The sequence below is a fragment of the Indicator indicator genome, chromosome 1, assembly GCF_027791375.1.
Source record: "Indicator indicator isolate 239-I01 chromosome 1, UM_Iind_1.1, whole genome shotgun sequence".
Taxonomy (NCBI): domain Eukaryota; kingdom Metazoa; phylum Chordata; class Aves; order Piciformes; family Indicatoridae; genus Indicator; species Indicator indicator.
This window is the reverse complement of record NC_072010.1, coordinates 115,919,726-116,054,226: the sequence shown is the minus strand read 5'-3', so window position 1 is coordinate 116,054,226 and position 134,501 is coordinate 115,919,726. Positions and strand designations below refer to the sequence as shown.

General features: G+C 41.7%; 2 protein-coding genes across 2 annotated transcripts; both read right to left on the bottom strand.

The window, feature by feature from the left end:
- Positions 1–13,898: 13,898 nt before the first annotated feature.
- Positions 13,899–70,876, bottom strand: PCP4 (Purkinje cell protein 4). Its single transcript, XM_054394154.1, has 3 exons — positions 70,757–70,876; positions 49,164–49,215; positions 13,899–14,027 (listed from the first exon to the last, which is right to left on the bottom strand). The coding sequence occupies exons 1-3, from the start codon at positions 70,874–70,876 to the stop codon at positions 13,900–13,902; spliced, it is 300 nt and encodes a 99-aa protein (XP_054250129.1). The 3' UTR covers position 13,899.
- Positions 70,877–94,649: 23,773 nt separating this feature from the next.
- IGSF5 (immunoglobulin superfamily member 5) lies at positions 94,650–126,574 on the bottom strand. Its single transcript, XM_054390324.1, has 8 exons — positions 126,517–126,574; positions 118,780–119,100; positions 116,986–117,294; positions 111,961–112,092; positions 111,451–111,475; positions 108,389–108,501; positions 106,029–106,105; positions 94,650–94,718 (listed from the first exon to the last, which is right to left on the bottom strand). Exons 1-8 carry the CDS (start codon positions 126,572–126,574, stop codon positions 94,650–94,652), a joined length of 1,104 nt encoding a protein of 367 aa, XP_054246299.1.
- Between the last annotated feature and the right edge of the window lie 7,927 nt (positions 126,575–134,501).

Here is a 134,501-nt window from a genome sequence, read left to right as displayed (position 1 = left end):
CAGGTTAGAGGGGAAAAATTCTATATAAATATGATTTTCTTACCAATGATTTCCAACTGAGTTTTCACTGTAGAGTGAAAAATCCCTAAATTGCTATGAAGTGAAGTCATAAATATCCTGGGTTACATAACAAAAGCTTGCTATCCTCATTAAGAGTGATGTCTTCAATATCATTTACTAATTTCTCCTTTTATTCAAGTTTGGTGAAACTAGTTTGCAAGTAATCCACCTCCAATACCTGGTCTCTGTTGTTGAGGGATTTATTAGGATGTATTTCCAAGTCTCCATCAACTATGACTTTCCAGCCTATTAACTATTTACCTCTGGTATCACATAAGCATTCCTAACATAAGCACTGATGTGGTGAATGTAGATTCTATATAAATAATGAAGGAGCAATGGATTGGATCAACTCCATCTGGAAATGGGATAAACTCCTCTCTACCTCAGGCGGGAGCTCTTTACATTGGACCAAACCAAGGTGAGCTTCTTGTTGTATGTGGTAGTTTTAGGCTGTGCCTAGGAAAAATTTCCACAGATCTTGAACAGAAAGTAGTAGAATGTGAATAAATTACCATTGGACGTAAAAAGGAAAATAATGATAAGGTCCAAATAATCCCATTGGTCTGGCTACTAACAGAGTAAGTTTGTATAAACTGACTTTCTCTTTTTTTCAGCTTCTTTCATTCTGGCAGATACTAGCTCTGGCTTCTGCTGACTTTTCTGACCTTGGCTGCATTGCTTTGTTGTGGCTAAGTACTAACAAGCAGCGCTTTGCTCTCCTTTCTTCTCTTGTTCTGTGCACAGGGGGAGGGAAGGGAGCAGGGAGAGGAAAACTGTTGGTATCCCCCTGGTTTTGTCTGGGAGGGGTTGTGTTGTTTATGAATTGTACATATATATAATATTGTATATTTTTGTACATATTCATTGCACTCCATATTTTAGATTGTAGTTCTGCTTATAAATACAGCTTCATTTACTTTCAACTGAGCTGGTCTGGCAATTTTATGTTAGGGGATAATTTCAACCCACCACATTGTAGAAAGGGGATGGATTCTTCCAAGGCTGTGTTGGAAGGCACCTTGCTGCAGCCACTGGCACCTGCAGCAGGACCTAAACAGGCAATGGGTCAGGTGGTTTGACCTACTGAAAAGCAAATTTCAGCACCAGAAAAAGGTCCTGTTCCCCCAGTTTACAACTTGTAAGCTGGACTCAACTGAGCAGATGTCCTAGGTAATAGAATCATAGAATCATAGAATCATAGAATTGTTAAGGTTGGAAAGGACCTCAAGGATCATCTAGTTCCAAGCCCCCTGCCATGGGCAGGGACAACTCACACTAGATCAGGTTGCCCAGAGCCACATCCAGCCTGGCCTTAAAATCCTCCAGAGATGGCACTTCTACCACCTCCCCTGGCAACCTGTTCCAGTGTCTCACCACCCTCATGATGAAGAATTTCTTCCTAACATCCAATCTGAATCTAAAGGCAGAAGCTGAGAAGGGCATGTTTCCTCCTCAAGCTCAGCCATTTCTAATACAGCAGAGCTGGCAGCAAGGAACTCACAGGAGCACATTCACAGGCACAAAGATTATCAGGCTGCTGTACTCTTTCCCTGATGACTGCAGACACCTGACATTCATCTTTGAAGTCCCAGAAAGATGTCTGTAGTAGCCATACCTCTGCAACATTTTTGTACTTGTTAGGAATTGCAGGCACCACTGCTCTGAGATTTCAAGACACAGAGCAGGTTTGAGGTTAATACAAACAGCAGTGAGGAAAATACTTGTTCCATAAGACTGGTTCTTTCTCTAAACTCTTCTGGCAGGCAAGTATTGCACAACTGCTGATAGATTCAGATATGTAATACGAAGGCAGAATTTGATTTCATTTTTGATGCAACAGACATATCAAAAAACCAATCAGATGTCACTGCAGCTATGTTTATAAATGGATGGATAATAAGGGGGAGTTGGTGCAAATTAAGTCAGATTTATTTTGCTTTAGGTGAGAGTTTGTTAATAACAGTGAAAGGCACTCTGAAGAGAGGCTGTGCTAAACCTCCCTGCTTGGCAGAAGCTTCATCCGTCATGGAACTGCTGCAGTTGAATACAGCACGTTTACACAGTCTGTGAAAGATTTGCAAAAGAACACAGGAGATTAAAGTGCATAAGTGCCAACAACTTTAAATGGTACTTGCTACTGCAAATTTCATCCCCTGAGACTTCAGTAAACTTAATAAGGCACAAAAATACAGTCTGAAGCGTGATCCAGCTTTACATAAGCTTGGCAAGCCTTGCTTTTATTATAATTTGACTTATATTGTAAGGAGAAAACAAAAATTACTGCTTTTTCAGAAATTAACAGACTGGAAAGCAGCCTTTCTAATACTTAATTCCCAAGTTCACTAATACAAGTATCCTCAAGTGCCAAAAGATCAGATGTTTTCCAGTGGAAATCAACAGGTTAGTTTATGTCAATGAAGAGAAAAAGCAAAGGGAATTAGCTGGCCTTGACTAATCATCTCACCTGAAGAATACCACTGCTGACAGAGCACATGAAAATGGATTTACAAGAGGGAATAACATAGCCTAAAGTGTGCAAACAAAAGTAACCTTTAAAAGCTGATTTGCATGGGAGGCTCCAACCTATTGTCTGAAAACAATAATAATAATGTCAAGCTTTATCTGTAGTGTATCAACAGAAAAGCTACTCATCTGGGGTTGTTTATAGCAAGAAGCAGGAAGAAAACGAAGTGAAATTTGGTTGCTAGGATAAAGGAAAAGCAATGCAAGTGTGTGCCTCTTCCTGCCACCATTTCTAAGACATTCCCTGAAAGACTCTGCAGCAGCTGAGAAATTGACTTTCTTTGTAAACGTGTCTCTCTTGGGCATGTGGTTTTGCATTCCTGAGATGCAAAACCTTGTTCAGTGGTGTTTTACAAGTCTTAGATCTATCACCTACATATTGTCATCCATTTCCAAGGCAGAGAGTTAGAAGGACAGTCCAGAACTGGTGAGCAGGTTGATGCTCTGAAATGATGAATGTGCAGAGGGGAGTGACTGGGTGATGTCTCCAAGGTTTTCTGATTAATGTAATTTTGAATGAACCAATGGCTTGCTGCACACACATATACTTTGTGACCTGTTTAGTTATCACTCAGGTCTTAGAATGCATTGGATTGGAAGGAAGCCTCAAAGGTCATCTTGTCTCACTCTCCCTTGCAGTGTGCAGGGACGATTTTAACTGCATCAGGTTGCTCAGGGCCCCAAGAAGCTTGACCTTGATTGTCTCCAGGGGTGGAGACTCCACCACATCTCTGGGAAACCTGTTCCAGCATTTTACTACTCTCACTGTGAAGAATTTCCTCCTACTGTCCAACCTAAATCTACCCTGCTCTAGTTTGAAAACATTGCCCCTAGTCCTGTCACTACAAGCCTTTCTAAACAGTCTGTTCCCAGCCTACCTGGAGGTCCCCTTCAAGTATTAAAATGCTTCTATAAGGTCTCCCTGAAACCTTCTCTTCTCCAGGCTGAACAGCCCCAACTCTCCCAGCCTGTTTTCATAGGAAAGGTGCTCCAGCCCTCTGATCATCTTCGTCTTGCATGGGAACCAAAGTTGCCCATGGACTGCCACCCATGCCTGCAGGCATGAGGCCTCCACCAGCAACAGCACGCTGTGGGGAGGCTAAGTTTTAAGAGACTCTCAGACAGGCATAGAGTGATAAATTTCGAGGTGATAACTTTCAGTACCAGCAGTCGGAAAGCAGACCTAGGAATTTTTTCTCACCTTGATGCAGCACATTGTCACTTTTCCTGCAGCACTACAGCCCATCCCCCTGCTCTGCACTGCTGGGCTGCTGCCCAGTGGGGTGGCACAAGATGCAAACAAGATTCAAGGGCAGAAGCAAAGAGTAAGTCGAGCTGGTGCACCCAGGGCTGTTCTCCAGTGCCTGCTTTTCTGTGTAGCAGCTGCACATTGCCGGTGCACATTCGAGCCAGAGTTCTGACTGTGCATTGGCACTGAAGGAATGCTGTGCAGATGAAAAGGGGATGTTTATCATTTTGTGTTTGTTTCCTCAAAGGAGAATTCACTGTGACTATGTAGGAAAAAAAATGTCATCAAGAGAATTGCCCTTCTCACTGGATACTTTCAGAATTTCCTTCACTCTTATTTTTTTTTACTCTCTTATTTTCTTTTTTGCTGGTCCTAACTTTGAAGCTTTGGAAGCTATAAGCTATAAATACTATTGAAAACTACTTACTTAAATTAGTCTTGCTGACTACAAAGCTTGAAGGATTGCAATTCCTATGTGCAGCACAGAATCAAGATAATGGACTTTTAATTCAGATGATGGGCACTAACTCAAGTACATATGTAAGAACAGAGCAATTGTAGGTAGCTCTTTAATGCCAATAAAGTGCTTCTGTAACTATGAAATGACCGTTTACCTATTTGCTATAAAAGTATAGAGAATATAATGCATGCTTTTCCCTCGTGTGCATCTGCAATGCAATACTGAAATAAAGCAGAAATAGAGGAGCTAATCATCCATCTTTTTGCTAGGCAGCAGATGTCAATAAACTGGAGTTTTTGTTCCATTCTACTGAAACCCCAATGACCCAGGCAACAACCTGTCTTTCAATAAACACGAGTCTAATGTCTATTAAGACGCGAGGAAATGCTGAGTGGAAAACGACTCCTGTGTTTACCTGAGTCCAAACTGTGTTATATCCATTTTCCAAATAAAAAACAATTGATTGCCTTTACTTATCCTTTGTAAAGAAAAAAGCTTCTATGGTCAGGGGAATATTGATGGCAGAAGAAATCTAGCGGAATAAAATTGCTTTTCCTCTGAACAATGATTTTGATTTCTCCAAATGTGATGCCTCTCAATAGACTTTTTAAGCCCCAGATGTAAGAGATGTTTTGGGTGTTCTCCAGTGACTGTAGGTACCATATGTCAGGGGAAAGTCTAGAGGGCAAACTACAGGATGACTGATCAAATACTGAGAATTTTATTTTTAACTTTAAGACAGATTTTACACAGCACAGCTGTGATCCCTAAATGCTTGCCAATTTCCTTGCGTAACTTGAACATGTTACAATGCCTCAGTGCTTGCAGTGTTGCTCAGGTATCCCCTAAAGACAACACTGTGCTGTTTAGTTTTACATAACTGAACAGCAAATATCTAAGTCATTTCATGGCAGCAAAAGAGTGAGTGGGAAATTAAATGCTCCTCTCTTCAACGTCAGGCAATCACCTTCCTTCCTCAACACTGTTCCCCCTCCACCTACCTTTCCTGCTGTAATTCTCTACCTACACCCATTGCCTCCTCTTTAATGCACTGTCATTACCTATGTCTCTTTCACCTTTCCCATAATCCTTCCATTCCCACTAATGCAATCACCTTCACTCAGCACTGCTCTCAAGCTTTACTATCAACTCCCCCCACTTTTTCCTCTTCTACCGTTGTCAGGGCCAAACATGTGGTGCCTAACACTGACACCACTCTAGGCTTTGAAGGAGTGTGTTGACTCCACAGCTCTGTGGCTGATCAGCTAAAAGGTCTAATGCTGGTGCTCATTTTTGGCCTACTTGGTGTTTTGGCAAAAGCCCATGTGTCACGGATTGAGTTGAAACTGCTGCTGTTGTTCCTACCACGCCACAGCCATGCCAGCTTCACAAAGCAACGTGCTAACTGGAGCAAAGTATTCTGGGGCTTGAAGTTCAGATTGCAACATGGGAGGCTTCCTATTCCAACTGCTGCTTCTGGGTTCCAGCTTCTTGGGGTGGTCTTTTTTCTGCAGGCATGGCAGCAGAAAGAGTGAGAGTTGGGTGGCACTGGTTTTGGGTTTCTGTTGTATGCTGGGCTCATTTCCCTGTGTATTTCACTGCACTTATTCCGCAAATAGGCTAAGCCAAGGTAATCATGTATTGTATTATTAGATTAATTAGAATATTAGCTAAGGTAATTATGCACTGTGCTTGTGATATCTTATGTTACATTAAACTCTTAGCTCTTTATCTCAGCCCTGAGTTTTGTGTGTGTCACTCTTCCCATCACTTTTGTGTTGGGGGAGCAGGTGGTTTTAGCCCCTGCACTAAGCCGTTACACCATGCAAGCAAGCCTGGCCTCAAGGCTGTGTTGGACTGGGCAGAGATTTTAGTAATTTCCTGACAATCAGGGAAGAAATAAAGAAACAAAGAAATAAACATATTTCTGAAAGGGGGAGCCATGCACCTTCATATGATATTTAGGCGGGGACCAGACATATTGCCCACGTCTGGCTTGCAGGCAACATTACATCACCTGGGCCCGAGTGGGGAAAGTGGGACTGCACCCACCCTGAGCAAAGCTGGGACTCAAACAGCAAGATTCCTGCTGCCAAGATGAACCATTTCCTGGTGTCACTGCAGCTTGGCTACAGCAGGAGGGGCATGATAGGTATTCTCATGCCATGCAAGGAAATCTTCTGTGGCTTCTGTGTGTGATCTGAACTATTTTAATGTTTGTGTGTGATGCCTGTCTTCTGCAGGTGTGTCAGTTTTCCCCTTTCAGCAGTTGTTGTTGTTGTTGTTATTACTATTATTATTATTATCATTATTATTATTAATCACTGCCATCATCTTGTGGTTGTATTTCTATGTAATTCACTATGTGAATTACATGTACATGTACATTCACTATATGAATTACATAGACTTACATGTGAATTACATGGGAATTACATGTGGAGTTGTGTCCCGAGGACACGACAATGGTTACAGAAAACAGTGATATCATTTTGCCAAAAAAGCTGCAAACCAAGTACAGAAAGTCATTATACACTGTGTACTTGATGAGGGCAACAGATCATCCCCTCACACACCTTCTCTCTGTCACAATTAGCTCTGAAGACTTCAGTGGAAATATTTATGGTGGAAACCACTGCTGAATGAGTAATAGTATCAGTATGGCTTTTGTGAAAGAGCATTAAATCACAACACACTGAGAAGGGGCAAGAGTCCTTAGGCTTATTTCAAGAGCTATATTTAGATATGGATATTCATACTTTTTGTATCAAGTAATTAGTCCCCAGAAGTAAAAAGCAAGATAACTTTTGAGAATAAAATAGGAAGTTATTGAAACCTTTTCCAGAAAAGGTTGATTTAGAGATTATTGAAGGCTCTGCACCTGACCTTAATAATTTAATAATAGAAAAGGGGAAAGCACAGAAAAAATCTGAACCAATTACAATTCCTGCCCGAACTGAAGGCCAAAGAAGGTTGAAGACGTTTACCTGGATTTCTGTAGCATTTTGGTATTGCAGAGGTGCAGTGGAACTATAAAATTAAGAAAGGTGTTTTACAGACAGTGTAGTGTCTTGTAGGAAAGGAGAACATCCTGTCTAGACGGGAAGAGTGCTGAGAGGCTCCATATTCATGTGAAATGAAGTCCTGACTATAGGACAACAAAATAAAGTTGTCACAAAAAAAAAATGCCAAAAGGTACTTAAATTTGTGGTGAGAGGATCATCACTTGTAAAACAGTCAAGATAATTATGCTGCTGTGCTTGGCACTGGTTATGTTTCTGTTGGGTAGCTGCACTTCATTGCAGGAATACAGATAAATTGGCAGAGTTCAACAGTAAATAACCAAAAATTATGAAAAGCATTGGAAAAGGAGACCTATGAGACAAGGTTAGAGAAACTGGCTATAACTGGTTTGGAACAAATTAATCTAAATGGCAAGAGAGAGGATTTAGGTTAAGTACAAACCAACCTTTATAGCTTTAAGAAAAGTTCAGCCATGGAATGAACTGCCAAGGAAGGTTTTAGCCTCACTGTCACTAGAGATACTATAAGGCAAGAGACCATCTGTCAGGGAGAGTTTAAGGATTAAAAAAATAAATAAATCACTGCCACAATTTAAGAGTTTAGCTAAATAACCCCTTCGTGACCAGAGTGGACTAAAACTGGCATGACTTCTCTTTTTAAGGTAAGCTTCTAGATGTTTTCAATGTGGAGATTGTCTTGATTGTATAAATCAACACAAGTAAACTAATGATTTTTGCTGAATACTTAACAGAAGATAGATGTTTAAATATTCATTTAATCATATCAATAATACACTCTCCTTTTTTTTCCCATCAGGCTTTGAACATGTGTATAGAGGTGATACTGAGAAAAAAGAATATTTAGGTTAAACTGTAATAAAAAATTGAGGTTTGCTGTATTCTTAGGTATTACAAGGAAATAATGGGTTAGCCAGGTCTGTCCTGTGACCTGAGGTTTATGATAACCACATTTAAAGAGATTTAGGAGCAGTTCAACACTGTGATGAGTTGCAAATGGTCAGCAATGACTATAAATGTGTTTCTGCGCTGCCATACAAGTATGACACTGAAATGACACCAGAGGCTGAGCATCTTTTGCAGCTCACTGCAAACTCCTGTCAGGAGATACCTTAGGAATCTTTTCCTTGCCAAAAGTACAGGAGAGAAGAGAAAACATACAGCAACATATCTCAAACAGCTTTCAGTGCTGATTCAGCTGAAACCCTAGGACTTTGTTTTGGAAGTTTCCCTAGTCATCTGCTAGGTCTAAAACAGAATCTGGCAGGTAAGGACTGAGGGTAGCAGAGGACATCTCAGAGGTCTCTTACATGCAGAGGTCTCTGATTTACACCTACATGACAGCACCACCACCAAGGGCTTGCTGTGCATCACAGCCATGCCCCAAACCCATGCTGCCTGGGTGAGTATCATGTCCTCCTTTCTCCACATCCCCTCAAGGTTTGGTTTTCATGAAGAAGAAACCATGACATGCTCCAGCTGTTCTTTTGAGGTGGAGAAGCAGGAATCTTGGCCATTGCCAATGCTTGCCATCTTGTCTGAGATACTCCCACTCTGCTGTGCAGTTTCTCAGGATCCACTGGCTTTTGGACCAGCATTTGGAAAACATCGTCTGACAGGCAGGATTCACCAGGCTGCATAAATAGCTCCTGCTAGCAGCCAGTGTCTCACCAGAAAGCCTGTGCTCCTTTGAGGCATAAGCCCTGAAAGAGACCAGATGCAAGGAATTGAAAGAGCCAACGAGAAATCACCTTCAGATGGCTCAGCAAGTTTCAGCAGTGTTTTCCCTTTTCTCCTTTCCCAGCTGTGTTCCCTTTTTGCTCAAAGAACTTCCTTCCACCCATGTGCCTCCAGCACATAGTCCAGCAGATGCTTTCACTGACATATTTTGCCTAATGTGTTTGGCCAGTGTGCTTTGGAGCAATTTCAAGCAGGCTGCAAAAGGAGGTGTTGTGCTGGGGCTGGAGCGACTGACACCTGTTTCAGTAAGCAGCCAGGTGGTCATGCTCTGCCACAAGGAATCCAGCAGGGACCCTGCTGCACCTGTTATGGACCTGTTTGGAGTATCCTCCCAGTTTCTTGGGCTCAAAGCATGGCATTAAGCTGTGCTGTCTTGCAGCTCAAGTGACTGAGGGCACATGATCCATGGGAGGGAAATGTCACTTGTTTCCATGGGGCCTCTGACCTTCACATATACGACAAAAAGCTATTTACATTCCTCTCTCCTCTCTGGGAGGGACACTGACATATATGGAGGGACAGATTCTAAATGTACACAGAGAGACTGCAGGGTACAGTGGGGCTGGCATCTCCCTGAGGCCAGTACTGTGGTATCTCCAGCCAGGAGACCTCAGACACCTCCAGCCCTGTAAATCAGACACCTCCCTTGTGATGGGCCAAGGCCAGGACTTGGGCCTGGGGCTGGCTAAGTGCAGGGCAGGGCTGTGGGCAGCTGGAGACTGGCCCTGCTGCCGTGCCACTGAGGCAGGAGCTGATGGCCCTGGGGAGATATTGGGCCCTGGGCTCTGAATAGAGTGGAGAAGCCCCAGGAGTGGGCGGCAGCATTCAGGGCTGTCAGTGTCCTCACAGCCCTGACATGATCTTCCTCTCGTGTCTCAGGGAGCCTTCTATAAAATAAGGAGGAAAGAATGGGATTTTTCGTGTAGAAGACACTGATATAACAATTTGTCACCTCACCTTTCTTCATCTCACTTTCCAGGTGATTTTTAAGAACACCGTACAACACAGATGCTGTTGGAGTCCCACTGGCAACACCGTGGTCCAGTGAGAACCAGACATGACATCTCACCCTCCAGCTCCTATCCAGTTGTCTTTCTGCAAAAGAACTGACCATTTGTTCCCAGACCCTTAGCTTCTCTAAGAAGAGTTCACAAGAGTTCTGCCAAAACTCCTTGACAATCCAGGTCCTGGCAATCTGTTGTTACTAATTGTGCCATGTTACTCCAAACTCTCTTCTTACGGACACTTCAGTTTAATGATGGGTTGAGGTATTACCAAAAAGAACCCTGTTGTGGGAGCCTCTGTTCTGACCATTAATCTAAGGTTTATTTCTACTTTCTGAAAGACCCCCCTCTCCCCTACCCCTCCACAATTCTCCAGTAGGCTGTCTGAGGAGTCTTAAAAAAAAACCACAACCCAACCCCCAAAAAAACCCCCAAACCAACTAAACAAAAAAAACCCTCCTCTGTACCTTCAGGAAGCCACAAGCTGGCTTTGGATTGCCTTTCTTAATAGAATTCACATCCTTTGCAGATTTTCTCATTTGGGCATTCTTGTGCTCTCTGATGGCATTTCTTTAGTTCTTATACTCTCCTTTGCTGTTTACTTCTACAGGTTATTTTATGGTCTAGGCAACGATGTGAACAAAGGGTTTCTAAGGCTCAGACAATTGTTCTGATCATTCAACTGTAGGTTATTGTCTTTTGGGACAATCTGACAGTAATTTGGAGCAGAAGCAGTATTGATGTGTCTGGGGAGGGTGTGGGTGTGTGTAGTGGGAGTGATAACACTGTTTCCTGCAAAACCTACTGCTCTGAATAATCTTTCATGTTACCTATGGGAACTTCTAGTTTATCAGCAGATATCCACCTAATTTAAATTTTGCTTTCCATGACTCTCAGCTAGGTAGTGTCAGTTGACTACAGAGCTCAGTGAGCGTCTGGAAGTTAAAAGACCCATATAATACCTGGAATGTTTCAGTGTCCTCTTTAGCCCATGTTAGTGAAGCTCCTGGTTGAATCAAACTGCTTTCCTCACCTCAGCAATATCCAGACAGGTCTTTGAAAATATGAATTAGTGGTAAGAAAGGAAATTAAAAACTGCCACCTTGGATATGGGCAAAGGATGAATGAAAAGCAAGAAAGCTCTCCATTCCTGGGAGCATGAACTGAATCTGTGATGCAAATGCATTTTCTTAAAAAGGAAATTGGCTGACAGGGACAGCCACAATTAATCCATATTTTATGCCAGTTCACTGTTTCCTCATTATGTTTCACTGTATATTAAGACTGTATTTGTAAGATGCACTCTGAACTTCACATTAAAGTACAGCCCTGCTGCTGAAAGAGCTATAATTCATTTACTAACAGCCCTTCTCAGTGTGCTTCAATAACGTAATCTTTTTCTCTGTGTCCCAACCATATGATTATTCCTGTTGTGTAGGAACTTTAAGTCCAAGGAATGTCAGATCAAATATAAAAGACTAGTGCTTGCCCATAGTTTTAACTTAATTAACTAGCCATTACAGAGTTCATGATATGTCAGATGACATAATGCAGAACACAAATGCAGTCCTCTACTACAGATATCTGTTCATCTAAATAAAATGGCAACAACAAAATCCAAACCCATTACAATTTTTTAAATTATTATGCTAAGGGGATTGTTGTATGATGAGCAGTCTCTGTGAAAGTGGGGAATCTGTGGCCTCCACAAACCACACTTTGAGCACAGCAGCAGTGTTATTTGGGGTTTATTTGTGAAATTCCCAAATGCAGAGAAACAGTAATGCTAAAATACTCTCCTAGAGTGAAAGCACTGAACTGCAGCTTGGAGAATTCAGACTTTGCAGGTGGTGTGTAACTCATGCATAGAGCCAGAACCAGACCCAGACAGAGGTGCCTAAGGCAAAGTCTGACCAGTATTTAGATGTTTATGCCCAAACTATGATCTGTAAAGCCCTGTCCATTCCCACCTAGTCTTGCTGTGCTTATTAAATGCCTCACACATTGTCTCTTCACTTGCCTTCTAATGTAACCTGAAGAATCTATAAGGCTTCCACTTAACGTCTGTGAAAGCTCCTCCTAACCAGCATGGTCCCAGAGCTCCCATCATTCAACATGAACTTTAGGCTCCTCTTATTGTCCAGCATCTCAAGTGCTTCAGCCTGCATAAGGCAGCCTACAGCTCACATAGGAACTGACTGCCACAAGCACAAGATTCTTCCTTTCCCTCTATTCCTACCCCTTGGTCACAGCTCTCAGTCTGTATGAGGGGGCTAATGATACAAGTGTCCTTTGCCCTGGTGACCAAAACACTCTTGTGGAAGCAGGGAAAGAAATGAATGCTTCCAGGCAGATCTGTGAAGAATTATACCTTAATCTCTCACACCTGAAGGTGTCTCAGCTCCAGAATGTTCACTTAAAGGCAGGGAGGTTGCCACCACTCAGCCAATCTGCCCCTGTCAGCCCAAAGGTGAGGCTCAGACGGCCTTCCTGGAAAAACACTCCAAACATCAGTCCTTCAGAAACACTTCTGTCTCTGATTTCCCTAAAGACAAAGATGTTTACTGGAACCTCCAAATCTGCTGATGAAGCCAAGAAGGGGATGAGATTTTTTTACATATCTCTCTGCAGTGCATGTTCTGGTTTCATAATCTAATAGCTCCTTTTTCTGAGTACAAGGAACTTGTTTAAACCTTTTCTGAATCTTTCTTGTGATCTATATGGGCAGCCAATTCCTAATCAGGTCTGAAGCCAGGCAAGATCGTTACTTAGATCCAGCCTGAAATTTATCTGTTATTATTTTACAAGAGGGAGCAAATAGAAATACTTCCCAGTTTAAGAACAGACATTGTTGTGGATGTTTTTTGTTAATCAAAAACTGGGCTAATACAGTGATAATGTAAGGAGCTCTTATGAAGTTGAATACAGAACAATGCAAATGGAGACAGGGAGCCTGCTTTGATTTATTCATCAAATACTGAAAATAATATGAAAAGAGAGAAATGGCATAGAAATAGTTACTGATTATGTAGAGAGTGCATCAAAAACAGAGTTTAGAGGGTCAGATTCTAGTTTTACAAATAACAATAAAAAACCCAAACACTTGCAAAAGGTTTCTGGAATTATTTTTTATTTATTTTGCGTCTGATTTATTATTTTATTTCCATTAACAGTCAACATGGTCCAAGCTGGGTAATTCTGACCATTATCATGCAAAGGGGAAGGACAGGGACAATTTCCCCACTTAAAGCCACTTTATTGGCATGATTACAGAACAAAAATAAACTGCTCACTGCTTCCTACACCTCTTCCCCTCCTGCCATCTTTCTGACTGCAACTTTTTTTTTTTTACTTTCAGCTCATTACAAGACAGCAATTTCATTGTCACATTTGGCTGGCAGCTGGAATTCTCCAAATGAGGTATGCAGGGTTGAGATGAGAGCTCTCATCCCTCAGCAAAAATCTTGCAACATACGGTGCTCCTCTGTCTCCAAGCTTTACGTGAAGAGGAGAACAGGCATCTGCGCTGGGTTCATTTGTAATGCTGTGGCTGACGGATTAATATGAAAAGACAGATGAAGGCAGACACTTTAATTACTTCACCCTAACTTTTTATTACAACATCGAGGAAAATGGTGAGGTACAAAGGATAATGGGCGTGAAACAGCTGGGATACAGTCGCACACACAAGCTCGCGGTTTGGTATCTGCCGATGGGGTTTTAAATATCGGTCATTTCTGTACATGCATCTTGGTGTTATTTCTGATTTTCTGGATAAATCATTTTAGGATTACTTAATTTTAAGCTGTGAGGTAGCTACTAAGACTGGGACCCCGCTTTTTTCTTCTGGAATTTTCTGAACTGGGACTGTATTGCCACAGCCGCCCGCTCTGTCTCTGGCGCATCCATGTCTATGTCAAATTCTTCTTGAACCTTCTTCTGCCCATCTGCTCAAAGAAAAGAAAACAAAACATCAACATTTTTTTGCAAGCAGTGATAATCACTGGACAGTAGAGGTGAAAAACCCATTGCCTCTCTCCTTCACAGATACAGCTGTGATGATGGGGAGTGTAATCAGAGGAAAAATTGGGATCAGTTTCAGCAAACACAGCTGATCAAATCCCCCACCCTCTCCCAACAGCAGTATGAGATGATCTGTTGGTAGCTAGGCACCAAAAACTGATATCCATATGGTGCTCAGCAGTCACAGAGCATCACCCTGATGTCTGAGCAAGTCTTCTCCTGCCTGGGGAAGCTAACATTGAGGGGCATGGGGACTCTCCTGTGTCACCCTGCAAGTGGAAGTTACTCAAATCCCCATATTAACTCTAAAACAATGGCATATTAGAATATTTTAAAGTGGGGATTAAACTCCTGCTCTTATCACACCTCCTGCATTACAAGAAAAGAAAACACTTCCTCAGGCAAATTTCCATTCCTTTCACTTGTTTCCTGCCTCATCCCTTTCAACATGTACCATTCTTTCTCTTCGAATCATTTGTGTTCAATCTCTCTGCTACAGTGCAGCTTCCCTCTCTTTTCTCCAGGCTCTGCTTTTGCCTTTCAGCCTCAGTCCTTGGCTCTTTGCCTTCCATTATCCCAGTCCTAAGATTATTGTTCAACTACCATTGGCCACCATGTGGACAACCCAGCTGACTTCAGTGAATTTCCCTTCATCTACCTCTGTGTTAGAAATGCAGCCCTGAGAAAACTCCTGCCTTTGATGTGAAGATAACCCAGATCTGCCTGGACTAACAAAGTGAGAACACACATTCACTCCACTACCCTCATCATACTGCTGAATTTCTCTTCTCTATAAACTGGTTTGTTAAACCCACCTAAATAACTGTATCCTAGGACTGCAGTGAACATGATGCCAGAAGTCTGCAGACAGCTCAGCTTGAAAACAGCTATGGAAATTCACTAATTTTTCGACACTTTGCTTTGTATTATTGTGATTAACATTTCCAGGATGCTTATCCCCAAATAGTGTTAATACACAACACAGGAAATACTTTTAATATATTATTAGAATGGAAAGAAACATAAACCCCCCACACTCTCTCTTTCTCACTAGAAAACAGGGTTACCATTGCAGTATTTCTTGCCTTTACTCCTTGTTGTTATTCAAAACTCAATTTTTCTGTCCATTTTTTCAGTGACTAAAACCCACTCTAAACTGGGCAAATAATTAAAAGGAAGATTTTGGCATACTCCATACTGATTTTATTTCAACTACAATGACTAAGTAATTGCATCTGTGATAACTTAAAAGAAATGCTCACTTAATATTTTGTTTTACTTAGAAGATCATTTAAAAGAAAAATGAAAATACAAGAAGATAGAAAATGTCTGGAGGGGAACAATAGCTGGAGAGCTTACCAAAACTTTGATTATCCAGTATAATGAAAAGTTAGGTCATCAAAACAAAGATTTTAGGGAAGAAAATGAATCCTGCTAACACTACATCACACTTCCACAGCAATTAAATGCAAGAATCTGCACAGTTTCTGTAACTAGTCAAGCAACAAAACTGCTTTAACTACAGAAATACAATTATCACCTTATTTTTCATGGGGAAAGAGAGGTGAAGGTCAGAAGTGAAGGTCAGAAGTGACTTCCTCATGTTTACAAGTTGTTGACACAGCCAAGGAGAACACTCGAAGCTATGTTATATACTGAAACTATAGAGAGGCTTCTCAAAGAAAGAGGAATTTCTGTACCAATTCCTAATTACTGTAACACAACAACGCTTTGTGAAAATCTTCCTAGTGCCAGACACCATCTCCTCCACATTGCTGTGCATGCAGCAGAGAAATGGAGATATTTTTTTTTAATCAAATTCCAAAAGGAATGATCATTTGCACAGTAACAGTGAAATATTGTTGGTATTTGGGGGGATTGTTTTTTATTTGGTATTTATGGGAACTAAGACAAGAAATCACAACATTGTATATGACAAAAAAAACACATGAAAAGGATTTTAAATCATCCTGTAAAAAACTACAAATTTTCAGGCAGAGCATGTAAATATACACTTCCCTCTGAAATTTTTCACTAAAATGAATCAAAGCCATATCAGCTAACTCTAGCAGAAACAAGAAAATAAAAACTGTTTTACTTGTCCATATGTCAGAATCTCTCCCCTATTAATAGGGTCCTGTTAACTTATTCTAATAAAAATAATATCACTAATGTAAAAATAATCATATTTCCTATGGAGAAATATTTACTATACTAGTAAGGTAATAATCATTCCATCAGCTTTGAAACTGATGAGACTAGTGTCTTCTCGTTGCTTGACAACCCATCCTTATTTTTGTTGTAACATTCCGAGTTTTAGGTTCCTTCCCATCCACTCACCAGGCACAGCTGTCAATAGTAAAAAAACAAAAGTGGAGTTTAGTCTTAATAGTAAAAAAACAAAAGTGGAGTTTATGCACCAATTTTAGCTTCACAGTATATAAATTACTTGTGCTTTGGAAATGTCAATAGGGAAAGGCAGATGGATGGATGAGTAGACACAACTGGTTTCCTCTCTCTGGATGAAATCTGGCTGTTACAACTCATTTCTATTACAGCTCAGTCTCAGCAGCATGTTACCTTGTAGTAGTGACTCAGCAATCTTACATTAAGATTTTATAGACTTAAGAAAACCCAGCATCTAGCATAATGTTACATCTGAATTTCTAGGCCAGTTAATCTTTGATGATGTGGATTGACATCACCACCTTAAAATCAGTTTTACTACAACAATTTATCATATCTGAACGTCTACAATAATTTACCATATTTTAAGATCTGACTTTCTTTTTGTTGGTTTTTGTGGGGTTTTTTTTGGACACATTCTTCTTGAAATCAACCCCAAAATTCCTTACAAACTCATTCTTCAGTTCTCTTTGTCCCAGCACTAAGGAGAAGTTATAGGATGAGAGGTTTTCAGCCATGACTTAGATTTGTAGATCAAGAAAGGAGAACTGTTGAAAAGGGACAAGACATTTCTCTGGGTAATGAGGAAATTCCTTGCCAGGTTACAGATGGTACAGAAATATAGTGATTACACATATATGCATAATGTACACTATAAAACAACATGTATATCATCTATATATAATGTATATGACATGCTTGTGTTTTCTTTCTCCCTATGCCTATATTTCTCCTTCTGTACTTTAACAGATGGATTGTCAGTCTGGAGAGATAATTAGGTGGTGCACCTTCTCTGGCTTTGTCTATGCTAAGGAAAAAAGATTTCAACTTTTACCTTGAGCTGCTTTACTAAGAGCAGCCTTATAAGACATATCACACCCCACTAACTACACTGGGTTTATTTCACTGGCATTTTAGAGTTCAGAGCACATGTTCCAACCCCTCATAGAAACAGAGCTGGAACTAATTGATCTTTAAGGACCATTCCAACCCACACCATTCTATGACTGTATGATTTTATCACTTAAGAGTTGACTCACTTAATTAGGGTGAAAAGTCAGCCTGTGCTCAGGGTTTGCACTGACTAGAAATGACTTTAGTGCATCAATGAGCATGACTGAAAGCTTGTTTGCACCTATACATGCACCTGTGCCACACTAGCTTTTACTTCTCATTAGTTGTTCACAAGGCTGTTAAGTTTGAGTGCTGAAATAATGAAATTTATACAGAGAACTGAAAGCAGCCCATAGAAACATCCCTTTTTCATTCATTGTGTCCCACTCTTAGCTTTCCTTTCAGAAGAGATTACAAGCTTTAAAGCAGTCTGAAAACCCAGGAAACTTTCACTCTCAGAGGGACAGAGCATAGAATAGCTCCTGCACAGGCTTTGCTCTTGCACTTGCTTTTTTCTTTCCTCCTTGTAAGGGCAAACCATTCTGTCTGGTAACAAGCCACCTTTTTCCGAGCTACCTTTACATACCAGTACAAGTAGATCTGGTTTCCCTCCCATCCTCAGTCACACACACACATTTTTATTGGTATTTTCACTTTCTAGACAAGTACAAATTTCACAGAATGGTGAGGGTTGGAAGGGACCTCTGAGGATCATGTAGTCCAAACCTCCTGCTAAAGAAGGTTCACCTAGATCAAGCTGCACATGTTTGGGCAGATTTTGAAAGTCTCTTGAGAAGGCGACTCCAGAACCATTCTGGGCAGCCTGTTTCAGTGCTCTTCTTCCACAAGGATATCTGAGTATCCATGGACTACCACAGACCCACATGAGGAAACTAGGGAGAACAAGACTGTTGTCAGTCGACTTCAGTTCACAAGCTGCTTGTGATTCTGAGGGACTGAAAAATCAAAAAAGGTTGAAAACCACTGGAATGCACTTTCCACATTCTGAGAATTTCATTTCATTAACACCACAAAAAAATAAAATCTCTAACCTTTCTTACCACACTGAGCTATTTCAGGGCTTTCCCTTGAAGATTTCTTCATGTGTAGCCCAAATTCCCTCAGCTGAGTAGTAACTTCCACGCTTCTTCTGGATATGCAAGCCAAGAGAGTCAGTTCATGTCCCTAGTCCCTGCTTACTGTGGATCACAGGAAATGAACAGAACAATCCCATGCCAACAATCATGGGTTGTCCATAACAAAAATCTGATCAGTTTTTCAAAACCATGTGTTCAACATGGACTGACCCTTGCCATGTGTCAATTAAGGAAAATCTGAGCTGCAGTGGAACAAACTCCTTGGATCACAATATCAACTGGTCAGTGAGTTCAACCAACCATAAGAAGCACTCTATGCCCCAGTCTTGTGCTACAGACTGCTTTGCAGGACTAAAGACTGAGACAGCTTGCTGGGTGCAGATTTTACTTCAGTATATGCAGCAGTCATCCCAGTAGAAGAGCCTGAAACAGCATCTAATTAGCTGCCTTACAAATCTAACATTCAGAAAACTCATTTCACATCGCTGCAATTGACAAAGATGTATTTATTCCATTTCCAGATGAATCATTAGAATGCTGTCTCTGTAACCTGCTAGAGTGCCTCATAATCCATTGCAAACACTGGATGGATAATGAACCTACCTGTAACAAGGAAAACAATCAAATCTTACACACAAACCTGCTCAGCAAACACTCAAGTAATGTGGTGCAAGTGTAATCATTCACAAATACGCCTTCAGCTGTTTCTTTCATTTATTTTTCATCTGTAAAGTAAAATGAGTTGTGACAACATCAGAAAAAGAAATTACTGTTTATTCTACATGGGCCAAAAGCCTAAAGCAGTCTTTTGTGACCTTTGAACACGGGCTAAACAGCCTAGTCTTTCCTAAAACTGTTCATGGAAGGGGAAAAAGCTGATGGAAGGCACTTAAGGAAAAGAGGACTCACTTCGTATGCTCAGAATTTCTCCATCCTCTAGATGAAATAAAGATTGCTTGTCAACTTCTGGAAAACCACTCAGCATGAAAAACTGCATGGGCAGGAGCCTCTAACTGGCATTTCATGTCTTAAGTGCTATCCTCCACTCTCCTCTGCTCACCCTACCCACATCCAACGGGAATTATGAGACCATACTAAAGATGGAATATACTCATAAAAATACTGCATTTTTCAGGGGCCAAACTGCAGCATTTGGAAGAAGACTAAATGAAGTGTGGGACAGAATCACAGTGCCCTGTAACATGCTGCAAGCAGCATTTTGCTTCAGGCAGGATCATTACTTCCCACTGCTCAAAAGATTATTCAAGCTGTGACAATCTTTATGCTACTCTGGTCCCAAGCTATTACTCCAGTTGGCCCAATGAGGCAGAACAAGCCCTAATTAAAGAGGACCAATATGGGCAGGAATCTCATGGATGCTGATGTTCACATGGAGCATTATCTTTATCTTTATGTGATGGAAAGAGTCATTTTATCTGACTAGACTCCTCCACAAAGCAACCAGCCAACTAAAGAAAATAACTGAGTGCCTACATCCATAGAGGCCAAATTTAACTCCTTACAGGTACCAGTTTGAAAACCTGGAATTGCTATGGCCTCTCTTCCCCTTTGGTATTTAATTGAGAGGTGAAGAAATAAGAGACAGGGTGTTGTCTTCTTTTGTCATAGTCTTTTGATTCTGAGCAAGATGAGGAAAAACAAAACTGACTTTATGGCTGAAAAAAGGAAACAGTCTACTTCTGAATAAAAATTCTTCAGTCAGTGCCAGGGCTGCAATACCCAGCAGGCTGGCTCTGAGCCTTTGTTTTGGTAACCTTCCGTCCCTCCAGTAGACTTATTTTACAAGGCAGCTTAAAAATGGCAATGTTGAGGGAGTGGACATTGGCCAACCCAAGAGAAGAAAGGAAAGTAGTATTGGCCTGCAGAAGACACTCTTTAATTTGATCTTGCCTCCTTTCATGCATTTCCTAGATTTTTAATTTTTTTTTTCTGAATCAAATGCCAGGTAGAGGCATCTCTGAGATCATCAGCTCAGCAACTACAGTTTCTTGCTTTCTGTGGTATTGAGAACAAACAGCTCTCAGAGCACTGAGCATTGCACTGGTTTTGCAACCTCACTATCTTTGTATGTATGGCTTGCATCTGTGATCTGGGGAGGCAGGCTGCTGTGAGGACTCTGCCTCAGCACCTGGAATGATCTAAAGAGAATTATTTGTATGAGAAGCCTGTCACAGCACAGTGGGCTCATTGGCATGGTACCTAAGAATGTTGAGAAACAGACTTGCATGATACTGCTAGTGTGATGGAAAATTCCCATTGTCTAGAATGATCTCCCTGCATCAGGATATTATTGGCATTTCTGTTAGCTCTGTCTGCCTCCAGAGATAGTGTCTGGGCACAAACCTCTTGGAGATTCTATTTTTCACATGCATGTTCCTGATGTCACAACACAAAACCTGATGAAATCTAGGCACAAACCTCTCAGAGATTCCATTTTTCACATGCGTGTTCCTGATGTCACAACACAAAACTTGACGAAATTTTGGTCTTACTCTCCTAGACTGATAGAACAGTTTAAAGCCACTGGGTCTTGTGATGTTGCTGGCTAGCCTTCAATTTAGTGGCCATGTGCAAAAGACCTGAATGTTACAGGCTGAAATAGTAATTTTGAGACAATTACCACATCACTACATTGTTCTTGTTTCTTCACTCCATAATGAAATCAGACATTCAGGGGCCACCCTTCAAACTCAAAGACTCTGTTTAGGTGTCTGTCAATGGTGAGGAAGGTTATGGGTTTATAGAGGGTGTTGTTTCCATGGTCAGTTATTTGAAGGTGCTGGGTGCTGGAGAACTGTAATGTCCACACAGCAACCACCTCTGAGATTGAAAGGCAAACCCTGGAGCTCAGCTGTCTCCTGTAACTTCAAAAGCACACTGGGAGGGCAAATAAATGTTATCATTAGTGATGAATTAATTGTAAGAGCTGTTTTTATCTGAACTGCACCAACCAGTGCCTTAATATCACTCAAAGTAAGCCAGAAAAGAATTAACATCTTCCTGTTGGGGGTTAGACTAGATGGCTTTTGGAGGTCCCTTCCAACCTACACCATTCTATGATTGTATTAAACTGTACCTTGCAATTTGGTATAAAGAAGATGACTTAATTTGGCAACCAGAATCCTTTCTTCTTCAAATTGACCTTTACTTGTGTAGTTCAGTGTTGTTATCTCAAATTTGAACAGTTACTTTTACTGTAGTAGTTTTACTGTAGTCATTCTCATATGATTCTTGAAATGTTATTTCAGCATGAGGCTTTGGAATTGTCTAATTAATCTTTTGTTTTTGTAGTTGCAATAATGCAGCAATACTATTTCTGACATGAGATAACCAACTAGCACAAAATTATGTACATTGGGATAATATGTAATGAAACAGAAAGGAATATAGTGATAAAATTCAGTTGACAAAAAATTGTATTTTCAACTAACTCATAGTCAACTAGAGATGAACTGGGTTTGCTCAACAATTAATAGAAATGAATATTGTTTTCCTTTAAATGCTAATATTATTTAAGCAATCATTCTTCAACTCCAAAATAATCTACCACTTACAGACTTTTCAAAGGGCTTACAGATGTGTAACTGATGCATGGATAGGCACATAAGTGTTAATTGGGATCCACAAGGTATTCTGGGCACAAAGGAGGCCATAATTCACATCCTCAAGTGGGCATCACACTTTGTGGAAGTTTAACAAGGAACACAGCAAACTGAAATAGCCATCAGCTGTATAATCTCATCTTGCACTCACTAAAACTGCACCTGAGGAGTGCTAGACTGACTGGCAGTCTAGCATTTTTTTTTTAATTGAATGGAAACCTCTGGGAGCTAAATGGAAACGGTGCTGGGGTTCAATTCCTGGCACAGCCAGGTCTCTCTGTCACTGCAGAACAATGCCACACCTGCAGGGATAATACACTTCTAAGTCCTTTCCTTCAGGAAAGAGTGTCATGATCATCCTCACAAATTCAGTTCAAGTTATGGGAGCCTCTTCAGCTGTATGCATACAATTCCCAGTGCCTCAGCCAAGTTTTAAAAGGGAATTGTTAGGCTATGTTTTAATTTCCTGTGCAATTTCCAGTTCTCACTTTCTCAGTGAATGCTGTGCCTTTAACCAGCTTTACTATTCAACCATGGAAAGAGCTGAGTTTCAGCAGTGCATGAAGCAAGCCACCCTCTTGCCTTGCAAGCCAACTGCTTGATTAATAATGATCAGTTACTTTCCTATTATGGTAGCATTCAGGCCCTCCAAGTCATAGCTGGGAACCCTAATGTGTTTACAAATGCAGAACAATAAATTCTACCCCGTCCACCACCCTTCAGTACTATGACCTTTGCAAAAGTGTCTTCAGCAATAAAATTGAAAACAACAAGAGAACTTCCTTAAGGCTGCCTCCTAGCCTATGGGTACAGCAATGTACTACCCAAGGCCATAGTATGGCTCAGGCACCATCCACAGTTTTTCTAGAACATGCAATAATAGTCAGCACAGCCACTGGCATGAGTGATATTGTCACAGCTAGCCCTCTGCCAGGGCACTGCCTGGATACTGTGGCCATATATGATGGCCAGGACCCTACCTCACAGGCAAAGTAAACGAGAACAACCTGAATTTTTGAGGGAAAGAAAGTTTAGCCCTAATGGTTCAAGCAGGGTAGGTCCTGGCTGACAATCTGATCTCTGTTTATGACAAGGTGACCCACTTAGTGAATGGGAGAAAGGCTGTGGATTTTGTTTACCTGGACTTTAGTAAAGTCTTAGACACCATTTCCCACAGCATCCTCTTGGAGAAACTGTCTGATCATGACTTTGATGACTGGACACTTTCCTGGGTAAAAGACTGGCTGGCCCAAGTGTGGTAGTGAATGGAATTAAATCCAGTCAGTGGCTAGTCACAAGTGGTGTTCCCCAAGGCTAGATGTCTTCAATGTCTTTATCAATGATCAGGATGAGGGGACTGAGTGCTACCTCAGTAGGTCTGCAGATAATACTAAACTTGGAGATAGTGCAAATCTGCGGGAGGGTAGTAAGACTCTGGAGACAGATCTGGACAGACTGGATGGATGGGCAAAGGTTTACAGTATGAGATTCAATAAGGTCAAGTGCTGCACTTGGGCCACAGCAACCCCGTGCGATGTTAAGTAGCTGGAGAGCTGCTTGGCTGAGAAGGACCTGGGGATGGTGAATGATGGCTGGCTGAATATGAGCCAGAAATCTGCCCAGGTGGCCAAGCCCAACAGCATGCTGGCCTGTAAAAGGAATAGTGTGGACAGCAGGAATAGGAAAGGGATTGCCCCCCTGTACTCAGCACTGGTGAGGCTACACCTTGAATGCTGTCTTCAGTTTTGGGCCCCTCATGGAGGAAAGACATTGACAGGCTGTAGTGGGTACAGATAATGACAACAAAGCTGGTGAAGAGTCCAGATAAGAGGCCTTCTGAGGGATGGCAGAGGGAACTGGGGTTCTTTAGTCTGGAGAAAAGGAGGCTGATGGGAGACCTCATTGCTCTCTGCAAAAATTGCTCTCTGCTCTCTGCAAAAACCTAAAAAGAAGTTGTAGCAGGCTGGGTGTTACTCTCTTTTTCCTAGTAACAAGTGAGATGAGAGGAAATCACCCCATGTTGCACCAGAAGGGGTTTAGATTGGATATAAGAGGAAAAATTTTCACTGAGTTATCAAACACTGGAAGAATCTCCTCAAGGAGGTGGTTGAATCGACCTCTGTTGGCACTTGCCATTGTGTGATGACCAACAGTACCTGAGCTCTTGCAAGGCAAATGTGAAAGAGAGATGTTGGTCTTCCAACATGGTACTGCCTCTCTTGTCTTACATAATAGCTTCACTTTTCAGAGATGCTTCTCCCCCCACCCTTCCTTTGCAGTTTATAAGAGTAGCTAAGGAATAAGCTCCAAGAAATGACAGTGATCACAACATGCCACATAGAAGCAGCAGAAAAGAGGGCTCAAATTCATGCACTGCCAAAGCAAAATGAGCTGGGGAAGATGGCATAGGTTACAGGGAAAACCTGTCAGTCAGAAAAAACAAGAGGAGTCAATCAAAAGAGTGTAGTATGGAGTGAGAAACTGTTTCTCTTCAGACGCAAAATGAAGAAAAAGAAGAGTGAAATTTTGCCCTGTTCATCTGCAAAGTGGAAAATAAGGGCAGTTTCTAGGTGTCTTGTATACTGACAGATCTTTGCTAGCAACTAATGAGAGACTTATTTTAAGTTTTCACAGTAACAAAAACTATTACATGAGAGCTTGGAAAGTCACAGTGAGAAAATATTCTCCTCTTGTAAAATCCATCACCAGCTGTAAATTGCAAGGTATTTAACCACACTCTCACCAGTCAACAGTATAAGAATTGAGCTTTGAGTGCAACATTACACTATTAAACAGCCATTTTAATATCTTCTATGCCTTATGAAAGGAAATCAAAGAACACCTTGTAAATAACATTATCTGTGAGAGCATTTACTTCACTGCATAGGTTAAATACAAGAAATAAAATATGTCCAAACACTGCAGCTTTTATTTGCATGAACATGGGCATTGCTCTGTGCTGGTAATAGGGTAATAACTTGGGCAGAATACCACAATGAAAAAGACCCTACTTTAAAATGTTTTTTCAACATCTTGTACTACATGTCAGTGTGGGGGTTCTTGTGGAGCTAGCTTCATAAAGTCTTGCAAACAGAAGTGAAGCTTCTAAGGTTAAAAATGCCCAAAGAAAGTATCTGGGGCCCTTTAGAAACAGAACAAAATTGCCACAGGGTACCTGATGCAGCCCAAAGGCTGAGCTGAGCAATTGTACTCTCAGAGGTTCTTTTAGGAGCACATTTGGCAAAAGAAACTTTGACATCCTTCTGTAAGACCAAATGCATCCCATCAGTACAGCCCAAAGATGCAATGGATATCAAACCTAGGCTTCTGGAGCAGCTCTAAGGTAGTTCAGCCACAGTTTGAACAAAGACTAGCATACTCTGACAGACATCAATTTACTCTGAGACTTGGCCTGCTGGTAGATCTTACATGCTCCTGCACCAATTTTGTAACATCTGCTCCAGCATGCACAAGAGCAACCAAATGTAGTGCTGGATTGCTGCTGTCTGGCCAGCAGTCCGATGAATGTTCATTATAGTGAAATTACCTCATAAAAGGTACAGAATTTTAATGTCTCTGACTCTTGAAAGCAGTTACCCAGCTGTAGTTTTCAACCAGAAAACAAAGAAATTCTGTGGCAGAAGGGTTCTGGGAAATTTCTGTTGTTTTCTTTTGCTTGGGCTGCTATCTGAACAGTCATTAATTTGAGCTTACCATGTCTCCACTGAACACAGAAAGCCATATTATATGTTTATTTCCCCTGCAGGCTGGTTTGCTTAACTTTCTTAGGAAAGGCAGAGCACTTCAGGAGAATGCATGATAGCACAGAAATAGCACTATGGCAATACAGCTTTGGAAGAGCATAAGGAACTATACACTGCAGGGTGTTGTCATTCCAGGCTCTCTCGCCCAATAGTCATTTGGAATTCCATGTTACATATTGTGCTGAAGCTCATTAGTGCAAACAATTAAAAAAAACTAATTCTAAATAAATTTTGGAGAAGAACTCACCTAACTTAGGTGGAAAAGACATTTAGCATCAAGTCCAACCATAAAGAAAGAAAAACCAAACCAACCAAACAAACAAAACAACCATAAAAGAAAAAAAAGGGAAAAAAAAAAACAAAACCCACAAACAAACAAAAATCACAAACAAAACCACACACATACACCAAAAAAAAAAAAAAACAAAACCAAACCAAGCAACAGAGAAACAACCTTGCAGGTGTTCTACATCAGAGCCCTGCAGCACCTCACTTCAGAAAGAAACCAATGGGGAAAAAAATTGGCACTCTGAGGGTACCATTCATCTGACCTACATTAGGCAGATGTTTTAGGATAGCAGGGATCTCATCCCTGAATCCCCTTTCTGTACTGGCTAGTTCTCTATTAAGGGAGTTCAGGGTGACTGGTTCAGCTGTAGGTATCTATATTTAGCCAAATGAACATCACTCCCTGAGCCTGAGTGGTGCCTGAACTACACATCATAGAATTTCACATGAACACACTTCTTTGCTATTTCAGATGAAATTCCTTCTTATCAAATAAATTATTCATCCCTTATGAAAGGTACTACACTGTAGCAGCCAAGAAATTGTGTTTGCTTCAGGAAGGAGGAAAATAAAGAGCGGCATGCCTTCTCACACTACTCCATCTGTGTACTTCCACCCCATTGCCAGCAAGGAGAGAACAGCTCACCCTCGACAGCGGGTCAAAAGGAGCAGTTGTTCCCTCTGCTGAGACTGCCAGTGAAGCTGCCAGTTGTGCAGCCAATCTGGATCTTCTCATGTTCCCTCAGGAGCTGACAGAACATTCTGCATACATTTCTCTTGTTATAAATACATACTTGAACAGACAAAAAAACTGTATCAGCACCTCTTGCCATCCTCCCAAATTATTTCAAGGGCAATGAATTTTTTGTCCATGTATGTGTGCCTGCATGTTATGGAGTGACTATTTCATGCCCAAAAGCCTCGTGGATTTTTTTAAGCACATGTCAGTAAGACTTTACTTTTCCTTAATAAGGGATTACAGTTAACACCACGACAAGCAGCATCAAATGCTTCTTATATGAACAAGCAGCCAAATGACAGTTGCTGTGAGAACTATAATTGAACTTTCAAGGTACTGCAAACATCAAATGTCTGCTCTGCTATTTAGCTAATAATGAGGCAAGTGACAGCTGCTGCCATTCTGGCAAAGAGTGGAGATGTTCAAAGGAACCTTGCTGCACCTAGCGTGTGTTAAAGGCAGCCATTAGTTGGCTGCAGGACTGAGACTACATAAAGGAAAATTAAAAAGGGAGAGTCACATGTACCTTGGTCAGATCTGGTACCAGGTACCAGATGTACCTGGAGAAGACAAATACCTTTAAAAATAATAGCTACCCATGTTTTAGTGGTTGCTAGGCATGCTTCTCACTGCTGACCCAAGAGAAGGAAGTCCTTCACTGACAGGAGATTACAGTCTGCATGAAGTGCATAGAAAACCATAGTGACTGTCTCCTAGTACTGCTCCAACACAAGTCCCCTCTCCTTCCTAGGTCCTGTGCAGCACCTATGGCTAAAGAGGAGGAATGGCTTCTTCACTGAAATTTTAGCTGATATGCACTTAATGTATAATTTTGATTTTACAGGACAAGTATAAACCCACGTTCCTTTAATACCAAAGCACCCAACTTACTGCTTCATCAGCTCTTAATGGAAGAAATACAAACCCCTCACACATCCTTGTCTTTTTTTCTTTCCCCTCCCCTGCTATAGAAAGTGATGCTAAGGTAAATAGGACTATTGGCTCTGAGACAGAAGATGAGCTCCGTTCTTCCACAATTTCCTCTCACAGAGTAATAGAAAAGATTTTATTGGCACATAGGACAAATTACTGCTTAGCATAAGGGAGTAAAATCCAGCAGCTTGTTCATTATAGACAGTTACTGTATTGTGAGGCTAAAGCCTAGAACTCTAACGAGTCAATACCAAAGCTCTGTGGGATTTTTCATCCGTGACTTTAGTGTCTGTACTTATCGAGTGACAACTGATGGTATAGGGTAATGTAATTTTCCAAGCCTTTTCAAAGTAGCAGAAATTAATGACCAAGGTCAGACACCAAAGCCAGTAGGCAGTACTTCAAATCCTACTTTTTGTTTGTTTGTTTGTTTTTTACCTTTTCCCATCTCATAAAAAAATAAAATTCCAAACCTTCTAGGTCTCAGTCACTGACTCAGCAACGTCCTCTTTTGAACTTGATGCTGTTTCAGATAAAGAGCAGAGGGGTTGTTGTCCTGTGAAATTGCAGTTATATGTTCTGACAAGTATCTGACTAAAATACAGATCATTAAGGATGGGTTGCAGTGGGCTTGTTCTCAGGTGTGTGACAAGAAGCATCATCCACGTTTTTTTGTTGTTTTTTTTTTTTTAATCAAATGTTGGTGAAAGCAAGCATGGTTTTCCAATAAAGTCCCAGTGAAAGGAGAAGGTGGGGCTATATTCCTAGGTTTTTTTCTGTATCACAAGATTATGGAGCAGGGGAAGGAAAATGGTCTCTTACTGACAGATGGTACACTTAGCAAACCCACACAGTACACCAAGGACACAAAGAAAGGTTGTACAATTTTGAAATGCAGTGCATTTGAAAGTGATGGCTATGAAGTGGTTAGAGCCTGGAATGGGTTGTCCAGGGAGGTGGTTGGGACCCCATTCCTGGAGGTGTTTAAGGCCAGGCTGGACGAGGCTCTGGCCAGCCTGATCTAGTGTGAGGTGTCCCTGCTCATGGCAGGGGGTTTGGAACTAGATGATCCTTGTGGTCCTTTCCAACCCTGACTGAGTCTATGATTCTAAGTACCACACTAGCCCACCACTCATGTTGGCTTCCAGCCCTCTGAGCTGTAACAAATCACTTTACTCACCTGAAGCAAGTTGGAACATTGACTGCCTCCTCCTTCTCCAAAAGAGACCATCCTCCCTTTTTTCCCCTCTCATCCTGGTCCAGCAACATCACCTCAGAGTTCGTACACAACCACCCCTTCTAAAATACCTTTATCACCTTAAAATACCCCAATCACCTTTACAATATACATGGCCTCAAGATGGAGGAATAAGAGAGTGAGAAAGCAATGGTCATTCATATACAACACGTTTCCCGGTGACTGGCTTTGTCCCTCCACAGATGTAAAGAGTTTACAGTGACAATGAAAGAGAGAGAAATGGCATTAAGCTGTGCAGGGATCTTTGTCAGGTAGTCACTACACATGTTCATTCAATTGTTGGCTGTTGTTTGGTTTGGTTTGGGAGGTGGGGGATTGCGTTTGGTGGTTTGGGGTTTCTCGGTAGTTTTGGGAGTTTCTTTGCTTTGGTTGGGAGGTTTTGTTGTTGTTGTTTAGGGGGTTTTGTCATTTTTGTTGTTTGGGGGTTTTTGTTTGTTTTTATTTTGGTTTATTTGTTTGGGTTTGGCAGGGGTGGTTTTGGTTGGCTGGGTTGGGTTTGGGAATTTTTAAATAAAAGGATTAGGAGGGGGTGTTGATCCTTCATCTCAGGCACAATTACAACGACAAAAACCCAAACCAAAACAGAAAAAACCAAACCACAACACACAACCCACATCAAAACAAACACCAACCAAACTAAAACAAACAAAACCACAACGCCCCCACACACATAACTTTAAGCAGTGAATTAGAAACTCCTAACATAGTGAATCTCAGCAAGGTTCAAAAATAAATTCTTTGTTACAAATTTATGGTAAATGTTTGGTAGCCTTAGAGATTTGCATCTCCCTGAAACTCAGAAGGTGCTGGAGTGGCCAGCTGTTAAACACAAAACGCCTTAAGTACAAAAACCCCACAAAAATATCTTAAAACAAAGCAAATAAACAAGCTTAATGATGTGAGGTTATCTGGAAGAAAAGAAGGGTTCTTATTCATTCCTAAGTTTTCACCTGATGCCTTTCAGCAATGGCTATTTAAAACCAATTTTATCAGGAAGAGCAGGCATTGATTTAGTGAAGTGCTACAACTGCAGTTAGAGAGTTACTAAACCCAGTGCCAGGTATTGACATGAAATAGATATGACATGACTATTTGACATGAAAATCTGAGACCAGGAAATAAAGGTTGCCCTCATGCTTCAGTTGTACGCTTATTAAATACACACAAGCTATCTTAAAATATTTAAGTTGCAAAAACATAGCAAATGACAAACTACACTGGTACCATCATGCAATTAATTCAGCTGATTTTCCAGAATTCCAGAAAATTCTGTTTCAAAATCTTGACATTGCAACTTGCAGCCTTAGGACCACGCTGTATTTCCCAGATTTAAAGAAAAAAATAATAATATTTTCTGATACAACATATGGACACCCACATTGTTCTCAGCAAGGCTGCTTGGAACTGTTAGATCCACCACATAGACCTCTTGTTTTAACGAGGTAACTGATAGTGGTAGGAGGCTGCTCTCCTCTACTTGAATCAGCAGGAAATGGGATGAGCTGTGTATTTGCCAGGGGGTTTCATATTGCTGACAGGAAAGGAACAATGAGACAATGGATGAAGGTATAAGCTGCAGGCTCAGAGGCTTCATTGCTTGTTGATGCTTTCAGATGCAGTGGCTATTTCTGTTCCACCTCATGTGTATAAACTCAGAGCTAGCCCCTTCTCTTTGACAGTTTAGATACTTATCATAGCATCCTAGTGCCCTCAAGAATGCTATCTCTTTATTTGGCTAGTTCTAGTCCCCAAAATTACCAGGACATCTCCTAACCTCAGAATTCTACTTCAGCCCCATCCCACACAAGTTGGATACTGGTCTCCTGTCCTTTTCCCATCCCAAGTTATATTCCTCCCTTGCAGTTCAAATTTCCATTCAGAAGTATCAAATCCTCCCTAATATTCTAGTGGTCTAGTTTCCTGGTGAGACTTACTGAACTCTTTTGTCATTCCATCCTTTGACCTCCCTGCTCCAGCTTCTGTGACCATCTGGCTCCAAGGAAAGAGGTACATTTCCTCCCAAGCAATCATGGTTTCTTGGGAACACAGAAAGGGCACCATCAAGCTTTTAGGTTCAGTCCCTGGACAAAGCACAACTTAGAGAAGTATGTAGCAGTAATTAAAGAAAACCATAATTTCCTTAAGCTTTGCAAAGAAGTTGTTGGTTTAATGCTTACTGTTTGCTTTGGTGATGCTTAGTTTTCATTAAAAAAAAAAAAATTAACTGCTTCACTGAACACATGCAAACATAAGACTTCTCTTTCTAAACATTTGTAACTTGGCCAATTTTGAACACAGAAAAGTCACATCCCAGATGGCAAATCTTATGTTTCTCTTTAAAATGACAAAGGCTCAAAACAGTAAAAAGGCCACCAGAAATTGTTTTTAATTGCTAGTCGTGCTAGCATTTTGTTCAGCCTTCAGTTTTGGAAACAGCTGGAATGACTCTGCTGAACTCTTCTAAAATAATTCTGCTTGAGGCAAGCAATCAACATGACAAATTTCAGACCAGGCAATTGGATTTCTGCAAGCCTGTGCACAACCGAAAAGGGAGCTTTTAACCAGCAGAGTTCAACAGCTTTGTTAGTTGGCCTTGCCACCAGTCCACATTATAATAAACAAAATAAGTGTACATAATAGGAGTAAAAGAATGTAAACTAAATTAAAAGTTACATATAGCTAGGAAATCTTTAAAGCGGTCAGAGAAAAGGAATGTGAATCTTCCTGCCCTGGTGTTTTGAGATTTTTCCAAGTTTTAATCTTTTAACCTCAAGGAAAAACAAACAAACAAGAAAAACCCCACACAAACACAAAACCCACCAAAACGACACCACCACCAAAAAAACCCACACCAAAAAAAAAAAAACAGTTGGGTCACTTAAGATGATTACACTGAAGACAAACATTAATCAAAGCTCTTATACATTCTCTATATGAGCATTTCTCTATCACTTAACCTTAACTCTGCTACTCATTTACAACTTCTTTAGAAAACATTTTCCCCTGTGGGAATTTAAGATTTGACAAGCACCTTTTAAGTTCTGTTTGGATTTACTTACATGTCAGATTGTCAATAAATCTGATCAGAAACAGCATCTTAGCTGACACACATGGCTGACCAACCTCAGATCATCATTCTAGTCAATGTTCACTAATCTATATAGACTCATTTCTACTTCCACACCTGCAATACTGTGTCCAGTTTTGGGCTTCCCAATTCAAGAGACACAGAGACCTGCTGGAGAGAATCCAACGGAGAGCCATGAGGATGATTAGGGGACTTGAGCATCTCCCATGTGAAGAGAGACTGAGAGCCCTGGGGTTATTTAGTCTTGAGAAGAGAAGACTGAGAGGGGATCTGATGCATATCTATAAATATGTGAGGGGTGGGTGTTAGGAGGAGGGGGCAAGGCTCCTTTTGGTGGTCCAGAGTGATAGGACAAAGAAGAATGTGTTCAAACTAGAACATAGAAGATTTCACCTCAACATGAGGAGAAATTTCTTTACAGTGAGGGTGACAGAGCCCTGGAACAGGCTGCCCAGGGGGGTTGTGGAGTCTCCTTCTCTGGAGACTTTCAAAACCACCTGGATGCATTCCTGTGCAGACTACCCTAAGTGAGCCTGCTCTGGCAGGGGGGTTGGACCTGATGATCTCTTGAGGTCCCTTCCAACCTCTGATACACTGTGATACTGTGATACTTCCCCTCTTTCTGAGGATTACAAGTCCCCTAAGCTTACAAGTTTCGCATCTAGAAGAAGGACTAGAAATTGCACATATTTCCTCTCTGTCAGAAAACACAAGCTGGGTTATTGCAATGAAGGATGTAGGTTAGGCATTAAATTGCTAACTGACATGGCAAGTGTTTGGGCATATGCAGGATGCACAGTATACCACACACCGCAGAAATAGTCCCTGTCACAATAAAACCCACCACGTTTTTTTCAAAGCTCAAATTTTAGACCTGAATGTAAACAGAACCAATTAAATATTTGCCTTCTCTTTTGCTCTGGAAATTCAATATTTATTATAAGGCAGACAGGGAGAACAAGTAAAAGCCTTCTTGTTTTCCAATACCTCTATTTTGAAGACTGCTTTGTCTGTTAAATGTGGTGCTCTTCTTCCAGATGTTTCTTTGCTGTTTACTCACACAGCCCTTGCTTAAATTTAATCTGGGAAACAGTAAATGTTTTGTGAAACTGGAAAGAAATGAAAGACTTTGGGTGAGGGTCTAGCATGACTTCAAATTAGAGCATTAGTCAGTAACCCTTTGGTGAATGTATATTCTCTACTAAGAGGTTTGCCTAGCAAAATAAGGAGGGAATATTAGGTGGTTAAAGGGAGAAGCAGCTCTTGATCTAGCTGTGCTGAATTCTCTAGAGAAAGAGAAAGAATGAGTGAGGCAGAAACACACCATGAGGGAGACAGTAAGAAAGTCACCATCCCTGGAGGCGTTCAAAAAATGCATAGACATGGAACTTCGTGACACAATTTAGTGGGTGTGGAGGTGTTGGGATGATGATTGAACTTGATGACCTTAATGATTCTGTGAAAATAATCCAGAGAAGAAACTGCTCATGGAAAAGATGGAAAACTTCAGCTTTTATGAAGATGGCAAGAAAGTGAGGAACAAGTAACTCGACCCATCGTAACAGACTGACCTGCCTAGCAGAGAGCACCAGTAGCTTGGAATCATATCAGAGCATTCTATGCTTCACCCAGCTCTCAAGAGCACATTGTGAGAATAAGAGTCTCAGGGGCAAAAAACTATTCACTGATAGAAGACAATGACTGGTTAAAAGCTATACTGAATGCCTCCTGGGGCTTGCATACACCAGCAGAAATTGCTGCCAGAATAGCTATAGCAATCTGAGCCTCAGTTTTCTGTTGCTTCTCTCTGTGCAACCTCTTCTGCCTAGCAAGAACCAGAACAATTTTATTTATTTTTTTAGCCAACATAGATCAGACTTTCTCCTGAAGCAAGCCACTGGGGGAGTAGAACACTGTTTTCTGAAATGCCTGAATTGAAAGTCTACCTTGCATTTTGGTTTGTGTTCCAGCATGCTTGGTCAAGCTTATCAAATGTTTTGTCACTTCCAGACAGCATCACTTACAAGAACAAAAGGTATCCCAGGCACTGGAAGAGGAGATTTGCATCTCTAGGCTGGATCACTCACTATCTCAGCAAATACACTGAAATGCTAAACTATGATTAACAGAAGTGGAATCTATACTCAGCCTCTTGCTGCTAGTCCAGAAACCTCACAAACACATCTCTCTGTCTCAGCTAAGGTGAATTAGATGCTAGTTTCTCTAAGTTCAGTCAGGAGATCTGCCCCTAAATATGCTTTGTTATACCACATAATCCTGGAGTAAACTACTTAGAGGCATAGGAAATTAACATGATGCCCTAAGAGTCATGTGAGGCTTGAAGCTAGGGTCAAATTTATGGTAAAGTTTCAAGTAAATGTGGATCTATTTATACTTTTTTAGAGGAAACCAATAACTTCTTAGTGATCTTGCATAGTATCCACTCCAAAAATAATGGCAGTTGTGGGTGTGCTTATATTTAGGTTCATTAAAACTGAAACTCAGAACCAAATGGAGTAGGAGTTAGGTGCTCATGCAAAAAGATATACAGGGGAGAAATTACAAAGCAGCACCTTCCCTCTCTGCAGCATTCTTCACTGATTTTGTGTGCAGCATCTTCTACTGAAAAAAAAAATAAAAGGGAAAAAGTATTCCAATTCCAACTCACTCTGGACCTCAACCAGCCCATGTACTAGAGAAATGCTAATGTTAGCAGCAGTAATCTTCTTAAAATGATGAATAAAGACTAAAAATCTATGCTAATTCTGCTGCAATCTGAGGACAGCCTCTAGATTGCATTGTTTGCAAGGTCTGCCTGTGGCATGGGAGGAATGGAGGGAATAGCCAAAAAATACAGTTTCTTTCTGAGTTCTTCCACAATGGAATGCTTGGGGTTTGTCTTGTTGGTTATTTTTTTCTGAGAAATCCAAAGGACTCCATAGTATGACTCAGTCTCTTGATTTTATGTGGTCGCTCATTAAAAAAATATAAATACTTTAAAAAAATGTTGTGACAATTTTCTCTGGCATAAGGCCATGGTTTCAAAGAAATCCCTTGAACCTCCTGGACATGAGCAAAACAGCTCCAAATCTTGCACCTGGACACAGGCCTGTTTGCCAGTGTGCTAAACATCTGCAGTATTGTTTATGTAACTTTAATTTCCAGGTTTCTTTCCACTGGAGTATAGCAGAGCTCATTCTTTCTCCTGAACTTGATAGAGAAACAAACTTAAACCAAAGGCTTAAGTGGTGCTGATGGTGATGACTCATGATTGATTGGCAAAGCCTGTGTCTATGTCCCCTGCTGACAGCATCCATCACACATTGACAAAAAGGTCCAAACCCACATCTTCCATTTGTCTTCTTATTTTCTTGACTAAAAGAAGACAGGAATGCTTTTTTATTCCCAGCTTTCCTAGGCAGATGTGTCTTTTTGACTCCCAGAGGCAGACCTCAAGCAATACACAGTTCATCTGCAAATGTCACCAGGAATTTTTTGCCAGTGAGAAAATGTAACTGTCTACTTTCTCTACAAAATAAGTAGATGAGGTCATAATACACCTGTGCTTTGCACTCTCTGCTAGTAATTAGTCTGCTAGCTGCTAGACCAAGAGGTAGCAGTCTCAGGATGCCAAACAGCCTTGAATCCAGCTGTCTCAGCTCTGTCAAGACATCCTTCCCTATATGGGTTGTGGCCCCTGACTATTTGAGGTGAAAAGAAGTAGGATATCTGATTCTCATCTGTGCTGTGTAAACAGCCATCTGTATAAGCCAGATGGAGGTATATACCCTCCCATCCTACCCCAAGATGGGGCCCAAGCACAACTGAAAGCCTAGTATTATTACATATGCACCTTTCCTTGACTGTACCACACTTCATAAGAATCACAGAATCAATATGGTTGGAAAAGACTTCAAGGATCATCAAAGTCCAACCTGTCACCCAAGACCTCATGACTGCTAAACCATGTCACCAAGTGCTACATCCAATCCTCTCTTGAACATCTCCAGGGATGGTGACTCCACCACCTCCCCAGGCAGCACATTCCAATGGCCAACCACTCTCTCTGTGAAGAACTTTCTCCTCACCTCCAGCCTAAACCTCCCCTGGTGCGGCTTGAGACATAACTTACACTCAACTTGGTGAAATCAGTCTAAAGCCAGAAAAATAAATGCTCAAGCTTTATTAATAATCTCTCCTATCCTACCCTTATGTTAAGATGGGCTACATCTGCCACAAACCAGAGTATCCAGCCTAGAATTTTCTCCATAGCTAATTCTTGCTTCCTGTCAGACACTTGGGTCAGAAACTCTCTGCAATGTCCATAGGTACCTGAAATTCTTAAGGTGCTACCAGCTTTAGTAAGAATTAAATTATTTTATCATTTAGACTTTTATTTTAAATTGTTTTATGAACATTGAAACAGAAAGTTACTAGCAAAATACATGCAATACTGCAGCACTGTTTAGCTAAAGAGTCTTTATAAAGCAGGCAAAAAGAATAAACCCTTAAAAAAACCCAACCAACTATAAAAGTAAAGGCTAATCTAAGCTTCAAACTATAAACCACTAAAGTCACAATGCATTAGAAGATAATGTATCACCACTGTACAATAGAACTAAAAGATGTTCAATTGAAAGGCTCTGTCCTCCACATTGTGTTTGAAAGAGCTGTTGCAACACATTCTGAGAAAAGAGCACTTCTGGTGAACCTATGAAAGCAGAAATAGCCTACAGTAAAATGGCTATTAGTAATCCAAAAGGCCAACTCTTAGCTGTCTGGCTATCAGTGTGAGATCTGTAACTTGGATTAGAAGCTACACATCCAGGATAGTTACTGTTGGATTAGCACAGACATAATGAATTCTGAAATCCTATAATAATGTATTCTTTTTCTGGCTATTAGCCTGGATTTTAATTAGTTTGTGCTAATGAACACATTTGTACATGTCCATTTTTTATTGGCAGCTTTAAGAGGAGCTAGCAAATTGGTCACTGTCGATTGGCAGTGTTTCACTGAAACCTACCAAATAATTAATGCTTTCTCCACCTAGAGTCAACCAGCAGTCTCAGGGGGGTTTAGGTATAAATTAGAATGAAAGATGAGATACTCAAAACACAGTTAGAGTACTCGTTCATCAACCATGATTAAATAATAACACTGTGAGACCCTAGAAAAACGCTGAGAGAGTACTTCCATTCTCTGGACTGCACAATATCTCCCAGGAGCTGCCAGAGCACCCTGCCTTATTTTCCAGACCCTTGCAATGCCTTTGCAAGATCCAGTGTTTCTAGGTTTCTACTTTTCTTTGGAATTCCTCCTTGGAAAAAATGTATTTTTCTTAGGCCTTCCTATTTGTAACCCATTGTGGTCTGAGGAAAAAGTGTGCTCAGATGAAAGTAAATGTTTTCATCTCAGCCAGTATCCTAGCTAACAAAGACTTCAAGCTAGGAAACATTTCTGTGTTTTCGCATCCACGTTTCCATAGAGAAGACATCTGGAAAAGCTGATGTGAGACAGTACTAAATGAGGATGGAGATGCTTGAGATGGGATTAAGGAGAAATTAAAACCCCAGGTCCAAACCCAACATTCTAAAACACATTGTTAAAGCATCTACTCAACTCCAAAGATACAGACTTTTATTTTAGTATTATCCACAAGGTCCTCATCCTTGATAGATCTGAGGAAATCAGATGTTTCATACTTAAATCAGTTTAGGATCTATAAACACCAGGCTGTCCAGAGAAGCTCAATATGATAAGCATCATATCACAAAAGAATCCATTTTTCTCTGTTGATAATAAATGAAGGTTTAGATCTCCTCTGACAGCTTGCACTGATACTGCCAGGAAAGAGGAATTGCACTCCTAATCTGCAGAGAGGGAGAGAGCCTACTATTAAGCATAACAGCTCCCATTCAATGGAGGAACTGAAGACACACATGGGCTGAAGTCCCACTTTGAGATACACTTCTCTTCTTACATTGTACAGGCAACCCTTACATAACACACAGACACTTTACATAAAAGCTTCTGAAATCCACTCTGAGCACGGAGTCTGAAGGTGCAATTTTGAGCTGCTTCATATTGTAACATGTAATTCCTTTTTGCAGTCTTAACCTCTCTCTGTTCTTGTCACTAGTTCAGCTAAGGACTAAATTTTAATCAAGTCTGTCACACTCCTGCTGTTCTAAATTCTGGTGCCTGCTTACACAAGGGACGTTGATAACACTAAATTACAAGCTAATTTTGGAGCATCAAGCTACGTGCATTAAGACAGCTGTGTGCTATAAATTAAAATCTTAAAAACTTTAAGAAAAAAGTTATTATTCATTTACCAAATTACTAATATACATAGAACTCTTAAGCAGAAAATAATTTTGATTTCATTTGCAAATCTTTTCTGGAAAAGAAAAACAGAATTAAAAAGCACTGTAAGAAGGCAGGCAGATACCGTGTACAGTCCAAAAAGTGATGTTTCTACAACATCCTGTTAACTGCTGTCATGCATTGATTGGGTTCCTCCTTCATTTTTCACCTCAAATAAATTAAAAAAAAATGCAGCTGAACTATATCCACCTCTTGTAGCCTTTTAATCAGCTGTTGTTAGTTTCTGGGAACACATAGATATAGATCTACAACTTGTGCAAGTCAGCCCAGCTCCATGGAGTGCCAGGGTAAATACACTAGCTTACATAATGCCATTGACTCTAGCCTTGCCACAGCCCCAAAAGATCCTTGATGATGTAGGGACAGATTTATTTCAGAAGTAACATTATTGCCTTTACAAGGGTTGTCAAGAGACTGGCTTGACCTATGCCCTTCACTTGGGTTCCTGCCAGCAGCAATGCAGAACTAAGCACCCCTCTTCTCAGAGTATTGATAACAACAGTTTAAAATGAATGCACATTTGTGGAAGCAAATTAGTGAAAGCTACATGCCAGTCATGGAAAAAAGTCTCATTCTCCCTGCTGCATAGTCAAGGAGCACACCAACAATTACAGATCGATTTCTAAAAGAAATATGGCACTTGTCAAAGGCATAATTTCAGTTCTGCCTTTCCTCATTAACACTTGCGAGGAACTCCAGGATGTCTGAGTCATCTAAAAGGCAAAACACACCTGCATCACCAAAGCTTTATTACTGCTTTTTTTCTTAATCTACAGCTGACAATTTTCCTGGGCAGAGTCCAACATGATGGCATTCAACAAGTCCAAGTGCTGGGTGCTGCACTTTGGCCACAACAACCCCATGCAGAGCTACAGGCTGGGGTCAGAGTGGCTGGAGAGCAGCCAGGCAGAAAGGGACCTGGGGGTACTGGTTGGCAGCCACCTGAACATGAGCCAGCAGTGTGCCCAGGTGGCCAAGAGAGCCAATGGCATCCTGGCCTGCATCAGGCATAGTGTGGCCAGCAGGAGCAGGGAAGTCATTCTGTACTCAGCTCTGGTTAGGCTGCACCTCGAGTACTGTGTCCAGTTCTGGGCTCCTCAATTTAAGAAGGACATTGAGATACTTGAACGTGTCCAGAGAAGGGCAGCGAGGCTGGTGAGAAGCCCCAAACACAAGCCCTATGAGAGGCTGAGGGAGCTGGGGTTGTTAAGCCTGGAGAAGAGGAGGCTCAGGGGAGACCTCATTGCTGCCTACAACTACCTGAAGGGAGGTTGTAGCCAGGAGGGGGTTGGTCTCTTCTCCCAGGCAACCAGCACCAGAACAAGAGGACACAGTCTCAAGCTGCACCAGGGGAGGTTTAGGCTCGAGATGAGGAGAAAGTTCTTCATGGAGAGAGTTGTTAGACATTGGAATGTGCTGCCCAGGGAGGTGGTGGAGTCACCATCCCTGGAGGTGTTGTAAAAAGGATTGGACGTGGCACTTGGTGCCATGGTTTAGATAGTCATGAGGTCTTGGGTGACAGGTTGGACTTTGATGATCTTTGAGGTCTTTTCCAACCTTATTGATTCTGTGATTCTGTGATTGATCTTTAGATACCAGCTTCTCATAAAACATTAGGGCTCCTACCACCTTTCAGGTGCTCAAACACATACCGAATTAGACATCTCCTAAGTGTCAGGATCTTAATGTTGCAGGAAGCTGGATCCAAGGCATTGTTGAAAGAACAAAGAAACTGAGATAAAAGTCTTGCCAAACAGGGAAGTAGTAGCTGTCAGCTAAGGGCAAAAACTAGAAATCAGAAAAGCCAAACTTAGAGTGTAACAGGCCACACTCAATGGAAATACAAAAAAAATCCACCAAACCTCAAGGACAAAGGAGCACATGAAGATCATTGTGGGTATCCTGAAGAGGCTTGGGTGTCAGATTTACATGGTGTTATTTCTACCTTTAATTTTAGAGACTCCATTCTTTCAGGCCAATAATTTCGCTGCTCCTCCATGCTATCACCAAACCTGGTTTGCCTGACAACATAGCAAGCATTTGAGGAGATGCACACCATCTAATAGGGCTGCAATTCATAATGATTTCCTTGGGCTCCTTCTAATCCTGCAGGAACACTGCAGTTCTAATTTCTACCTCCTGCAAAGGTACAAGGGAGCAGACTATGAGCAAGCAGTATATAAGCAAAGATACTTCTATAATGTGTGCATTTCTCCCATTTTTAGAAATGCAGCTGAATTTTTGAGCGAAGTCATTTGAGAGCATCACGTGTAAGCAGGGCACACAAGTTTCCCAAGTTGTATGCAGGAAGCATGTGCAAAACAAAGATCCCATAAACTAATCAAGCTATTCTCATAGCAAGCTGGAAAGAAAAAGATGGACTGGAGCAAACATTGTTATTGTTATCTCTATTTTTAAATACTTGGAAGACACCCAGTTACTGTGGTGGTGAGGACCATATAAGTACCTAGACAGATTAATCTGTAGCAGGAACATTAAGTGTAAGGGTTTTTCCATCTCAAAGATGCCAGCTAGCTGGGACCTTTTCCTCTAAAGGAAAAGAGAAATAAAGATTTGAAATTATTTCAAAATATAAGTCATTAAAAAGTGAGTTTATAAAGCTGAAAAGGTTCTCCTACAGTTGTTCTGTTCTGCTTTGCTTTTTCCTCATGTGAGACTTCTGCGTTTAGTTTGCTCTCCTGGTACTCTTCTATCGGATAGGAAACTATTCTTTTCCTTTCCAGTGCAATCCCAGGAAGGAAGAAATTCCAAAACAACACGTGAGGAAAAGCTCCAGGAATAACATTATGTATCAACATACGCCCTTCATGTGCATAATGTTGTATTTTTTGTGTCAGTAGATAGACTTACTTGGTAGTCATGAGTGTAATTATAAACAATACACAAAGTGAAAACTTGCAGAGAATTCCAAAGGCAGGACATTGGCCAGACCACATGAGCACTGCTGGCTCTGCTAATTGATTAAACTTAATGCAATGCTTTTTGGTTTGTTTTTTATTTTTATTTTTATTTTTAAATGCTTCTGCCTGAATATTTTTGAATAGAAACTTTCATTGCCAGAAGAAGTAATGCACAATACCAGCAGTAATACACAATATCAACTCAGATTCATCAGATAACAGAAGAATAAGAACAGCATCTGCTGTTTTACAAGTATTACATAAGTTTAGATTAAGCATATTCATTACTTTAAATTCCACCATAGTATCCTCTCCATGAAACCAGATGGCCACTGCACATGTACAGACACATGTGGAGGGCAGGTGAAGTTTCAGTGCAGAAGGTCTCTATCTCAAACACACATACTTTTTTGTGTGTGTGTGCTTTAAAAGTTTTTGTTGCTAGACAAACATCAAAAGTTTTTATGAAGAGGTTTGTGAACAATCCTTCATTGTCATCACTGCTCCAAGTAAATAAGCACACATTATTCCTCTTGAGAGGACTTATAGTTATCCCTGGCATCCAGAAATGGAAATTCACCTAGGAGAGGAAATGAAGTTCATGTATAATTCCCCTCTCTTCCTTTCAGCATCCTCTCTAGGGAAGATCTGTGAACAATCTGAGAGCCTTGTTATTAAAGGCTCGATCTGTCTTTAGCTGAGACATGTTGGCTGCCTGAAGAGATGAACAGAGTCCTTGATAAACAGAGCAGTCTGGGCAAAAGAAGAGAGAGGCCAGGCAAGGACCTAAGAGCTATCTATTTGGTTTAATTCTGGGTAACTTTAATACGTAGCTGTCCCAGGAAAGTGCCTGAAAGGAAACTCAGCAGATAAGGTTGCCTACAGTGGTTTTGCTATGCCTAGCTATGTCTTAAAATGGGATTAATCTAGAACTCTTTACTTTGAATTTTTCTCCTCTCATCTGAAACACTCTCATCTACAGATCATGGTGCTGAGTTCACACAGGATTTTTACACCTTCCTCAGCCTGAGTGATCTCTACACAATCAAACACAACTTATGTAACTCTAGGGTTTGTGAAGGTGGTGTATCATTTGATGGTTGCATATAAACCTATGATGGTTGCATATAAACTTAGGAATGCTACTGAGGCTTCCTGTTTTAAGAGATAGGGGATCTCACTTCCTAAATCCCCTCTAGTACCAGCTAGGTTGTACAAGATATGCAGAGCCCAATTCTGTACTATAGACTGAGAGAATTCAAAAGAAGACTGTGTTACAGACTGGGAGATCATATCCACGAAGCTCCACTTTCAAGGGACAAGAAAATTTTAGCAGAACACCATAGTGACCAGAAGGCAAGGTGATCTTCCTCCTTCTAATATCCAGGAAAACTCAGTTTCATACAATACTCCACATTCTGACTTCTGATTAGTGCTGTGGGGGTAAAATACCAGGGGGAAGTAGTCGGAAAGGTTTGGGAAGTTTTTCACATTGATTCAGTACTTTCCTTCTTGCATGACCCATTTCATCTTTTGCCATTCAAGCAATATTTTGGGGTGGGGGAAGAGGGGGGTGGGGTGGGAAGTGCATAAGGCCTTGCAATGCTACAGCTCAATTACTGTCCTTTCCTGGAACTAAAGAATGTGACCTCTAGACCCAGACAGCACAAACCATGTTCATGAGATCCTTTGAATATTTACACAAACTAGCCTTGTGCTCCCTCTCTTTTTTTCCCCACATGTGAGTTTATTTGTAGGGCTGTTCCCAAAACCAGTACATTTTTACAGAGTCATTGGAGAATATTAGTGGAAAATTAATTTTGAGTTCTTAAACAGCTATTTATATTAGACCATACTGCAATAATGATCCTGGCCTCTAGCCAGGAATTATAGCTCTATTAAGCTAAGCACTCTGCATAAATAACTATGAAGATGATCATTCACTCTGTTGGACCTAGCAAGAGTCTTTATTCCTGGGTGCCATGTGCACAGAGTGCAGAATTCCCCACATTGCTTGAGTAAATGAAGTGCCTGAATGGACTGTGCTTAACACTGCAACATGCATGTCCTGAGGAAAGCTTAGCAGAAGAATCTCTATTCTACCATGCATGATTATTTCACAATTCTTCACCATTACTGTTGATGTTTTCTAGAAGCATTCAGATGTAAGTGGAGATGACTCCATTTTAGATGTACAAGCTAAGAATTTACTTTATTAATGCTGTTCATTTGTTGTTATATCAAGGCATCCTATTATGTACTATATGGAAAGCAGGAAATGCAGAGCATTTATTCTTTTATAGTTTTCTGACCCCCCAAAGCAGAGATCATACCCTGATGGTATAAACACTTGAGAGTGAGTAGAAACTGAAAAGAGCTTCACTTTTTCAGCACTACTGACTATCTTACCATGATTGTGTAAGGCCTAATCCACCATGACATGGAAGTTCATGTAAAACCTGATAATTTTTATTTCACTCAGATTGAAGAAGTCATACAATTCATCACATGAAAAAAATACCCTTATTATAGATATTCATATTGCTGAATGAAAAATGGGATATTTCAAGAAAATTAACAAATATAAATTAACCACATGCCTTGCATATTTTCAGTATGTATCAGGAAAATGAGTGATTCTAAGTCTGAAGATAGAAACAATGGAGTGTGTGCAGAAGATCGAGGGAGGCTCTCATCCCCCTCACCTGGAATATTGCAACCAGTTTTGGGCTCCCCAGTTCAAGAGGGACAGGGATCTCCTTGAGAGAGTCCAATGGAGAGCCACCAGGATGATTAAGGGACTGGAGCACTGTCCTCTGAGGAGAGGCTAAGAGACATGGGGCTCTTTAGTCAGGAGAAGAGAAGACTGAGAGGGGATTAAATAAAAGTTTATAAATATCTGAGGGCTGGGTGTCAAGAAGGAGGGGACAGGCTCTTCTCAGTTGCACCCTGCGATAGGACAAGGGGTAATGGATATAAACTACAACACAGGAGGTTCCACCTTAACATGAGAAGGAATTTCTTCACTGTGAGGGTTACAGAGCACTGGAACAGGCTCCCCAGAGGGATTGTGGAGTCTTCTTCTCTGGAGACTTTCAAGACTCATCTGGATGAATTCCTGTGTGACCTGTGCTTTCTATGGTCCTGCTCTGCCTTTGGGATTGGACTCAATGATCATTGAAGGTCCCTTCCAACCCCTAACATCCTTTGATCCTGTGAATAGTCATTTTTTTAGGAAGACATTAATCACTATCTGGTTTTGATCATAACCTGTAAAAGAACAAGCTACAACTTGGTTAAAAGGTCAGGATAGACAAATGTCATCTAGGGCTTGACCAGCATCTACTAAGGCCATTGAAGATTAACAGCAAAACTCTGAGTAAAAGTTACTCTAGCATGAGTGGTTCAGTACTTATAATACTGGAAAATCATAAAGAATTACCAGGCTTGTGGTTGGATAAATCCAAGAAGAGATGGTGGTATGTGTTTTATTGAAATATTGGGGAGAGGAATCCTGCCTGCTAATGGCTTGTGTTCTGAAAGACAAAGGCTCTTTGTCTACCACAAGTTACCAGCAAGCAGTCTGGAAGACTATTCAAGAAGGCAGTTGAAGAAAGGTAATTGCTGATGAATGAAGGTTGCACATAGGTAGAACAATCCATTCATCAACATGACAACCAGTATAGTTTGTGTGTGGTGTTTTCTTCTCCCATTACCACAAACTCTTGTACTAGGGCACATCACTGCTTCACACCACTGGTTTTTCTGAAGCTCAGTCGTTCCCATTGTTCAACCCCTGAGACAGGGGGGCTCAAACAAGGCTGCTAGAATGAGGCAGTGCAAGTTCAGCAGACATTGGACTGCACCTGCATTTTGTGTGTGATAAAATCCTCCACTGGAAAGGAGACCAGCCAAAAGAGACCAGCGCAGTGGTGTTAGGAACTAAATCCAACTGAGTACATAATGCTGCTATCTAACAAAGGTCAAATAAGTGCATGCATTCATAAGTGTCTTCCAAAGCTATCCCTACTATAAAAGGAATCTTCAGAGGTTTAATTTCCCCAAATGCTTCAGTGACAGCAATGCCATACATGTCGTCGATGAGGGAGAGAGCTAATTGCTGTGGTCAGTAGTATTTTCTCCAGTTCTGAGACAGGCCAGAGGTAGACCCAAAATTCGTTTTCTACAAGCAATACTTGAACAAGTCTTGCCCCATAATGGTATCTCTACTGTGTGAATCAAAACCTCTGAAAACAGCTGAGCATCTTTATTTGTTATTAGGGCTACTTTTCAGCAGCTTTTCTTGATCTTGTAATCAAGAACAAAGACAGCAACCAGACCAGTTTGCCTTTGTAAACATCTTCATAGCACAACTTTTTTCCCCCACTTTTATTTTTTAACAAGAAGATGAACATTTCTCCCTCCTCCCCCCCTTTCAAAAAGGGGAAAGTTCCCTTTTGACAGGGAAACAAATAGCAGATAATAGCCCCAACAGAAACTGAACACGTGGACATATTGCAGACTTCTGGTCAAAAAAACGTAACGGAGGATTTATACTATGTAGGTTTGCAGCACAGCCCAGTTTTCAGAGGGATAAATCACTTCTGCTTGAGTTCTAACTCTCTAACAGAGAGCTAATAAGGACAAAGAGCTACACATTTCTGTTTTTTGATTTAGAATTCAATCTCAGGTTCAAAGTTCTGATTCTGCTTTGTTTTCATGCAAGCATGTGGATCAAGGAGATCAGAGGACTCTCTTCCATCTCCCCTGCTGCTGCTCTATTTTACATAGGTGACAGGTTTGGGTTATGATTTCATTACAAAAAATAATTGGTATCTATTTGTCTAGGATTAACTGCACATCCATCTGTTTGCATTACACCTAAAGCTATGCTACAGCTAGAATAATATGTGATTTAATGATGCAGCCCTTTCCACTTAAAATTCCCTTTGAGGAAAAAAGGAATTGCTCTAAAGAGGCTGCAAGATCAGTAAATCTAAGCTAAACTTGACAACAGGACAATTCTACTTGGGAAGGAATTCAAGGCAAATGAGCTCAGTTCATAACTATACCATTTGAGTATGAGAAAAACATGCTTCCCATGCTGCCTGAATGGCTGACATAATTTTGCTTGCTTTCCTTTCCTGTAACTTGCCAATGCAAATGGCCTTGCTGTCAGAGCATGTTTGTTCCCAATAATTCAAAACACTATAACAAGCCAAAATATTTATTTCTTTTTCCCCAGTCTAATTTTTGTTCTATCATATTGGGAACACCATCTACAGATTTCATTTACAGTAACTTTATGCTAACAGCACTGATGGGGAAGTCACCTCACCAGAACAGGAAAACTAAGCATAAAGAAGTCTCTTAAGGTATTAGGATGTGTTGCCTCAAAGGGCACTAATAACTTTGTTCAGTCCAAATTGTAAAGGTCACGTGTATCCAAAATAATTGCTCAGATATCCCAGATATTTGTAAATATCTGAGGGCTGGGTATCAGGAGGGAGGGGATAGGCTCTTCGCACTTGCTCCCTGTAATAGGACAGGAACAATGGATGTAAGCTGCAGCACAGGAGGTTCCACCTCAGCACAAGGGGATTGAGTCCATCATCAATAAGTTTGCAGATGACACCAAGCTGGGAGCAGGTGTTGATCTGTTAGAAGGTAGAAGGGCTCTGCAGAGGGACCTTGACAGGCTGGACAGATGGGCAGAGTCCAACAGGATGGCATTCAACAAATCCAAGTGCCAGGTGCTCCACTTTGGCCACAACAACCCCATGCAGTGCTACAGGCTGGGGTCAGAGTGGCTGGAGAGCAGCCAGGCAGAAAGGGACCTGGGGGTACTGGTTGACAGCAGCTGAACATGAGCCAGCAGTGTGCCCAGGTGGCCAAGAGAGCCAATGGCATCCTGGCCTGCATCAGGAATAGTGTGGCCAGCAGGAGCAGGGAGGTCATTGTACCCCTGTGCACAGCACTGGTTAGGCCACACCTTGAGTACTGTGTCCAGTTCTGGGCCCCTCAGTTTAGGAAAGATGTTGAATTGCTGGAGCATGTCCAGAGAAGGGCAACGAGGCTGGGGAGAGGCCTTGAACACAAACCCTATGAGGAGAGGCTGAGGGAGCTGGGGGTGTTTAGCCTGGAGAAGAGGAGGCTCAGGGGTGACCTCATTGCTGTCTACAACTACCTGAAGGGAAGTTGTAGCCAGGAGGGGTTTGGTCTCTTCTCCCAGACAACCAGCACCAGAACAAGAGGACACAGTCTCAAGCCGCACCAGGGGAGGTTTAGGCTGGAGGTGAGGAGAAAGTTCTTCACAGAGAGAGTGGTTGGCCATTGGAATGTGCTGCCCAGGGAGGTGGTGGAGTCACCATCCCTGGAGGTGTTCAAGAGGGGATTGGACGTGGCACTTGGTGCCATGGTTTAGATAGTCATGAGGTTTAGGGTGACAGGTTGGACTCAATGATCTTTGAGGTCTCTTCCAGCCTTCTTGATTCTATGATTCTATGATTCTAAGGGGTAACTTCTTTACTGTAAAGGTCACAGAGCACTGGAACAGGCTCCCCGGAGAGGTTGTGGAGTTTCCTTCTCTGCAGATTTTCAAGGCCCATCTGGATGTGTTCCTCTGTGACCTGAGATAGATTGTATGGTCCTGCTCTGGCAGGGGGGTTAGATTTGATGATCTGTTTGGGTCCCTTCCAACCCCACCCCTGACATTTTGTGATCCTGTGATTTCAGAAAAAACATTGGATTTTCAGAGAATAAACTTCTCCCTGTTTTTCAGTGGATGGGATTTTATTATTTTAATTAGAACTTGATGACCAAACAGAAGCAGACAGCATATTTATATAACTAAATATTCATCCTGTTCATGAATGTCTACAAACTGATGTTGCCTCATATTTAGCTGGGTATAAAATAAAGCCAATCAAGATGTTTTCCTTGAAAAGTTTCTGATGGTAGCTGTATCTTAATCAACTTATAATTTGTGTGTAAAGCATTTCTACTTCCTATATGAAATATAATGACATTTCAGTTAAAAAAATAACTGCTGTTTTCTCCAAAAATTCAATCCGACTTTCTTTTCCAATTAGAATTGTTTGTGCTACTTAAGGAGCAGAAATTGGTTCCTGCCAGCTCCTTTGCTAAAGTCCGAAAAATACAATGACTCATCCCTTAAAGCAGTGGAGCATGAGCCCAGATTTGCTCATGTAAAAGCCTATCCACCATAAAGTTCTTCCATGTGAGCTGCTCTGTCCATAGCCTGTCTCTATCAACATTCAAACAAGCTCCAAGCAAGTGGTTTCTAACTTTGGTATCTTATTTATGGGCCTAATATTAGGTGGGATGAATCAGACCACAGAAACTACGTTTTTGAGCAAGCCCTGTGCAATTTGTTTACTCTTGCTCATCTCCATTCACATAGCAACTGCTTAACCTAGTCCTTGGGTGTCCTTATCATGTATACCTAACACTATCTTTTTCTAGTGTCATTTGTATCTGCACTGACTTCTAACAAGTCCTTCGGTTTACCATAGTACAGGCTCAAAATCCAGTCTCTACTTTAATAGAAGATTGCTATCTGTCATCTGTCATTACAGGAATATATTTTGGCTCAATTTGGCTCAATGTTCTCCACCAAGAAACATGGTCTACCCTTACCATTTTCACCAGATGTCTTGTCTTTTCCATTTGTAGCTCCGGCTCCTTGTCTCTATTAGGGAAAATAAAAACAAAACAGCTGGTTAGAATGAACTTGAATATGCCCTTTTCCCTTGGGATTACTAGCAGTTACAGCCTAGTCTTTCCTTGACACCTTGAATAGTCATTCACTCTTTTGGAACATGCCTCTGAAACACTACCAGTCAGAACAGAAATGTTCGGTACCACTTAGGTAGATGTATAAACTATGTGTGCAACTGAATATAATTATCACATTAGTAATGGGATGAGTAATCAAGTTTCCAGCAGAACAAAGGTATGAGCTTCAGCAGAACATCTCTTCAAGTCCCTGCTGTCTCCATTTCCATGATTTTTCTGAGCTGACTTTTGACAGAAAACTCACCTTTCCACTTTGGGCACGTGACTTTCCCAAACAGATTTAAGTCACCCTACTAAGTAACATGTGGCAAACACCAGGGCAGCCCAACTAAATATTCACAGTGGCAGGTCTGCACTACTGCAGTTATACTACTAGGTAGCTTTCTAGCTTACAAATATTTGCTCTATGAAAATTATGCTGCATTCCCACAAAAAGCATATCACAAGTGGAATTAAGATGCTTTAGCAAGGAGGCAAAACTTGCATATCGTACACAAAAACATAACTGTATTACTGAAGCAGACTAAAGAATTTGTCCTTTAGGGTTCTATGTGTATTGAACTTGAGTGAATAAATCCAGCTGCATTCAGCCATCAGCAGCAGCATATCCCCATGCATCAGTAAAATAAACAGCACTGCAAATAAAATTATTTGTACCAAAATATTGATTTTCTTACAAACATCCATGCCAGCACAGCAGTGGTATTTTCAGGGTATTCTGTCTATATAGAGCTAATCATGATATAACTACAAAATCTCCATGTGTACTCTTAGCTCTTATTATACAAACCAGAGAGGAAAACAAAGGTCTTCAGACCCTTCAGGAGAATGCAAAAGAGGTACATATGAGCTATCAAGCATCCACATGCCAGTGATGGTGCTTCTCATCTTCTCCATGATAGACTTCAGTGCACATAACTGCTCTACTGGCTGTGCCTCATCTCCTGTGCAATGAGATAGACTATCCCTAGCAAAAGCAACTGAGTCTGTAACAACAGACACAGTCTCCCCATATGATGGAAATCTATTTGTTTCTCCTTAGAGCCTCAAAGCTAAGACAGGAGACACAACCTGGCCAATAACAAAGAATGAGATTCTAAAGAGACAAATATTTTTTTTACAAAAGCAGAAGTTACCAATAGCCAGAAATGAATTAAATATACCCAGTGACCAGTTCTGCTAAAGATAAACCTTTTTGTGAAGTTTCATTAATATTTCCATATTTCAATCCACATTTGAAAATAGATTTTACTGTTAATTTACTGGGACCTCCAAAGAAGCCAAAATACTGATATTTTTTTTTCCCCAGTCTATAAAATGAAAAGTATATTGCTTTTTTCTCCTTTCCTATTTTTAAATGCTTTTCAAAGTTGTCTTATTTCCTGAGTGTTTCACACTGTGCTACTTAGCCTTTATGAAATCTTCTCTTTCCTCCCTAGATTATACCTGTCAAGTTTGGTCTGCTATTGATGGAATGCTGGAACACGGATGCACACATTTGTTTCGTGTCTCAGGATGCACCCTTAAGGAGTTGGGAAAGTTGTAAAGGAAAACAAATAAAAACTTGGCTTTAGTTAATGAAGACTTCCATATATATGAGGTCAAGATCTTTTTCTACAAGTCTGAAATCGGTTTTAGTATTCTATAGCCATGCATTTGACTGGTGACCAGGGCACATGAATAGAATGAAGCCTGGAAGTCTGCCAGATGAGCTTTTGATAGTTTTTCCTTCAGTTATATACATATTTTGATCTATAAGCACTGTGCTGTCTTCCAAGTGAGTGCAATGGATTTGAAAGCGAAAATAAGTTCCTCATTAACAAGGCACTGAAACTTATGAAAAGGCCATATATATACAATGTGGTCATCCATTTGCAAAGCCTTCAGCCTTTTATTTCAATACATTTGGTGGACCTAAGTTTTAAAACATTTTCAAGATGCTAAAGCTTCTTGCCTTTTTCAGGCACCTTTCACGATGCTACCACAGGCTGCAAAACAAAGCTTTGCTTTTTAATGTCCTTCAGAGTACAAGAGGACCACACATCAGGAGTTACAAGAGGTGTTTTCAAGTAGCAATGGATGAAAGCACTCCAAAAGCCAGTATAACAGATACTGCCCTTAGATGCTAGAGAACAAATTGAAGTAGATTAAATATAAGAGAAACAATATTAATTTCTAGGATTTGTTTTTAGGCAGAAAGTCCAAGCTGTTTGCTCTGTTTTAGAAAATAAAAGCAGTCAAATGCTTTCTGTTTCCTATAACTTGCAGCTGGCTTCCTTCATTCAAAAATTGCTTCTAAAATTCCTCAGTATTTTCTAAGGCAAGCACTAGGACAGCATTGAATAAACTCTCCACTAGGCATTGAAGAAGAAACATCATAGCCAAAATGAACATGAATGCAAAACCATAACGATTATACAGTAAAACAGGATAAACAGTTTTGTTGCCATGTTGCGTAGGAGGAAACATAGTTTATGACTGCTTGGGGCTATATTCATTTTTAACTCACTGGTTTTATAGAACATCAAAGCCACATCATTAAAAACATCTCCAAAAAAATCAAAGTCACTCCCAATTTGTCAGAAGAGGAAGGAAAAAGGGCTACTGTTGTACGCTGAAAACCCCAGTAAGAGGACAGGTTTACTTTCCTGTTCAGTTCTCAGTGCTACACACAGCAGCTAGTTAATGCTATATGAAGAACTGTACTAAATTAATCCCCTAGGTGTACAAACTAAGGTCAAAAGTGAATTTCCAGCCTAGAGGACTTTTCAAGAAGACTGTTAAATTACTTCAGCAGCTTTTCTACTCATTCTTCTAACCCCTCCTGCACCCCCAAGCCTAATTTTTGCTTTTAATCTTACATTCTGTTCTTGTCTTGAAATAGCCTGACCTTTTCAGTTTTGCTTCCAATTAGCACTTCAGTGTTTGGGAACGTAGCCAGGTGTTGATTACAGAATTTCTGGGGGCAAAAGGGTTGTTTGCTTTTCAATGAACTACAGAAAACCGAGGATCAGGGACATGAAACTGCCAGAAAATTCTGACAAATGGGTCCTTGAGGTAATAACATTATTCTGCTTCTTCATCTCAGTACAGGGCCAACAAGGTGCAGCAGGCTATATCCCAGTAAAGCAGTGTGGCTGCAGATTTTCAGAGGTATCTTTTTCTACATTGAAGAATGAAAGAGCACCCAAGAGTAAAATTAAGAGAATAAAAACAGTGGGAAATTTTTGTAAAGTGAACAGCCGAGTCGGTGTAGCCTTGACTCAGGACCAAAACAAAAAATTAATTTCATTACCACACATGAAATATTATTAGGATGTTCTGTACTTATTGACAAGAGGAACAGCAGGGAAGTCTGTGCATATCCTAAGCTTTTCTGAAGTCTTGGTTTGCTACCAGGTCCATCCCTAACAAAAGGCATTACGTGTGTGGCAGAAGAACTTACTTGTTGTCACAATGCAGCACAAAAATGGCTGTCAGTCTGCCAGCTGTGTGCCAAGTAAGCCTTTATTCTCCACTACCATCTGCTCTCCATACGAGTTTTCCTCTGTGTGAGAGAGAAATTGAATCAAACTGAACTATGTCACAAGTGCCTTACTTTTCATAGCCTTCTTCCATAAAGAGTTCAGCTGCTTCAGCCTTAAAAATCTAAAAAAAAGTATTGAAAACCACATTTTAGAAATTCATAAAGTTTATAACTGTTCTGCAGATAAAAAGGTTACTGCATATATGTGCTCAAGGACTTTCCATGTTTTCCAAGGAAAGCTTCCTAGTCAACAGGAGGATCACGAGATACAGATGTTTCTATCTGCTGCTTTTCAGGACTGAGTACTTCTTGTATAGTTCCTCAAATTAGGACAATTAGGTTTAATTTCATCCAGGAACAGCATAAAGTTCTTACAAGCTGATCTTTAGTTAGTGTTGATCTTTGAAGATACTGAGAGTTTTAAACTACAGAAGAAAGCCTCAGCTGAGGTTCATTAGATTATAGGCAAATCCCAAAGCATACTTATTATATAACCATTACTGCCTGAGGGTTTGTAGTACTTTTTTTTTTTAGTTCCCTGCAAGTAGAATTTTGAGGAATGCTCATCATCCACATTTAACAAGTGCACCTCCTATAATCTAAAGAATTAGAGAAATCTGGATTAAAAAATACCCACAGGACAGAAGACTGAAATGTGGGGTGTACACTTCCCAGTCTCCTGCCCAGACATGTTAAATCAACTCCCTGATTCTAAGCACAGAGTTTTCCTTGCTTTTTTTTAGCATCAGGTATAAATTTGCTATTGAAAAAACCAAAACAAAACACCACACAACACAAAGATAACACATTTACTTTAAAAACAACCACTGGGCATTGAGGGAAACATCAGCTATTGCCCAAGGGATCAATACATGATGCCTATGTGCCACTTGAAAATAATTATGTGATGAGGTGATACCCTGAGCCAACTGAAATCGATGGGAATTTTGTAATTGCTTTTCTTTCACACTAGCAAAGTACACAATTTGTATGTCAGAAAGTAAATGAAGATACAAAATTTAAGTATGGGCAAGATTCAAGCAGCTGTGATCTGGGATGAGTGAGCACACTCTGTAGAATTCAAGATTTCAGAGTAATTAGGCTAAACTCTTCTTTACTGGATATTTGTTTGACAACCTCTCTCTAATGTCACACCTTGACTTGAAACTATAGCACTCAGTATCTCACGCATTTAAGAGTGAGCAACATTACTCTTAACCACAAGACAGTAAATATTTAATTAAAAAATTTAAAATTAAGTATTAAAAAGTTTAAAATTAAAAATTATTTAATTTTTTAAAATAAAAAAATATAAAAAAGTTTTAAAAAGCCAAACAAACAAAAAAATCCCACAACAACAACAACAACAAAATATTCTGTTCACTGAAAATTCAAGGAATACCTGGCCTCTAAGTAATGGAACTAGAAGTTTAACACCCCAGTATTTCTTGGAATCATATATTGAAAAGCACAAAGATGTGAACAGCTGGAAGGGAAAGCGTATTGCTGGAGAACCTTGCACAAATTTTGCCATTTCACTTGCTTTTTCCTATTATAAAAACTACTCTGTGATACAGCCAGATGGCAAGTCTCAAACCGGCTTCTGTTACCTATAGGTTGATTCACATCAGTTACAGCTAATCATCTGAAGGACATCTGCAGATGAAACTGACATATCCTAGAGGGAAGGTTGAATATAATAATGAAAATTGCATTTGAAGGTATCACAGTACATTAGAGGTTGGAAGGGACCCCCAGAGATGATCAAGTCCAACCCCAAGGTACATAAGTAAGCTCTCCTCATTGGTCTACTTGTGCCTCCTTTACAAGTTCCTCTTTTTTTTCCCCCCCCACATTTTTATAGACAGCGTAATGAATGTCCTTCCAAGTGTCCTTCAGAGCCCACATTTAAGGTAATTGCATCAGGTACAGAACATCTGAGCAGTATTTTGTCTGAACAATGAAGAAAACTATGAATGTTCTGTCTTAGCATAGGCTGGAATGGTTTGTGTTGGAAGGGACCCTAAAGATCATCTAGTTACATACCTCCTGCCATGGGCTGGGACACCTTCCACTAGATTAAGTTGTTCAAAGGCACATCCACTCTGGCCTGGAACATTTCCAAAGTGGGGGCACTCACAACTTCTCCAGGCAACCTGTTTCAGCATCACCACTTACACATGATTGTTAGGTATCACTGATCACATTTTCTGGGCAACTGACTGAAAGGAATAATATCTATTAACATGGAGTCTACTCCTGGTTGTGATCAAGCTTACATGATTCATAGAAGCAGCTTCTGAAGACCACCACTTTTCCCTGGCTGCTTTCTCCCTAGGACCTCAGCTCATTAGCATATGGCCTCTACTCTCACCTATGCAGCACCTAAAGACAATTTTCTGCAAACAATTTTCTGTCTGTCTTGCATTGCCAGGTCAGCATAACAGTGCCAAAGCGTGAGTGCCAGAATCCATCTTTCAATACTGGCTGTCAAAACCAAACAATCCCTGGCACTCTGACAATTCCTGTAATTATCTCCATAGGTCAAGCAGTGTTCTACTTGACTAGCTCTTGAATTTCCATAATTTTATTAAGGCTCTCCTTTAGCTATTTTAATAAATTAGAACTCCACAGGTAGGCTGAAATCAAATGATGGTATGCTAACTGCAGTGGCTAAAAGGTGGCACAGTGACCAGCACTAGTTCACTGTGACTTATAGTCACTGAAAGGCACATGAGTATGCACACTGCCATCCCAGAAACCACAGTAATATTTGTCAGAAACTAACAAGGCTGTGGATAATTACAGATTATTTCCCCTCTAGACCCTGTGGAAAAGTGCCTGGCTCTTTTGCTGTTGCAATGATCTGGACAATATACAATCTCTTTACAATTTCTCATCATCTTTCTATTAAGGACAAAACATTCCTATCCTTGAATCTTTGACAGTCATTTACACCACTGCAAATTAAGTCTCAAAAACTACTTTCAAATAGAGAAGACAAGCACTATAGTCAAGTTAGAGCTGTCCATTTAAGCTGCATCCTGTGGGAAAAAGCAGTTTTCTGGGTTGACTACTGATGCACTGGGTGCTGCATTTTCCAAGGGGGGAGGGCATGAAGGTTTAGGTTCTGTTCACTCAGGGTGAATACACAGCTCCTACAAGACAGCTCAAAGAGACATGCTGGTAGAAGGTCTTAGTCCTCCTGCTGATTCACTGAATAACCAGACACACACACACACACAGAAAAATTCAATGAGAACTGAAGAAGTGACCTTGAAGCTGGGGCTTCTTGAAGTAGTTAAAAGACAAGGTTGCAGTCCCTGCTCCTGGGTTATTTTGTCTGCAATGTGGTCACTGTCCATGTAAAACAAGTCTATATATTACACCCAATGGGCAGAGTGCCTTCAACACTAGATTGCTTGCAGATTTAGGGCACTTGCCTCAATTTAAGGTGTCCTTTGTTCACTTTTGTCCAGACAGAGCTTCTGGCTTGAGGTAAGTCCTCAGAACAAGCATTTCTGAGTGTACACAGAGCTTCAGCACACAGCACACTTTCAGGTTATGTAAAGAGACACCTGATGAAAACAGGCAGAGAATCACTGCCCGGAATATAAAAACCTACTTAGTGTTTTTCAATATGTTAATAGCAAAAAAAAAAAAAAAACCAAAAAAAAAACTTTCACTATGCCCCACTTTTTCCAATGCTGGGCTGTAATTTATAAAGCAACACAGTGAGAACCTGCTGATTTTGTATTCAGATTCAATACAATGTTCTGAACACATTATGCACACCATCACCACATGCACAAACAGTAGCTTGTTAAATACATAGGTTATTAACCTATTTTGAATTAAAACATTATTAAGCAGATATTTCTCTACAGACATTGTAATCACAATATTTTTTTTCTGAGGCAGGGATTAATGGAATCTTTGAAGTTAATTTTGAAAGCAGCTGCAAGAATGTGATTCCCAAATCCTGTTAATTACCATGCCAGCCATGAGAAGTAATCCTCCTTTTCTGCAGGAAATGAAGGATTTGATCCTGCAAGGCTTATTTACAGGGGTAACTCATACGGGAGCAAGTAGTTGTCTTCAATTCAGCACAATTACTCACATGAGTACAGTTGGAACCTGAGTGTGGTCTGTGGAATTTCTGTAAACTGTGTGTTAGGTTTTGTTTAGCAAAGGGCAAAGAGGATAAAATCAGCTACAGAAGCAAGCCTGCTCACACAACTTGCCAAAAAATTACCTCAGCTCTTTTTTTGGACATGGGTGACATAGTCCACATCCTAATTACACTGAAAATTGATAAAGAAGAAACATCAAGCTGAACCACAAGGAATATGTGAGTTACATAAAAATTGATTAAGCTAGATGGCATACAGGAAAAATGATTGAGGTTAGGGTTGCCTCTTTCTTTTCTCCTACTATTTCTTATCTATTGCTAGCATCAGACCTGGCACTACAGCTCCAGAAAGGACATCTTTGGCCAGGAAATATGCCTTCAGAACTCCTGCTTCCCAGTCTAGCCCAATCCAGCCACACCTTCCCATCTCCAAGGCCTGGTTTGTTTGAATACAGTTGTTTGCAAGGTCATACAGAAAATACGAGCACTGAAATTATTCAAGCTAAAAATAATCCTTCAGCAGAGCTGTGTTGAAAACAACCATTGAAATGATCCAGATGAAACGATCTGCTGATCGTTTCAGTAAAGTAGTTGATGTCTGATGCAGAAACAGTTTTACCAGGGCAACAGAACAAGCAAACTATACCATAGGGAGGAGACACAGCCATTTTGTTCTGGGAACTGAAAAGACAGAGCAAGTCAGTGCTTCCTGCCGTGAAACACAGAATGCTGTTATCTCCTTCCTGCCATGAAACACAGAATGCTGATATCTCCTTCCTGCCATGAAACACAGAATGCTGTATCTCCTTATGATGTTGCAGCCTTGGCTCTGCAACAGAGCAAATTGTGGTACAACCACGCAGCCTGAATTTATTATAAGCCTTGGCCACCTATGCAGACAATACAGACAATTAATTGCAACTGACTGTGGTGTCCAATTCAGAGCAAACAAGAACCTTGGGAATCCAGGAAAAGCATTAGGATTCAGATTTTGGGTATCCTTTAATATTAGCATTCCCAGATAGGGAGAGTGCCCTGTGACAGTTAAAGAGTCAAGGTCCATGCCTAGGCATAATTACTGATTATGAATGAGGCTTTTTGCTAAAAAAATATTTACTTTGTATTTCATTTTTCCAAAGCTTTCTGACGTGTAGGGTAATTTAATTTGCTGAGCTACAAATCCAGCTGTAATTGAGTTAGAGTCTGTCTTCAAGGGACAGCCCAAGTTATTAATAGCAAGTCTGCACTGACAAATTGCTTCATATCTGATCATATTGGCTATCATTATTAAAGCAGGCTGCTTCTTCCCAGACCACAAAATTTCTAGTGCTTTTTCTGTTGGCATTTGGGTTTATTTCCAGTTGTACCGTTAAAAATTTTGCTCTCACTTTATGCCGATTTCCCCACATATTTCAGAGGTAAACAGATGTTATTACAGCCTGTAAGCCTGCACTAGTAACTGGCAAGCCAGGTTTTTTCAAGGCATTAATTATGGCAGTTTCAAGTTGCTGTGCAAAGGGTGCCTTCACCCGAGGGTAAAGGCTTCTGAATTTCCAGGCAATAACAAGAGGAAGTGGCAAAGATGTTTATGCATCACTCACCCTACTGAAACCCTCGGGCAGCCAGCCTAGTCACAGAGAGCAACTCTGAGCAGCCCTACAACCATCTGCAGTTATGACAGTAACTTCTTTAGGGCTACTCCAGCAGCAGGGAAATCACTGGACCGAGTGTGTGTTGCAGCCTTGGCAACACACCCTGCCCAGGAGCTGCAGAGAGATGATGCAAACCTGTTATCTCTGCCTCTGTGCCATCAGGAGGTTCATGAAAGGGAACTCTGAACTGGCTGCTGAAGCTGCCTCGAAATGGGACCTCACTTGGCACAAGATTTGTCCCACATTGTTCAAATCTGTATCAGAAACAACCCACTGAGACTTTGGGTGAGCTGCCTTGTTCAATGTGTGGTGCACTTCAAGGCAAAGCTGCCTTGGCACTGTGAGTCAAAACTACAGAGAAGCTATTAGAAACACCCCTGCCATACTTAAAAGGAAAATGGACAGGGTGATGCACAAGGTCACCTTGGTTGCCCGGAATCAGGGACAGAAATCAACTAAGTTTACCTACAGCAAGCAGAAGAAAACCCAGCTCACTGGCAAAACCCCACATATTTCCACAAATCAGAAGCTCCCAGGACCCTGTAGCTGCTCAGAGAAATTGATGCTGCTACCAGTTTCATTGTTAATAGCAGCAGAGAGAAGAAGACAACTTTCACTGAGTAGTTGTGGGTAGTTCTCAGGATCCCCAGACCCAGGACAGACCCACCAGGTTACCCACCCTAAAAAGTTCCTGTAGTGCACTAGCTGTGGAATTGAGTCCAGGGAAAACATGGTCAGATTCAGCAAAACCTCCCCAACAGTTTCAAACATTTTGTCCACAGAACTGTGCTCTGCAATTCCAGTTCAATGAAAACCTGCAACTTTCTCTACTCCAAGTAGTCAGACATTTCTTGTCTGCAGTCTCCCATTATGAACCAGGCTCCATTCTGCACTTTGCCTTGCATATGAAGTGAAAGAAAAGTTACCCAACTAGACATTTTTACCTTATTCACTCATGAACATGGGAAATCATCACACAATGCCATTAAAAAGGACTCTAATGTGCCCCTGGAGAAAACACACATGCCATTTGTTGTGTTGCTATTCTGACATCCTGTAACCAGACAGAAAATAGGTTCCTTAGATGTTTCATGCAGAAAGCAGGTAACATTCACAGGGATCCAGATGTGTGCTGACTGACACACACAGCTATTAAAGGCTTACATGGCATGACCTCAAGACATATTACTAGAATTCAGATAATTTGCACCTTCATTTTTTTTGCAGTTTACATTAATGCTAGATTCATAGGTTCATAGAATGGTTTGGGTTGGAAGGGACCTTGAAGATCATCTAGTTCAAATCCCTCCCTGCCATGGGCGGGACACCTTTCACTAGACCAAGGTGCTGAAGGCCTCATCCAACCTGTCCTCAAATAGCTGCAGGGAAGGGGCATCCACTACCTCCCTTAGCAACCTGTTTCAGTGTCTCACTACCCTTACTGTAAATAATTTCTTTCTAATATCTAGTCTAAATCTCCCTTCCTCAAGTTTCAAACCATTCCCTTTCATCTATATCACTACAAGCCCTTGTAAAAAGTTCCTTCCCAGATTTCTTGCAAGCCCCTTTCAGGTACTGAAAGGCCAATACAAGGTCTCCCCAGAGCCTTCTCTTCTCCAGATCCTTTGCTACCAATGTTTCTGCATCTACAGATCCATCCCCTAAGTCTGGTTCCATGATGGAAATTCATCAAATTTTTAATGTGAGCACATTCAAAGCAGTGCTCAGAACAAAAGCCCTGTGAAATGGACAGGATCTCCTGCAAGCTGACTTCATTCACCTTGGCTTCAGTGTTAGTGTTGTCCAGCAGTGCCTGCAAAATGTGCAGAAGCAAAGAAGTGATAGCTAGCCAAATCTGACTGGCAAATTAAAATTGGCATGAAGTTGGCCTGCCTTAGGCATTTAGCTGCCCTGCTTAAGCTGAGGCACATGTGTGCTGGCACATGCGTTTTAAAGTGTGCCAAGCCAACAATATGTTTGCTCTCTTTTTCTGGTGCTGAGTGTGTGTCAGATCTGAGGGGAGTAGCAATATGTATGAAACAGCTATTTTTCCCCCCATGTCATCTGCAGAAAGCTGCCTGTCTAGCCACCTCCTCGTGCCTACTATGGTCTTCTCCTCCTTTCCCAGGAGGTTAACTCTTTAAATTTTTAGCAGTCCTATCTTCTGTCTCCCTTTACCTCACATTTCCTTAACACATGTTTGGAAATCAAGGAAACAGATTTCAATGTCATTCAAATTTTGTTCCAGAACCCCACATGCTATCTCTTAAGTTCAAATAAAAGGCATTTCTCAGAGTATTTAGACTTAATGTTAAAATTGTGTGCTTAACACAGTCAACATCTAGAGTATCAGCATTTTAAAACAAAAATTACTTAATCTTGGGGATTTGAAAGGATGTTTTCTACGTGAAAAATGGTGACAGAAAGAATCTCTTTGCTTGAAACCTTCAAGTTAGAGAATGAAAATCCCTAGAATTCAAGTTAAAGATTTGATTGTCATGAAGATTATCTGTTTCTGCACCTGATTCATCTCAGGCAGGTTTCTCACCTTCACCAGATTATGTTGCATCTGTCTGATGAAGTCTTGCACTCACCTTGTTTGGTCCCTTTTAAAGAGAATTCTGCCCTGGACATCCAAAGGCCAACTCTCTCACCCCCTTGTCAAAAGGGGCACTCTTTCATCTGATCAACCCAACCTCACCCCACTGCCTGTTGAGGCCTTAGCTGAAACACACACAGCTTCTTAGTAGAGATGGCAAAGTACAGTAGATATACACAGAGTGGCACCCATCAGTGATGGATCAGTTGATTAAGTCTGCATCAGAAACACAAATTCAGTAAACACTTTCTGGGGGAAGATACTATGACATTTATAAAAATATTCTCGAAAATCACTGGTCTCCTTTCTTCATACATTGAGTGTCACTAGGAAAATTTCTAATATCACTAAAATCCTCCTGAAAACAGAGCTGTCCTCAGATCTGTTAATTTTTGCCTCATCTGCTTAGTTATACATTTGCACCAGTTTAGGAGTTATCACGATCTTCTTAGCCTTTTACTTGAAATGTATCTTCTCCTGCAGTCAGAATGCTGTCAACTACCAATGTCTGGTAAGTCCTCTAGTCTTAAATTCATGAAGAGCAAAGCTCCACCAAGGCACATTGACGACTAGGCACCTGGACCAGTGGCATCTGCTGGGCAGCAAGACTTATTTTGCAGGTAACAAAGGATACTGAGATGCAGATCAACCATGGTTATTGACTGCTCTGCTCAGTGATTTTGAAGCTGTGCAGATCCACAATTTCCTTGGAAGCCTTTCTCCACTCCCTACAAAAAACAAGGCATTTTCTGTGACAAACTGCTTCTCCTGTGCAGTCCTACTAATTCCCAGTGGAGATGTGACTTGACAGGACTGTTCCAGCTCTCTCACTGATTCACTCCAGAAGAGCCTGCTAACTCTTGTCTAGCTTAACAAGCTTTAGCATAACATGCAATTGTCCTGTTGCCCAGGATAGCCCTCATCAGTGCTAGCTTTGGCATTTCTGAACTGTGCTCCATCATTACCAGAAAGGGTGCACCTAAGATGCCTATAAATACATCTACACCAGTGTGTACAGCTAGACAGGATCCCTACAGGCCTCCCCTCTTCTTCACTTCTAGGACTGGTGGTGTGATCCAGCACACTCCATCTCCTCTGCACAAATGCACAGCAGTGCATGCCCCTTCCAAGTTTAAGTCATTATGAACTGTTGATTGAGGTTTCTTTGGTTGTAGCTTTCTGGTCCTGTTGGCACTATCTGGAAGCACAAGTAGAATCAAACTTGACAAAGAGCAGCAAATAAGGTTGATGACAGAATAGATCAGACCATTGTCAGGCATTTGGACACTAATAGTCTGTTAAATTGGTGCTGTAGGATATGGTGTAGCAGTGGCTCTGGCAGATAATGGTTGCATTTGCTGATCTTGAAGGTCTTTTACAACCATAGTGATTCTGTGTGAAATACACTAAATAAACACTTGCAGACATTTTACCATAGTTGCAGCTCTGTCTCTCCAAATGTTAAAAAAAAAATCTGAAGACCTCAGATTTTTATCAACTTCCTAGTAAGAATCTTTCCACGAAAGATTCCTGTCTCAGTCCAGAAATCTTTGAAGTCTCCAAAGTCAGAGAGAAAGGCACCACTTTTCATAGTTATTTTTTTGGGGGGTGTAGGTTGTTTTACCTTTTGTTTCTTACTTTCACCTCTAACAAAGAAGATCTCTCTATCATTATTTTGTACACTATCACAGTATTCAGTGTATCAGCTGCACCACTGGTCAAATTCATGTTTCATGCACTATATGCTAAGGTAATAACAGAATAACATCAAATGTCTATAAAATAATACTTTTTAAGAGGAAAAGCAGTTCATCCATACCTAATATTCAAGGCATGGAAGCAGGCAATTTTCATCTCTTCTCTAACTAAAGTTGCACTTCTTCCTCCAAATTCCACAGTAGTGCATAAATAAGGCTCTATTCACTTGATATGAACTCATCAGATGAAATAGCACCAGCCAAAGACCTGGGCTACATGACACTGGCCCAATTTTACTACAAGTAGAATAGTCTGATCTCAGAGAGAGAAGACATGGAGAGCAGGGATAAACTGTGACCTCAAAACCCAGGTCATTAATAATAGGTTTATTCTATCAAGATTGGCAGTTGTTTTCCTAAGAGAAAGGTAACCTGTGTAGTCTGTTTCTTCTACCTCTTTACATAAGAGAAAAGAAGACTCATTTTCTTAGAGGAAGAAAGGGGGAAAGGATTTGTGTTAGTTTTTGTTAGTCATGATTTGACCTAGTTTCTACTTATCTACTCTGTCTTTATTTAGAAACCCCCTGTCCAAACGACTGAAGTACCATCTTTCCTTAGAGGGAGACTCTATGTTATTCATCTTCATTAGAAGATCCTGTGCCTTACAGAGAAGAAAGTGTTGCCTACATCAGTGAATTTAAGGCTTTGTTGCAGCTGACAGGGTGAAGAAAGGCATAGCTTTCCTCTGATGACACAGCCACCTTCTCCAAGTCCTCTTCATCCAAGAAGTGGGTGTCTCATGATTTGCATGCCCAAGCCTAACCATGCTATTAAACGTTCTGCTGTAGCAAAGTTACAGAGAAAAAATAAAACATGTAAACACCAAGACACATTTTCCAAGTCAGCCCTAAAGAAGGCAAGACAGACAACAGCAAGTGGCAGCCTGGAAATCAAATATCTTATTTGAATCAATAAACACCAAGCAACCTTTGATGTAAAGGCACCCATTGTTCCTGTTGAAGTTAACTGCTACTATACACCACATTTCAGCAGCAGCATGTTCTAGTTAATGCAGAAACTGTTGGAAGATGACTGTTATAAGCTTACCAACACATAGGAATTTAGGGATACTGGACAAGAAACTAATATGCCTTTGCAACCTGCAGTTATATTCTATGATCAAGTCTTGCAGCCTGAAGTTCAGAGTTTTCCTGTTTTACAAATACAAGAGAATTTGGTTTAAGTTGCTGTTTTACAGGAAAACATGACACTACTACTGGGAAATGCACTACTAAAGCTAACTGTCCTTTACTAAAGCACTCTGTTGTTTAAATCCCTTGGCATTCTACACACTGCAAGAAAACCAGTGCTCTTGTTTCTAAACAGCACATCTGCCAGTTTCACCAAATTAAGATCAATTTCCAACCTCAGTTCTAAGTGCTGTTTTAAAAAATGCCTGATCCCACTGAAACCACACTGATGGAAGGAGTAGGCAAAGTGACAGATCTAAAACTTATTGTTCTTCCTCCTCTTCTGAGCTGCAATTTGCCACCCAGCTAATAAGTAGATGTGAGTTAAAATTAAAAACTGAGTTCATGTGCCTCATCTGTCCCACCCCCATCATGCAACAGCTGCAGAATTTCCTCCTCCACTATGCCATGTTCTTGCTCCAGCTTCATACCTATCATGGATGTAACATCAGTGAAGCCAGAAGTAAGTAGTTGGGGTTCATGGCAGTATCTGAAAAATACATCCAGAAGTGCCCCCCAAGACTGGCTGGCTCAGACACCCCCTTGAACTGCAGGAACCATGCAAGAGGACAGGAACAAATACAGCATATTTCCTCCCTACAAACAGCAGCTCTTTGATTTAGTGCTATTGGGATTATTGGCATACAATCTTCAGGGTTTAAGTATATCTAAGGGTTCTAAGATCCTATATACCATTTCAGCGAAATAGAGTCAGCTGAATTCAGGACAGCAAGCCATGAAAAACCAAACCAAACACCAAACCCCCCCCCCAAACAAACCACAAACCCCACTTATCCCATTTAACTACCCAAAGCAGCTACAGTTTCAGGCAAAAGCCTCCACATATGCCCAATGTTTCAAGCTTAGCCATGTCCCTCTCCTTCTCCAACAGCCTCCTGGTGACACTTGTCCAGAGTGACAGAGGCATGTTCCAGGTTCTACCTCAACCTGGAGATTAGGACCATGCCTAAATCACCAGGTCATGTGTTTCACCAGCTTTGAAAACAGCCATAGGGGAAACTTGCTTTGGTGATTAGCATGTTCCTTACAATCATCCCCTGATCCAAGGGCTGGTGAATCTCAGATTTCACAAGAAAAGTCTTTGACCTCAGTGTTAGATGTATCAGTGTGAGAGCTGAAATCCCTGTCCCACATCAACAATAACCAGCCTACCTCAGTCTGGAAGCAAATGAAAGCTGTATTTACAAGCAAATCGACAATCTATGATGAAATGTAATGAATATGTACAAATAGACACTATTCACAACATTTACAAATATGTACAATCAACAGAAAAGCACAACCAAGCCCCATTTGCTTCCCCCAAGGGGCCTCCCCCAAAACCAGAAGGAATCCCCCCAGACCCTCCTGGCAGAAGGCAGAGAGTCAAGAAGCAGAGAGGCTGTTAGACTTAGCTTGTCAAGGTCAGTGTGTTATCTTCAGCCAGAAAAGACGCAGCCAGACAGAAGCCCAGCAAGCAAGCTCAGAACTGCTCAAACTCCCCCACCTTGTTTTGAGTAGTAGTTCTTAAACATTTCTTTCTCTCCAATGGAAGTGTTTAGAATAATCATTATTTTGCTTTCTTACACCCAATAGTGATCTATTTACATTCTTTCGCTTTCTCTGCTTGAATTTTGTGAAGAAAACTTAAAAAGACAGTCTTAAAACCATCACAGTTAGGCCATGTCACCTCTCCAGTGAAGCCTCAGGCTTTGCTAAGTTGGCTGCCTGGGTATCTCCCACTGAAAGCGATCGGAGTGCCAACACAAAGGTTCAGTACTCGAGGCTGCAGAGGGCAGTTGTGTGGATGAGCATGACCCTGACACAGCAGCTCATCCCCCCATCAATGCTCTACACACCCTTGTCGCACGTCACAAGAACTCTTCATCATCCTTCTCAAGGTAGATACAGCGTATAAGTTGCTGCAGGATTCAAGGGCCCCGAGGCAACATAAGGGAAGAGTTTACTGTTGCTTAGGGACGAAACATGGCCTGGTGTTCTTTGTATCCAAAGCATGACCAAAACCTCCTACGTTTATGCAGAGATCAAGTCCCCCAGCCTCTTTATCAGACCTAAGCACTCTGCAGAGTCAAATCCCTCACAGTTTCTCCTATCTTAAGAATTACATGTGCCTGGTGGTTTGGCACCCATTTCAAAAGGATAGCTAGAATATTCTTGCTTGCTACGGTAGCTGTTCCTCAAATATATAAAAGCTGCTGGCTCAAATCCTGCTTTGGTTGGTGCACATCAGCACCCTGGCAATCATTTCATATTGTGTAAGGCTCTTCCACTGCAAGTTCTTTTCTTAAACCACAGGTGTCTCAGGTGTGTGGGCCAACTAGCTAGATTTCCTGAATGGCTCTCCCAAAGTCAGACACTTAAATAACACATGCTAGAGTTGAACTCCACCCCTGCACCAGCAATACTACCTTAATGCTTTAATATCACCAGGAAATAAGCCCATACAACAAGGCTGTCTCTGCTAATGCTATTTGAAGCTCTGACTCCTTACACATGTACTTCACCTCTCAACCACTGGAACAGCATCCAAGGCTGCAACACCATATTACTTCAGTACACTCCTTCCCAAGTCCACACTCAATTCCTGATGACAACCAGAATCATACAACACAAGATGACAGCGTGGCAGTGAAAAATATAAAAATGTTTGTGTGACAAAATGCTTCTTGTGAACCTTTGTGCCGAGAGCATACTGTCACCATGACCAGACATCATTTTCTACAGATCAGAGAGTGAAATGACTGATAAGATGACAGGATTCCCTGTGGTGAATCAAGTTTATGCCAGTTTGGAGTCCAGAGGCTTATTGGTAAAACTACTGGCTGTGAATAGAGACTTGGCATTGGACTATGAGTCCCTGGCCCAAGATTACTTCCCCCAGTTTATCAGACATGACCAGTGATGTTTAATGCAAGAAAGGCTGCATCTCATGAGTGCTCACACTAACAGTAGCTGATATTTTCCAGCATGGCTTTTCTGTCTAGGCTCATTAGATTACAGAAAACACCTACAGACTTAAAGAATCTCTGCTGGATTAAAAACTGGCCAGCCAGCCATGTCCAAAGGATTGTGATAAATGGAGTTAAATCCAGCTGGTGGTTGATCACAAGCAGTATCCCCCATGGTTCAGTCTTGAGGCTGTTCTGTTTAACATCTTTATCAATGATTAGAATGAGGGGACTGAGGGCACCATCAGCAAGTTTGCAGACAACATTAAATTGAGTGGGCATGTTGATCTGCTTGAGGGTAGGAAGGCACTGCAGAGAGATCTGGACAGGTTAAATCAATGGGCTGAGGTCAACAAAATGAGGTTTAACAAGACCAAGTGCCAGGTTCTGCACTTTGGTCACCGCAACCTCCAGCAGCACTACAGGCTTGGGGAAGAGAGGCTGGAAAGTGGCCAGTGGAAAAGGATCTGCAGGTGCTGGTGGACGGCCAGCTGAACATCAGGCAGCAGCATGCCCAGGAAAGCCAACAGCATCCTGCCCTGTATCAAGAACAGTGTCCAGCAGGAGTAGCGAAGTGATAGTGCCCCTTTACTCAGCCCTGGTGAGGTCAAAGCTTGAGTATTGTGTTCAGTTCTGGGTGCCACAGCATAGGAAAGACATTGAGGTCCAGGAGCACATCCAGAGAAGAGAATGGGGCTGGTGAAGGGTATGCAGGGCATGTTATACAAGGAATGGCTGAGGGAGCTGGGGTTGTTTAGTCTGGAGAAAAGAAGGCTAAGGCGAGATCTTACTGCTCTCTACAGCTACTTGAACGCAGGTTGTAGTGAGGCTGGTGTGGTCTCTTCTCCCAAGTAACAAGCAATAAGACAAGAGGAAATCAATTTAAGCTATGCCAGGGGAGGTTTAGATTAGACATGAGGAAAAGCTTCTTTACTGAGAGTCTTTGGAACAGACTGCCCAGAGAGGTGGGAGTCACCATCCCTAGAGGTGTTCAAGACGTGTGTAGATGTGGCACTTCAGGACATGCTTTAGTAGCATGGTAGTTGAGTTATGGTTGCACTCAGTGGTCTTTTCCAGTCTTAGTGGTTCTAGGATTTGGCTCCTCAGTTATTCAACATAGGACAGATGCTCAAAGCTGTGTCAACACTTCCAACTGTATTTTAAGTGCATACATATATATATACATATACATGGTGACATTCCTGAGAAGTTCCCCATACAGCTAAGTGATCTGTGTGCCACTAAAACCAAGCAGCAGGAAGCAGTAACCGTGTTTCACAATACTACTAGGTGAACTCTTACACCCCAAGTTTCCTGTAACTAGTTACAGGGCCAGAATTCTGCCCAGCAGACAGAGCACCTTAAAACACAATTTCGGACAAATATTGCATAGGAAGAAGCATAGGGGTTTTCTGTAGAAAAGTTCTTAATCCTTACTGAAAAAAAAAATAAGTTATCTGCTAGAAAAGTACTACAGTCAGAAGAATGGCTGCTTCCTGTTCAGATTTCTCCACCAATAGACTGGTAATTACTGCTCATAAACAGGAAATAACTTATTTTTGCTTGAAGCACTAAATAAGGATCCATACAAAAATCTCAGCAAATAACTTGAAAAATATGAAAGCTCTCTTCAGAGATTACTGCAGCTGTACTTCAAGCTCTCCTCAAATCCTGACAACTGTTAGCATCAAGCAAAAAACCTTCCCACCTCCCTCAACACCATTCTATTCGGAATAATCTTTTGATGGATCTAGATGAGCCTCTTTTCAATCACCCTGTCCTCAGATTTTCTAGCAGATTAGAATAAAGAAAATAAAAATATTTCAGTTACAGCATTATGAGTAAAATCCACCAAGACCCCCATCCAAATACAGCAAACAGATGTCTAAGGAGCTTGCTTTCTGCTAATCTTTTTTTGCCTCATTTTTGTTTTTGTTTTGTGGGTTTTGTTGTTTGTTTTTTTTTTTTTTAACAACAATCTTTTGCAGTGAGGTGGTTTGGGGTGGTCCAGTTGCTTCCATCTGCATTTTGGAAAAAGAATCCTCTTTTGAGTAATAGCTGGCAGGCAAGTCACAGCAAGGAAGCTTTTCTTCATTGGAGCTGTGAGTGACAAACTCTCCAACACTGTCAGCTGAATGACAGTAGCACTGAAGACACTGAGTACAGTGCTAAGTGTCACACATACAGGCTTAATGCAGCACCAGAGAGAGACATCTTCCAGCTCTGCAGGCATGCTAGGAGCACTCTGCTCTGTGAGATGCAAGGAACTGTATTATGAATAGAAAACCACTACACTGGTGTTAGGGATGATCTTGATATTCATTGGGACTTTTAAAATCCAAAAGGCAAGCAATCCAATTCACATATGAAGGGCTAATTACCAAGCAAATAGAACCCTGCACAGGGCTGTAACAAAAGAGTACTTTGCACAGTTACAGTAAGTACAAAGGTATCACCCAATCAATCACTAGAAGTTTTTTTTCCTTGAATGTTATCTTTAAGAAGTACAGCATTGTGTATCTCACAGAGCACTTCAGCTAGCCTGATTAGCAGAAAGGACAGTGACTGCAAAAGAAACCCCACACTGCAGGAACTCTACCTGGTTGAAATACAGGCAGCAGCCAAGATGATGTCAGGAAGAGCCTGGTGCATTACACCTGGACTGCCTGATCTCTGCAAGCAGCAGAAAAGCACGATAAGGATTTCCTCTGCTTTCCCCATTTGGCCTGACCTGCAAGCTAAGATGTAAGCCTCTCCCCATAAATCCCTAAACCAGTAACTATGCTACTACACTGGGTTTTGCCTCAAGGTTACACCTATTCTAAATAATACAGTTGAGTGTAACACCTGCACAAGAGCTAGTCAAAACTTATTTTGGTGTTACTAAGAAAGGAATATCCATTTGTTAATAGAGCAGCAGGTCTTTCATAACAGGAAATAGCCTCCAAAAATAGGTGCTGGGTAAAGCAGAGTTACATGTATCTCCAGTGATTCCCAGAGAAAGATGTGCACTAGAGCACATAGGATCTGCCCGCTGAATCTGCGCAGCATCTGACTGACTACACTACCAAATGTAACTGACAACGCTGTTAAAAATAATTGTCAGTCTCTATGAACTTTAAAAAAAAAAAAAAACAACAACAACAACAAAAACCACCACCAGTGAAATTATTCAGCTTATTTATTTACAAGGGTGCAAGTGATCCTTACATGTTTAGCACTACTTACATTTTTCCTTAATTGTAGTCCTTCCCCAGACACTATTTATAAAGTTTTCTTCAACATCTAACTACAACCAGGACTTCTTTTCCCCAGGAGCTCTCACAGATAACTTTCATACAACTTACTGAGCCTTTCTTTCTGCATAGGAAATCATTAAAAACATCTTTATTTTTTAACAAGTAATTCCCCACTGGTGCATACGGTGCTTCAAAGGGCAAACATATTTCCTCCGTTTGTGCTTTGAAGAAGCACTCACACACTTAGGAGATCTGTTCATCAGAAGACAGACACAGAAACCGTCTGTCAGACTGCCCACCCAGCCGAGAGACAGCTCTCAGATCCGCCAGCTCCAGCAGAGCCACGTCAGGTTCCCAGCCCCGGCAGCACCCGGCCAGGTGCTGTCCACACGCCAGTCAGGTGGTGACATTCCGAGGGGCTGCGCCCGCTGCCCGCCGCTGCGCTCGCCGCCCGCCCCCCGCCCGCCCCGGCGCCGCTCACCTCGCTCATGTCGCGCGGCAGCCCGGCTCGCGGCAGCCCCGCTCGCAGCAGCCCGCCCGGCACAGCGCTCCCGCCGTCCCGCACCTCCCGTTAAGAAGCGGCGCCCCGAGCCCAGCCTGGTCCGCGCCAGCCAATGAGAACCGCGCCCGCACCGAACCCCCGAGCGGCCCGATCCGAGAGGGTGCGGCGCCCCCTGGCGGCAGCGGCGGCGGATGACGGGCAGCAGCGCGTACCCGGCGGCTCCCCAGGTTCCTTGTCCCGCACCGCCCGAAACCTGCCTCCTCTTCCCCCTCCTCGGCCGAGAGAGCAGGGCGGAGGTCCTGAGGCAGAAGCCCCGCTGCAAGCTTCTCTTCAGAAGACCACGGTTACACGTGCCGGCACTGCTGCTTTCCCCAAACGGCCGGCGCTTTCCTCTGGGGAGGTTCCCGGAACATCCCTGCAGAGGAAGTAGACCATCACCTAAGGAGGCAGTTTAAGAGCTGGAGATGGGCTCAGCAGCCCAGTTCGGGTGGGAGCAGCCCTTCAAATAGTGTGTGCTGGAGGTAGCCTGAAAATGCAAATTAATACGTACAAATGGGATTAAACAGTCAAAGGTGTCACAGCTCTCCTACCACCTGGTTTTGCTTCTTACTCATGAGAAGCTCAGGAAAACACCATGTAAGTCTCACCACCATTTCTTTTGAAATAGGTATAGCATCTCTTTGCCTAGTTGCTTTGGCAGATGTATGGAAAATGATATTTTTTTCCTGAACCACTAATCAAAACAAAACTTTGGAAATTGTGCTGTTATCCTCCAGCATCCCTCTTTTGATAGAGCATAATCAATATACTTGACAATACACATTCAGATGCTCAGATTCATGTATCTGTGAAGAAATATAGATCAAATTTGCTCTGGGAATGCATTTAACTCCCTCAAATTTTCCTCAAACTGATAAAAAAAGTTAACACATTATTTTGAAGAGACCCTTGCCAAACCTTTCCACATCCAGGGACTACCTTGCAGTAGCTTCTTCTCTCCATCAAAGTTTATGTTCAGGGTCAGTCTCAATAGAGGCTCTGAAACAAATTTGCTAGACCTTTCTAGAAACTCCCTTTCCCTTTTGAGTTGCAGAGGCACAGGCACTGCAGCTTCACCTTCACTTACCACCCATCAGCAGAAAGTGGGCTGGACTTACCTACCTGAGAATGAGAAGGAGGCTACACAGGCAGTGGAACCAAGGATGTGTTTCTGAATGCTGCCCAGATGTGTAGCAATGGGATCAAGAAAACTAAGGCATATCTGGAGCTGGATTTGGCAAGGGATGCAAAAATAGTAGCATGGGCTTTTAGAGATGCATCACCCAGAAAAGGAAGATAAAAGAAAATTTACCCCACTGGTTAAAAAAATAAAATAATAATAAAGGGAAAGTTGGTAACAACAAACATGGAGAAGTCTGAGTTATTCAAGAATTTTTTTGCCTCATTCTTCAATGGTAATCTCTTCCCACTTCAGTCAAGTCCCTGAACCTCAAGGCAGGGACTGAGTGAATGCAGTCCCTCTAGAAAAGTGAAGCTCAGGTTCAAGATCATCTTGAGAACCTGAGTATGTCATATTTCTGGGACCTGACAAGATGGACATCAACAGGCCTGAGACAATTGCCTGATGTAGTTGTCAAGCCATTCTTCATTGTATTTGAAAAGTCATGGCAGTCAAGTAAAGTCCATGGTGACTGGGAAAAGGGAAGCATCACACCCATTTTAATAAATGGTAAAAAAGGACGACCCTGGAAACTAATGACCAGACAGTTTCATTTATGCACCTGCCAAGATCATGGAGCAAATCCTTCTGGAAGGCATCAAAATGTTTGAAAGACATGGAGGTGATGGTACCTAGCATGGCTTCACCAAGGGCAAATTGTGCCTCAATTAATCTAGTGGCTTTCTAAGATGGGCTTCAACAGCCTGGACAGCTGAGGTTCCACAAGGGTAAGTGCAGAGTCCTGCATCTGGGAAGGAATAATAAACTGCACCAGTACAGGTTAGGAGGAGATCTGGTAGAGAGCAGCCCTCTGGAGAAGGACCTAGGAGTCCTGCTGGATAAGAAGTCCTCCATGGGTCAACAATGTGCCCTTGCAGCCAAGAAGGCCAATGGGATGTGGCCTTTCAGTACTTAAACTGAGCTTATAAGAAAGAGGTAGAGAGATTTTTTACCAGGGCCTGCGCAGAGCTGTGTATATAGGAGTGACACAAAGCGGGTTGAAGGTTGATAGCAGGAGGGTGGTAGATGAGTGGTTTGCTCCCTGCTGCCTTCAGGTTGCTAGGCAAGCAGAAGTTGAGGGTACAAGTTGAAGATGGGCACTGGGGTCCTCAGCAGGAGAAGAAGGCAAATTGTTTCGAAGAAGGAGGAAGAGTGCTGCCTTTTATTTCACTTGATTTCCCAGGGTGGCAAGACCTGACCTGCATATGTTTGTGAATCCATTCTTCCTTATTTACTTGAACTGATAAACATATTATTGTATTAGATCAAAAACTTGCTGCCCTGGTTTCTGGGCAGGAATAACATGCTAAAATGTGATTTGCCCTTGCTCTGGAGAAACTTGCTGCCTCCTGAAAAGTTATGATCTGGCACAGTTCTCAGTCACTGATGTGATTACTACTCTGAACCAGGCAGCAGGACTTCCAGGGTCTTGATTTTCAATAAGGACATCTGGGATCCCAGTCTTACAGGGGAATAGAAGGGTGAAAATCATTATGTGAACCCTTGCAGTGTTGATCCATTAGCAGGAGAACTTTCATTTTCCCTGTTAAACAGTGGCATATTTGCATTTTGTTACACTATTTGACTAGTATTTGATCTTTTTTTTAACCTGAGCCAGTGTCATGTTTGCTGATATGCATAGTTCCTTTTAAAAAATCAGTTCACATCATGAGGTGGTTGGAGAAGAATCATCTCACTAAATACATTGATGTATGATTTTTAGGTATAGGTTAAGTATGAACCCTGCCATTGACGACTGGGTATCATAATGCTGCAGAGACTCTCTTCCTTTCCTTTCCTTTCCTTTCCTTTCCTTTCCTTTCCTTTCCTTTCCTTTCCTTTCCTTTCCTTTCCTTTCCTTTCCTTTCCTTTCCTTTCCTTTCCTTTCCTTTCCTTTCCTTTCCTTTCCTTTCCTTTCCTTCCCTTTCCTTTCCTTTCCTTTCCTTTCCTTTCCTTTCCTTTCCTTTCCTTTCCTTTCCTTTCCTTTCCTTTCCTTTCCTTTCCTTTCCTTTCCTTTCCTTTCCTTTCCTTCCCTTGCCCTTTCCCTTTCCTTCCCATGCTTCTTCAAGTTACTAATGATAAAAAGGAGGGGAAAGCTCTCATTTAAAATATCATATTCCTCAATCAGCATCTGGAGTCCCAGTGGGCAGAATTGATGTAAACTAGCATTCTGAGGAAGGAACTGCCCATGTTATCTAATGGGAGAAGTGGAAGAGTGTGAAAATCCCTCCCCTCTCAGGGCCCTGTGTTAAATTCTACTTCATAGCCAGGTGCCACTCTTTTCAAATACAGCAACAAGCGTAGTCTCTTCTAAAGCAATGATGCCAATGTTGATGGCAATGCCTTCCATGCAACGACTCTCTGCTCTGAGGGCATCTTGCATATACTGCAGCATAAGTCACCTTCAGACAGTGTCCTGAGTGAGCATGGTACTCCCCTCTCCCCAGCAAAAGCCCTTGACCCACAAGGGTGCATCTGTTCTCTCTCCCTCTCTCCAAACAACTCTTGTTCCTTACTCCCAGGTTTGCATTTCATACCCTGGAGAAAATTTCCACAGTGAACCATAACAATCTAGATATAAACTGCATGCTGGTAAGTTATGTGCCTCTTCTACTTGTTAGTGTGGACCTACGAGGCTTAGTAACTCTTGAATAAGCACAGACACACCAATGTGTCCTAATTTTGTGTACAACCTGAGTTCTGACATTTTAATGTATGAGCCAGCATAGTTTAACATATCTTGAGTTCTGGAAATGCATCAGCAACTCCAGATTTTCAGGAGGATCTTAGAAGAAAGATAACCTTAATATTTGTTTTATTTATATTCTGTCATTTGTGCTGTCTGATGACATCAAATTTAGTTTTGAGGTACCCCTTTGCTGGTAGTCTTTCTAACCTAACTTAAAGTTGCCCCAAAGATCAGCTTTTACTGAAGTGCACAGATAAGCAGTGACACTTCTAAATACAGAAATTGTTCTAAGCTAATCTACTTTCAAGAGATGTTATACTCTGAAAATTGACTATTAAAATACCACCTTTTTATTCATCATGTCTGTGCTCAGTACGTGTTCAATCTCGTCTGCTGGCATATGACTGCAATTTCATTGCCTTTTACTCCCACTTACCTGAAAGACTCAGCAGAGAGGAGAGTATCTGAGGTGGATTCTGAAGCAGAAAAGCTCACAGGCTTCCAAGGAGTTTCACCTGTGCAAGAGACAGAGGACAGCTCTTCTCTGCCAGACTGACCAATGCATTATTGGAGAACCATGTGTTGCCTATATTTAACTGAAGAGCTAACTGTTTGCTCAGTCTCTGTAACTGGCAATGACACAAAACTGCACAGTCTGGCTTCACTTTAGATCCCACCACTGAAGGTGTCTAGTAAGTGAAGTGGTTCTATTGGAAGTACAGATGGCTGAAGAATTGCTCTGGAGATAACACAGAGTGAAGAGGAAGATGACAGCTCTGGCTGCTATATTCTTCTGTCAAAACTTGATCGGATCAAACCAAGCCCCAAAAAGATTAAAATCAGAAAATAGGTCTGTGCCTTGAAAGGTGTTCCACATTTCATCAGAGCAGAGCCACTCTGGTAGAATATATTTGAATTTTAACTGTTACTGCAAAACCAGACATTTCCCAGCACTTGAGGTCAGTACACTGAAATGAAACCTATACCTCTTGCTGGTTTTATGAATTTTTAAAGAGAAAGAACAATTTCAAACAAACTTTCTTAAAAAAACCCATCCATCTTGCAGCTGAAATCAAGGATGTTGATTTCAAATGGAAAGTTCTTATTTCAAAAAGATATGTGCCTTTGAATGCTGGAAAATAGAACAAGATCTGGAACATGACCTTAATTACAGAGAATATGCTGTAATTATAGGCTTTGGCTTGCTCCGTGTAGTAATAGATTTAACAAGCATAGCCCTAGACATTGCATGATGTATGACTGCTCATATCATATATATCAGCTAATTTGCCCAACTGAAAAATCTAAAATGTAGTAAAAAAGACAGCTTCCAGAGGCTTGACTCCCATTAGAATGTTTTTTTACCTTTTAATTAAGAAGCTAATGGCTGTGGGTAGTTGAGTAACAAAATACCTTTGAAGATCTGGTCTTTAGGGTCTTTATTAGAATCTGACCTTTGTTCCCATGCGAGAGGAGTGAGCCAATGGTTCCAATATAATCTTATCGCTGTCAGTGTCAAAAAAATATCAAATAAAATCTGAAAAAAAATGAGTCTTTTCTTGGGAGAGTTGCTTGGCATGACACTGTACAGTGTGAGTCATCTTCTATCCTAAAAGAAAAAAAAAAAAGCGGGGCGGGGGGAAGGGAACAAAAAAACCCAACACTCAAGTATAAGTGCCAATTCTTTAGTCTGGCCAAAGAATTTTGAAGGATGTAATTCACAGATATGTCCTTAAGTTTAGTGTGAAGAAAGTCATTCTGAGTTGAAGCCAAACTCCCTAAACCTTTCAATCCCTGAGAGTGTTGTGGATTTTGACCCTTGGATTGGCTCTGTATTGCAGAAGCCAGAGGATGTGAAAATGTATGACATTCAGATGTTACTTGGCACCTTCCTATGGCAGTTAACTTTTAATTAAAAGGTAAAAAGACATAATAATTATCAGTTAACAATTTTCAATCTCTCTACAGACAATGGAGTTGAGGTGATTAAAAAGATCCACAACAGTTATAACATGCAGTATGGAGAGATAAGGAAGTTAAAGTATACTCCTTCTCTTACTTTCCTTCAGTGACTTTGGGGCAATTAACATTAAGGGCAAACTCTCTGTGCTCAGCATCTCTTTCTGTGCCCTTTGGAATAAACAATAAAGGAAAAAACAGACTCCACACAAAATCCTCAGTGGCATCCTGGGGTGTATTAGAAGAAGTGTGGCTAATAGGTCCCCTTCCATTCTGCCCTGGTGAGGCCACATCTGGAATATTGTATCCAGTTCTGGGCCCCTCAGTTCAAGAAGGACAAGGAACTGCTTGAAAGAGTCCAGCACAGAGCCACAAAGAGGATTAAGGGAGTGGAATGTCTCCCTTATGAGGAAAGGCCAAGGGACTTGGGTCTCTTTAGCCTGGAGAAGAAGAGACTCAATGTTTATAAATATGTGAAGGGCAAGTGTCGAGAGGATGGAGGCAGGCTATTCCCAGTGAAGTCCAGTGACAGGACAAGAGGCAATAGGTGCAAGCTGGAGCATAGGGGATTCTATGTAAACATAAGGAAAAACTTTCTCACTGTGAGGTGACAGAACACTGGAACAAGCTGCAAAGAGGGGTAGTAGAGTCTCCCTCACTGGAGACATTCAAAGCCTTCCTGGATGCATTCATGTGCAATTTACTCTAGGTGATCCTGCTCTGGCAGGGGGGTTGGACTAGATTTTTAGAGGTCCCTTCCAACCCCTAACATTCTGAGATTCTGTGATCTTGTGTGAAATAAAGAATTTCTTTACAGTGCAAGCTGAAAGCAGTAGATACTGAATGTGTGCATGTGTGTATAAATGCTGCATATATCAGAACAAAATAAGACTTCTAGGAGAGTCTCATTGACTCTTGATGTTGCAAAGGGGCCAGGAAACCTTTTCCCCATTGTTTATTTCCTAGATCCTTAGTCAGCTCAGAGGATGGATCTAGAAGGCTCTCAGCTTCCAGAAGGAGCTGAAGTATATTGCAAAGGTAAACTGGCTGACAGTATTAAACTCTGCATGGAACTCAAGGATCACTGTCTTCTCTCCTACTCCAGTTGAAGAAAGATGGTTTGACCATAAATGAAAGGTAGTACAATGAGATCCCTTCCACTGGGCATCACCCAGCAGTGCTGTTGTGTCTGCTGGAGCTGCTAGAATATTTTTTTCTTGGTTTCTGTAACGGCATAATGCTGAAGTTCAAAAGAGCTTTTGTTGTGTTTGCTTTTCATCTTTAGACAGAGCAGAGACTTCAAAACAACCTCTGATCATTGTGTCCCATATTTTGCCAGATATATACACTTAGCCCAGAAACCTTTTTCAGTACTATATTGATAGCAATTACACATAACATATTCCAGTAAAAGGAAGTTAAAGTCACCAGGGCAAGTGTTCCATAATTAGCTGCTGCCAAAATGAGGACACCAATGTAAATGTACTTCAGCTCTGCTCTTGCCTCATGCAAACACATGTTGGGTTTCTTCACTTTCTCAGAGGGCAGAAGCCCTCCTCTGCTATTGCAGGGTGGACCAGGTTAGGGCATGAATAAAGACCAAGCAGATAGCTGGAGAAAGAAACCCTTATCAATACTAGGACTCACACAGAGGAAAGTCAACCAGAAAGAGAATTTGTGTCTATTGTTAGATATCCTCTTTAAAATATATTTATGGATTTCTATCTGAAGCTTTGGAGTTCTCAACCTCATCTTTTCAGGCCTTTTGACCTTTACATTATCTGATTTTCAAATGGAGCTGGTTAGATTTATCATTATACACAACGCTGACTGGAGGTGGGAAGCACAGTATGGACTTGATACTTCAAAAGGTCCCTTGTAGGCTTATTTTATACACTCAGTTTATTCACAAAATGGGATCTCTTCCACTTATCAAGGCAAAGGTATTTATTTATTGTATACCTTTGCCTATCAAGGCAAAGGTATTTACTTAATTCACTTACATTCAGAAACTGAGCTAGTCAAAGAGAACTTTGAGATCAGCACTTTTTAATTTCTGAGCTGTGAAGTGCAACAACAGACTGACCTCAAGAAATACCCACTTAATGATGGGCATGCTCAGAGACCAAAAAAACAGGCACTTTAACACAGTCTGTTCTGTGCCACTGAGTTAAGTCTCTTCTAGCAATGGCTAGTTTTACCAACAGGAATATGAGGTATGGAAAGGAAAGGAGACATAAAGTATGTGAGGCAAAAACAGCTATGCATGTTCAGCATCTAAAGGTCTAAACTGAAGATTAGGTATAGCTAATCTGGCTGAATCTTTTTTAATTCTTTTTTTTTTCATTTTTTTTAAGCTAAGGAATTATAAAATAGAGCTGGAAATAAAAGCAGCTTTCAGTTGATAGGGATGGATGACCTCCTCACTAAGAGCACCTCCCTTTTAACAGAAATAAATGCTTAGTTCTGTTTCCTTCTCCAATTGTGTGTTAGCAATAGTTACAGCTTGTTTAGGTACTTCCTAACGGTGACATTTCAGTGTGATGGTGATGACTTTTTCTGAGGGTCCCATCCACATTCTACCCTTGTTACAAAGTGCTCTCTCTCTGACCCAGTATGTTTAATTGAGGTGTTACTCAGTAAAGGTTCACATAGAAGGTCAACATAACTCTAAAATAGATTCATGAACACAAAAGAGACGTGGTTCTTTTTCCTGACTCACTGAAGTGGCATTTTATTCATCACAGAGCTTTCCTTGATGGTATTTCCAAAGCATCATCAGAAGGTGAGCTTGGAAGAGCTAGGCTCTTGGGGATCTCTCTGCAAACCATGAAAGGACAAGTTTTCCCTGAGGGAATTTCAGGACATAACTGACCATCTTGATTTGTGTCCTGGCAGAGCCTCTCTCTCTCTCTTTCTCCTCTTCCCTCACCTTTAACTTTCTAGTTAGCTGAGGGCAAGGAAAGCTATTTGTTAAATGTTTTGAATACACCCCTAAAGGCTGGTGCAGAAACCTTTCCCTTAAAAGATGTAAATCTTCTATGGATAGCAATGAGGAAAAGTGAGAACAAGGGCAAGCTGTGGGATCCTCCAATTCCAGCCTCACAGGTTGTGTGTCTCACACTGTGCAGCTCCTGCAATTTTTTCATCTTCCCTCTTTAAAAGGCAAGCTAGATCACATGTAGCTTGCTTAAGACTTGCTGCTGCACAGAAATTAAAAATAGCTGCACCATGTCACTTAGGACTAGAGGAAAAGTGCAGTTACATTTCATGGGTTCTTGTGTAGTTTGTTTGTCTCTGTGTAGCTCTAGCACAGCAAGGCACAGAGCTTTTACCCTGTTACACTACAATTTGACCAAGGTGAAAGTCCAGAACATACTCCCTTCAAGTGACCAGAAAGAAAATCATTCTGAGTCAATTAGAAGCAGTTCAGGCACTACAGTGGACTTGGCAGCATGATAGAGCACTGGCTGTGGCCCTAATGGACTAACTAGCTCTGATCTCAGCTGTAAAAATCAGTAGTACTCTTGGATTTATGTTTTTTCAGGTATTTTGTTTTCATGAATAGTAAGTAGATTCATTTCTATAAATTACTCAAAGGTGTTTGTGAAGGTCAGTGGAATCTAATCCCAGGTTCTCTTAAATATTTAGTTTATCATCTCTTTGTATTTAAAGTTACAGAAGCTGAAACTTTAATGATGTTATGCAACTGCAAGCAGATAAGTACACCTGATATTGAGGAAGGGAAGGATATTAAATAACATGGCCAAAAATTTTCTAGCAACTTTTACAGAGGATCCTGCCATTTTGTTGAGCTTTTATTTACTACATTTTATGTTTTAAACAAAGTGGCAGAATCAAAGAACAATATAGATCAAAAGGGACTTCTGAAGGTAGTCAGGTTCCCCAGCTCAGTGCAGAGCCAGCATCAGTGAGATCTTTATTTTGCCACAGGAACAGATATTAAATACAGCCCATGTAAGGATACACAGTGCAACTATTCAATATAAATTCCTGGACACCATGTGCAAGAGATTCTGACCTAGAGCCTGTTTGTTTTTTTTTTTTTTTTCACTTGTTTGTGTGTGCACATTAGCCTAGTCAGCAATGCATTGTTATGTGGCCAGGTGGCAAGGAATTAGATAGGTGAAAATATTGTTATGCAAATTTCAGATGAGTTAAGAGGGCTTCTGTGAGAGCAACAAACTCACAGTATTTCCTATATCTAGCACATTTTTTTGTTATTTGCAGTAATATCTCAACACTCTTAAAACACACTGTCAGGTGTCCCACTGCCATCTGGTCACAAGCCATTCTTTGGGTGGAGAATAAGCCTATGTAGTTATTTGGTTGTGGAGTTATATCAGAGCACAGCTGTGCCAATCCCTCCCTGCATGTGCTTCTTAGTGGTGCATCTCCAGAGACCACAGCACTTCTTGGGCTTTGAAGTAGCTCCAGGTTTTGGAGAGGCAGCAGACCTTCAAATCCAGGGCCTGAGGGCAAGGGCTGGCTGATGCTGGAGCTCTACTGTCCTGCTGTGGGAGGAAAACCCTGCCAGTCCTGCAGTAGCCTGCATGGGTGACTCAGGATCTTTCATGAATTCTGAATCTTGTGCCCTGTGACAGGACAAGCAGCAATGGATGTAAACTACAGCACAGGAAGTTCCACTTCAACATGAGGAGGAACTTCTTTACTGTGAGAGTCACAGAGCACTGGAGCAGGCTCCCCAGAGAGGTTGTGGAGTCTCCTTCTCTGGAGACTTTTAAGACCCATCTGGATGCAATCCTGTGCGAGCTGCACTAGATTATATGGTCCTGCTCTGGCAGGGGGGTTAGATTTGATCTCCAGAGGTCCCTTCCAAATCCTAACATCCTGTGATCCTGTGTTATTTGCTTCCTAATGGGATTTTCTGTTGTAGTTTATTCTTGAGAACTCAGTTTGATGAGGCACTGACCAGAGCAAGGACTGAGAAGTGGGTGAAAGCATATTGTATACTTATCCTCAAACTCTTGGGTGATGCACACTAATACCTCATTAAGCAGGATGGTTAATTACACTCTCAGTACTGTGTCTGTAAACAGTTTGCTATTTATCTGCTTAGACCACATTTAAAATCAGTATTTAAAAGCAGTGGCAAAATACTATTGCTAACCTATGCACCATATATCAGCAATATATGGGATTCAGTGGGAAAAGGTAATTATGATTAGTATAAAAGTGGAAAAAAAGTAATGCATTATTTGACTCTTGGGAGAGCTGTTAGCAGAATAGGCCAGTAGCTTGCCTCAGTCACTCCAGAGGATCTTCAGTGTAGTGCCTTTAAACAAACTCATTTTAAATGAATGAGGTTTGGTTTACAATAGCAGAGAAGATAGAAGAGTCAGCTTCTTTCTGCTTTTGACTGCTGAAATGTGTCTTTCCCTCCCTGTCCCTATTCTCCTTCCTCCCTCTCTGCTGCAAAAGAGTGGAACGTGACCAAGAACATTGCCAAAATTTCTTCCTTGCTAGTTTCAATTAACATCATGCAAAAAGATGTGAAGCACATAAACATCCCAACTCAAGTCCATTTCCATATTAGAAGTTTATTCCCTTTGTTCCATTATACACATTTTATACACATTTCTGATTTAAAGGAGGACATGACTGATGCCTAGAGAAGAAAGTAACCATTATGTCCTTTGGAGTTTTTGTATTATAAATTATCTTGGCCATAAAGCACATTAAAAAATGTACTTGGCTATCGGTCTGCACACTGAAATTCCAATTCTGACCCAGGGGAAGGAATTGCTAATTGGATAATGAAACTGAAGGTGTTATAATAGATTGATTACTTAAATTGTTGATTGTGTGAGGTGACCTTTAAGCCTTCATAAAATTCTTTTGCTTCTTGATAGGAAAAAACAAGCAAAGAAAAGAAACTAGCCCTCTGATAGCAATTATATTCACTTTATAACAGTCTGTGAAGCAGAAAGCACAGCAAATAGGAAACTGAGTTCAGTGAGCTCTTACCTATGAGGTCTCCAGCATAACATCAACTCAGGCAGCATGAACCACATATTCTGCACTGTGCACCTGCGTTAGGGAAAACAGCATAGTGACAGACTCACACTTAACATGTAAATTGTTGCAATTACAGCCTGTTTGGGTGAATTAAATTGGTCAATGATCCACGAGTTTGTCCGAAGGCAGTGCTTCCCTGGAAGATAAACACACAAAAAGTGAGAGATGGTGTGCACTGTCACTCACTTGCCCACTGTGAACTGCTATCATTAAGCAGCTATGAAGGGCACAAAGGACGTAGGTGTCTGCTACAAATCTCATCCAGCTGCAAAGTTAACAAATACAAGCAAAGGAGTTACACAGAAAGTAATGTAACATTGGTAACCCTAGCTCGTGGCTCTTCTTACAGTTTCCATTTCAGAGCACTGCCAATGACTTCACAGTCATCTGACATTAATTGTATCTACCTCTGCCCTGTCAAAAGGGATTAGCAGCTGAAATTAAGGAAGCTAAGGCTTTGTAACTTATTAGCTATGAAGCTGCTGAGTGTAGCAATATAGCAAGAGAAGAAAGAAAATCTCCCTGGTTTGGTGGATGATCTTCCCAATATGCATTAGAAAGTCTTCATTAATTATTTCTGATTAGGTTCACTGCAATAATGGAATCACATCTGCAGTGCAGGACAAAATTTGTCAGCAGTCTGGCCACTGAGGGTAAGGGATATAGATTTTCTTCTTTGTTATTTCTGCAGTGCCATGTGGCTGCTCACAGAGCTTCACAGCCAGCTGAGGAGTCAAGGCACCTGCTCTGAGGCATTTGGATTCCTGATTAAATAAGTAAAGCTATGAGAGGTGACAATAAACTGAGGGCAGAAGGGGAGAAAAGAAGCACCTGCAAGGAATGGGAAAAGGAAGCTTTTTTGGAGGAAAATAAAATGTTCACAGCAGCACAGCTTGGATAAGCATAATTCAGAGAGCACTTTGTCACTGCTGCTCAACGGGAAAGCAGTTGCACTGAAAAGGTTTCTGGACACAAAAGCAATTTTCTTTAGGCATCTGGCTAGGGGCAACACCACAGTGAGACAGGAGTGACTGACTCTGACCTTTCTGTACTGATACACAGAAGTTTCTCAGTGAGGACACACTGATAAGGACAAATGGTTTGTCTTCCTCTTCCCTGTGCAACCACTTGGTAGACTATTTGTGCTCCCATGCTTGGTGGCAAAACAAGTGGCTTCCAGGCTCTGCTATTTGAGTAAAGGATGCTCCCACTTGTGTCTTGGGAGTGATGCACGGTAGCAGTAGTGCTGTGGTAGTCACAAAAAGAGCCCCTGCAGCTGGAGCACCTGGGGTGATGCTGTGTCTCACTGCCTCATGGTGGGATTGCACTTAAATCTGGAAGTAACTCTGTTCCTGAATGAGTGGATGGAGGCTCCTTGCTGTAAGGGGTAATCAGTGGGAAACTACAAAAGGTGAACTAACCACTTAGTTTGTGGTGCCTGTAAAAACAGCTTTTAACTCTATCCTCAAAATAATCTTTCCTGCAGCCTGAGGAATCCCTACAGTGGTTTACCAGGAGACTGAAAACTTCTGTGTGTCAACAGGAGGGTGCTAGTCTCAACTCAGTGGTGTGCTGTGATAGGGAGAGGGGCAATGTATACAAACTGGAACACAGGAAGTTCCACCTCAACATGAGGAAAAACTTCTTTACTGTAAGGGTGACGGAGCACTGGAACAGGCTGCTCAGAGAGGTTATGGAGTCTCCTTCTTTAGGGACTTTCAAGATTTGACTTGATGCATTCCTGTGTGACCTGCCCTAGGTGATACTGCTTTGGCATGGGGATTGCGGTTGATGATCTCTGGAGGTGCCTTCCAGACCTTACCATTCTATGATTCTATGATTCCATGCAGCTGAGAAAGGGACGTACAGCAGCATGGGGTGTCAGGAACATCACCATGGGGTGTCAGGAACATCACCATGGGGTGTCAGGAACAGCAGCACAGGGTGTCAGGAACAGCAGCACAGGATGTCAGGAACATCACCATGGGGTGTCAGGAACAGCAGCATGGGGAGTCAGGAACAGCAGCACAGGGTGTCAGGAACAGCAGCACAGGATGTCAGGAACATCACCATGGGGTGTCAGGAACAGCAGCATGGGGAGTCAGGAACAGCAGCACAGGGCTGCTCCACATGGTATGCTCGCTGCAAATTGCAGGGACATTAAGGCAGTCAGGGACTGCCCCCCAAAGCAAGGGGCACAGCCCCATGGGACACATAGAAAAAAAAGCAGAGCAGCTGCAATGACTGTCACCATGTCAGCCAAAAGCCCAAGGGACCATACAGGTCCATAGTGGCAGGCAAGTTCAAGATCCATCCGGCAACTGAAGCTGGGGCAGGGCCAGTGAGGTGCAATGACTAGGCAATGTGCCTGCCTGCGGGGTGGCTAAGTGAGCTCCCATGCCAGGAAGCACAGGCTGCACAAGGAGAAGCCCCAGATAAGGCTTCTTACTGCTCTTCCTCACAGATTAGCTGTTTTCACAGAAGTGGAAGGTTGCACAACATCACCATATTAGAGCAGACCTCAAACATATGCAGCTAAACTCTTAGAGCTGCGGAAAAGGCTGCACAGGAGGATTACAGAATGTATCAGTGTGAGAGCTGAAATCCCTGTCCACATCGACAACAACCAGGTTAGCTCAGTCTGGAAGCAAATGAAAGCTGTATTTACAAGCAAATCGACAATCTATGATGAAATCCAATGAGTATGTCCAAATAGACACTATTCACAACATTTACAAATATGTACAATCAACAGAAAAGCACAACCAAGCCCCATTTGCTTCCCCCAAGGGGCCTCCCCGCCAACCAGAAGGAATCCCCCCAGGCCCCCCTGGCAGAAGGCAGAGAGTCAAGAAGCAGAGAGAATGTTAGATTTAGCTCATGAAGGTCAGTGTGTTCTCTTCAGCCAGAAAAGAAGCAGGAGGCAGACAGAAAACTCAGCAAGCAAGCCGAGTCCCAGACTGCTCAAACTCCCCCACCTTGTTTTGAGTAGTAGTTCTTAAACATTTCTATCTCCCCAACTGAAGTGTTTAGAATAATCATTATTTTGCTTTCTTACACCCAGTAGTGATTTATTTACATTCTTTCACTTTCTCTGCTCGACCTTTGTGAAGAAAACTTAAAAAGACAGTCTTAAAACCATCACACAGAAAAAAAAAGAAAAGATGACTACTGAGGATGTTGACATACTCAGGGCCTTGACAAGCTTCTTATGAATGCTGTTAAAATTGCATTTGAAAGCTGATGGATTTCATCAGATCTCTCAAGACCCCTGCTATCAGCTATCAGCTCAGATCAGGCTACCAGAGCCTATTCTTTTAGCTCACGCTTCCCAGCCCTGGCACCTCCCAATCATAGAATAGGGCCATAGAATTATTTCAGTTGAAGGGATCTTTTCAAGGTCCTCTAGTGCAGCCCTCCTGCAATTAGCAGGGTCACCTTCAACATCTTCTATCAGATGTGGAAAAGTGTTATTCATCTGCCTCTAATCCATACTTCCTATACCAGAGCTGAAGAAGCCCTTGAGCTTGTCCCAATATTCTATCCTCTTAAATATATGCATCTTGTAAATATATATGTAATAAAGACAGCTAACTTTTATACATTGGAAAAATACTGTAAAATATGGAAGTCTTGGAAGAAATATATTTATTTGTAACTCTGGGAAATCTTACTTGGTAAGAAAGGCCTTTTAATTTTAAAATAGACTTATGTCTATTTTTACATGAACAAAGGAAACAGAATCCTGAACTTGTGATTCAATACAAAGTTACAGAATTTCCTCAAATTTGATTGCACAGTACAATATAAAATGTCACAATTATTTTCAGGTTCTTAAGGCAAAAGATCGTATTTGCTGATATTTCCATAGGTTATACTCAGGTGATGCTTTATTACCACAACACTCTGCCACTGTGCACCTGGTAAAACCTTGCCTCATGCTTTAAAACATTGCACAAAGTTATAACCCTGATATGACAGAATTAACCATCACATATATATAATGTTAGGGGGAAAGAGAGTTAATGTTACTTTAACTTGTTTTGCAGTCACATCTATTCTTCAAAGTATATTGCTCTGTTTAACTCAGGGGGTGGCATGCTGCTCCACTTCCCAGGCAGGGGTGAAGGGGGAGTGAGGGCTTCTGGTGATCAGCAATCCCATCCTTGTCACTTCCCTGTGTTTGTTCCCTCCTCTGGCAATGGATAAAAGAAGTAGGGGAAAGCAGCTGTTCCTCTGCCAGCTCATATGGCTCCCCAATGAATTGCAATGGCTCAGCAAGCCACTGCATCTTTCTTTGTCCTCTATGAGTTGTTTATTTTGCAAATGGACACTATGAAGCAGTGATCAGATTTAAAGCCTTAGCTCAGGCTGAGGTACTGCCTCCTCACAGGCAGCATCAAAAGGCTTGGCTGATAATGCAGATCTTAATGAGAATGTGTTTAAAGGATCAGAGAGCAGCCTTGCAAATTTCCAAAACACAGGGCTTCACAAAAATGGCTGCTAAATTTGTTTGCATTTTGAAAGGACAGTCTCTGTTTTGCATGGCTTGAGTGTATCTATCTAACTACTCTATACTGAAAAATAATGCAATCCAGACTACATAAGGCTTATTTTCAAGCAGGAATTGCTGGCTCACCACTCTTGGTGTGGACCAGCAGTCGTGTAGATTACTGGTTTCTGCATACATGATGCAACATGCAAGAGAAGTGCTGAGACAAACCTAAAGGATTTCATTTTAACAAATTGTGTGGCTTTGTAGTAAAACCAAATACATACTAAGATACTAAATACTAATACAAATACTAAACTAATCTGATAGCCTTCTATGAAGTTATGACCAAATGGGTAGATGAGGGAAGAGCAGTGCATGTCATGTATCTTGACTTCAGTAAAGCTTTTGATACTGTCTCCCATAATATCCTCATAGAAAAGCTGAGGAGATATGGCATAGATGGCTGGTCTGTGAGGTGGATTGAAAACTGGCTCCACAACAAAGTTTATCAGAGGGTCATCATCAGTGGCACAGATTTAACTTGGTGGCCTGTGGCAAGTGGTGTTCCCCCAGGGATAGGTACTGGGTCCAGTTTTGTTCAATATCTTTATCAATGACGTGGCTGAGGGCATTGAGAGTACCCTCAGCAGGTTCACTGATGATACAAACCTGGGGGGGTTGTCTGACACCTGTCAAGCTGTGCAGCCATCCAACATGACCTGGACAGGCTGAGAGCTGGGTGCAGGCAAACCTCATGAAGCTTAATAAGGACAAGTGCAGGGTCCTACATCTGGGGAGAAATAACACCAGGAACCAGTACAGGTTAGTGGCTGCCCTGCTGGAAAGCAGCTCCACAGAGAAAGACCTTGGAGTGCTGGTGGACAGAAAGTTCTCCATGGAACAACAATGTGCTCTTGTAGCCAAGAGAGCCAATGGGATCCTGGGATGTATCAGGAAAGGTGTGGTCCAGCAGGTCTAGGGAAGTTCTTCTACCTCTCTACTCTGCCCTGCTGAGACCACACCTGCAATACTGTGTCCAGTTTTGGACTCCCCAGTTCAAGAGAGACAGAGGCCTGCTGGAGAGAATCCAACGGAGAGCCACAAGGATGATTAGAGGACTTGAGCATCTCCCCTATGAAGAGAGACTGAGAGCCCTGGGGTTATTTAGTCTTGAGAAGAGAAGACTGAGAGGGGATCTGATCAATGTCGATAAATATCTGAGGGGTGGGGGTCAAGTGGAGGGGGCCAGGCTCTTTTGGGTGGTTCACAGTGATAAGACAAGGAACAATGGGTTCAAACTAGAACACAGAAGATTTCACCTCAACATGAGGAGAAACTTCTTTACAGTGAGGGTGACAGAGCACTGGAACAGGCTCCCTAGGGAGGTTGTGGAGTCTCCTTCTCTGAAGACTTTCCAAACCCACCTGGATGCATTCCTGTGCGGTCCATCCTAGGTGATCCTGCTCTGGCAGGGGGGTGGGACCTGATGATCTCTTGAGGTCCCTTCCAACCTCTGATATACTGTGAGACTGTGTGATACATATATTGCCTCATCATGGGGTATTCATTGCCTGTTCTTTGGAAGGACAGTAGGGTAACTGTGTCTCTAAAGATTGGTGTGAAACAGTCCCAGTATCTAGCAGTTCACAGCACCTGTGAATTCTTACTCCACTGTGAAAGTAGTCTGCCACCATCCCTGAAAGGCTGCCAGCCATGAGTTTCCTTCATCCACTCACAGTAGATCTAAAATGGGTAGAGCAGCAGTGGTGTTGGCAGCAGAGAGACCCAGGGTGCATGAATACATGGTCCAAGTGTGGAGAGTTGAGACCACAGCATCAGCATCTGACTGGGACTAAGAGGGGCAATAGCACAGATGGGCCGATACAATGTTAGAGCAGCCCTTGGGCTTTTTGTGATTAGAAACTAATGAATTATAGGCAGAGCTGAGATGGATCTGGCTGGTCTCTGCAATGAAAACATCTCAGTATTATTTTTCCTGGATTTTGGCATTCTTTCCCCAAAACAAAAACAAACAGAGTGTTTTCCTGGACCAGGATTCAAACAAACAAACAAACAAAGAATCCCACAAAACACTTGGGTATAAACCTCATTTGAGGGAATGATCATACCACAGTTGAAAATAAACAATATAAATAACATCTGTGTGACGTGAGTTCTGCACTGAGAGCTAATGCCAAATGACACTGGAAGCTCCCTGATGCTAATTCTCTGAGCTGAAAAGGAATAGCCTATTACAGGATTCATCTGAGCCAGCAAATATCCATTTTCATTTAAATAACTACCCGTGCTGATCTAGCATAAATAATCCATGTAGGATAATGTAAAGGCGTTGTTACCAACCTGCACCTTTCAAAGTACAGAGAGTACAGCTCTCTCAGAGCTACAGCAGTGCAGAGTGCTTCTGTCAAATTCCACCTTCACAATGACAGGGCTAAGTTTCCCACTGGCTGAGGAGGTTTGGTGCAGACACGTTAGTGTGGACCCATTTTGGTTTCTCTGTCTTTCTCCTGTTTTTTCCTAACAGTAATTCAGGAAGGTCAGTTGAGATTTGCACAGTACTCTCCTGAAGTTCTGGTAGTGAGGTAATGGAAATATGCAGCCATCTGTGTGTCGGAATAGGCTGGAGAAAGTTTGCAGGTAGAGGTAGTATGGATTATTGCATCAGCTGATACTGCTGGAATTACTAAGCAAACTTTCAGGTATGCAAGCCCTTATTCAGTTCTGAAATAGAAGCAGCAATTTTCAGAGCTAAATACAAGATGGGAACAAATGCTCCCATGTTAATTAGGTATGTATCAATTAGGCCTTTGTTTAAAGAAAAGATATTTGGTAGCTGTGGAGAAGAAAGGATGGTAAAGAGGGAGGAAAATAAGAGACAGAAAGTTAAAGTGAAGCTGCTTGTCACCTAGGGGGAAGAAGAGACAGGTAGTTTATAGCCTGGGGAACAAGAGTCTATCATGGTGAGTAGGAGGTGAGTCTAATCATAAAAGTCACATCTACTGAGAGCGTGCTCCTCCATATCAAGTGACTTTATGAATTTCAATTCTCAACCTCATCTTTAGAAGGGGTTTTGGAGGTTATTCTGCAAAGAGGTATTAAGATGCCGAAGGTGTCTGGGGAGAAATGTTCCCCTGTTGACAGCTATGGTGGAGTTTTTTATTATAGCTTGACCTTAGGGGACCATTTTGATGCACACTGATCATTTCAATCACACAGTTACCATGAGGCCACTGGATTAATTTTATTTCTGAGAATGTGGGTGTGGGATTTAGAGAAATTTAGCGAGGAAGTGAGCCCCACTTCAGATGGACAAGGTCTATTTGGGTGGAGAGGAAAGGGTAATGAATTATCTGCAACACTATGAGGGGACCATCTTCTGATTTTACAAGAGCTTCTGCTGTGGGAGCTTGTGGGAAGTTGTGTTCCTCCTGCCTCATGTAGGATCCTCTGGAGGGAAGAGCTAGTGAAGCCAGTAACCAAAGAGTTGCCATCTCTGTTGCTGGGAAGACCGAATACTTGAGAATGGTGTGGTTAGTTTAGCAGCACCACTTCTTACATTATTCTACCCAATAAATATAAAAAGTAGAAGTTCTATTCAATCAATCAGTAAGAAGCCAAATGTCAAGTCAATATTATGAGTACCCTTCAGCAAGAGTTCATTTATTGATTCTGCTCAGCCCACGCAAACCTGAGGTGCTTTTTTTGTTGTAAAAAGAAATCTCCACAGGAAACCAGCACTATTTTTAAGTGAGTTGGTATTAAAGGTAGCCTGATTTTTTAATGTGAAATAAAAAAAAAAAAAAGTGAGAAAACTTTAGGAAACCTTATTGTAGGTTTTTGCATATACCTGTATGGAATTCAGATCAGAACATTTTGTAAGGAAATGTGGAAGGGTGGAAGGGGTTTATACTATCAAACTATACACACTCTGTGAGCAGCAAAAAACTACCCTAGCTACTTCTCTATTACTGTCTCTTGAGTCATAAGTCAATATGCATGTGTACCAAAGACTGGTGTCTCCATAAAGTGCCTGAAATTCAATATTTTTTGTCTACTGTGTCTTCTGAAAATGCCTGCATATTTTATATTCCCTTGTGCTAGAAATTGTCTCTGTATTTTATGTACTGTTGTTTGTGAAGCTCTATTTGCAAACATAAGTAACAGCTAGTACTGGAGAGGATATACGGTCTGTATAACGTGCCTGAAGAAAACAAATCTGAAAGTATACAGATGTCCCTAACTATAAATTTCCAAGACACCACAGGAATTTTTAACCTCATGATAATGCTGTTAAGAGTACACCATAGCTGTGTGGGATGCATTCTTGTAGCTGGCAGGAAGGAAAATAGCTCCAGAGTCTGGTTATTGTGCACATTTCCATGGCTGTGGCACCTATTTGTGTGAAAATCCTTTGGTGGTTTGAGTCAGTGGGACATGCAATCAGCAGGGTGCAATTCCAAACACTGCTGTATGCTGTCCACTGGCCATGTTGTCCCCAAGATAAGCATGGCATGATGGAGCACTTTCCAGCTCCCAGGCAAGATGTACAGCTGGAGGGTGACCTGGCTGTGCTCCCCTGAAGCCTGACCTTGGAGCTCCCAGCAGAGAAGGGTGCTCCCACATGGCTCCCAGATTAGGGATCCCACTCATTCATTCAACAGCAATGCTGGAGGTGGCTTTGCCCATCCACAGTCTGAAAACCAGTTTGGGAAACACTACTGGTGTCCTCTGAAGAGCCTCATGCTTCAGGTAGCACAAAGTGGAAATCCCAGTGGGTATCCCCAAGCATGGAATGTACCATATTGCTGAGTCTATCTGGGATGGAGAGCACGTTGCTTCTTGCCCATGGCCTCAACACAACAGTGTTTTTGATTAATGTGAGAGGATATGGATTAACTGCAGGATATAGATTAATTGCAGAAATGGTTTTCTTCAGTTCTGGGTTGGCTGCTTTAATATGATACCAAATAATACTGAAGCTAAGCTTGAAATCAAGGGCTTTGAGATAAACAACAGAGTTCGTTTCCTTTTCAAAATACATTCCAGTGAATCAATATTTCTTGCTGGGAAACTACTGCCTCCATATAGCTTTCATTTTTGTACTGCAGGGTTAATTTTTGACAACCTGAAGGCTTGTTAACCATGCACATACACCAAAAGCCAAAGGTCTGTGATTTTTCATCCCCAAGGCACAGGCTGGTGTTACCCTCAGCCTATTTCTCTCACGCAATGGCCAGTCCTCTAATGAAGGGGATTTTTGTTTGTGTTTGGGTTTCATGAAGCTACAGCAGTAACTACAAGATGTCAACAATAGCAACATTGTATCAGGATAGGGCAGATGTTTACATACCATGCTCTGGGTGCAATTTCTTCAATGAAAAAACATTTCCAAGCATGTAGATGGTCAGAATTTGAAACACATGGCCAATCATGAATTAGGTTTCACCACTTGTTCTGACAGACTGGCTGAAAATGCCAAATGCTAACACATGCAAACCAGCTTCTTTTTCCTGCAAAATTTCAAATTTCTTATTTTTGTTGCACAGATCATCACTCAGCCCAACTCTATGCACCTGCTTCTTCAGCACTCAAAGAGCACCTGTGTTGGTTTATAGGTAGGATTAACATGCAAAGCACTGAATAATTCAAAATGGTTTGAGTGGGTAGAAAGACAAGTACACTGAAAATAACTTGTTTTTCTGGAAGAAGTTTGCCTTTTTGTAAAAAAATAGTAAGCTTAAACTTTTTATTATGAAATACAAACTTTCAGACAAAACTTCTGTTGTGGTTTAAGCTTTCCTGGAGTCCAAAAGCCCAAATGGAACAGATTTAGATTTGCCTCTGCTCTCCCTTTTTTCCCAGTAGGGTAAAAACAAATTAAGCAGGAGAAGAGAGAGGTAAAATCATGAAATAAAACAGTCTGGAATCGATTTGGAAGCCAAAAAAGGTAAGTTTAACAAAATATATCTGACATATGCATAAAAGGGAAAGTTACAAAAGGATAAGAAAAAAGGATAAATGAAAAAAAAATCTACAAAACCAGGCCCAGATGGCAGAGGATTCTCTTGATGTAAAGGTGGATTCTCCTCAGATGCAGTCCTTAGGAGTGTGGATGCAGCAGGAGGCAGGTCTCCCCATGTGGTAGCAGGAGGAGCAGCTGGAGCAGCAGGGGAAGAGCAGGAACAAGAGGAAAAGGCAGGAAGATGGCTCTACTTAAATAGGCTTGCTGGACAGGAAGGGGGAGTGGAATAGACCTTGACCCGAGGACCCCTACCCCCAGGAGGGGGAACCAAGTCTCTCTGCCCACCTGAGTCAGGTTTCTTTGTCCACCTGGGAGCTAGGTTCTTTTCAGCCCCTCCAGGGATGGGTGTGACCAGACACAACTTCTCAGCTAGATATCATAATTATTAGCTTGGGAAGGCACATAGAGGGTTCATGTGACAGATCTGCTCTACTGAGAAGGTTGTCTAGCTAAAGTTCATTTCTCATGGTCGCTACCAGCTCTAGCCCTGATGAAACAACAAGGTCCATGCTGTGATCCAAGTCACTTGACTGCCAAACTCAGCCCACAAGTAGAACAGAGACATAACGCATTCAAGCAACAACTCTTAAAAGTAAAGAATTTTAAATGCACATTTTTCAATTGAAGATTTTTGCATTTTAGTCAAAACAGGATTTTTTTTTTTTTTGGCACATGGCTGATTGGCTTTTATTTAAAACTGGATTTAAGACAAATATTTTTACACATATTTAATAAAATAATACACCGAAATAAATTAATTTCTGGTGCAAAAATAGTTTTGTTAGAAATTTCTTAAGATCCCTCAGGAAAACTTCCCTTCATTGTATTACAGAACAGAAATGGAAAAATTTTCTTGATCTATAAGCTCCAAATGATCCACTGTAGTACATAAACTACATTACAAGTAGTAGCTATTGCATTAACCAGTATTATTACTAAGGAGTTCTTCTGAACTAATAAAACTGTTGCAGTTCCAGTCCTTCATCTTGCAGTGGATGACCTAACATAGAAGTTTTTCTGATTTCCTTGGCACCCAAACCATGGATTCTTGTTCTTGCAGAGTCCCATAAAATTAGTTGTCTCTGAAGTTAAGGCTGTGATTTATGTCCATTATTTTGCAGAGATATCACATGTCACATTATAAAGGTTGTGATTTTATTTCATTACATGAGGAGAAAAAAGAAAAACAACTTGTAGCTTAACATGAGAGAACCAGAGTTAACCTTTCTCTGTTGCAGGAAGCCATCCAGAAGTGTAAAGTGCAACTGATAGAGACATTTCCTGGAGAAGCTCATCCTAAACAAGGGTCACATTTCTAATTTTCTTTGGGCTGAGCAGATACTCAGTACGTCTTTGAGGTCGCACCTAGGGGAGAGTAAAAGCAGTTATGGAATTAAAAAAGCAGTCCAAGAAAAGCAATCCTCAGGATGTTACCTGCCAAAACTTCACCCCAAAACTTCATACCAAAATGAAATCTATCAGCAACCCATTTAAAGCCCAAATACAAAGGAAAGCATGAACAGAAGAACTAGTGGAAGGTGTCCCTGCCCATGGCAGGGGGGTTGGAACTAGATGATCTCTGAGGTTCTTTCCAACCCTGACAATTCTGTGATTCTGTGAAAACAAGTTTCACATGCAATACACTGATGGTAGTTCTGGGAATTCACTCACTGGTCTTATGCTATCTGAGAACTTCTTGTGGACTCTGCAGTCTGGATTCTTTTAAACAAAATGTGATGTCAGGTGTTTCTCCTCTGATTCTCTTAAAGAAACAACCCTTTAAGCTGTAAGAAAAACTTAACATCTGAAATTGCTTTTCAAATACATTAGAAATTGCAATAATAAGGAGGCCAATATTTCATGTATCTGGAAGACTGCTTTTAATATTTCAGTATTTATTCAAGGCAGGCTTTTTTTAAAGTTCCCATGACCGGCATGATTCCATTTCCACCATCAGCAGCCTGTTTTCAAACTGATCCCAGCAGGGACAGTTCAGGGCAGAGGCTGAGCAGTTTTGAAACCCCTATCCTCAGCTGAAGTCACTGCAGTGGATTTCCAGTCCTAATTACATATGTGCCTTTAGAAAACATCACTGCAGAGGAAAAGACAGAGGAAAAATCATTCTCAAACACATCCAAGCAACAGACACTTCAGATACTTATATGTAGTAGTGAGACGTCACACAGATAATTAAAAATTAGCTCTAAGGAAGGAAAATAGCTTCCAAAGTTGTAAATATCTATCCTCACATAGCTTCCTAAATGAAACACAACACTCACAGTTTGCTGGGGACAGCCCCAGTGTTGGTTTCATCTATTTCCAAGCAGAAGCTGTGTGTGGGCTACTGTTCCTTTCAACTTCTTCACCTCATCTCAAGCCCCTGGAAATTAATGGAAAATTCACTGTTCTTCCCAGGGGAATATTTTATCAAGCATTTTTTATCAAGCTGGTTCCTAATTATTGACCAGTCTTCTTGTGGTTTACTTCTGGAGCATTAATCATGTACAGTCTATATTGCCTTGGTAGTCTTCCAGTATTAAACATCTTTAAATAATGCATTTGATACATATGCATCAAGTAAGCCATAGACGAAAATGTTAGAAAACAAATGTGGACAATGTGTCTCTGCTATTTTATGAGTCCCAGCACCTCAAGGAAAACCATGGGATAAATATAACTATCCTAGAAACATTTCATAAGACAGCTGCCTTCTGTTTTAAACACAACTCTCTTTCTCCACATCCCCTACCCTCCCCCTGCCCTGACCCTTTTTTTGTTGCTAGAACATGCTGCTGTTTTCTAAATTTACCCTTCCTTACTGTTTATTCCTGCAGAGAGGAGTGGTGCTTTGGGAAGTAACAGGATTGCCTGTGTCTGCTCAAAAGACTTTTCCCAAGAACTCTCTGCTGCACTTAATTTCTTGCAGTTCAGCCCAAAGACCTTATGGCTGCTCAACAGAGAAGAGACATCACACAGGTATTTTCAGGGCACATGAGAAGTTTCCTCTGGGCTGCCTTACCCTGGAGATTAATATATGATGAGATTAGGTTCATTTATGGCAGAACAGTTGTTCAGCATATCCTGATTGTTCAGTTGCAGGTCTGTTATGGCAAACTTTCCCATTAAGGCAGAGGTTTTGAGAAACTTTCTACCATATTCCTGTGTGACCTACTCTAGGCAGACCTGCTCTGGCAGGGGGCATTAGACTAGATGATTTTTTGAGGTCCCTTCTGACTCCTAACATTCTGTGATACTGTAGAAGGGAAACAAAAATTCTGAAAAAAGATGAAGGCATGCATTATTTTTGTGGAAAGAAGTATTCCCAAACACTGTGGATTGTTCTTTGAGTATCAAATATACTGAATGAGTTACCACACTAAGTGATCAGAAAATTTTAGAGGGGGTACAAGAGCACCTCATTGAACGCTGCCTCTGAGAGCTCCTGGAACAGGTCATTGTTTGAATCCCACGTTTAGCGAAATACTAAGGTAGGAATATTTCCCAGAACTTGTTGCACAAAAATACTGTATTGCATCCAGATTTATTAAAGAAACAAAAAAGGACATTAATCAGAAAGTTTGTCAAATAATGTTGTTGAAAGAGACAGTGTTTATAGCTGTTAGAAGGCAACATTACAGAAGATTTTGATTTGCATGTGGTTTTGAATAGGAGGGAGACAGAGGACTTGCACCAGCTGAATCCAGACTGTCCTATTTTTCCCTAAAAGCACTGGGAAAAGTGTAACCCAAGCATGCCTCTTTTCTTTAAAAATCTCATCTGCAAGAATGAGCCATCTGGACCCTGCTTTGCCATGCCATGTCTCCTCATCACCAAAGAAGGAGCCAAGCAGCAAGTATGCTCCTGGGGCTAGGAATGTGCCTAAGATGTTTCACCTCTGCCCTGCTGCATCTTTCATAGTTATTTGCTTTAAAGCAAATGCTCTGGGCTACTTATCTTTTATTCTCACTGTGCTCTGATGTTAATTAATGAATAATTCCAAGAATTTTAGTCAACTCATGCTGTGTACTGGCCCATTTTCTGTGGAGCTTTCTCTGAAGGAGCATAGTCTCACAGAGGCTGCAGTTCACTGGATATAACTTCACTAAAATGGAGACTGCTGGCTGCTGATCAATGACCTAAAACTCATTTTCTGATGCTGCGGAAGATCTCCTATAACAGCAGGACCACAGCAATCATTTCATATTCAGACCCTGATGCATTACAGCTGCTAAAGCCTCTGCCTAGTTTTGATTTGATGAAGGAGCAGGTCCAGAGGATGGCCACGAAAATGATCAAGGGGATGGAACACCTCTCCTACGAGGACAGACTGAGGGAGCTGGGGTTGTTCAGCCTGGAGAAGACTCTGGGAGAACCAACAAAGGCCTTCCAGTACCTGAAGGGGACCTACAAGAAGGCTGGAAAGAGACTGTTTACAAAGGCCTGCAGTGATAGGACAAGGGACAATGGTTTGAAATTAGACTAGACTAGATTTTGCTTGGATGCTAGGAGGAAGTTCTTCACCGCAAGGGTGGTGGAACACTGGAACAGATTGCCCAGGGAGGTAGTTGAGGCCCCATCCCTGGAAATATTAAAGGTCAGACTCAACAGGGCTCTGAGCAACCAGATCGAATGGAGGATGTCCCTGCTCACTGCAGAGAGGTTGGACTAGATGACCTTTGGAGGTATCTTCCAACCCAAACCATTTTATGATTCTATGGCTTCAAATTTGTTTCCTCTTCAGATTAATTCAGTGTTCTAACAGTCCTGAGAAAAAATTTGTTTCATTATTTTTCACATCCTATACACTGAAGTAAAAAAAAGACAGCTGTAGTGGTTTCCTGCTCAGCCCAACATTACAGAGCAAGGTTCTAAGGTGGTCCCCTCTATCAGTAAGGATGAAATATCATCAGCATTTCTTTTACACACTTTTTAATTCCTTTGTATTGTCAGCTTGGCGTTTAGTTAACCATGGATATTTGCCAGTCACAGGCTTCAAAGCCTGCCTTTTGACTTATCAACTGCCCTGGGTGTCATTTTATAGGGATTAGTATAAAGGAACTGTAATTCTGAGAAAATCTTGGCATAGTTTCTTGGTTTGGTTGGGGAAACAGATGCTCAAATCTTTCCATTTCTTCCAGTCAGACAAAAAGGGAGCTAGCAATACATGGATGAATCAGAAGATAGAATGAGTATGTGTATCTGCTGATTTCAGGGCTGAATCCTTCAGTGATGTTTTGAATACTGATCTTCAGTTAATGAAAGAAGGACTTCTGCTATTACAAGAATGTTGTAGTCATTTCTGCAACCCATATGACATAGTGATATGAATGAAGAAAACACATCTGGCATTATGAAACAGGGCTCTAAGCTTTAAATTGATTTGACAGATGGCAGCTCCTCAGACACTGACACTGTGGAAATGTGTGATAAACTGAAGGCTTTGCCTGCTATTAGCCAGCCAAAAAAAATTCCAAGTCTAAATGCATTAGAACAAATTGCTGAAATTAATGTGGTAGGAGTACTTCCAAATGCGTCCATATGCATCACACATTTGGCTGTTAGAACAAAAAATCAGGGAGGCACAGCTTTCTGATTCTGAAAGTTATTTTTCTCACTGCCCTCACTTTTTAGTCTCAATCCAAATTCACTTCATTTACAGGATAACACCTGCCAAAAAGTCCTGGATACTCTCAGAATTCGGATACACTATTCCTTCAAATAGCAAACTAGTTCCATCCTGTCAACTTTTTGTACACTCAGCACATTTCCCCGTCCATCAATAGTCTGGAAATTCCCTCTCATTTCTTCTTGGGTTAATCCCACCCACATAGCTTCACTCCTCCCTTTCTTCCACAGACACTTGGAAAAATTATCCTAAAAACTGCATGTTTCTTTTCTATATCTGTATCATCAATATTTATTATTCTCTTAAGTGAGATATGCCAATGTATATCATAACATGACATAGTCTATAGTACATTTCATCACTAGGGGTGAAATTATTTGCTGTCATGGGTTTATATTTCTGTTTTATTGACCTTTTAATTTGATTTTGATAGCTTAATTTTTCTTTTCAAACAATCCTCTGAGTCAAAGAAGTTATATATGGTGCAATAAATGGAGCTACAATTCATCATTCATTTCCTTCCCAGTATAAAACCACAACCACAACTAAATAATATTTCCAGTTTATAGAGTGCCATTTGGAGTAGTTAAGAAGAAAAATAGATCTTTCCCCATTAGCAGAGCCATGACTCACTCTGGATTGGAGAGGAGGAGTGTGGCAAGATCAAGCCTCCTGTAGCTGTGTTGAAGTCAGCTGAATTATACCAGGGATAAGTCTGGCCCACTCATACCCTCTTGTGAAATGGTCTTTTGATTTATCATAGAGACATTTATGGCATATTAAATGGGTTAATTAGGAGGTTAGTGTAGGAGACTGTCCCGTCTTGCAAGATGATGAGTCCTTGGAGCTCCTTTTGTACCAGTGGGACTAGAATAAATGTGGTTCCCTGGAAGTGGTACTCAGGACCTGGCAGAACTGGTCCTATGGCTGTTGTTCAGGCTAAACTGCATGCGGGACTGCCCCAAAATCTGTTAGAGCTAAGGTAAAGCATCCTCCTCATTGCACTTGGATTTTTGGAAGGAGCTCTGCACAACAGGTCTGAGAAACAGTCCTTCAAATGGAACCTTGGTCCCTAACACTCTTGGCCTGCAGCTCAGCACTGGAACTAGGAGCAAGAATTATTCTCCTTCCATCGCTGACAGTAACAAAATATGCAATTAAACAGAAGCCTGCAACTCTACTCTCCATCTGACCTTTACTTGGCTAATGTAATCAGAATTCAGACCTTCCAGCACCCCTGACTGATGCTCCTGGCCTCCCCCTTCCTGTGGCTGGCAATTTTTACTTCAGCTCAATAATTTAGTTCAATATTCATCATTTTTTAAATGTCTCACACACCACTCTTCCCCGCCTTCTCCTTCACTGAGGTATTACTTTTCCCTAAGATGACTTGCCAAATCTTTTGTTCATGGTGTGAACTGATTGGTGCAATTGCCAGGTAACATTTATCTGCTGTGAATGTTCTGCATTAGTTTCTGGTTCAAAGAGTTTGAATGGCCAATAGCTGACCTAAGTGATTTTTTGTTATCACCTTTTACAGCATGGCCCACCAGGTATTTCAAGCTTTGTACCTGGCTGGGTGCATAGGCAAGGACTTCTGAGGAAATAAAACCTTTTCTCCTTTTCTCTTTCAAATAATTTAAAATTCTAAGTTTTTACATATGGAACAGAAGAGATCAAATTTGAAGATGGTATTCTCAGAGACACAGAGACTGCCTAATGCCTCTGACCTGTGCTGAAACTCACCATCAAGTTTTCTCCTGGGAGCGTGAGAAACAGGCTGTGCAGCAGGTACAACTGCCTCTGTCCAGTCAAAACACTAACTTGAAAATTCACTGTGACTGCCCTGCTTTTCATCTCATGCTCATACCCATGAGCTTCTTTTGATTTTAAACCTCTCCATTCAAACTTTGCCCATATAGACCTGACTTCTAGTGTTGCTTAATCCTGATCTCGTAAGGTGACAAGGAAGCCAGCCACAGAAATCATAACTCCTTTCACCCTGCAGAAGTGGAGACACAAGGCTTCAGGTATTTAGTGTCTATAGCTCTTCCCATCAGTAGATGAGCTCATTATTCCTTCCCCACCCTGCTCCTGAAGGAGGACTTGTGTTCTTCACTCTTTCTTCTTGACCTCCAACCACTGCAATTCTGCAGATATGCAGAATCACTGCAAGAAAATTTGCTCTTGACCATCCAGGGAGAGAGGCAGTTTGCTGGAGTCCACTCATTTATGACCTCCTTCACTATGTTAAAAAATGGATACCTTCTCTATGTTAAAAAATGGATACCTTCTCTTTCTCCATTTTTTTTTTATTCCCTATTTCTCATTAAGGAGTCCAGAAAAATAAAGAAGAATAATCTTTATGAATGTTTCTGGTATCCAGGCAGGGAAAGCCAACTGAGAAACACAACTTTCTGTGCTTAGAAAATGCAGTAACAGGAAGGCAGGTGGTTGCTGAAGAAACTGTTTGACTCAGCACTAATCAGCAAAGAGTTAAATGGTTTGCCTACTTGACACAAAATATAACGAAAGAGCATCGCAATGTTTCTGATGTGATATATTTGCAACAGTGCTGATTGAATGCATCCAGTTACCACTTTTTGTCAGAAAATCTCTATTATACAGTTAACAGGAAAGGTTATGAAGATAAAAGAAAAATACTTTTTTCATCTGGGAAATGTTTTACTATGATTGTATCTAATGCCATGAATTTAAATCACATACTGCAAATCCACAATTTAAGATAAATCTTCACCAACCTTCATCAGCTCCTGCAAGATGGACAAAGAACTGGCTTGGTGGCTGCACCCAAAGAGTGGCTGTCAATGGCTCCATGTCCCAGTGGAGGCCAGTGCCAAGTAGAGTCCCTCAGGGATCAGTCCTGGGACCAGTCTTGTTCAACATCTTTGTTGGTGACATGGACAGTGGCACTGAGTGCACCCTCAGCAAGTTTGCTGATGACAACAAGCTGTGTGGTGCAGTAGACACGCTGGAGGGAAGGGATCCATCCAGAGGGACCTGGACAGGTTGGAGAGGTGGGCACAAGCCAACCTCAGGAGGTTCAACAAGACCAAGTGCAGGGTCCTGCATCTGGGTCGAGGCAATTCCAAGCACAAATCCAGGCTGGGCAGTGAGTGGCTCTAAAGCAGCCCTGAGGAGAGGGACTTGGGGGTGCTGGTGGACGAGAAGCTCAACAGGAGCTGTCAATGTGCACTTGCAGCCCAGAAAGCCAACCAGAGCCTGGGCTGCATCAGGAGAAGTGTGGCCAGCAGGTCAAGGGAGGTGATTCTCCCCCTCTACTCAGCTCTGGTGAGACCCCACCTGGAGTACTGCGTCCAGTTCTGGAGCCCCTCTTACAAGAGGGATATGGACATGCTGGAAGGTGTCCAGAGAAGGGCCACCAGGATGATCAGAGGGCTGGAGCACCTCTCCTATGAGGACAGACTGAAAGAGTTGGGGCTGTTCAGTCTGGAGAAGAGAAGGCTCTGAGGTGACCTTATTGTGGCCTTCCAGTATCTGAAGGGGGCCTACAAGAAAGCTGGGGAGGGACTTTTTAGGCTATCAGGTAGTGACAGGACTAGGGGGAATGGAATGAAGCTGGAAGTGGGGAGATTCAGGCTGGATGTGAGGAAGAAGTTCTTCACCATGAGAGTGGTGAGAGCCTGGAATGGATTGTCAGGGAGGTGGTTGAGGCCCCATCCCTGGAGGTGTTTAAGGCCAGGCTGGATGAGGCTCTGGCCAGCCTGATCTAGTGTGAGGTGTCCCTGCCCATGGCAGGGGGGTTGGAACTGGATGATCCTTGTGGTCCCTTCCAACCCTGACTGATTCTATGATTCTATGAAGTTGGGGCCATCACTATATAATCAGAAGCCCTATTGAGACTGAGAAATAGTTTGTCTTTACAAACCACTTTTAGATTGCTAAGTATTCCTCCAATATCCAGAGAATGAATCATTTACATCCAGTTATAAATAATTTTCACCTGCAAATTATGCTCTTGAGATTTTTTCCAAAATGTGTGTGCAGTTACTGATGCAGCCAGAGGCCACCACAACATTCTTGTACTAAGTATTGTCCAGGGACAGCTGTTTAAACAGAAATGGTTTGACTTTATGCTGTGTGCCTGTGCTGGATTTCTGTGTTGCCTTAGCCACTGACTGCAAGAGACCTCCCAGGCTGCCTAATCCAGCATTTGACATGGAGGGCTGCATCTACACTCACATTTCAGTTTGAGTCAGAAGCATGAACTCAGTGCTTGTGAGCTCAATCTCCTGACATTCCCCACTCACAACACTATTCTCACTGTGGTGTTGTCTGGGAGCACTCCAACAGGACAACTGTCAGATAACACCAAATGGCTTAACATCCTCCCAGTGCACATCCATCATCAGTGAGCACCACATCACTTGCAAACAGCTACAGATGAGTGAAGTGATCACCTCTCCCTGAAATGTGTATAGGGTGGCTATGGGTTCCTCAGCACAAGCTGTTTTGCTTCTCAGAACAGACTGCAACGCACCACACACCTTTTGCACCTAAACATAGCCAGTGCCTTATAGCCCTGTTCATAAGCATATCAAACACTGTCTGAATCTGTTGCTCAGGGTTGTAGATCCACAATGAACCCTCAGCTGTTCTGCACACACTTTTCAGCTTTGCTTTAACAGTTTCTTGTTTGACAAGTAATTAATGTCAAATATAACTACCAGCCACAAATACATCAGGATCATTGCTATTATTTTTACTGTTATTATTTTGATCAGTTTTAATCATTGATTGAGGGCTTCCTAAATTTTATTGTGTGCTAAGAGAACTAGATACACTCTGCTGTGATTTACATGCAACATCATCCCCAAGACAGATTTCTGCACTGTACATGTTGAAAGAGCTCTCTTCAAAAATAAATGAGTTATCACTGTGCTGAGGAGTGAACTTGGTACCACATCACTGCCACAGGAATTATTGACAAAAGCTATCATGGAAGCGCTAAATGCATTTTACAAATATACAACATAAATTATGATCCACATTACTGTTGGGCTAGAAGCTAAGAGAGATCAGCAGCACCCTTCAGAATGGAGGCCGCTGAGAATGGAACAAGCAGAGGAATAAACACTGAGCTCTCTTTCCTTACATGTTAGCCACAAGGAAAGGGGGCAAAGTTCTGGGGCAGACTGGGTGTTAGCTGTGTGATTTCCCTTCCATCAGTGCCAAGACACCAAAATACAATCAAGTAATTATCCATTTATTTACTGTATCCGCACTGGATTTCATTTGCAGAGGAACTTCAACTCTCATCACCAATGTTTCCATCTCCTTCATTATGCCAACAGGGGAGAACAACAAAAATTCCACTTTGGCAAAGGCACCTATATTAACATCTGTCCAGAATTATTACATGCCCAGAGCAAAGGAAATCTCCACACTATAATGGTTTAATGTATAATATGCAGAGAGGTGAATTCCCAAAAGCTGAGCCAGAGTTACTCTGGCTGGCAAGGCTGGAAGAATGAATATTAATAAGTGGGCTTGTGGAGAGAAAGGAGGAGAGTTTTTAATTCCAGGAATGATGAAAAGACAATTGGCTTTACCTATGGGAAATCTGTCCCAGTCAGGTCTATCCATCATGCTGGCCAGCAGAATGGTCTAGCTGATGTTTGGACAAGATATGAAAAGCAATAGAAAGGAAAGAGTAGATACTGTCTGAATGCCTGTTGGAGTTCAAGGAGCATTTGGATCAGGGAATCATAGAATAGTGGGGCTTTGAAGGGACCTCTGGAGATCATCTAGTCCAAACTCCCTGCCAAAGCAGGATCACCTAAGTCAGGTCAAACAGGAATGCAGCCAGGTGTGTTTTGAGTCTCTACAGAAGGAGACTCCACAACTTCTCTAGGCAGCCTGTTCCAGTGCTCTGTCACTCTCACAGTAAAGAAGTTTTATCTCATGTTGAGGTGGAACCTTCTGGTTCCAGTTTGCGTCCACTGACCATCATCGTGTCAGAGGGCACCACTGAAAAGAGACTGACCCCTTCTTCTTGACACCCACCCTTCAGGTATTTATAAACATTAATAAGATCCCCTCTCAGGCTTCTCTTCTCCAAGCTAAACAATCCCAGGTCTCTTAGTCTTTCCTCATGAAACAGATATTCCTGTCCCTTAATTGTCCTCATGGCCCTCCATTGGACTCTTCTCTAGTATTTCCTTGTCTCTCTTAAATCAGAACTGGAGACAGTACTCCAGATACGGTCACACCAGGGCAGAGCAGAGGGGGGAGAAGAACCTTCTTTGACCTGATAGGCATACTCTTCTTAAAGCACCTCAGGATACCACTGGCCTTCTTGGCCTCAAGGGCACACTCCTGTACCATGGGTAGCTTATCAGGACTCCAAGGTCTTTCTCCATTGAGCTGCTTTCCAGCAGATTAACCCCTAATGTGCACATGGTGTTATTCCTCTCCAGATGCAGGACTCTACACTTATCCTTGTTGAACTTCATTAGGTTCCACTTTGCCCAGCTCTCCAGTCTGTCCAGATCTCACCGAATGGCCATACAGCCTTCAGGTGTATCAGCCAACCCTCCAGGTTTCATATCAGCAAACTTGCTGAGGGTACACTTCATCTCTCTTAGTCTAGCTAGTCCTGTGAGGAGCAGGGAGTTGGACTCAGTCACCCTTACAAGTCCCTTCCAACTTGAGATATTCCATAATTGTAAGAGGGGAAAGTCTGTGATTTCATAGCTTTAGCCTGGGAAATGAGGAGGAAGACGCAGCACAGAGCTGAGTGAAACAGATGTGACAAAAGCTTTATTAGGCATTTCTTCCAGATCATCCCATCCCACCTAAAAATCAATCTAAAGCTGAGGCTAACACCCAGGAAATTCACAAATTAGACATTAGGGAATGTTGAAAAGACATGCCACTTACCCAGTTAGAGCTGTAATTGACTTATAAATACCTGCCTCCACCCAAAATCTATGTTTGAAGATAGTAAAATACATACTGTGTGAAAAACAAATAAATAATTATCAATATAACAGCACTACAATTACCTTTGGTACAGAACTGGTATGTAAATCTGCAGCAGGAACAGTGAACTTTGAAGACATTGGGGGAAGAGAGGAAATTCCTGTAACAAGAATATACAAGATTACCATTATTCAGTGTCCACCATGGCATGAATCACAAAAACCACAGAGGAGTACAGTTAATTATGATTTAATACTTGTAAGTCAAATTCTAGCTAACATTGACCTTATTGTGGCTTTCCAGTATCTGAAGGGGGCCTACAAGAAAGCTGGGGAGGGACTTTTTAGGCTATCAGGTAGTGATGGGACTAGGGGGAATGGAATCAAGCTGGAAGTGGGGAGATTCAGACTGGACATGAGGAAGAAGTTCTTCACCATGAGAGTGGTGAGAGCCTGGAATGGGTTGTCCAGGCAGGTGGTTGGGGCCCCATCCCTGGAGGTGTTTAAGGTCAGGCTGGATGAGGCTCTGGCCAGCCTGATGTAGTGTGGGGTGTGCCTGCCCATGGCAGGGGGGTTGGTACTAGATGATCCTTGTGGTCCCTTCCAACCCTGACTGGTTCTATGATTCTATGCTTTGGGCTAGCATAGTAAGGTTTTTTCAGCAGGAATGAGCTTGCTGGAATGAATTCTATGAGAAGACACCAGGAGCTGCTCCCATGTTGGACAGAGGCAGATACTGCTGGCTCCACAACAGTCCTGCTGCTGGCCAAAGCTGAGCCCAGCAGCGACAGGGATAACATATTTAAGAAAGGGTAAAAAAAGTGCTGCACAACAGGACCTAGGAAAGAGAGAAACAGCCCTGCAGACACCAAAATCAGTGAAAAAAGGAGGCGAGGGTGTGCTCCAGGTGTCAGAGCAGAGACTCCTCTGCAGCCCACACGGAAGACTATAGTGAGGCAGGCTGTCCCTCTGCAGTCCATTGACATTAACAGTGGAGCAGATATCCACCTGCAGCCCATGGACGAGGTGGATGTGCTCTGAGGGAAGCTACAGACTGGAGCAGACTCCTGGCAAAAGCTGTGGCACCATAAAGAAAAGCCCCTGCAGAAGCAGGTTTTCTGGTAAGAACTGTGACCTCATGGTGGAGCCAAACTGGAGCATTCCATTCCTATGAAGAGGATCCATGAAACAGTTTCTGAAGAACTGCAGCCCATAGGAAGGACCCACACGGGAGAAGTCCATGAAGGACTGCATCCTGTAGGATGCAGGGGAAGAGTGTGAGGAGGAATAAGCAGCAAAGATGATGTGTTATGGACTGACTGCAGTCCCAATTCCCATTCCTCTTCTCTGTGGGAAGGAGGTAGCTGAGCTAGAAGGGAAGTTGAACCTTGGAAGAAGTGAGAGTGGGGGAGGTGGTTTCAGTTTGGGTTTTCTTTCTCATTAACCTACTCTGTTATTAATTGGCAATAAATAATTAGTCTTCTCCAAGTGGAGTCTGCTTTGCTTGTGACAGTAATTGGTGAGTGATCTCCCCCTCATTATCTTTACCCACAAGCTTTTCCATATCATTTTCTTCCCCTGTCTTGTTGAGAAGAGGGAGTGATAGAGCAAGTCACTGAGCACATGGTGGCCAGACAAGGCCAACCTAGCATATTAACAAGTATGAAAAAAGCCCATCTAGGGCCCAATTTGTCCAGGTTTACTTAGATGTGCTTTATTTTTTTCATAACTGCTACATTTTGCAATACCACATGCTCTTGAAATCTTTCCATTGCACTTTAATTCTTCACAATTTATTTGTAAGATAAGAAAAAAAAAAGGCTGTATGCCTGGATTACAGACTCTGCACAATAATTTGTGTCATTAAGTGTTTGACTAAACGTTTTGATAATAATGTGGTTATAAATGCAAGTGGTGGGTAATGACTTGGTGAAGATTTACATTTGCTTTTAAAGAGTCTTTGTGCTTAAGGACTAGAATTTATAATGCCTTAGTCATTTAACAGTAAAATCATAGTTCACTGTCTTTTTTTCTTTCCCTCTTTTTTCTTTCCCTCTTTTTTTTCCCCCCTTTTTTTTGGTTTTGTTCCTGGTTTTTTTGGTGGTGGTGAAGGACCATCTGTAAAATACTGCAAAAAATGACAATCATATGAGAATCCAGTAATCCCATCTCCAGCTCCAAACGATATTTTGAATAGCAAAGGCATTTAAAATAACAAATCCAGGACTAAAACTAAAATTAACTGCAAAGAATTTTGATGTTTTTTCAATATTTTTGAAGGATCATATACTAGAAAATCCAAAATATTCCGAAGAGGTTCAGGCCAAGCAAAAGTCCTTCACAAAGTGTTGGAAAATCTTGTAATGTAATTTCTTAACATGCTATCCAGAATGCCCACGCTGAGAAGCAGTTTGACAATATGTGATTCAACAGTTGACACTAACCTGAGATTTCTTCTGTGTTCCACCGTTCCTCTGGGATGTATCCCTGATTTTCACTACCATGCCTTTGCCTGTTTTCCAAATCACCAGCTTTTTTCTTCTCAGCTGAAACTTTTCTAGAATCAGGAAGAGCTGTCATTAGAACTCCATTGTGATATGAGAACTATTGGGTAGTAGGCTACAGAGAAAAAACATTATAGTTTACTTCTGAAAATATATATGCAAAACACATCAGGGCCTTCCAAGTAACCAGCTGGTACAAATCTTGTCCCATATAAGTATTACCTGTGAATATTTTTTATTTAGAAAGTTTCCATCAGCTGCATTATCAGGAAGTAGGAAAACAAAGTGAACAATCTTCAGAGTGAAGACTCTGTTCCAGATCATAGGTTTTGCCAGAAATTAATCCCTAGTTCTGAATTTCAGGATATTCAGTAATGCAACACCAGTAATGGAACACCAGCTATGTCACTTATGACAGTTCAACATTTTTGTGATTTCAGCCCCCTTCAATTGCAAAACCAGAGCATCATTATCTCACATGACCACAGAAAGCTCCCAAGTGACTCATCTGTACATTGTTAATCTTTGGCTTTGAAATTCACTTTACAAGTCAACACAGCCACAGTGTGAGGTTGACAGAACTTCTTGGTTAAAGTTACACATCTCTGAATTTGCAGAATGCGACCTGCATAGCGTCACAGAGAGAAAAGTGTCCTTTTACTTAAAACTCTTATGCTAGAAGAAACGTTGCTGCTATTTGTGTGTATCTCCAATGGACAGATAGTGTCAGACCTATCTTTGCCTAGCTTTCTGGTATGGCAAATACAAACTGATGGCAGGATTACGACACCTCAGGGATCTGTGGGGGAAGCAATTATTTGTAGAAACTGCTGCATTTACTTTTTTATGTTTAGTAAGAGTCACTTTGAAGGCCCATAGAGCTTCAGATGAGCATTACTGATGGACAGATAAATGCAAGCCAGCTGTCACTGCATGGCTTTTTTAGGAGACAAACATGTTAAATACCACTAAGAAAGCTGTCATGGTTGCTAGAAGACAACAGCAATTGTTTAGGAACACCACCTCCACATGTTACATGATACTCTACTGTCTGCTTTATCTGATCCTTAGATCTCAACAAATGAAGTGTAGTAGCCAAATCAAAAACAGCTACAAAAAAAGTGAGTGACATACAGAAAGATAGCCAGTCAAGTTGAAAATAAGTGTGGGAAGTAAAACAATGTAGCTTTTGTCTCACCACTTCTTTGCTACTCCTACAAAACAGCTTCCAGAATCTACACTTTCTTTTCACAGCAGGTAGGCTCCCCAAAAAAAAGAAAGAAAAGGCAACAATCCTACGAAATCTGCATGTGATTGTAAATAATTCCTGTGATTTCGGTGTCATTGTTCACACATGCCAAAACTCTGTAGAACTGGCACCACTGGGTTTCTAAGTCCAAGATGAGCCATACAGACTGGACTCATCCTAGTGCTTAAGTATTTGCTTAAGTGATTGCTTAAATTTCAAAGTATGACCAATATTTATAAAGCCAGTACCACAACTGATGTTTGAAGTGAATGGGAAAATAGGAACTGTACTGTACTGGTATCTAAAAACACACATGCTGTCATGAAAATAGAATTATAATTGTCCAGACCAGATTCAGAGATTAGGAGGGAATCATGGACATGTTCAGGTTTTCAGAAAGCATGGTAGGGTTCTGTGAAGGACATGAATCCAGACACACCCTGCAGGTTCAGCTGATTTTGCCTTAGCAAGGTTGACCCTTGCAGAAGGCTTTTGGCAGAGCCAAGTCAGAATCCAGGCAAAAAAGGCTTTGTATCTGAAAACTCATATGCAAGTTGTGCCTGGTTTTGGCCTCTCATTCCCTGCAGATGTAATTCTGTTTTACCACTACAAATTCACTTGGGAAAATTATTATTTAGCATCAGAAACTAAGAAACCATGCTGAAGTTCAGTGGCATGGCATGGCATAATTAGCATCATTTCGTCAGGAGAAAATAGTGTTTACCTAATTTCGTATCAATTAAAGTGCTCTATAAATGGAAATCTAACAAGACTTTCACAAGATATCCTCACAAGAGGCCGTTAATGAAGGTAGGTGTTACTGAGGTGCCAGGCAGCCTGTTCTAATGCTTTGAAACGAGGTGGGGAGTTGAAAGCAGCAGAAGCACTGGCAGAGCACACATTTACAAGGCTCCCTAGAAGCTTAGAAAAAACAACTCCAAATAACCCCACTGACGTTGCTGTCACAGCCACACTGGCGCCAGTACATAGGATCTTACTGCTGATAATCATCAGCTCATCATTTCTAAGGCTTTTCATCTCAGGGAAATAAAGCACCAATAGCTTTGTGCTCAAGTGCATCAGGTAATCACTCGATTAAGTGTTGACAGTCATCATCGGGGCAGCTTTATTTATTTATGTGTTTGTTTGTTATCAGCCTAACGCGAACGAACCTTAGAAGAGCTAGGGACACCGTCTAACTAGCCTGGCAGCCCCACCTCAGCAGCTTGCCGCAAGGCCCGGGGACGCCCCCTCCACCCCGAACCCAGCTCTCGCCGCAGCCTCCGCCGCGCCGCCGGGCTCGCAGCGCCCCCCTGTGGCGGCACGGGCAAACCGCCGGCAGGCAGCTTTGGTGAAGGCAGGGCTGGCCAGGCTCCTTCCCCGGCCTCCCTCCGAAGCACCTCGGAGCATGGCCATTTTTTTTAACCATTTGTTTTTGCCCATCAGCTTCCGTAGGAGTGCATTTTCCGTTTGTAATGCCTGTGCTTGATGACTCAGGGAGGTTGGGTTTGTAACATTTTGATTCTTTCAGAGCTCACAACCTGCTGTGTTCTGTGCCCCTCACTTTTCGCCCTTAGGGCGGTCAATCCACTTCCCTACGCTGCTCATGCTTCCCCTGCTGTGCATCCAGAAATTGGCAAGGTCACACAGCAGAGCGGCACCCAAGTCGAGCATGGAAACTGATACCTCTTTCTCACTGTCCTGCAGCAGTCCAAAATTAAAAGGAAAAATTGTCCTACCTCATCCAGCTTACCTTATTTCATCTTGATATGCAGATCCTGAGAAAAGGGAAAGAAAAGGAAAAAAAAAAAGGGGGGGAGTGTGTTTAAAATGCAGAAAACTAAAATGAGACCCACTAAGAGAGCTCCTCTCAGAGCATGTACTGTGCTCCAGCTACCACAGGGGCTCTCCCTGCTTACAAAACCATGCAATATTCCTGTCAAACTGCTACACAGAAATCAGAAATTAGGCACATAGCTCTGAAGGAATGCTTCAACAAAGAACCTTAGCATAGGAACTAAACATCATCAAAAGTTAACATACTCATGAAAAACATGACCCCTTGTAGGCCTGCAAATGGCTAATACCAATTACTAACCAGATCATACTTAAGAGCAGGATCTGCCTGCTCATGCTGCTGCTTACAGGTGTTTGCACAGCACCAAAGCTGACATACGCACAGCACCAAAGCTGACAGAACTGGAAGATTTTTATCTAATAATGTAGTTTTTAACATACTGGGCAACTGTGAAGGTCCACTTACCTTTCTTCTTTAGACAGCAGTAGCGTACGATGACTGCAATGATAACTATCAGAAGAACGATACCAAGAAATGAAAGCACAACTGCAAGTACAACCACCCACGTGTTTTTGTTGTCTTCACTGTAATCATTTTCTGTTAAATTAAACAAAGAACCGTTGTAATACCAGAGCCCCAAAACATCCCTTTTGCAGCATTACTGTTTTCTGTGAAAAGTTACTAACTGCTTGTTGAGGATTTAACAAGGACCTGTGTTTTCCAAGTAATGCACTCTGTATCTATGGATGATGTCCAGGAATTTCAAATGTTTCCAAATGCAAATGCTTTATTGTAGTTGTAACTTCTCCTACAGCTACTTCTCTTCTGTAAAACACAGGGCTGCAATCTTCCAACCTAAACTTTATTTTGTAGATATGCTGGGCCTCCTAACATCCTTTGGAGATATTTGGGGTTGAGGAGAAGAGTTTAGATTCAATTTAGATGTCTATAGAAGAAATATTAAGTGTCTCACATAACTGTTCTTTTCATTGGGGAGAAAATAGGTATTTTTGGTTACACTTTGGCCAAATGTGCATGTGTCTGTCTGGATAAGAACAGCTCTGAAGAAGTGCCCATTTCTCCCTACAGACCACAGCCATAGTCTTAGGTGACTAGTACAGGTGGAGATCTCTAACCTGTAGATCTGACAAATCTCATTTTGGGATTTCTCTCACTGATTTCACCAGGTGATTGATTTGGTGATGTACTTGGTAGGGTATCTGTTGTCCACTTAAAGAGCAGTGAAAAGGAAAACCTGTGAAGAGTTTGTTTGGGAATATGCAGCTAACCCATCTTCACCACTAACAGCCTTATTCCTTTGTTAAAATCTACAGAGTCAAATGAGGTGATTTCAAAACAATTGAGTATCTTGCTGAAATCAGTTGCTATGAACAAACAGCTTTCCTACAGAACTCCTAGATGCACAGAATTTTTACCCTGTGTTCCTTACGCAGCTGGAAGCACAAGGAAGATGTCATTTTGGTCACATCATCCTGCCTTTTGGGTTCGATTGTGTATTTCAGACCCATCTGTAATTTGGCTGTCCTTTGAAAAGCAATCCCAAAGTCATTTTGGCAGAGTTTAAAAACAAAGTTTCAATCCAAATTACAGGTGAGACATGTCCAAACTTGACAAACCCCACTCTGTGGCACTGGGCTGTGATTGTCATTTCCTCATTAGATGTCCCAGTTAACAGCTTCACAGCCACGTTCAGCTGACAGCCTCTGGAAAAGGTACCACAGCAATGTAGGTGACTTAGCTGCGTAGTGTCAAGGCTATGTCACTGATGTGTGAACCAGAGTATCTGATGGTTTACCCCCAGCAGAGACTAAAGAAATAAATCCTTTCCATCAACTAATTTGCCTGGGTATATATTTGGGGTTTGGAGGTTTCAGACTCCAAAGATATAGGACTGGAGCCTCCTACAAAGCTTGAAGCTCTGTTATAATTAAGCAATTTGTTCCAGTCTTCTCTAATCCTAAAGCTCAGTCAGCACATTTTCAGTTTCTTCTGACTGTTAAAGACAACAAGCAGTCAGTAACCTGCAAACTAGTAGGTAACCTGTAGCCAGTTGTGATTACAATTCACAATAAACTTGTTCATAATATTTTTATCTAGAAGTATAGCATAAAGCCTGCCACATGGATTTCAAGATGCCTAAAATACGAAAGACAGCTATTTAGCTATAGGTGAAAGCTCAACCTTCGTGTGAAAGGAGTAGCTAAACACACCTGTACTAGCCCATACCTCTGGGCAGGCTGCCACACCAAGATATTTTGCCACCTGTCAGGTTCAGGTTACATGTCAAAAGAGGACCTATGGAGCTGAAGTGAGAAGGACAGGATACAACACAAACGCTTGGGGTACTTCAGCATTGTAGCTTCTCACCAGTCTTGGAGTATCCAGAAAGAAACTGGAGTTGGGACTAGCAGGTATAAATGCAGGAGCTCAGGACACAAGAGAGAGGCACTAAGGCATGAGGACATTAAACTCCTTTTAGTCTCATTAGTAAATCCACACTAAGATAGATGAGGTGCTCAGTGTGGACAGAGGCACTTCCTCATTCTCTAGGGCCCATCCTCTGATGCTATCTGGACGTCGGACTCCTCCCCAGTGCTGCCCAAAAATTTACTTGGGCTTACCTACAGAAAAGGGTATTTTCTCTGGCACATGCTGGTGGTGAAGGAGAAATGAGAGAGAGGAAAAAGCTGCAAATTGCTTCTTGCACACTCTGGAGCTCCTGGCTAACTTAAAAAGCAAAAGGTCAGGCTTATGGCAGATTCCCTATTTTCATCTTCTGCAGGCTACATGAAACCACCGAGAGCTTGGGCCCAGCTAAGGGACCCCACCACAAGATTTGTTTTCTAAAAACAGCTCTGTGAATGCATCTGCTGTGATAACTCCACTGCATTGGGTCTTGGTCAAATGCCACCATGAGTGACACAACTCCAGAGGAGGAGTGAGTGACATAAAAATGTATTACCTTGTATAGAAATGTCTGACTGATCTAGATGTGCAGAATGGTAAGACATTCCTTGACCAGGAGATGGTTAGCTGAAAGGGCTGATTTTTGGTTGCAGTTCTTGTAAATGGACAGGTATTGCTCATGAGAAACATGGAGGAATTGGATTCCTCAAGCATTTAAGTGAAAGCTGCAACTGCTACTGCAATAGTTTGTGGAAGGACTCCTTAGATGTTTGAAGCTAGTCATGTTCTTTCCTAACAAGAGCTAACTAATGCTGTCTATATATGAAAAGTCAGACAAGCTCTGAGATTTCAGATATGATATATGCATTTTATATGTTCCTCTTTCACAAATGCCATGTTTTTATTTCATGCTAATAATTTAAAGACTTCCTGTTCTCATATCCTGATGAATTTTGAGTGTCTACTACAATGATTTTTCCAAAGAGACATAAATGATGGTCCTATACAATCACTGATTACACACTAATTGTATTTCATTGCATCTGTTTTTCTCCTCTTCTGATTTACAGTGAGTAGCTATGGAAACTGAGGGTGCATACCTCAGTGCTTCACAAATGAGTAGGCAGAGGAATTTATTCCTTTCCCCAGGATTGTTCTATTTTGCTTAGTCAGTAATTAGGATCAATGTGACTACAGGAAAATCATAGTAAGAATGGTGAAATTACCTTTTTCAATGGCATTACAAACTAAGTACTTCTGAAAAAGGCTTACTAATAAGGACTGGTACTTGAAATAAAAGGCATGGATACTCAATGTCCTCAGTTTATATGTTGAAACTTCTACACCAAAGCCTTCATCAGTTCACTGTAAGAATGTCTTTGTATGTGCCATGTTCACTCATTATTGAAGTAGAATCAGTTGATCAAGAGAAGCTGTCAGCATGATTTTAGAAGTCATGATGCTCACCACGTCATAAAGCAAAGCATAGATTAGAGGCTCTGCTCTGTCCAGAAGACAACTGGGGATGCAAAGACTCATTGCAAAATAACCTCTGTATAATCTATGCATTTCCCATGCCACGGGACAAGGCAAATAGAGCGGATGTCACTGTATGGTGGACTATGTCACCACAGAAAGCAGGGTATCCATATCCAGTCATCTCAGCTCCCTGCCATGCAGTTAGTGCTTCAAGTTTGCCTTGAGACTTCTCTACGTGACGGTTGAGACACCTGGCTAGTCCGAACAGAGAAATGCTCCTAAGGATAGTTTGGAATTGTCTCCCTTGTTTGCATTAAACACTTCTAGCCCACAGGGACATACTTGCACTTACTGTGTTACAGTTTGGAAAAGGAAACCATTTTTCACAGGATTCTGTCAGATCGTAAGGCAGATCTGCAGTGATGGTCCCCCTTGCTTTGTTCCACACTAGCAGCACAGACCTCACAACATCAGCTTTTTCCTGATGAACTTCCTAATACTGTGAATGTACTAAATTACAGAATTTTATTTTCATAGGATGTCAGTGAGGTCAAAGATCAGCAGCATTACAGAAAATGCTGACAATCTCAGCAAAAATATTTAGGGTTATCAAAGGTCTTGCGATCTGTTCTTGAGAGATTTGCCCAACATCCACACACTGATTCAAGCAACCTTGAAGCTCCTTAAATAAAGGCAATAAAAAACAACCAAATGCACTATCCAAAGAGACCATGTCAGGAAAAGAAAAGCAGGCCCAATGGCATTTTGACCTAAGTAGACTTTGGGATAAGGCCCATGAATATGCAGCATCTCATGATGACCTGCTTCTTGTTCTGTATTGGGTGAATAAACAACATACAAAGATTTTCTTATAGCATATTGGTGAAAGGTGTATGGTACAGAATTTCCTACATATAAATGCTACCATCTGCAACTAGATGCCATTCTGAGTGCAGGCCTGGGGATGCTACCATCATAACACAACAGCTTCCCCACATCTAGTCGCTATTCATATGGACAACTTTTTATTTGGACCTTAAATGCTAGTGGAAAATCTTTTCTGGGTCGTGTGCAGAAACTGGGAGTAAATTTCAGGGGGAGTTTCCAAGTCAGTGGTAAAACTGGTATTGAATATTATGGAGAACAATTTCCCCTGGGTGTTTGGCTTGGAGTAAATGAGGTCTAACAAATTATGTTAACATAGCAGGCAAGCCTTAATCAAGGATATTTAAGACCCAAGTTCACTACTCAGTCATGGAGCCAAGGCAGGTTTCCTTAGCAGTGAATGCATAGGAGGAGTCAGTAGCAGATACACTTCTTCATTTGTCTTATTCAGTCCTAGGCTGGACTTTTGGGTTTTGTTACTTACACTAGTCCTCTTGGAGATAGGAGTTTTACTCTACCTATGTATCAGGTTGTGACTAAGGGGTCTTAATTCTATCACCTTTTCCTATCTCACAGTATTTCATTTTCAAATAAAGGATGTTTCAAAACAAAACAGAGCAAAACAAAACAAAAAGCACAGTTCTGAGTATACAATACAGGCATTACAGCATAGGCAAAGTACAGCAAACATTTGCTTACCTATAGCAGAGTTGTCAAAAATAACAGCTACAGTTGCATTCTGAGGGTCAGGGAGTGCTTCTATGTCAGCTAAACAAGTCAAAATCTCAGTGTCCGTTGGAGTCAAAGTTAGGATGCTCAGAGCATTGTGGAGGCCATTAGATCCTTGACTTTCCTGAGTAACATAGCTGGACTTATCAATGAAAGAGTCATTTCTCATCCAGGTAATGTCTGGAGCTGGAGCCCATCCTAAGGCTTCACAAGCAATTTCAACTGTTTGGTTCTCTTTTACTGTTAAGGTGCTATTTTTGATGAATAAAGATCCATTAACTGTAGGAGGGAAAAGATGTTTTGTTCCTTGAGAATATTTGGATGCATCGCTTTCCTGCTGATTGTTTTAAATTTTATCTTGCTACCCAGAAATAGTTACGTCTTGAGATATGAAGTACAAACCAATCATTATTAACATATATACCATATGCATGATATAAACATTCAAATATTGTGACTTCATGGATGCATTGCCCAGTATGTCTAAAGCACAAGTCTCAACTTTCAATACCTTTCCAATAAGAAGCCACGAGGATGATAAGGGGACTTGAGCACCTCCCCTATGAAGAGAGATTGAGATCCCTGCGGCTGTTTAGTCTTGAGAAGAGAAGACTGAGAGGGGATCTGATCAATGTCTATCAATATCTGAGGGGTGGGTGTCAAGTGGAGGGGGCCAGGCTCTTTTTGGTGGTTCACAGTGATAAGACAAGGAACAATGGGTTCAAATCTGACCATAGAAGATTTCACCTCAATATGAGGAGAAACTTCTTTACAGTGAGGGTGACAGAGCACTGGAACAAGATCTCCAGGGGGCTTGTGGAATCTCCTTCTCTGGAGACTTTCCAAACCCACCTGGATGTGTTCCTGTGCAGACTATTCTAAGTGATCCTGCTCTGGCAGGGGGGGTTGGACCTGATGATCTCTTGAGGTCCCTTCCAACCTCTGATATACTGTGATACTGTGATAATAAAAACCATAACATTATACTTTTTAGCTACCCTGACATATTTCCAGCTGAAGGCCAATCTAATGAATCAGGGCACTTCCAAGTGTTGAGCATGCTCAGGTTTTATCAGGAAAGGTTTACAGGTAGGTGATGAGCCATTCTCATTGCATGAAGCACCTCTTTCACAAATTAATAGTTTCTGGTGGTTAGATCTTGCTTTACTGGAAGCATTCTCTCACTGCTCATGCTTCAGAGAGGAAAAAGAGGTTTCATATAGGGAGGCTTCACACATAGGAGCTTTTTGTTTCTGCTAGTAGCAGCAATCTTATGAAAAATATCATCTTGTGTTTCAAGGTCTTTACTTCTACACTTCTACACTACAACACTTCTACACTACTTCTATTAAGTAAAACTCAGATAAGGTGGATAGAAACTAACTCCTGAGTCAGAAAGCAGGAGGGAGATCTGCCTTACAGACAGCAGAAAGATCACATACAAAGATGTACATAGAGTTAATCCATATTGGTTTTAACCAAAAGATCATTTTTGATGACTGCTGGTGGGCACTTTAATGCAACTGAATAACATACAAGAGCTTTAACAGGAAAGAACAAGGGTAATTATAACCTTTGCTAATGGCACTCTGAAAGTGACTCTGAAACCTGCTTTGACAGTAAAATTAAGACAAGAAGGACAGGAGACAAAGGATAGTAAATGAGAGCAAGTACTTCTTCACAGGGATAATTTGAGCAATTCATCAGAGGATTCCTTTAAGTGCAGTATAATAAAATAGCATTGTATTGGTGGCTTATACGTACCTTGAACAGAAAGAAATGCAAATCTGCTCTCACCAAATTGCTGGATACTACATTCAATTTTTCCAGAATCACTCAGCTGGGTGTTGTGGATGATCAACTCCAAGGTAACCCCATTGCTACTGGTGTAATTTTGAGAGGTAAAGCGGTCTGATGGTCCAATAGCTCCTTGAGCACTGGTGACAGTGAGGACAGGACTCCCATTGGACAGCCAAATGAGAATTACCCAGTCTAATGACACAGTGCAGTTAAACCGAGCTTCTGAACCAGCAAGGACTGTTGCATTAGTAGGGCCTTCTATAACAGAGTAACAAAAGCCGAGACCTGGAAGGAAGAAAAAAATATAGCCTGTAAATATACATACAACATCACCACTAAAGGCATTTGACTTAGTTTTTACTGCCAGCAATTTAAGGTTAAAAAGCCAGGTGTCCTGGCTTAGTATTCCTCACTAAGAGCACTTAGTCACATGTCAGGAAAGGCTGTTGATTAAGTTGAGCTGGCACTTCACCTCCAACAACCATGAGTACCCAGCACTTCCAGGAAAAGATTCTAGTCTCATTTTCTATAATGCCTATCAGTAAGTAGTTAAAGGTATGAATGGTGAATTGAATTTGCAACTGAGTAACATTAATTCCACAGCAGTAAAGAGTGGTCAAATGTTGCCTTATTATAATGCATCCCCAAGCTAGTCATCACAAAGCCAAAAAGTAGTTTATACAGCTTGAAAGGTCTTAACTAGTTCAGAAATGTAGATGCACAGTCTAATTTTTCAGCTTTAATTTAGATTAAACGGTTTTCTTTAAAGATGCATTTGATTTGTCTCTCTTCCTCCTACTCCAAAACCAATGTTTTTCTCTCCAGTGATTCACTAAAATTTTGTTGAAAGAAAAAAACATACCACTTTTAAAAAGGAAAATACATTGAGTTCTGTAGAATTTAAATAAATAAAAGAGAATGGAACTGGTCCCTTTTCCATACCTCAGATTGACAATGATTTTTTGCAGCCCCATTGAATGTCATTCTATGTTCTTTCCTTTATTCATCTGTCTCTTCCCTTCTTTCTCATTCATGCATCACATACCCGCGTTCTCAGTTTTCCGTTAACAAGAACTGCTGTAATTAATGAGGTTTTCTTCATTAAAAGGTAGCATGAATTTTGGCTACTGTGAAGGCACTTTATTTTCTTTTCCTCCTCAACAGACCCAGGGCCACCTGTTGCCCTCAGAGGAATGAAGATGCAGCTGTTGCCCAGGCAGATGGTAAAGCCCCTGTGCATGAGAAGGGAGAAGCACTCACTTCTGCCAAGAAGAACATGAGGGAAGGATAAAAGCAGAGACCCTCTTTATCAAAGGAGCAGCTGTGACTTCAGTCCCTGAAATAGCCAGGGGATATGGTGCAATTCTGAGGGTGGTCAAATCTTAAAGCATTGCTCAAAAAAAGAACATTGTCTACCCTACTCTTCATAAGAGGCAAACCTTCACACTGTAAGAACGTCCCATATTATTTGGTTGGTGTCTTAGGAAACAGGGCTTCAGAGAGCAGCTAACCAACGTCTTTCCTCTATTGTGGAGCCCAAAATGGCATGCTCTCATAAGCCATGCACCTTCCTAAGTCACTGACACCCACAGCCTTGCTGGCTACAGAGGCAGAGTGGAGGATAAGAGAGGGTTGCCATTCCAGGCCCTGCTGCTACCAAGGTTCATCTCAGAGGACTGCCTGTGCTCTGCATGCACCGGGCACAGCTCCTCCTCATCCCCCACAGCTGATAACATCTCTGCACCTGCCTTTAAGCTCAGGTCCGCTCCCTTTTGGCCTAGTGCTCACCTGCACCTCCCTGTGACAGAGCTGCTCTTTGATGGGGGCATTGAAAAGTTTTGGTGGCAAGGGACCTCTCAGAAAATCTTGCACAGGGCCTTGTCAAGTCATGTGGTGTATCATCAAGGATGGAGATTTCACAAGCTCCCTGCAGACCAAGCAGCCCTACCACTGAGATCTACCTCAGCAGTGAGTTTTTCACCACTTACTGAGAAACATCCATGCTGAGGAAACACCAGGACTGACAGTGCTACCCCTAACAATTCAGGCTGTAGTCTGCATAATTAGAGCAATTGGATGCTATATTCCATAACAGTCTAATTAAAACCCTGTGCTTGCAAATTTGGCCTGAGAATAAGTGTTCAATTATTTCACAGGAGAAAGAAAGTCTGAAATGGCCATTACTTCCTTGCTAAGAATATTCAAGACAATGAAATGAATTTTTAAAGGTTTCATTCAAATCAGGTTTTGTACATCTTAGGTAGTTTGTTCATTAATGGATTAATTATAATTTATTTAAACATTCATTTTTCTTTCAGTCAATAGCTGGTGTGAGTAGGGAAGAACATGCTGCATTGTTTCACACAAAAGAGACATTTGATAGCTGTATAATGGAACTAGAGCCTTATCTCAGTTACAACATTGCAAGCAGAGCCTTAGTCAATACATTGAGGGCATAGGTCTGTAATTTTACTGCTCCAATGACAACATTTCCTAATTCCTAGCTCACATTTAATCCTAGGTAGCATGCATCTAAATAGGTTCATGCCAAGAATTGTTCCTTAATATAAATAGCTCCTCTCTTCCCTCCCACTCACCACACGTATTTACAGACAAGAGCCTTTTCAGTCTTTGTTTTGCAGGATTACACAAACTTAGCTCTCTCTGGTTCTTTGCATGGTTGACTCTGAATTTTCTGATGTTCACAAAAACCTTTACAAACATTTTCCACCTTCCTGGGTTATGTTACCTCTGCCATGCACCTCACTCTCCATAATACATCTATGTGTGAGGAATAAAATGTTAAATGAAAGGCAAACTTCACTTTCACTGATAGCTGATAAAGCCAGATAAGATACAGTAAAACACATTTCTGTTTGATTTAAATGTCTCTTTCTTTCTAGTAACATTTATTCAAAGCTCTCTTCAGACTTGTAAAGGCAACCTGAAATGCTTTAAAACATGAAACAGCTTGAAGATGAACTCAGCAGTCAAATCTACATGTATGCCTTAATACATTGTTTTACAAACAGTTTACAAAATGCTTCAATGTCATTTCCTCTATTTTCTGTCTGTCACTTTCTGAATGTTACAAATTGGCCACGTGTCTGTGGATGACATCATTGACAGAGCTAGGGGTTTTCACATGAACATGCAGTGATGAAAGGCATTCCAGTGAGACTGTTTGTCACATAATATGGCACTCTTGCCTCATATTCAACATCCAGTTGTCATGCTTATATTCAGAACTTATATTAACAGGATTGAGACACCATCCTAAACTCAAATGTATCTGAATTAGCTTTTTTTCTTCTTGAATCATATTGTACCAGCCTTTACAGTATTACTCCCCATACATCTATTATGTCTATAACACATCCACTACTGAGTTTTTTGATTTTTACACTTTGCTTGAAGTTTTCCTGCTTTGTTGAAGAGGACATTAGCAGTTACCATGACAATAGACACAGTCAAGAACAAAATTCCTTAGAATTAATACCAAAATGCATTTAGTTGATCATGAAACAAGAGCTGCAGTACTTCTTCACATTGTTCTCTTAAAGCAAACTCTGCATGTGCAATTTATTTCCATATCTGTGCAAACACTTTACTTTTTTAAGGAGCCACGGTTTACAATGGCTCTGAGTAAATGATGTGACTTTCAGTACGTTGCTAGCTGTTAATTAATCATTTGCTATGAGATCATGTCTGTGAGTTCTATTATAGTCTTGAAATGTATCACCTAACAATGAACAGTCAGTGATCACCAGCTCTAAAACAACCTAATACTGGGTTTGTTTTCTTCAGACAGTCAGGACAGTTTAGGCAGGTAGGTATGAGTTATTCCTTCATTTATCTCTCCTAATATAATAGAATCATTTTTTATCAGTCTACAGGCATGATCAGATCCACATATTCTACCACCAACCAATCTTCTGGAGCAATAGATGATCTTTCATTGACTTCTCTGAGTTAGGGAACAGATCCCTAAGCACTCTTTGGGGATTCTTTGGAGGTCTAAGGAGTGGGACATAGCTCAGCCTTGCCTCCATTTAGATCTCACTTTAAACCCAGCACAATTCACAGAATTGCTGAATTGCCTAGATTGAAAAAGACCTTTAAGATCACCAAGCTCAATCATTAGCCTAACACTGACAAGTCCTTGACTTAACCATGTTCCTAATCACCACATCTACAAGACTCTTCCAATACCTCCAGGAATGAACACTCCACCACCTCCCTGGGCAAGCCATTCCACTGCCTTATAACCCTTTCAGTGAAGAAATTCTTCCTAATATCCAATCTAAACATCCCTTGGTGGAGCTGAGGCCATCTCCTATTGTCATAACACTCATTACTTGGTTGAACAGAACGACCACCACCTCTCTACAACCTCCTTTCAGGTAGTTGTAGGGAGTGGTAGGGTCTCCCCTGAGCCTCCTTTTCTCCAGACTAAACAACCCCAGCTCTCTCAGCCACTCCTCATAAAATTTGTCCTCTAGACAAAGGAAAAGGAGTTTCATGAGCCCTCTTCACCTGCTGCCAAAACACTGTTGGTGGTTTAAACTTTTTATCTTTTATTTTTTATCCTGAAGGAGCACATGGAGTCTTGAACCAACAGTGTGTGCCATTGTCCAATCCATGTACAAGTGCTGATAAAGTTACTTGTGTAAGGTCAAAGAAGACATTCATGACAGAAATGGGAACTAGATCCAGTTCCTAGTGCCTTAAGGTAGTGTTGTAAGTTCTTTTGCTGGACCCTGCTCTTTGCATTAAGGAGAAAATTTTAGTGTTAATTTCATTTACATACTGCTTAAAAATATCTTGCAGATGGTTGTTTTTAGGAAAATTAAGGGCTCAGGCTAGACTGTCATTGCACTTTACAGGAATTACGTGTTCAGCTCTAAACAGCTGGTTTATCATCTGCTTCCTCAAGCAAAAACAGTAAGAAATCTCCCCCTGGCACAGATCATCTTTGCAATGGGGAAATGTTAGGCTGTGTTCCTGCTATTGTATTACACCTTGGCTGTTGAAGAACAAAGCTGACTTGAGACACCTTCCTTGAAGCATATCACTAGATGTTTATAAAGCAAGCACCAGTCCTGAAAGTTTGCTTAAAGTTTGCTTTGATAAGACTTTACTGCATTTCAGTTGCTCAGTCCTTCTCAAGAGAATGCAGAGTATGCACCAACTCCTTTATGAGCTGTTTATTTCTGCCTCTGTCACTCAAATTCACTGTCACATCACGGAAGGTTTGAAGAAACAAAAATGCATCCCATTCCTTGGATGACACCTGCACTGAGGGAACCTCCTTTGCTGAAGAACTGCCCTTGCCCTTCATCACCAATGTTTTCAATCCTGTGTCTGAGATAACGTTGAAGGACAACTTTTTCATGCTGAAGGTTTTGGCAATAAGGGCACTGAGATGTAGCTACCTTCTTTTTCTGCCCTTCTCCTCTGACTCTGTCTTTCCTCTTTCCTAAGTGACCTATTTGGTGCCACGCAGTGAAGGACAGGATGAGTTTATTACCCCTTTTTCATAATGATTCCTTTCCTTTCAGCCTCATTATCACATTTCAAAATAATCTCCCCCTCTACACTTCCATAAACACTGCCTTTTACTCTTCTGTTTTTGAGTCTAGTGTCTGTCTTCCTCCTTTCCTTCTCTGATGTCTGTTAGAATTTCTAAAGGGTTTTTTTTCCTTCCACTGTGTTTTCTTTTCATTCTTTCTTTCTTTAGTCTTTTGCTCATCCCACCTTATCTTCTGCCTTCCCTGCCCATCAGTGGTCCACTGCTCCAGCAACAGCTCTGCAATAGATTGGGTTGGATTCAGTACGATTTTTCCTTAGCACATCTCAAGTTTACTTCAAAAACTAACAGCCCTCCAGCTGAGCTCTTGGAAAACCAAAATAGGTTACAGCTTATCAAAGCCTGCAGAGAAGGACTAGATTATTTGCTTATGTTAACAACGATTTTTAAATGCTTATAGGCTGTTTCTGTCAAGTAATACCAGTCTGCTGGCATTCAACAACACATTTTTCCACCCACATGCACACAAACCCCTCCACAACCCCTACATGTGTCTTCCCATCTCTTCTCTGTTTGATAGTTGTCCCTTGCAGCTGCTCCTGGCTCTGCTGCTGGACTACTCCCCTCTTTTCTGCTTGTCTGCAATGGTAATGATCCGCAGGCTGGGCACACCACAGCACCACCACCTATATCCTGGCTGCAGGCAAAGACCCTACACTGCCTGTCAGCCCTGTGATCTGCAATGCCATTGCTGCTAAAGGACAACTACACACCATGATATTTGTTTCTAGCTTATTTCAGCCTTTTTTGTAATTTGGCATCCCCCATAGCCAGTGACCATGAGCCTTACTACTTTGTTCTATATTGTGAGAGAAAAATGCATTCTTTGGTTTGCTTTAAATTGGCTTGCTTTTTATTTTCCTGATAGTTTTACTGGTTGCCACTAGTTCTTTTTGTTATGAGAAACTGTGAATAACCATTTCCCCATTCACCTCCAGGGAATCAATTATTTTAATCAATTTTTACTATTTCTTCTTTTTTTTTCACAATCAGAAAAATATCCCAATCTAACGAAGGCCTCTTATACCTTCCTCAGACTTAATATATACTTTTTGAAATGGAAGAGCTAACAAAACAGCCAATATTCAAGATATAGGCTTTTCACAGATTTATATAAATGCTTGGTTTCATTGTATTACCTTTGCAGAAGACACAAAGCTGTGAAATTTTCTTTTTTCAACAATTCAGACATCCCAAGATATCGACTCCTTTCCCCCACTAGACGTATGCAGTTCAGTGATACTTTGCATTTAATGTTTTCTGCTCCTTTATTACTTACTTGGCATCATGACATTTTCTGGCAAATCTTTCTATTCTCTTTTTGGATTTGGCTGCCCTAAGTAATTCTGCACCACCTGCAAAGTCTGCCACCTCACAGTTCACTCCTCTTCACTAGGTTGTTTAAGAGCTTGTTGAATACCACACATCCCCATGAAGCTTCACTCGGAGCACCACTCTGCTCAGAAAACTCAATGTTTGTTCCTGCATTCTGTTTCCTTTCATCAGTTATTAAGGCACAATAATTCCTCTCCTCTCATCTCACTGCAGCTCCCTTCTATCAGAGCCTGTTAAAACTCCAGCTACTTTATAAGAAAAAAAAGTGTCAGCCTTGTCTCTGTTACCCAACTAGTCATTTTATACTCACATCTTCACTAAAGCTCTGCCACCAAGACACCTTTTATCTGAATTCACTTTGAAATTCAGGCATGTGAAATGCAAATTGGAGGCAAACTATCAAAATTATACTTTGCACATATTTCTGGAAGCAAAATTAGCACCAATACTGAGCTTTCTGCAGATGCCCCCCCCAAAAGCAGTCCCAAACAGACAGCAGGAAGATGAATGCAAGGAGAAGTAGAAATAAGCAGACACCCCTGCTCATTGGAAGTGAGAGAGGGCAGCCTCCCCACCCCCTCCATTGCTCACTCCAGCCATCAGATCATTCAGGCTTGACATGCAAACTTAACCAGTTTAAACAGTTTAAATAATCCCCATCTGGGATTGGCTCTTCAGTCTGATATCATCATTTTAAAGTCATTGGCATGGCTTTAAAATTAGTTCACACATTGTGTCTACAGTGAGTCATTTCACAGGTTATGAATGTGTCCTACCTGGTAGCAAGGCAGTTAAGAAGAGAGGAAGTAAAATGAATTTCTGGAACCTCCCCATTGGAGCATTCTTTCTTGGTCCCTAAGGCAGAAAGCCACCAGCACTCACTGCATACTTGAGAAGAAGCTGAAGGACAGAACTTATCAAGAAACTTGGTAATGAGCTGCTGCTTTGTGTCCTTCATGCAACCTGTATTACAAACAAGGGGAGAAGATTAAATGAGGGAGAGTTTGGAAGGAAATCTGTATCTTTTCCAAAACAACTGTTTCAAAATAAGTAGAGGAGCTTTCTACAGCAGAGACACCTCCCCCTACACACCTTGCATCTCTTGTGTCCTTAGCCCCTCCTAGCTATTACAACCCTACTGCTTCAGGATTGACTGTGTCAGGGGAGCTCCATCTGCATCATTAATCATGAGCAGCTGGGAAAAATAATTCTCTAAGTGCCCCACAACTGTGTGTGCATTGTGCATGTGCCATCCAGAGCCTGGGCACAATAGGGAATCCTGTGCTCCATCACTTACTGTCATGCAGGGGAACTGAGCAGGGTATTAGCCTCTACCTTGGGGTCCAAGAGGCACAGACCTCCATTTGGATGGGTTGTTAAATGCCCTCAGAAACCTGATGCTTCCAACACCAGGCACCCTTCATGAGAGGAAGTGGAAATATAGCCCAATACACTGCTACACCAAGAAAGTTTGTTTGGATGCTTTTCTGTGTGCTTTACTACAAAGCTAGGATTCCTTTTCACATATTTCCAGGGGAAAACCTGGTGCCATGATTGCTGTGGCAGTCCCATCAAGCCCTCAACACACAGTGGCCACCCTGGCCAGGGGGTAAAGCTCCTGCCATCCAGGGCTCTCCATCCAGGGCTCTCCATCCAGGGCAAGGATGAGAAACACTGAATCTCCTCTCAGCTCCCCAGTCTGATTGCTCAGAAAGAATGCTAGAGAAAAGAGAGTCCCCAGAATTATTTCTGTGAACAAGAGTGCCTCCTACATCCTGAAAAAAACCCACCACCAGCTCTCCATCACGGTCAGTGATAAGATACAGAGCTTGGGTGTGAACAATCACCTTCTGCATTTTCTGCCTTTCCAGTGTGATTCACTTGTGTGACATTATTCTCCTCCTCCCCCTCAAAATATGTGGAAGAGACTTTGTGCTGCCTGGTTTACAAACTTTTCAGCTGTGAAACTGAAGTTTGCCTTCATGAAAGGGACACGGGCCAGAGGATGAGGCTTTGTGGCTAGCTCAAATTTCTCATCAGGAAAGAGCTTTTGATTTCAGCGGTGTTCTTTGTGGCAGCTCTGTGCAATGCACAGATAATAGTACCACCACAGAGATACCCTGAGTTTCCTGTAACAACCATACTTTTTAAACTGCCCTTTTGCTAAAATCAAAACCACACCAAGGGACAAACCACAAAAGCCCTGGCCCAGCTGTTTTCCTGCCCTTAAGCAAGCAGTTAATTTTGTGCAAAAATGCTGCATGAATTCCCAGCAGGGCTTTTGTGAAAGCAGCAGTGGTGGGATGGCACAGGGGTAGGTGGCAGTACCTCTCTTAGAGTGCTCATGTAGGAAGAATGTCCTGCACCAAGTCCTTCCCTGCCTGCAGCACCACAGCAACCAACATAAATAATTTCCAAACACATTGAGCTACAGCATCAAGCCATACTGGAGCTCTCTTCACTGTTCAATGCTGCAACCAGAGTGTCTCCCTGAGTTTACTGCAGCAGATGCAACCTGAGCAGCTAGGCTGGCATCTTACTCTGTGTTTTCACATTCTGCAAGCTTTTAGTTTATCCTGCCCTAAAGGACAGCCCTGTCAACTAATAAACATTTTAAGTGAAACATGTGAGTTGATTTGTTCACCTGCATATTGAAAAGAGGGCTAGTTTGTGGTCTGTTTTGGGTTTGCCCAGTGCATTTTGGAAGGTTTTGTTGTTTGTTTTTTTTTCTCACTTCCATGTTTTGTGTGCAGAGCAGATGAGGCAGAAGAGTCACCATACAGAGCTCAGAGGGATTTCTTCTTGTTCTGGCACTGCAATAGCTCTTAGCATATACACAAACCAGTTGGTATTTTTTAAGAGTTAGTATTATCTGTCATATGAAGTGAAATGGCCCAAGTAAAGCACTAGGAACCAAATCCTAAAGGCAGTGCTATGTCCTTCTCCAGGAAGTTGTGATCTCATGCAGATTCTACAGGCCTGGAGAAGATCCTGCCAACCCAGGCAGCAGCCTACATACCTCTACTTACAAATCAGGTTGCACCAAAACAAACTCTGCTTAACAAAATTTTATGCAGAGGAATAAATTTGTTAGAGTCTTATGCCCAAATTCTGGTCAAAACCAGTAAATAACTTATGGTGAAGTGAGAAGAGAAATGAAGGAATATATGTTTTGTTTCATTTAGAAATGGACTTTCAAAGGACAATAAATATTACCCAAACCCCAGATGAAATAGGGTATTTTGGCCAATGATGAATTACACATCTAAGGTTTGGCCTGAACTGCTTTTTACCTTCTCCACAGGTGCACAGGGTGGCTCTCATTGCCAGCACTACCATGTCTGGCTCTGAGCCTGGTCCCACCTGCATTCAAGACAATGGCAAGGGGATGACATCGATAAAATCTCCCTAAAGGAGCAGCATCTGGATTCAACCCAGCACAGAGCGAGGCTGAGATGTTTTGGCACCCGTGATGCAGGAGATACCCACCCTGAAGAGCAGGAAGCACCGCAGGAGTGCTCACCTCGCTGCTGCCGGCCAGGGCCGGCTTCCCCATTGTGCCAGGAGTATAGGAAAGGGTTAAATTATCTGTCAGCTGCCACTTCCTTCTGCTAGGAAGCGAATAATGTCTCCGGAGAGGTTACCTGGATTGCTTCCCTGGGGGCGTCTCCAACAGCTTTCCCTTTGACGGTGAGCCCAGTTAGCACTCTCCACCCCGGGGACGCAGGAGGAGGCCGGCAGTGTCCAAAGCCAGGAGCCTGAGGCCAGCTCTCGCCTCCCCAGCCCGTGGAAATCTCCCTGAGGCGGCAGGGCGGCTACCTGACGGGCTGCGGGGAAAGAGCACGGATCTGCCGCCTCTCAGCCGCCGGATCCCAGGCCGGGCGTCTGTCCTGACATTGTCCCCCGCGACAGGTGAAGTAGAGCTTGCCTCTCACCTTCCCCCCGCCCCAATGCCTGTGTCGCTGTGTTAATGTTTAACCGCTGCGGCAGGAGGAAGTCAGGCACACTGATGACACACAGACGCGGGAGCAAACTTCACGCTGTCCCAACCCGAAACGCGGGATGGGCGCTGCCGCCTGACGTGTGACGCCTCAGTAGGGAAGGGCCAAGCCGACTGGCTGGAGTGGGACGCGGGGCACAGCGGCAGGCGCGGGATTTGTTTTCACAGAATGCATTGGGTTGGAAGAGACCTTCAAAGTGCGAGTGCGTCAGTGCTGCGGACCCGGCTGGAGCTCGTCCCGCCGTTAACAGCGCTGCAGGCAACGTGGCAGAGAGCAGAATGGCTCGACTGTAGGCTTCACAATGGCTGTGCCCTCACTGCTGTCACCCGCAGTTGGGGCGGTCGGGTTCCATTGGCAGGAGCCGGCAGGGTGGGGGAGTGAGACCGAGCCAGGGTAGGTCCATGCAGGAACTGAAGGAGTTGGGGGACAGGGATAGGGCTATAGATAAAGCCATGACACGGCACCAAGGAGCCTATTCAGGGCCAGACATATGGGTGGGGCAGGCTGCGGCATTGCTGGGGCAGGGAATGGTGCCCCGGGAGCTGACACTGGGCCGTGAGGAGGATGAGGGATCCCGAGGGGGCTGCTAAGGGAATGTGAGGCTCGCTGGAGCCTTCAGTGCAACAGCAAAATGGACCTTTACTGGGAGGTGCTACTTTATATAAGAAGCTAATGCAGAAAAATTAATTGCTCTATAGAAAATACAGGCCCCAAGTGATGGGTTTTTTTCCCCTTTTATATTTTCATATTTCTTCCCTACTTTATGTTTTGGGAATTATTTTGTACTAAAAAAAAAAAAAAAGGCTTGTTAAAACTTAATTTAATTCTGAAATATTTTGTGTTAGTTTGTTCAGTTAAAAGACACCTTTTCCTTCCACTTTGACAATTGTTCTGCTTTATGAGAGATGCTCTTTCAATGGCTGCAGCCTTTCTGTTGCTCCTAGAGCTGAACTTCCTCATTCGCATTGCGCCATCCTATGGTCGGTGAGCTGAACTGACGGGACACATCCGGAGGTTTTTTATCACCAGTCCGTCTGCTGGGAAGCTTGAATCATAAGGAAGGGACATCATGACTTTCTTGAACGGTATTTGCTACTAATCACAGTAGCGGTTCTAGCAAATAGAAATTAATGCCACACTGACTCAAAATGAAAAGGTTGGGTCCAGCAAAGGGAAAAGAAACAATCTGTTTAGGGACTTTTGATCAGTTTCCAACATTAATGAAATTTAACTGTGCTGTATTAGAAAACATTATCACTCTGAGTTGTTTAAAAAAAAAAAAAAAAGCTACCAGACAAACTTAAAGCTATGAAACTTGCAGGAAGATGTTTTGGGATGTTTTTTTTTTTTCAACCAGATATACTTTTTTGCTTCTTTGGTTTTACAAGCATCACTTTTTTTTAAAGTCTAAAATATCACACTCTTGTTCAACCAGCAGCCTACTTTCCTAATGGCATTCTTAAAATACCTTCTATGTATAGCTTGATTTCCATCCAAATAAAGATAGAGGAAGAAAAGGGAACACATCTAATAAGCAGATTCCATCTTTGGTTGTCAAAGTAGGAAAAGTGCAGAAAGTTAAAATGGACTTACTGGGTCTCCTGTTTGATTTAATAAAGATAATGCTTTGTAAAAATGTTTTGGAAAGCACAGTGGTTGATTTTGAAACTCTTACAAAAGTATCTTTTGCCACTGCTGAGAAGAGTGGCTCTGTCTTTGTAATTACTCATCAGGTAGATATAAGCTATAATTAAATCACCCCTCAACCTCTCCTCTGCCCGAATAAAGCCTTGCTGCCCTAGTTTCCTCACTAGTGCTGTGCTGTAGACTGTTGTCCACTAGATGCCATGCCACTGGACCCTCTCTACTTCTCTACATCCTAGTTGAACTGAGGGTCACAAAACCTCACAGATTTATAGATGTGTCTAGTACAGGAGAATAATAGTTTATCTGAGTTTGCTGGCAACACTTCTCTGAATGTTACCCAGTACATAGTTTGCCATGTTTGTGGTGAGAGAGCATTATTGGATTGTATTTCATAAAACCATATAATGGTTTGGGTTAGAAGGAACCTTAAAGATCATCTAGTTCCAACCCACCCCTGCTGTGGGTGGGGACACCTTCCACCAGACCAGGTTGATCAAAACCCCATCTAACCTGGTTTTGAACACTGCCAGGAAAGGGGCATCTCTAACCTCTCTGGACAACCTGTTGCAGTGCCTCACGACTCTCACAGCAAAGAACTTCCTTACATTTAATCTAAATCTACCCGCTGGTGTTCATGTCACTCAGGTCTCTTCAATATTTCTATCGTCACTTAGGTGATGCCCCTGCAGCCCACACAGCAAGGTTGTTGCACCTGACCTAAAGAACTTTCTTACTGGGTTTCACAATATTTCTGCTGGCCCAGTCCTCAAGCTTGTAAAGGTCCCTTTGGATGTCATGTTGCTGCACCTGTGCTACAGCTGTCGTCCTAACACTAGCTAATCACAGGCTGATGAGCTATCTCTTACCACACTCAGGTCTGCCATGGTCTGGAGATTAGCTGTGTCCTTACACATGTATGCACATTTGCGCATGCATGCATATAAAGATGCATGCACCACTGGCCCCCATCACAGATGTTTCATTCTTATCCCTTGAATGTAGAGAGGACTGACTGAAGCCCACAGCAGGACCTGGGTGCGTTGTGGTGCAAAGCATCCACTCTGTTTGCATCTTGCTCTGGACCTCACCCCATTGGTAGTCATCAGGAAAGTGCCTGTCACCTCCACCCACACGCTAACTGGCTTGGCTTCATCAGCTGAAATCCTCCTGGGCAAATCCGGTGCACAGTGAGTGGATTCAAATGTCCTTTGTTTTCCCTGGGTCTGCTTACGTAACCAACCCATGTATTAATATTTCATTAATCATTTCTCACTGCCCTTGTTCGTTCTGTCCGTACTTTGACTTTCCTAAAGAACTGTGGTATCGTGATGAATACAACCATTGGAGCAGGTTAGGGTGTGTGTGGGAGAAGACATTGCATAGCGTAACAACGTGTCCGAGTCCCCAGCTGCTGAGAACATCATGCACATGCAAGACTGTCCATGCTCATCAGTGTTCAAAAGATCAGGTCCTAAGTTTGCCAGTCTGATGCAAATGGAAAGTCATTTTGTGAATCATCAGCCTGCGTACCATGCAGATTCCTGCCTCCCACTCCAGTATCTCTAGACGCTTCTTTCCAATTATTCCATTTTCTTTGACTATAAGTAGGAGGACTTCTTCCCATTAATTTCCCCGCACACACACAAACTCTTCCAAACTCTTTTTTTGCACACCATCTCGTTTCTTCTGTATGGTGTGTAAACTGTATAAACTGCTGGAGCAACCCTCATCATTCTTAGTTCTGGGGTGTATTAGTCTGCAACGTATGTCTGTACAGCTTGCTGTGCAAACCCATGTGAAAAGCTCCAAGTGAAGTGGACTTTCTGAGAGTCGCTTAGGGAAACCTTCAGTCATCATTGTGACCATAAGTGTGAATTTCCTTTCTATTTCTCACAGGAGAATTGGTCAGATTTCCAGGATGGAAAATGAAGAGCATTTAGACATTTTAATTTGTAAATTACTTCTAATGAGGAAGAACACAGCAGGGGAAATCACCAGTCACACTTTCATGCTGTATGTTGGCTTATTTAGTTAAGTTAAAGAAAATATAATCAGAGGATGTGAGCATTAAAAATAACAGAGAAGAGGCACTTAACAAATATAACATTATGTTAAAGCTGATTTGAGGTCAGTGCTCAAAACAAGAAATTTTATTTAGTCATGGAAAATGGCTTGGAAAAGTGTTGAACTTTGCAAAGACTCTGAGAAATAGCTCTCTATTAAAATATTTTTTTTTTCTCTAGTGGAGAATAGGAGAGTTGAGAAGTAGAAGAGACTAAGGTGGAAAACAAGGTGATTTAGTGACTGGACTGGATTAGCTGTCTCTATCCTGATGTCTACAGGATGCTTCTCTCTAGTAGCCAATAAGGCAAAGAGAGGATAAGCCATAACTTTTCCAACCCTGCCTCCTTTTTTCCCCTCCTCTTTGTGTAGTCTTATACCTTCCCTGTAGTGTTTGACAAAAATATTTGGTGCTCTAAAAGGTGTATTTCTCATTCAAAACAGATTTTATTATTGTTAGCTATATAGAAATGAGATGGACAGATCCCTCTCCTTTTCTGGCAGGCTTTAGTTTTTAAAATCTCATCACAGTTTTAAATTTTAATTTATGTTTTTCCTTAATCAGGACCCATATGCACCAGAAGAAAATCTCTAGAAGTAACAAATCCATGCTATTTCCTCTTTCTTTTACATGTGTGAACATTCAGATGCATTTTTCCCTACCATGTGTCTACTTTGTAGAGTATGAGAACTCCTGAGACCTGTTTCTGGGTTCAACATCAAGCACAGTGAAGACTCTGCAACCTAGAGTCCTTGCTGTCTACCACATACATGCTTATGTGAAAAATTAGAATACTATGAATGTCCCTCCATTGGCAAACAGTAGTATAACTTTTATCTCCATATTTTAAAAGAAATTTCAATTTGTAAAAAATGGCTTGCACAGTGAACACAAAAGAATTACTGGACAGATATATTAATTGTCTAAAAAATACTGGTGGTATCCTATGACATCCCCATTGAACTGCTGATGTGATACAAAGTGGGGCTGTGGAGGCACTTCCAAGAGGAGTCACAGTCCATATGAATGCCAGTAACCATACACAGCAATG

Excerpts from the sequence above, each read along its gene's own strand:
- PCP4 (XM_054394154.1), bottom strand. The coding sequence starts at position 70,876 with ATGAGCGAGGTGAGCGGCGCCGGGGCGGGCGGGGGGCGGGCGGCGAGC. Across the intron at positions 49,216-70,756 it reads TGTGGACAGCACCTGGCCGG|AGACAAGGAGCCGGAGCTAC; the intron begins GTGCTGCCGGGG and ends TTTCCCTAATAG. Across the intron at positions 14,028-49,163 it reads CAAGACATCTGGTGAAAATG|ATGGGCAGAAGAAGGTTCAA; the intron begins GTAAGGGTAGAC and ends TTCTTTGAGCAG.
- IGSF5 (XM_054390324.1), bottom strand. The coding sequence starts at position 126,574 with ATGGGGAGGTTCCAGAAATTCATTTTACTTCCTCTCTTCTTAACTGCC. Across the intron at positions 119,101-126,516 it reads CTTAACTGCCTTGCTACCAG|GTCTCGGCTTTTGTTACTCT; the intron begins GTAGGACACATT and ends TCTTCCTTCCAG. Across the intron at positions 108,502-111,450 it reads GCATATCAAGATGAAATAAG|AAAAGTTTCAGCTGAGAAGA; the intron begins GTAAGCTGGATG and ends TCCTGATTCTAG.